This window comes from Miniopterus schreibersii, assembly GCF_964146895.1.
Source record: "Miniopterus schreibersii genome assembly, chromosome: 1".
Taxonomy (NCBI): domain Eukaryota; kingdom Metazoa; phylum Chordata; class Mammalia; order Chiroptera; family Miniopteridae; genus Miniopterus; species Miniopterus schreibersii.
This window is the reverse complement of record NC_138101.1, coordinates 184,139,650-184,257,775: the sequence shown is the minus strand read 5'-3', so window position 1 is coordinate 184,257,775 and position 118,126 is coordinate 184,139,650. Positions and strand designations below refer to the sequence as shown.

The 118,126-nt window shown below is 40.0% G+C and overlaps 1 protein-coding gene and 2 pseudogenes across 3 annotated transcripts; 1 reads left to right on the top strand and 2 right to left on the bottom strand.

The window, feature by feature from the left end:
* The first annotated feature begins 22,339 nt into the window (after positions 1-22,339).
* Positions 22,340-117,346, top strand: SPTLC2 (serine palmitoyltransferase long chain base subunit 2). Its single transcript, XM_081147682.1, has 12 exons — positions 22,340-22,551; positions 44,330-44,524; positions 58,619-58,773; positions 60,174-60,322; positions 64,639-64,763; positions 70,172-70,265; positions 73,684-73,789; positions 74,541-74,760; positions 76,781-76,907; positions 104,506-104,641; positions 106,908-107,037; positions 112,684-117,346. Exons 1-12 carry the CDS (start codon positions 22,432-22,434, stop codon positions 112,801-112,803), a joined length of 1,677 nt encoding a protein of 558 aa, XP_081003808.1. The 5' UTR covers positions 22,340-22,431; the 3' UTR covers positions 112,804-117,346.
* On the bottom strand, positions 24,711-24,951 carry LOC308564657 (U6 snRNA-associated Sm-like protein LSm6 pseudogene; annotated as a pseudogene). The gene has a single exon. The product of its transcript is annotated as a U6 snRNA-associated Sm-like protein LSm6 pseudogene (transcript).
* On the bottom strand, positions 109,484-109,962 carry LOC308562593 (succinate dehydrogenase assembly factor 3, mitochondrial pseudogene; annotated as a pseudogene). The gene has a single exon. The product of its transcript is annotated as a succinate dehydrogenase assembly factor 3, mitochondrial pseudogene (transcript).
* Positions 117,347-118,126: the final 780 nt, after the last annotated feature.

Here is a 118,126-nt window from a genome sequence, read left to right as displayed (position 1 = left end):
CACCTGGTATGGGCCCGCGGCAGGGACAGGAAGAGCAAGATGAGCTGGGAGCTTGACCAAGAGGTCAATCTTCGGGTGCATGGAGGTCAAGGTTCCCCCGCACACAGGGCATTTCTGGTGCCCTTGTCTATGATTCAGCAAGTCTGTCTCAGGCTTGTGAGGGGCTGATGGGAGTAGGGATTTGGCTGCCCTGGGGGGCTCCTTCTCCACCGGCAGGGACCACCAGCCCCTCAAGAACACGCAATGTGGCGCCACTTCTGAGCCCAGGCCTCCCTCTAGTGACCAGTCTGGGGACAACAGCCAGAGGCTCCTAGCTGCGCTCCCAAATGGACACCTCTTCCAGAACCTACTCTCCAGGACACATACCTGACCCTGTTGTTTGCTTAGAAACCTCAAAAACAAAGCCAGCCGACCTTTCCAGGGCCACTCAAAGCCAGCTTCTCACGGCCACCACCTCCTTCCGCCAGCTCTGCTTCCCTACAGAACACACACCTGCGCTTAAATCCTGCAGAACAACTTGCTCTTTGCCAGCACCATGCATATATTTTCTGCCTCTCTTCTTTTTTTAAAATGTTTTTATTGGTTTATTTTTTGTTGTTTTAAAGAGAGAGGAAAGGAAAGGGAGAGAGAGACAGAAACATCAATGATGAGAGTTATTGATCAGCTGCCTCCTGCGTGCTCCCTACTGGGAATCGAACCCGAAACCCGGGCGTGTGCCCTGACGGGGAATTGAACCATGACTTCTTGATTGCTGGGTCGATGCTCAACCACTGAGCCACACTGGCTGGGTGTCTTCTTTTGCTGGCAATAAACTGCCCACTTTTCTCCAACAAACTCTTACTCATCCATAATGACCCACTTCGTGTCCCTTTGTGGCTTTCTCTGGCCCCCTGTGGGAGACTCCATGGCCCCTCCCAGGGTTCCCCTGACCGCTTCTGTGCAGAATCATAGCAACACTGATTGTGCACTTAATGCAAGTCCCTCAGCTGAGGATTCTAGAGGCATCTCATTGAATCCTCACGATGACCCCAAAAGCCAGGCGTTTATCATCCCCATTTTACAGATGAGAAAACAGAGGAGATGTTAGTCATGTGCCCACAGTCATAGGAACAGCAAGTGAAAGAGCATGTGGTCCCAGTGCTCTCTCTTCACCTCCAAGCCACTTCCTCAGCGGCGGCTCTCGCTTCCTGCCTAAGAGCCCCCCCCCTCCGGGGGGAGAATCCTGTTCTCTCGTCTCTGAACCCCCGCGTGGGGTACAGGCCCCGTGGCTGCTTCCTGGACGGCTCTCAATCTATCTCCCGGACTGAACGGCTGGCAGGAAGGGTTGGCTTGCGTGCCACCCTTTCTCAGATCCTTTGGGTCTGGACCCTGATTCTAAATCTCCCCTCTTAGGCTAAAAGTCTTGCTCCTGACTATAGCCAGTCACACAGAGAACGGAAGCTGTGGGCCTACTTGGCAGTGGAAAGATGAACTAAGAGCAAGAACAGGGCACAACTGTGCTGGGGGCCAGAACAACTGAGGCCCAATTCCCTCATCTCTACACTGACTCACCCCAAACTGGCCAGGACTGCCAGGGTTAGTGCTGACACACCCAGCTGCGCCCCCAGAGCCGTCTGTCCCCCAGAGGGCTGCCCTTCCCGACCCAGGCTCACAGTCCCTTGTCCTTCCTCCTCTGGTAGGACCAGTCACCTGCCCTTCTCCCTCCCTCCTTTCTCCCCGCCTTCCTGCCCTCCTCCTCTACTCGATTTTCTCTAATTTAGGCAGCAAACTTTAAATAACCCCTTTTTTGTCCGCTTGGAGTGTTCAAGCTACTAGGCTTCATTCGTTTCTCCCTTTTTTTTACTTCAAAATGGAAATACAGAATGTTATTTTTCCTTCCTAATTATGAAAGCAATGTCTTATTGTAAAAAAAAAAAAAAGCAAACACATAAATGTTTAAACTAGAAAGTGAAAGTTGCCGATCATGCCACAAGATGGCCACTGTTTTAATTTGGTTTATAGCATTCCAGATGTGTGTGTATGATTTCAATGCAAAAAAATGTAGGACAAAGCACAAATCTGACTCCAAAAGCACTAGTACTGAAAGTCTATTTTCCTGAAGGTTTTCTGAAAAGAAGAGTGACAAGGTTACAGATCACAAAACTTTCTAAATATCCCATCTCAGCATCTGTGTCTTTGCCCCAGGTCCCTCGCCCCCTGGAAGCTGTCCACATCCCTTCCTCCCCCATCTCTGCCCCATCCCACGTTCCTTCTTTTAAGACTCCTCCTCTACTCCTATCCAGATTTCCCCTCCCTCCTCCAAGATCTTTCCCTTGGTCACCGATCTCAGAGGTTACAGACTGATAACCCCAAGCACAGCCTACACTGTCTCGTTTGGCCTACACTGTATTTCAGAATTTTGAATTAGTGCCAGTATTTAAACCCAGCAGATTCACATACAAATTCAATTTGCAACTTTATAAATTAAATATTTTTGAGTGACATTGGTTAATGAGATCATAGAGCCTTCAAGTGTACATTTCTAGGATACGTGATCTGTATATTGCACTGTGTGCCCACCACCCAAAGTCAAATCATCTTCCGCCACCATATATTGGCCCCCTTTACTCTTTACTACCCCCCAACTCCTTCCCTCTGGTAAGAACCATACTATTGTCTAGGTCTATGAGTTTAAATCCCACACATGAGTGAAATCATATGGTTCTTAGCTTTTTCTGACTCACTTATTTCACCTAGCATGGTATTCTCAGGGTCCCTCCACGTTGTCACAAATGGCAATATTTCATCTTTTCTTTTGGCTGAATAGTGTTCCATAGTATATATGCACCACTCTTCTTTATCCAATCGTCTATCAAAGGACACTTTGGTTGTCTCCATGTCTTGGCCACCATGAATAATGCTGCAGTGAACATAGGGGTGCATATATCTTTGCAAGTAAATGTTTTTGAGTTTTCCGGGTAGAGGCCCAGAAGAGGGATTGCTGGGTGATATGGTAACTCTATTCTTAATTTTTTGAGGAGCCTCCGTACTGTTTTCCATAGTGGCTGTACCAGTTGACATTCCCACCAGCAATGAATGAGGGTTCCTTTCTCTCCACAACCTCTCCAACACTTGTTATTACTTGTCTTGTTGACAGTAGCCATTCTAACAGGTATGAGGTGGTACTTCATAAGAAGGTTTTTTTCTACATAGAAACAGCTGGACAGCATCTGTTCCTTCTACAAGTGCTGTAGGTTCCTCACATTTATCTGTCTCCTCCCTTCCCTACAGCCTGCTGACCAGGAATTTGAGGGTCAATTGCCCTTTGTCATCCCTTTTACCACTGACCTTATCAGCTCGACCCCTCCAGGTATTGGAATTTCCAAGCCCTCTCGATTTTTGTACTGTATTTGGATACCAGGACATGATAACTAGCCACCCAGACTTTGGAACAGTCCTTGGGATGGCTTTTCCTGCCATGATTTCCTGACTAATTGGGAAGACTGTAGTTCTACACTGGTTCTTTTTTTTAAATATATCTTTATTGATTTCAGAGAGAGGAAGGAAGAGGGAGAGAGAGATAAAAACACCAATGATCAGAGAGTCATTGATCGGCTGCCTCCTGCACGCCCTCGACTGGGGATCGAGCCGCAACCCAGCCTGTGCCCTGACTGGGAATCGAACCATGATCTCCTGGATCCTAGGCCGACGCTCAGCCACTGAGCCACGTCTGGCTGGGCTCCACACTGGTTCTTATTGAAAATTCCAGGCCTGGTGCCTTATCCAAGTGGATGCTCCCCTGGAGCACATGCCCTCTACACTCAATTGAATGCAGGAGCCAAGGTCAGGTGTATCTTCTAGAAGCATGTTCTTATCACAAGGTTATAATCACTTGGGCAATAAAAAGTGAATGCTTTACACATCACATGGCGATAATGACATAGAAAATTTAATGCTTATTCTAAGGTGGATGCTGCTAGTCTGACTTTCATATTTATGATAAATAATAAGCTCAGTGCTTAGTGGTTCAACTTTGAAACAAGCTTCCTCATTGTTATTGCAAGCTTGGGGCTTCATTTAATGAGAGTCCTCGAGATTGCCAGGCGAGCTCTTATCATTGCTCATGATTTTCCTGTTAATCCAGATTTCTGCAGTGTTGTGCTAAGATAGACTGTATTATTGTTCGTGAGGATACACTGCCTCTCCCTTGGATAGGATCATATTTCCTTGCCTCGTTGACAGCAGACTTGACCAGCGATTTGACAATAAAATGTGAGTGGAAGTGATGTTGGTGAGAAATTAACATTTGTTACATGCCACTGAAGTGTTGGGATCATTTGTTATGGCAGCATAACCTAACCTATTCTGAGCAAGACCAGTGCAAACAAACCAAAAATACTCTGATAGCACAACAGGTCGCAATAATCTCATTTTTTCCTGTTTATCAAAATGATATATACTTTCTCCTTGATTGAAATGTAATTGCCATAAATTTAAACTCATAAAATAAGTTACACTGATAAAATGCTCTCTATATAATATGATACATAAAATTATAGACATATATAATAATAATTGTTATTGTTTATATATATCAGTTCACCCTCTCAGGGCAAAACTTAGGTGGAAACTGTCAGTGTGTGCTTTTTTTTGGTATCTCCTTTTCTAAGCACCCATTGAATGACCAACCCCTTTCCAACAAACATATACTTTCTTAATAGATCAATGGCTTCAATCAGGCTACTGGGTCAATAGAAACATCAATGATGAGAGAATTATTGATCAGCTGCCTTCTGCATGCACCCTACTGGGGATCGAGCCCAAAACTCAGGTATGTGCCCTGACCGGAAATTGAACCGGGATCTCCTGGATCATAGGTCAGTTCTTAACCACTGAGCCATGCGGATCAGGCAGGAGTTTCTTATCACAGGGCCAGCTTCATGGGTGCACTACCTCTGTGGTCACCCAGGCCCCTGCTTAGAAGGACTTGGCACTTGGTTTAATGCTCTGCCATTGCCATCCGGAAATTCTTAATAATTTTCGAACAAAGGACCTAGCATTTTCATTTTGCACTGGGCTCCCAAATTCTGCAGTTGGTCCTGCTTCTTACTTATCCTTTTGGAAACATTTGTATGTGTATACAAGCATATGTTTGCTTATTTTTTAGCACAATGCTCTATGCTCACCAACCCCATTTCTTCTTCCTGGGCCTGCAGAGAGAGTACATTTCCCAGCCTCCCTTGTGACGAAGTTGGAAATCTGTGACATGGGCTCAAATGGGCAAAGTGATATACACCACTTCCAGAAGAATGCCCTAATGGAACTGCCCAATCTTCTGCGCAGGCCTTGTACTATTTGTATGGCTTTCTATGTTCTCATGGAAATGAAGGGCTCTGAACCCGCACAGCCACATGATGGGAGAATCCTGGATCCCTGAGTCACCCTTTGTAGGGGAACCACTTGGGAGAACCCCTAACCCATGTTAAACTGTGATGTTAGTAAAAAATAATCTGCTAATCTGTCAGGCTATGGAGACTTTGGAGTTGTTTACTACAACAGCTAGTGTTAATTACTGTAAGACACAAAAATGGGGTAATACTATATATGCCTTTTGGCACCTTTTAAAAAACAACATATTTTAGAAATGTTTTCATCATACATATGTTGCATTCATAGTTTGACTCATTGTGTGTTCTTGGTAAGCCACTCAGCACAACTCTTGAGTAATGATTACCTAAGCTACTTGTGTCAAGCATAGAGCAGAACTGTGAAACTTTTGGGGCCAGTCCAAGCCCCCAGATCTCTTTTTCTCCTTTCCCTGCTCTGTGTCAAGGTGGGATTTACTCCTATAGACTGCATTTCCCAGGACTTCCTGGGTCAGCTGGCTTCTGTTGCCTGAGCCAGTGGAAGATAAGAGATCAGAAGGTGGGAGAAAGAGAAAGCAAAGCCCTGAGTATTTTTCCCCTTCTCTCTCTGCCTTGGGCAGCATCTTCAATGGCTGCTGCATCTTCTCTGTGCCTCTAGCTCCTGCTGGGTAGGCCATCACAGTTCTATTTAAACCAACAGAACCTCATTTCTGGGCTCTGTAACACGATCTTCCTTCTTTACCATTCATTATGAACTCAATGTTTGTGTCTTCATCAAATTCATATGCTGAAGCCCTAACCCTCAATGTGACTGTATTTGGAGATAGGGTCTTTATGGAGGTAACTAAGATTACATGAGGTCATCAGGATGGGGTCCTCGACCAATAGGACTAGTGCCCTTATCAGAAGAGACACCAGAGAGCTCACTTGCTCTCTCACTTACGCACAGAGAAGAGGTCATGTGAGATGGCAGCCACCTCAGCCAAGAAAAGAGACCTCAGAATGAAACCTACCTTGCTGGCACCTTGATCTTGGACTTCCCGGCCTCAGAGCTGTGAAAAATAAATTTCTGTTGGGTAAGCCACCCAATCTGCGGTATTTTGTTACAGCAACCTGAACAGACTAAGACACTGTTCTATCACCAGTTCTCTGTGTTAAGCTCCCTCTGTTTCAAACAGTCAGGATGATTTCCCTTTTCCTGACGGGACCCTGAATGATTGAGTGATTCACGTGTCATTCTTAGGGACATTACATGCACCAGGATGTATCCATCTCCAGTTTCTGACAATCAGTGTGCTGCTTAAGAAATACACTATCAAATGTGGCTCACAGGAGTTTGAATCCTGACCCCACCCACCTCCTTGTTCGGTCATCATAGTGTGACTTTAGTCTCACTAAGCCTCAGTTTCTGCAAAATGGGTGTAAAACTCCTAAATTCTCTCCTATAGAGGAAATAGTGCTTGAAAGGTATTTAGCATAGGGCCTGGTTCAGAGAAAGTATTTAGTGTTAGCTAATATAACAGGTAGAAGGACATGGCATGGTGAGAAGCTGGCATTGTCAGCTATAATTACCGAAGGGCTCTTATAATTTACTTGCAGCAGTAAATGAATAGGTGTGGCTGTGCAGCAATAAAACTTTATAGGGGACACCAACACTTGAATTTCATATAATTTTCACCTGTCACAAAATATTATTCCTGTTTTGATTTTTTAAACCATCAGCTCTCAGCCTGTGCAGAAACAGGCAGCAGGCAGAATTTGGACTGCAGGCCATACTTTTCTGTTGGCTTTTACTCAAGTTCCTGCGCTCTTTTAGTTGTTGTTGCCTTCTTTCTTTCCTTCTATGCTGTGTGACACTGAATAAGTCACTTAGCCTCTCTGGGCCTCAGGGGTTTTTTAATTAAATAATTATTTTATTTTTCAGTTTATGGAAATGTAATTGACGTGCAGTACTGTATAAGTTGAAGGTGCACAGTACAATGACTTGACTTACATATGTTGTAAAATGATTATCACAATAATTTTAGTTAATGTCCACCTGAGCCTCAGCTCCTTACCAGTAACCCTGGAGTAGCAGTAGATGAGTGTTTTTGAAAACCAGCCCTTCAGTGAGGATGGGGCAGGAGAGCACTGTTGGTTTGGTGTTGTTACTGTTTTTAATCTCTTTTATTGTTAAGGCTTCCAGGTCAAGTTTCATCTAAACAATTCCCTACTTACAGTTTAGTTTGGGAAATTACTCGTTGGTTCAGTGGTCCCAAACCTTTTCCTGCCTCCTTAACTTTTATTGGCATAAAATAAATCCATCAGTAACAAGTCAAAGGTAGGGCTAAAATGTCATGAAAGTTTCTTTCCTCCCTGAGTACTCCCTAATTAGACAATCGATGCATTTGTTTATGTCTTGGGTCCTTTCTTCTAATTACAAATTTCCGTTCACTTATTAAAGAGTTATTTGTTGAGTGCCTCCTATGTGCAGAGCACTGGGTGTTCTATAGTGAGCAAAACGGACGTGATCCCTCCAGGAGGAGCAGTGGAAAGTGCTTGTGCAGGACCCAAGAGCTGTGGAGATGAACTATGTGGGATTTGGAGAAAGGAGGGAGGGAAGGAGAGTTGGAGTCAAATCAACCCAGCTTCTGTGTTCCCAGAATTGTCCAGCGGTCACTCCAAAGTCTGCTATCTTGCCTCCCTTCCTTCCTTCCTGTGCTTTCTCTAAACACATCCTTTAGTTTCTGGGCCTAGTGCCTGTGCCAGCTCATCCTTTCCACCCCTGACCTTCCCAGCCCACAGGAGAGAGGGAACAGAGCTTGGAAATCACCCCTGCTCCCTTGCACGTCCCAGCCAGCCCCCTTCTCTGCTCTCCCTTCTCCTAACTCTCCCTGCCCAGCCCCTACCCTCCCCCTGGTCACTGGCCCTACCTGGGTGAGCTGGGTGGGAACCTGGCAGCCTTCAGGGCAATGTGCTGGCCTCCACTCAGTGTCCTTGCCTCTGTGGGGAAGCTGTGTTCAGGCTGACCCCAATCTGTTTCAGTGAACTTCACTAAAGAGGAAAGTGGCTGCCAGCAATCGTCAGGAAATACAGATTATAAGAACACTCCCTCTACGGGAATCCAGCCTAAAATAACCAGAACTCCTGGCTTTCACTTTCTTTTCTTTCTTCCTTTCTTCCTTTTTTTTTTTTTTGGTCATGGTGGCAGGAAGGTTAGAATGTTGCCTAATTCTACCCTCTATTTTCTCAGGGACAACTTTTCTTCTCTAGGGCCTCTCCTCTCCTTTGTTATCATTTCTCTAGCACTCCTTCTTCACACTCATTCGAGAAAAGTCCTTAAGAGATTGAATTTTTACTTCTTTTCTGAGGCATTTCTCAGCTACTCCCTGGGATGGCTTTTACCTCTCTCAGCTGTCCCCCCTGTTGCTGGAACCTGTTCCTCTCTCCCAGGCTGGGTGGCCCCTTCCCACGACTCACTCCCTAACATACTTAACCCGCCTTTTCATCACTTCCCTTCTTCCTTACCAGTAGGGTAGACCCTTAGGGGTGAGGGGAATCTTTTTTAGTTCATGCCTCCCCTTTGAGAAACTCTCTCACACACACACACACACACACACACACACACCCTGGATGGGCCCTCAGCAACCTAGTTTGAGCACGAGGCCTTTTCCCCGCGGTGTTAATTGGGCCAGGGACGTGCACAGTAACAACTGGGTCAAGCCTATTTTCTCTCCTAGACTGTGGAGATGTTGGCTGCAGCTGGGGCCGGCCTCTCAGATGCGGGAAATGCAGACGGGAGGGCTTCATGCGTGAATGTGGAACCAGTGAAGCTGGCCTGCGGAGGCTGGGAGAGAGAATGATGGCCTGGGGTGGCACAGCTTTCCAGTTCCTGCTTCCTGGCCTTCGAGGGTAGCTGCCCTCGGTTAGGTTCCTTGGCATTCACTATGAATGTGGTATAAGTCTGTATGAGTTAGGATGTATTTGTCCGCAAGTAAGAGGTAACCTAAATGATAGGGACTTGAACCATTAGAATGTGTTGTTTCCTTAAGAAGTCTGGGGGCAGGCAGAGCCAGGGTGTGTTTAGTTCAGCGATGTCATCAAAGACCCCAGCTCTTTCCATCTTCTGGCTGAACCTCTCAGCATGGTGACTTTGCATTCTGTGCTTGTTGCTTCATGGTCTCAGTGTGGCTACCTTGGCTCCAGACGTGTCCTCACATCATTGCAGCAAGTGAGAAGGAAGGGAGTAGATGGGAAAGAGGTTTAATTTTTGTTAATAAAGAAAAATCCCTCTTTCTCAGTCTCCACAGTAGACTTCCTCTTATATCTTATTGACCAGAACTGTGTCACGTATTTACCTGCAAGAGAGTTTGGAAAAGTGAGTGCTTAGCAAAAGGGAATTGGATTGCCATGATCAGCTTAGACCAATTATGATTCAGGGGGCTGTCTAAAAGACACCACACACCCCCCCACTTGAATTGTAGGGGGACACTTGTTGAAAATCAATTGATCATAAATATTAGGGTTATTTCTGGATTCTAAATTCTATTCTATTGACGTATATGCCTATCCTTACGCTAGCACACTGTCTTGATTACTGCAACTGTATAGTAAGTTTTGAAATCAGGAAATGTGAGTCTTCTAATTTTGTCCTGGCTCATTAACATTGTTTTAACTATTCTGGGCCATTTGCATTTCCATATATATGTTAGGATTAGCTTGTTAATGTCTTTTAAAAGGCAGCAGAGATTTGGGTAGGTATTACTTGAGTCTATGGTTCAATTTGGGAAGCACAGTCATCGTGACAAATATGTGTAGTTTTCAGTGTACAAACCTTACACCTCTGTTGTTAGTTTTTCCCAAGCATTTTAGTTTTTTGACACTAATGTTAATGGAACTGTTCTCGTAATTTCATTTTCAGAATGTTTGTTGCTAGAACGCAGAAATGCAATGTATATTTTATATATTAATCTTGTATTCTGCAACTTACTTAACTTGTTTACTGGTTCTAATAATTTGTTAGCGGACTCCCTGGGATTCTGTATGTATAAGATCATGTCATCTGCAAATAGAGATTATTTTACTTCTTCCTTTTTTAATCTGGATGCCTTTTATTTCATTTTCTTGTTTAATTGCACTGACTAGAAGTTCCAGTACAATGCTGAATAGAACTGATAAAAGTGGACATCCTTGTCTTGTTCCTGGTCTTAGAAAGAAAGCAATTTCACGACTTGGTTAACTGTAGGTTTTTTGTAAATGCCCTTTATCAGGTTGAGGAAGTTCTGTTCTATTCCTAGTTTGTTATTCCTGTTCTATTCCTGATGCTTTTATCATGAAATGTTAGATTTTGTCAAAAGCTTTCTTCTCATCTATTAAAATAACCATGTGTTTTTTTATCCTTTATTTTATTAAAATGGTGTATTAAGTCAGTTTTTTGGATGCTAAAACAACCTTGTATTTCCACTTTGTCATTAAATTTAATTATTATAATTATAACTAGATTCATTAATTTTAAAACTGAAAAGTAGGAAGACATTGAATTATCTAGAATTCCTGGGTCTGATTCTTTGGGATGTAAATGCGTGAACAAAAAAGATGCATAAATAACCCCACAAACTAACCAAGCATGCTTCACTAGCTCCTATTTAGTGGGAGAGAAAACAAATACACGCGGGTACACAAATGCCTTGACTATAAAATGGCACGTACTGGGTTATCTGTTTCGTTATGGGGCTACTGCTCTAGGACTTGGCTCCCGAAATAGCAAGTGTGTTGTCTACCCTCGCTCTTGGCTGCTCTGTCACTTGGTGACAGCTCATGCTCTTCATTTTGCCCCAATTTTTCTTCCCTTCTTTCTTTCACTACTTTTTTCCCGGTTTATCATTCCTGGAGGGACATATATAAAAATATATTTTCAGTGGTTTTTATTTGAGGCAACATGGGTGGACCTAGAGGGTGTTATGCTAAGTAAAATAAGTCAGGCAGAAAGGCAAATACCAGGTGACTTTCACTGATATGGAATCTAAAAACCAAAATAAATGAACAAACAAAGCAGAAACAGACTGACAGATACAGAGAACAAACTGATGGATGCCATCTGGGAGGGAGATTGGAGGGCTGGGTGGAAAAGGTGAACAGATTAAGAAACACAAAATAATCACAGGGATGTAAAGAACAGCATAGGGAATATAGCCAATTATACTGTAATAACTACGTATGGTGTCAGGTGAGTATTAGATCAGGGTGATAACTCTATAAATTATATGAGTGTCTAACCACTATACTATACACCTGAAACTAATATAATATTGAATGTCAACTGTAATTGAAAAATAAAAAATATATTTTAAAAATATATACATTAGTAGTAGTTTTTAATTTCTTCCCTTTTGGGGCCTATATCATATTCTAACTTAACTATGCTTAAATATTTGTGGCTTTTGTAATAGAAAACAAAACATTACTTAAAAAATAGACTTCTTAAAAAAAAAAAAAAGACTCCTCTTGGATCCTCTTGGGGGATTTTTGGTGGCCCACTGGAGCTGCACCTGGAGTGGCCAACAAGCTAGGTGCCAGAATGCAAGAAGCAGAGCCTGTGACCTGAGATAAACCAGTGTGCTGATGTCCCTCAGGCACTGGTGGCCCCTCCTTGCAGTCTTCCATTGTGCTGAACAACAGCTCAGGGTTTCTGTTGAAATGGCTGACTACCTACCAAATGGTTCCTTGGCCACACTCCTTGTGTTCTCTCTCTAAGGTATTTTTTCATTCTTTACAATATGGATAGGCAGATAATTTTTCAAATCTTTAAAATCTGTTTCCTTTTTGATTAACAATTCCATTTTCAAATCATTTCTTTCTTTCTTCATTTTACTATAAGCAGTCAAGAGGAACCAGGCCACTCCTTCAACACTTGGCTTACATAGTTCCTCAGCCAAATCCCTAATTTCATCATTCACCAAGTTTTACCTTCCACAAAACAGTAGGACATGAACAAAATTCAGTCAAATTCTTTGCCACTTTATAACAAGAATGGCCTTTCCTCCACTATCTAATGGCATTGGCATGTTACTCATTTCCGTCTCAGACCTCATCAGAATGGTCCATATTTCTCTTCAGATGCCTTGAGTACTCCCTCAGAAGACTGAGACTTTCTCTGCAGCTCTCCTTACTCCCTGGGATTCCACCAGAATCACACTTAACAGTCCTTTAATGACAATGTAGGCTTTTTCTAGCTTGCACCTTGAAACTTTACAGCCTCTACCCATTACCCAGTTCCAAAGCTGCCTCCACATTTTAGATATTTGTTATATAGTATATTCCCACTTTTTGATATCAATTTTCTGTCTCAGTCTGTTCAGGCTGCTATAACAAAATACCACAAACCGAGTGTCTTATAAATAACAGAAATTTATTTCTCACAGTTCTGGAGACTGGGAAGTCCAAGATCAAGGCACTGGCAGATTTAGTGTGCGGTGAGAACATGTCTTTTATTGTAATTTCCATTGACCAAAGGGACAAGGGATTTCTCTGGGTCTCTTTTATAAGGGCACTAATCCCATTCATGATGGCTCCATCCTCATAACCCAATCACCTCTCAAAGGCCCCACCTCCTAATAACATCACCTGGCTGGTTAGGATTTTAACATAAGAATTTTGGGAGGACACAAAAGTTTAGTCTATGGCACTCTATTCTTCCATTTATATAAAATTCTAAGTAACGCAAACTAGTCTATTGACAGAAAGTCAGGGGGTGGGGGAGAGTTGCAAAGGAGGGACAGACTCTAAAAGGGCACTGGGAATCTTTTGAGGCTGATAAATATGTTCATTATTTTGATTGTGGAGATGATTTCACAGGTATGTACATATGTCAACACTCATCAAATCTTACACCTAAATAGATGCAGTTTACTTGATGTCAGTTGCACCTCAATAATGTAAAGAAGGATTCTGCTGAAGGGCTGTAAGAGTTAGGATGCTTTAAGTTCCAATTTAAAAAATTTCAACTGGCATAAACAGTTAAAGAACATTTCTTGACTCAATATAACTGAAATGTCTAGAGGTAGGCCTCAGGCATAGTGTGGTCAGAGCACTACCTCCTTAGGTCTGTGAGCCACTCTGCTCACTTCTTGCTGTTAGCTTCATCCTTGCTTGGGTTTTCCTTGTGGTAGCAGAATGACTGCGGTGGTTGTAGGCTTCACAGTCATCTAGCACACCTTCCAGAACAGATAGGTTTCCTTCCTTCAACCATTGAACCAAACTCTCTAGTCTTGCCATGTTTGAATCACCTAAGCTCTTGAGCCTGACCATGAACCAATTACTGTGGCAAGGGCTGGGCAGTAGTTAACCCAACTCTAAATATATGACTACAGGCCAGTGGAGGAAGAGTGGAATGGGGGACGGAGAAGCCACCAGTTGAAATGAGATTCTGATTGGTGGATTAGCTGGGATGGTCAGCATGGGGAAAGGCAGGTTTGGATTGAAATAGAAGGTGACTCTAAAGTTGTCATTTGTATTTTAAAAGGTGTTATTGAATAAAAGAGAAGTGCACTATATTTTGAAATACTAGAGTGTCAGGATCTTAAAGTAGGTACAAGAAAGTTCCTTTTCCCTGTCAACTATTTGGGCATCCATGTGGCATCCCCACTGCCTGTTCTAATTCCTGTGCTTTCCAGGACTTGTATTGAGAGAATTTGTTGTGTGGCTTTTAAGATACCCTGGGAGCATAAACAATAGAACAGCACTCACAGATATTGGTTTAAATGGCTCTCCTGGATATTGGTGTTGGGCGTGGTACAAGATAGGGAAAAATGTGAGAAAAAGTTTGGAAATATTGAGGGTGGGAGAATAGCCCCAAAAGGCCATTTTAAAGGAAGTTAAGTTATTTTGTCCAAGAATATGTAGCATTACCAAATAAAGAGAGTGATGGGGAAGACAGCAAAAGGGTTTTATAATGAAGTGGGAAAGAAATGGCAGCCCGGTCGGCGTGGTTCAGCGGTTGAGCATCGACCTAGGATCCAGGAGATGGCGGTTCGATTCCCAGTCAGGGCACATGCCCAGGTTGCGGGCTCGATCCCCAGTTGGGGGCGTGCAGGAGGCAGCCGATCAATGACTCTCATCATTGATGTTTCTCTCTCCCTCCCTCTCTCTCCTTTCCTCTCTCTAAAATCAATAAAAGATATATTTAAAAAAAGAAAAAAAAGAAATGACAGCCTCACCTTAAACCTATTCCATTTATGCAAATCCCATCACTCCATAGACTGCATGTACCACATTGAGTAGAAACCAATGAACCTTCTTATTTGTCATTTTTAAAACTTTTTTATTGAGGTATACTTTACATATAGTACAATTCAATTTATGTAACTTAAACCTGACAATACATGGCCTATTCAGAGCTGGTATGGTTGTCTATGAGATCTTTGTCCTCAGTAATGCTCTCTTAAAGAGTAAATTCTCAGTCTGTAGAGATGACATTTCTATTTTCTTGTACAACTGCATACACAGAGGATGTTTATTAATTGCTTTGGGAGGATGATTGGATGAAGATGAAGATGATATCAATCTAATTAGTTTAAGAAAACACATCTTTGGGGTAAATTTTGGAGGTTGGATTTGAGAAAGAGGAAGAGTCTTAAACTAGTATTTCTTATAACATCTTCTAAAAATGTTGAGACTCTTCTAGGCATTCCTACCTCATGCTTCCTGTTATCATTATAATATCCAACCTGAGCAGTATAGTGGAGATTTGTTGTTTATTTCTGGTAACAGCACCCATCACTTCCATTCGGGAAATCATTGGTCTCCCATTCTCAGAGCCTGTGGCCCAGAACCAGGGGAGTGGGTGGGCACAGGAGTCAGGCCTGGACAATCAATTCAACATCTGCCTGAGGCCTGCCACCCAAGCTGGGCCCATGGAAGCCTAGCTAGGACTCTCACTGGGACTCTAGAAAAGAGACCCTCTCCCTCCGCCGAGGTTTTAAAGTTGGTTGGCTGCCAGCTTGCCAGGCATGAACCTCCTTTACCATCAATGGTGACCTCCTATCTGGGAATGAACCCACCTTATTGGGACACCAAGCCAAGGATGGTGACAAATTTGTGATGACATGGTTTGAGCACCTAGATTCAGTCAGATCTACCCTAGTCTTTTTGGTTATGTAAGACAACAAATCTCTATGCTTAATCCAACTTGAATTCAGTTTCAAAACTTGCAATTCAAAGAGTCTTGACTAACACCATCGCCATCATAATTGCTATCTGCAGCACCGCGCCTTCTCCTCCTGACTGGCGCCAGAAGTAAAAGTCCACTTCCTGAAGCAGAGCCCCAGATGATTGCAACAGTCAGTGGCGTGTGTACCCACAGGAAATCCAGGGTGGCAGTGTGGGGCGTGGCAACTGAGTAGGAGGCTTAGGGGTGCTTCCAGGGCAGAGGAAACACAAGAACAGAGACCTACCCTTGAGAGACACGCTCTTGCTGCCCATTCCTGGAGCATTCATCTACTTTATCTCCAAGCTCCAATTACAAATGCCTTGTTAGACACAGATTAAAATCACTCTAATGGATGCCCAACAGGCACCCTGAACCAATCAGAAACCACCATTCCTCTTAAAGCTTCGTATTTGCATGCATCATTCCTTTAAATAGCTCAGGCCTACCAATGGTATTGCAATTTTAAACTCTGGTCCAGAGGCTGACTCAGTTTTGTAGATGCAAATATCACCACTGAAAACGGTCCAAAAACGTGATCCAAGATTTTCCAGGAAAAGTAGGTCCAGAAAACCAGGGAGAGAAGTAGCCTGACTCTTCACTCATTGTATTAGATTAAGAGTAATGAAAAGTGAAATAGCAGATCCATTTCTTGTGAATCAAGGCTGCAGCTCCATGAGAGCAGAGACCTCCCCCCCTCCCTTATCATGTGTTTGTAGTACCTAACATGGTGCCCAGAATGAATGAAGCGTGAAAGGTTTGGAAAGGGAAGACCAAACCAAATGATGCTCTCAGAGTCAGGATCAGATAATAGCTCTGAGTTGTCCAGCCCTGGGTTTTGTAAGGAAGCAGATTGCCTCTAAATCTGCTATCTTAACAGATATTGTGCACCTTGGTCATTTTTGCCTGTCCAACATCTATTACCTTTTTCTGTGAGGTTCCAAAATTCCTTTTGGAAAATCCTCGACTCATTTTATATCCTCTTTTGGGGAGGGTGAATCCTGGTAAGCACCTCCCATGTGAAACATGAAGAAACCATATCCTACTGTTTGCCCCTCCTTCCCAGTTTGGACCATTGTGACCTAAACTCAGTCAATCTGATGATCTCTCCCAGGACTTTGACTCTTGGACAAATGGCTCAAGGATGGAAAGGCTGGTTGGAGCTCATTTACTTTGGTGGTGAGCTCACCAGACAGTTTCTGCCACAAATCCTTGCTGAGGCCCTTGCTGCCTTGCCCTCTGGAGCTCCTCTGACTCCTGACTTTTTCTAAGCCCAGTCCTCACTCCAGCCAGGTCTCTGAGCTGCTAATAACCTTCTAATGAATCCTCTTTGTGTATAAGTCTGCCAGCATTGACTTGCACTGGAAGCAACCAAGACCCCTACCTGATAGTGCAGGCAGGCTGCTTCTCCAGCTAAATGGTCTGGTTTCTCTCTCTTCATTTCTCTTCCTAGCCTACAATTCTGCTCATCTCTTTTATTTTTTAATTTAATTTTATTTTTTAACCACGTAATAAGTGTTTTATTGAGAACTTGTTTAGTAATAAGTAAGTTGTGGAATTAAATCTTAGATGGATTCACCAGTGGTAGAAATAGTCCTGAAAACATCATAACAGATTTGGCTTCTATCTCTCTCTCTTTTTTTTTTTTTTAAATTTTATTTTTATTTGAAATATTACAGATGTCCCTTTTTCTCCCCAATGACCCGTTCCACCCCGTCCCATCCCCCTTCCCAGTCCCTCTCCCCACCATTGTCTATGTCCTTGGGTTGTGCATATATGCACATAAATTCTTTGGTTACTCTCTCCCCCTCCACCCACCCGCCTCCTCCATCCCTCTGACATTCATCAGTTTCATCTATGCTTCCATGTCATTGAATCTATTCTGTTCATCAGTTTATTTCTTTAGATTCCACATATAAGCGAGATCATGTGATGTTTGTCTTTCTCTGCCTGGCTTATTTCACTCAGCATAATTTTCTCTAGGTCCATCCATACTGTCCCAAAGGGTACGAGATCCTTCTTCTTTACAGCTGCGTAATATTCCATGGTGTGAATGTCCCACAGCTTCTTTATTCACTCATCTCCTGATGGGCACTTGGGCTGTTTCCAGATCTTAGCTATTGTAAACTGTGCTGCTGTGAACACAGGGGTACATATATTCGTTCTGATTAGTGTTTCAGGATTCTTAGGATACATTCCTAGGAGTGGAATCACTGGGTCAAAAGGCAGCTCCATTTCTAATTTTCTGAGGAACCTCCATACTGTTTCCATAGTGGCTGCCCCAGTCTGCATTCCCACCAGCAGTGCACCAGGTTCCCCTTTCCCCACACCCTCGCCGGCATGTCGTTTGTTGATTTGTTGATGGAGCCATTCTGACAGGTGTGAAGTGATACCTCACTGTGGTTTTAATTTGCATCTCTCTGATGATTAGAGACGGTGAGCATTTTCTTGTGTCTCTTGGACATCCCTATGTCCTCTTTGGAGAAGTGTCATTCAGGTCCTTTACCCATTTCTTAATTGGGTTGTTTGTCTTCCTCTTGCTGAGTAATATGAGTTCTTTGTACACTTTGGAGATTAGCCCCTTATCAGATTCATCCTTGGCAAATATGTTTTCCCAGACCGTGGGGTTCCTTTGTATTTTGAGGCTGGTTTCTTTTGCTGTGCAGAAGCTTTTTAGTTTGATGTAGTCCCATATGTTTATTTTTTCTTTTGTTTCTCTTGCCCTAGGAGATGTATCAGTGAAAAGTCCACTATGTGGGATGTCTGTGACTTTACTGCCTATGTTTTCTTCCAGGATTTTTATGATTTCATGTGCTCATCCCTTTTAAAAGTGCTATCCTTGCCCAGCCGGGCATGGCTCAGCGGTTGAGCTTCGGCCTAGGATCCAGGAGATCACGGTTTGATTCCCAGTCAGGGCACATGCCCAGGTTGCAGGCTCGATGCCCAGTTGGGGGCGTGCAGGAGGCAGCCGATCAATGACTCTCATCATTGATATTTCTCTCTGTCTCTCTCCCTCTTTCTTCCTCTCTCTGAAATCAATAAAGATATATTTTTAAAAAATAAATTAAATAAAAATAATAATAATAAAAAATCAAAAGAAATTCAGTTTGACCTAGAGAATGTGAAAATTGTAGGCTGCTGAGAGCTAAACCTCAGAAGTAACTTGATGCTAGGAGGAAGGTCTATAATTTTCATTGCTGAATTTTGGGATTTTTTTCTGGGTCCCAACACTCTCCTATCTTGAGGACAGTTCCAATAAATCTGCCTTTCTTGATTAAGTTTTCTATTATTGGCTTATGTTATCTGCAACTAAAACAGTCTTAATTAGCACTGTCTCCATGTGATAGAAGGCTCCTTGGAGACAGGGCCAGATTTTCATTCATTCACCCATTTATTCATTCATCATTTATTGGGCACTTACTTTGTGCCAGGCACAGTGCTAGGTGTCATTAACCTAAAAATGAATTGACAGTTCCCTGAAATCAAGGAGCCTGCTCTCTGTCTAGTTGGGGTGTAAACGTATTCAATCAATCAACCATTCATTTAACAAATAATTCATTTATTCAACTAATAATCATCAGCACTTATTGAATATTGTGTGACAGGCCCTGGTACTAAATGCTTTTCTATTAGGTATGTCCCATTTTTACAGATGAAGGAACTGAGTCACAGAGAGGTTAGGCAGCTTTGCCAAAGTCACAAGACTTTAAGTGCTGGAGCTGGGGCTCCAGTCCTAACTACAGAGCTCTGGCTTCTCACCACTGTGTAACCTCCCTTTCAAAAAAGAATCCCAAAGCAATGGCACATATGCCTACACAGGTGTGTGGAGGTTGGAGTTCAACAAAGGTGTCACAGTCAAAGTGGTTTGAGCAATCTTGGAGGAAGAGTTGTAACTCTGGGGCCTAGCACACAACTTTGCAAATGAACTCAGTAAAATGGTGATCAGGCTGCTTATGCATCTGGAAGGAGTTGTTTTTCTGCTTACATGGAACCCGGGGTGTTTCCTACCTCCTTCTGAGGCATCCCTTTCGTGATTTAGCAATGGCGTGTAAGGTCATCAGATCATTTGTGTGGTGTATCATTGATGCTCACAAAAGCCTTGTGAGTTACTAGTATTAACTTCATGAGATGGGTGAAGAAACCAAAGCTGATGCTGCATGACTCGTCCAAGACCACACATGGTGAATAAGTGGCAGAACCAGACAACGACCTGATATCCTGCCCTCTGGAGGGAGGGATTGGCTAACAGGATTGCTCTAATCTAGTCAGGCTTCTTTACTCTTAGTCTCCAATTTAAGGCTTTGCTCTTTGCAGCCTCTACACCGAGCTTCTGCAGGTTCCCTCTGCCAGGAACATCCTGCCCTTCTTTCTCATTCCTAACTTTCTAAATCCTGATCATCCTTCAGGCTTAAGCTCATCCCACATCTTCCTCTCAAGCCTTCTCCAAATTCATTCAGCCCAATACCTAAATGTCAATTAAAATCCCTTAACCTTGTTTCCAAGCAGAGTCTTGCCCTGAAAGCTTTTTTAGAACTTTTTTTTAAACATGTTTTTATTAATTTCAGAGAAAGAAAGGGAGAGGGAGAGACAGAAACATCAATGATGAGAGAGAGTCATTGATTGCTGTCTCCTGCACGCCCCCCACTGGGGATCAGGCCTGCAACCCCGCCGGGCATGCGCCCTGACCTGTATTTGAACCGAGATCTCCTGGTTCATGGTTCATGGGTCGACGCTCAACCACTGATCCACACTGGCCAGGCACAAAAGCTTCTTATATAGTAAGTCTAGATCCATCACTGTCATCCTGCCTTCCTCTTCGGAACTCCTGTTGCCTAATCTCTCCAGCCTCCAGTCGACCTTTTATTGTTGTTTACTGTGTGTACATCTTGTCTCTCACTGGAATGTGAGGCATGAACAATATGCTTCTTTTTTAGCTTCATACAGCTATAGAAAACTTAGATTCTTTGGGATCGTGTTGTTTGTTGGTTCAAAGAGGGTATGTGTCTGCCCACCTGCTGTTAGATTGTTTAGCTCCTAAATCATGCAAAACTGCTAACTTGTCAGACCCGCTTTCTAAAGCTTCTGGGGGGGGGGGGGGCGAGAATGTAGGGATCCACACAGGCGCATCCAGCAATTAATAATAACCAACACTTAATAATGTTTACTAATTGCCAGGTCCTGTACAAAATACACTACATATATTAACTCATTAAATCCTCAGGACAACTCTTATCCCCTCTGAACAGACGAAGACATATAAAGGTCACTCTGCTAGTAAGTGGTGCAGCCAGGATTCAAACCCAGCCTGACTTGACTCCACACTTCGACACTAAATTCTTTATGGGTATCCAAAAGTCTCTTGCTATAATATACACCCGTTTCCTTTCTTTCCAACCCCTGTAGGAAGGGGTGAGAAAATAATACGGGATTTATTATGCTCCTAGTATGGGCCAGGTATTATGACAGGTGCACCGTGCTTTATTAAAATAATTCTTGCAACGAGCCTATGAAGCAGGAAGCATTAACTCCGTTTTAAAGAACGTGGCTCCTGAAGTTGTTAAATAGTCAAGGTTTAGCTTCCCGTTATTGGCAGAGTTGGAAGGAGACCAGGTTTCCTGACTTTCAAGGGAGTGCTCTTTAAAGGCAATTGAACAGAAAACACTGATGCGTGAAGGGCAAAGTGACTTTCCAATGATTACTAAGAAATGTGTTGGTGTAGCGTAATGTGGCTGCCTAGCCACTAATTAGTACACCTGAAACGAATACAACATAATATTGAATGTCAACTGTAACCGAAAAATAAAATGCTCAGTTTTAGCCACGTGCGCTCAGTGGTTAGCGCGCGGCGCCTTCAGTGCGGGTGGACGGCGGCGCGTTCACTCCCCGCAGGGGCCCCCTGGGGCTGCGGGTTCGCTCCCACCCGGGTGGGGCACCTGCTGGAGGCGGCCAGCGGATGTCTCCCCCATCATGTTTCTCTCTCTCTCCCTCCCTTCTACTCTCTCTGAAAAAAAAAAAAAAAAAAAAAAGGGGGGGGAAATATCCTCAGGTGAGAATTAAAAAAAGAAAATTTAAAAGTATGAGAAAAATGTTGGCAGATGGGGAAAAAAAAGAAATGTGTTAATATAGTGTAACCTATGTAATTGTCTAACCACTATACTGTACACCTGAAGCTAATACAAAATAACATTGAATGTAAACTGGGATTGAAAAATAAAATCCAAAAAATATGGAAAAAAAAAAGTTGGCAGACGGGAAAAAACAGAAAGAAATGTGTTAATGTATACTGAATACTGGTGAGAGAATGTCAAACAGGCTATTCTAAGAACACCCATGGCGGAAGCAGTTACAGGAAGCTGCTCCGGGACTAAACCCGAGAATTTCCCCGCAGGCGAGGAAACGGGGCGCGGGCCGCCCGGGAGAAGCAGGGAACCCGCTCCGAGACGGGCTCCGCCCCTTCTTACCCTCTTACTCCAATTGGCTACTTTTCCTGGGCCCCTCCTCCTCCCCCTCGGTGTGGACCATTAACAGCCAAGCCTTTCCCACGACCCGTCCTGCGTCTCCAATCGGGTGCCAGGGCCGCAAGTCCCTCCAGAAAGGCCCAAGACACCGGCGGGCCTCTTGACTCCCGCTCGTGATTGGTCAGGCGGCAACATGGGGTCCGCCTCCTCCTCCTCCAGATTGGTCGGCGGTCCCTACGACCCTCCCGCCCGCCCTCGCCCAGTCTTCCAGCGGGCGGCCTACCTCCGGGAGTGGGCCCCGCCCCCTTGTGACAGCCGGGAATTGGCGGCAGCGTGCTGCCATTTCCGGTTTCGGGGAGGTGGGTGGGGTGCGGAGCGGGACTTGGAGCCGCCGCCGCCTTGGCCACCGCCTACAGAGTGTCCTGCGCCTGGTGCTGCCTGGACCATGCGGCCCGAGCCAGGAGGGTGCTGCTGCCGTCGCCCGCCGCGGGCGAACGGCTGCGTGGCGAACGGGGAAGTGCGGAACGGGTACGTGAGGAGCAGCGCCGCTGCCGCCGCTGGCCAGGTACGGTGGGACTGGGCGGCCGGGCCGGGGCTTCGGGCCGGGACCCCTGGAGCTGGCGCCGGTGCGGAGCCGGCCGGGCGGGGTGAGGTCGCGCTGCCTGTCCGCAAGGCGGGCGTCCGGCGCGGCTCAGGTGTGCTGGCGGCGGTGTCCTGGCGCTGACCGGGCCTGTCCGGAGCCGGAGCCTCAAGGGCGGTACAGGGAGGGGCTCCCCCATCTCTCCTCGCTCGAGAGGTCGTCTTTTCCGTCTCCTGGAGGTGTGGGGTGTGCTCAGAGCCCGGGTACTTTCCTCTCCCCGATTTGGCCCGAAATGCGGGCCGCCGTCCAGCGGAGGCAGGGGGCGACTCCTCAGACCCAGGAGGAGCCACTTTGGGGCTCTTGATTCCGCCAAGGCTCCTTCCTTATGCCCTCGAGGTGGTTGCTTCCTCTTCGAGCCTTGAGGTCCTCCAAGGGAAACCATCCTGGGTCCTCAGGAGGCAAAGCTTAAGAGGTGGTACGAGGCGGAAACGAATTCAGCCACTTCCTACCGCAGCCCCTGCCCGCTCTGCAAGCGCGACGTTGGACCACAGACCCGGAGGTGAGCCTGGCGCGGCGCCTCGGGAGCCTGGTGCTCGTGGCCTGCGGGGACACCCCACCCCAGACTCCAGGCTGAGCTGGGTGGCCCCTTTGGCCCTGTGAGCGACAGTTCTATCTCACTAGGGGCTTGTTTAACCTGGCGGTGACTTATGATGACTCTACTAAGTAACCAAGGCTGAATCACCAAGCAAATCCAGGCATTTCGGAAATATTTTGAAAAGTTCTCAGTTCAAGACAGTAACTGTTAACTTTCCAATTCCAATTCTCTGGACTGACATGTTCTGCTGAAATGTGTTTTTAAAGACAACCCGGTTAAAAGGATGCAAGATCCGTGTTGCTGGAAGAGAGTGTTGCGATATTTGCAATTGACTTTAATGCTTCTAAGTCTTGTTCACATATTAAGGAAAACTGTTTTTTGTTGTTGTTTTTTTCCAGAACTAGTCTTTTCCCTGTATTAGGCTTGTGACTGTTGTGATTTAATCTGGCTTTAACATTAATATCTGGCAGGCTCTTCCCCCCATTAGTACATGTTATAGATAGGCCTGTTGCTGTTCGGTGTGAAGCAGAAAATAAAGCATTTCTCCAGGTCATGTTGAGAGAGTAAGACTCTAAGAGTTGGAGGGAAAATACATACAGGAGACTTGAGCTCCCCTAAAGGTGTAAGGCGTAAGGCAATATAATACTCAAATTCAAAAGATTTGTTTTCATTTTTTTTTTTAAACATATCTTTATTGATTTCAGAGAGAGGAAAGGAGGGGGAGAGAGAGAGATAGAAACATCAATGATGAGAGAGTCATTTATCGAGCCCACAACCCGGGCATGTGCCTTGACCAGGAATCAAACCCCGATCTCCTGGATCCTAGGTCGATGCTCAACCGCTGAGCCACACCCGGCTGGGCTTGTTTTCATTTTTAAAGAAATAATTGTGTGTGAGAGGAAATGATAAGAATGGGCTTATTATGAACGATGGAAGGAATTGTTTTTCGAGTGATGTAAGTGGCTAATAAGACAAAATTGTGGTATCGAATGTAACGGAAACCTAACAGGGAGGAGTCGGAAAATACATTGCAGGTGAAGGAATGGGTTATTTATTTAATTTTTTATTGATTGGTTTGAGAGAGAGAAGCATCGGTTTGTTGTTCCATCTATTTATGCATTCGTTGGTTGATTCTCCCATGTGTCCTGACCAGGGATAGAACCCGCAACCTTGGTGTATCCAAACTATGCTCTAACCAGCTGAGCTACCTGACCAGAGCTGAGTGGGGTTATTTAAAAGGAAAAAGGAAATCAAGAGAAAGGTATTCACACTTTCGAGGTGTTTTGTGTTTAAGTGCTCTTTTTTCTCTTTTAAAATTTCTTTTTGCATTCTGCACCCTGACACAGAGGTAAAATAAAATGACTGAAACTTAAATATGAAAGAATTCTTTACAATTAAATCCACAGCTCTATACATTTATCTTACATAGCAGTGAAAAATCACCAGCTAGTATGAAATATGACAAGTTTATATTTAAAAAAAACAAACATCAAAAAGATCTCATAAAAAATTACATCCAAGCCTGAAAACTACTGTACACTTGATGCCTTCACAGCCTTCTCTTCCGTGTGCTTATGTACAACACATTGTTTCCTGGGATAAATGCATCCCCATATTTTTCTTCAATTGTCCATTTACATATTCTTCCGTTCTCTCCAAGGCTATATTCATGTACCATCCAAGCAAGCCAGGACCCCTCAATAATCTAGCCCAGAATTTAATTTTAGTACCACTGGTCATCCAGTGATTTGCTTTAAGAATTCACTGGGGGTTTGCTTCAGCAGACTCATTGTAACAATCCTGACCAGAAATCTGGGAGGCAGGACACCAGAGTTCTAATCTCAGTTCTGCCACTTAATTTGCTGTGAACCTTGGCTAACTCATCATTTTACTTTTTACATTATTTCTGTAAATACTGACTCTGACTAATATGTAGCTTCAGGATCCTTATCTCGTGGCTGGCACCCTAAATCCCCACTCTGGGCTCCCACAAGCCCCGTTTCTGCCAACAACAGGGTGAAATCCTTAAGTGCTCTTTTCACTTAACATAGGAATTATGTTCTGATTTAGTAGTAAATCAAGTTCCTTCCTCCCACAATCCCTAATAGTTAAGCATTAATAAGTGTAATATTTCTTCAGAGATTGTCAACTAAATAGGATGAAGAAATAAGTTGTTAAAATGAAACTTAAAAATCTGTATGACTCAAACATCTGACTGACTTTTCCTAATATGTTTTAGGGAAAAATTCCTTTCAAGTTACTATGGTGGCATTTGGAAGAGTTGTCTAAAGAATGTTTAGGGCTGCTTCTAGAAAGTCTTTCAGAAGTCTTTTAAAAACAAAAGATTTAAGTGGTAGATTTGTACACTAATATGAGGAATATTGTCTGTGAGGTTTTTTTCTTTTAAGCAAAAAAGAGATTTTTGGTAACTTCATGAGACCAAAGTTATAAAAATATTTTTTAGCCTGGCTGGGTGTGGCTCAGCAGTTGAGCGTCAACATAGGATCCAGGAGATCGTGATTGGATTCCTGGTCAGGGCACATGCTAGGGTTTTGGGCCCAATCCCCAGTTAGGGGCAGTGACGACTTTCTCATCATTGATGTTTCTCTCTCTCTCTCTCCCTCTCCCTTCCTCTCTCTCTGGTCGCTCTCTCTCCCTCTCTCTTCCTCTCTGAAATCAATAAAGATATATTTTTAAAAAAAATTTTTTAAAGTTGTTTTTGTTTTAACTAAAATGATATGTAGTGCTCCAACCCTTATCTATTTTTCTGAAGTTTCTGGGGGATACGTGTGCCATAAAAATATGCAGAAGATGTTAAGTGCACAAGTGTGCATCATGCTTTTACTAAAATATAAATTTAGAGTATAACATGGTGGTTAAATCCAAGATATATATGTAAATTCATTTCCTCACATATTCCAACATTTGTCTTTTATAACCAGGAGAGAAGTTAGAAACTTCTAAGATCTCTTTACACTCTCCTGAGTGTGTGTTTTTGTGTTTAAAAGGATAATGTGTAACCAGAACCCAAGTTTGGCTGCCTGCCACCACAAAAACCAAACTCATTAGACAGGTGCTGGTGAAAAAGGAAAGAGGTTTTCAAGGGCCGGTCACCTGAGGAGATGGGGGACTCTTGTCCAAAAGTCTATCTTAACATCTCAGTGCAGGCAGAAGTTTTTATAAGGAGGGAGAAGCAAAGCAGAACAAAGAAATCAAGAGAAGGGGATTGAAAAGTTTTCTATGTCCAGCCCCGTATAGTCCATTCCATTCCAATAAGGACCTTGAAACTGGTCAAGTGATGGTCTGGTGTGCACCATTCTGGCTCTTATTCATCTTGCTTCTGCATTTGAAGGTCAACAAATCTTTTGGAACTGGGATGACTGAAGGTTGGAGTCTGTATCTTCTGAAATTAGTTCCTAGGATTCTTACACAAATAAGCAGTTTATCTACAAGTTACATATTAGTCAGAGTCAGTATTTACAGGAACAGTGTCAAAAGAATGGTGGGGTGGGTTATAGTTTTCCACTGTTATAAATGTACAGATGCCCCTCAATTTATGAGGGGATCACTTGTTATTTTCTGTTATTTTGGTTTTTTTTTTGGTGGTAGCTGTGAGGTAATAGGAAAAAAATATATCCACGGTCCCTGGCATGGAACTCATGAAACCCGTGTGATTTCCAAAGTGATAAGTGTATAAAGAGCATGTTTTGTTCTAATATTTGATCTTTGACCCTGATTCCTGACCGGAGTACCTAAATCTCTTGGAGTGTTCTGGGTGACCGTAGTGTCTTTTGTTCTGCGAGGTGACTCTGGGTGGATTCCTAGATGGCGGCTGGTCACCAGAAAGACCAAGCCATGATTAGAAGCTTGGAATTCTCAGCCCTACCCCCCGTTTTCCAGAGAGGGGCTGGAAATGGAGTTAATGATTGGTCAAGCCTATATGATGAAGCCTCCTTCATAAAATTCCCAAAAGTTTGGGGTTTGGAGAGCCTCCGGGTTGCTGAACACGTGGAGGTGCTGGAAGAGTGGTGTAGCCCTTCCCACACACCTTGCCCTAAACATCTCTTCAAACTAGATGTTCACCTGTATCTTTTATCATATCTTTTTGTAATAAATTGGTAAATAGTAAGTAAACAGTTTTCCTGAGTTCTGTGAACTGCTCTAGCCAATTAGTCAAACTAGAGGAGGGAGTTGTGGGAACCTCCAATTTATAGCACAGGTGATAACCTAGATTTGCCATTGGCATTTGAAGTTGGGGGGTGGGGGGATAGTCTTGTGGGACTGAGCCCTTTAACCTATGTGGTGTGACGATATCTCTGGGTGAATAGCATTAGAATTAATTGTAGGACACTGAGCTATCGCCGAAGTGTTGCTTGCTGGTGTGGAAACACACACCCTCCTGCCCCCCCTCTTGGTGTCAGAAGTGTTGTGAATGTGGTAATACATTAGTGTGAATAAAGGCGAAACATCACAGGAGTGTTGGGTGTTGGTTTTTTTTTTATAGTAGCCATCCTCGGGTGTAGACATTACTGTGTTTTTTAAATGTTTTTATTGATTGTAGAAAGGAAGGAAGAGGGAGGGAGAGAGAGAGAAACACAGATGTAAGAGAGAAATATCAACCAGCTGCCTCCTGCATGGCCCCCACCGGGGACCAAGCCAGAAACCCACAACCCAAGCATGTGTCCTGACCACCGGGAATCAAACCAGCAACCTTTTGGTGCTCAGGGTGGCACTCAACCAACTGAGCCACACCACCCAGGGCGACATTACTGTTTTTTGATGGTGACAGTAGACACAGAGTTTTCACAAGGAAGAGTAGCAATAAAGCAGTAATTTTTCCTCCTGCCATTCAGAGGAATGAGAGGAGGGTCAGCCTTTATTGGAGGTAAAGGGTGACAGTTAGTATTAGGGAAACTTTGAAAGAGAATTGGAAGCTTTGGCAGAATTAGACCTGGAAGGAACCTTCAGGGGGTTATGTAAGTCAATCTCTTTATCTCTTTGTAGGACTTTATTAAAACTACTCTTGATAGATGATTCCATCCTATTTTTAAAGACCTCTGGAGGATTTGCAGGAAATTTTCTCATCAGCATGTTACAGTATTCAGTGATCTTAATTTCTAAGAGTTTGGGGTTTTTTAAAGCTCCTTGTTAACAGCATCTTTTTTTTTTTTTTTTAGATATTTAATTTTTTTATAGAACTTGTGAGATGTGGACACACATTTTACCTTCCTTGACTAGTTAAATAAGTATAGAAGGGAAAAAATTATTGCCTTTGAGACAGTTTTGAACCTAACTTTCTTTTCTTTAGTAGTAATTTTAAGGAGGACAGTCTTCTAGCCACCAAAATAAATAAAATTCTATCTTAAGGAGAAATTGGGGTACAAATTACGTTCTTGTTTAAATAATAAGCCAGGAGAAATAGGAAGAACAAAGTGCTGGTCCTGCTACTTATACAGTACTTAGAAGGTTGCAAATGAATAACTAATGAAGGGTGGTTTACTAAGTAGCTACTAGCTTTCCTTTCCACTGAGCAGAAACAGTAACTGTGAAAAGAAGTTATGAGACAGGAACAGGAGGAGTAGCTAGAATGTCCAGGGAGCCTGTTCAGGTTTCTCAGGGCCTGATGAGATACCAGAAAACCTCAAGGCTTTGCAAAAATGTTGTGGACTGTTGACAACTTGTGGGACTGGATTTTTGTTTCATATGCTTTTGTTCCAACAGGAGGAACATTTTGATTCTTATTAGCTGGATCTGAAAGATTTCAGAGTCATTTGAGGTACTCAGGAATTCTCTAATAAAAATTCTTGGGAGGTGAGACCAGTATTTAATATATAAGCCACTGTATTCTTCAGATAGTACTTTAGAACTTGGATATTCAGGGAAAGCAGACTTGCCCACTTTTTAAGGTTGGTCTAGGTGCCCTAGGAACTTTGTAGTGCTCTGAGCAAGATTGTTAATTGGTTGAGATTCAATTAGATTCCATTTTTGAAAGAAAGAAGCAGTGTTTATTGGCAGAATAGGCAATTGAGAGGGATGGGTAGAGGCTGTGTTTGCATTCTGAGTGGGTGTGCCTTCCTTGATTAAATACATGGTTTGTGGCCTCAAAAGTCAGTTGCCTTCTGAATAGCTTCTAAGAAGCCTTCTCTATAACGTAATTTGTATTTTGTGACCGATTAAACAAGTAAGCCTTTTGCTCTTGACCTACATTATCTTAGAAAATTTAGCTTACTTTTGTTGTCTAAGACTACCTTCAAGACCCATTATGAATGTTAAGGTGGGTATTTTTTCCTTTTTTTAAAAAAATAATTTTTACTTCTGACTGTAGAAATAATGCATGTGTACCATAGGACCCTAAAAGATTGGGATACCCTTGTGTCTGGGATTCATTTTTAAATGTGGTTTGTTGTAGGTCAGTCTGCTTTCTGATCATTTCTAAGTACAGTGAAAGCACACAATCCAGTAGAAAATGGGTAAAAGATAGGAACTGGCAATTTACAGAAAAAAATTTGATTGGAGAATAAATATATGAATATGCTCATTCTCGCTAGTTCTTGAGTTGTTACTGCAAGTTAAAACAGTGAGGTGCTGTTTTCATCTTTTCCAGTTGGAAAGCTATTAAAATACGACAGTATTAAATGTTGACAATGTTTTAGCCATGGGAACTTGTATGTGGGCGCTCTCACTATAAAATGGTATAATTGCTTTGGAGAACAATTTGTCAGTTTCTAGAAAAATTGAAATATGCATATTTATGATTGTGCTACTAAGTCTCTATCTAGATATATATCATAGCAGAGGTTTTCAAACCTTTTTATTTCAACTCACACCAAGAAATAACATGTTTATATCACAACCCAGTACACACATAATGTGTGTTTATTTTATGTATTTTATATATTTTATATCTATATACATATATAACTGAAACAAAAGTTTCATAAATCAGTGCTTACCTGTGCAACACAGTCTCATAGTCTCTATTCTGTACTACTCATTGAAAGTTTTGAACCGAATGTTTAAAATATGCTGATCACAAACCAGTGAATTGACATCATGAACCACTGATTGGCTGTAACTCACAGTTTGAACACTCCTAGGGCTGCCATAACAAAGTACCGCAGACTGGGTGGCTTAAACAACAGAAATGTGTTTTCTCCTAGTTGTGGAGACAGTCTGAGATAAGGTTTGGGCGAAGTTGGTTTCTTCCCATGCCTCTCTCCTTGACCTGTAGATGAACCTCTTCTCCCTGAATCTTTACATGCTCTTCCCTCTGTGTCCAAATTTCTTCTTATAAGTACACCAGTCATTGGATTAGCGCCTACCCTAAAGACCTCATTTAACTTAATTATCTCTTTAAAGACCCTATCTCCAAATACAGTCACATTTTGAGGTATTGGGGTTAAGACTTCAACATGAGTTTTCAGGGGTCAATTCAGCCCATAACAATGTTTTCCCAAGAAATTCTTCGGGGGTCAATTCAGCCCATAACAATATTTTCCCAAGAAATCCTGTGCATGGGCACAGGAGACATGTTTAAGAATGTTTACTGTAAAAATATAACTTAAAAAATTGGAAATAACCATTAGTAGGAGAATAGAAAAGAAAATCAACAACCAAAAAAACCATACGGCATAGTCATACAATGAAATACTATACAGCAGTGAAAAGATTAATCTATCTGTATTACGAATCTATCTATATTACGAATCTCAGATACATACTGTTAAAAGCTGCAGAGAGTTACATACAGAATGCTGTGTCTTTAAGGATTAAAAACATGCAGGACAATACTATATTGTTCGTGGCTGTGTATTTATATAGTAAAGGTATTTTTAAAATTCATGGGAATGACAAACACCAAATAAAGGGTAGCTAATAATTCCCCAGGGCAAACTTCTTAAAAGGATTGGGGATTTCTTAAGCATAAGTCAGATCATGACACTCTCCTGAAGGCTTCCTGTCATTAACAACAAAATACAGTGTCGACTTCTGAGCCTTTGCCTATATCATGTGGCTCTCCCCTACTTCTGAGACTCTAAAATGTGGCTCTCCCCTGCGTCCCTGATTTCATACCCTGCCCGGTCACCCACTCCAGGCAAGCCAGGCTTCCTGTTCTTCCCTGGATACGTCAAGCTTGCCTGCTTCACGGCTTTTGCCCTGGAAAATGGTTTTCCTTCTCATTCCGTGTAGGTCTCCGCTTACCCATGATCTCCTTCAGACAGCTTGTCCCTGTCTAAAATGCTCTCTTCTTGTGATTTCTTTTTGCTAATTATAGCACTTACAATTGCCTGACATTAAATTGTGTATCTTTTTGCTTATTTATTGTCTGCCTCACTCATTGGAGTGTATGTATTTTAGTGCTCAGATAATGCCTAGCTCATAATAGAGGCTCAGTGAGTATTAATGGAGTAAATGAATGAATGAAAGAATGAGTGGTAACTTCAGTGTTTTATTTAATGGAAAAAATAAGATCTAAAGCTTATAAGCTAATTGTTAAATTTGATAAATCTAGGTGTTGAGTATGTTTTTAATCTCTATTTTTTTGTATTAATTATAGTATGGTAATTGATATGCACTTGCTGGCTGATGAAAACCCAGTTTCCCAAAATAGCATTATAAACATATAGGAGAAATAGGTTGTGATACATGTGCTGGTAAGGAAACTTATAGCATAATTTTTAGTGTTTCATGTTTACAGGTGGTTAAAAACAATAGGGGCTTACTGAATGTTCTGACTAGGAAGGGTGACAGCTTGTGAGGAAGAGCAGGAAGTGGCCAGTGATCACATTCCTAGTGGTCTGGAAATGGTACAGACATGCTCCAGTATATTTAATCACCTTTCTGTTAGCCCTTCTAAGGAGCAGCAAGGCCAGTAATGACTTCTGCAGCACCTCTTCCAGAGTCTTACAAGGGGTTAAGCTGTGAGATGCTTGTTGGTGCTTCGTAGGAAAGGAAACCTCAGCATTGACTTCCTGCCATGCCTCCCTTTCTCACCTTAATTTGAAATGCCAAGACGCTGGGCGGAGAAACCTGGCACGTGATCACTGATTAGACTGTAATAGAATTACCTGTTGGAGACTTCTGCTGTATGTGCTAAAGGGCAATTAATATCTTTTTTAACAGAGGAAACTCATATAATACCATTTATTTCCATCCAAGTATAGCTAATAATCTGAATAGCAAAAGTAGCTAATTATATGAATAGAAAAATAAGTATGAAGGGTGAGTTTAAAGTAAAATTCTAGCATTAAGTCACTGATGATTTTAAAACAGTCAGGTGTAATATCTTTGAAATAATTAAGTTGTAATATCTCTGAAATAATTAAAGTAAATTTGATTCATAGAAAATCTCAGGATTATGACTAAGAAATGGCAATAAATGGAAAATGTAAAGACGGATTCTAGTCCCAACTTTGAATTTAACTTACTTGTGACTAGACAAATTGCTTAGTCTCTTTTCCTTGATTTTGCCTTTGTCATGTGAAGAGGAAGAGTGAGACAGCTTGAGAATCACTTGTAAAGGAAAAGCTCCTCACTTGGTGTACATTTTTCGTTTAAATATAAATCCCTTTAGTCATTATTCTTTAAGATAGTTTTATTATTCTCTTATCTCGAAAATCATGTTTGCCTACTTGAAAGTAGCTAGAAGAATGGATCTTGAAAGTTCTTATCACAAGAAAAAAAATATGCAACTGTGTATGTGTGATGTTACCTGGACTTTTGTGGTAATCATTTTGCATTATAAACAAATATCAAATCATGTGTTGTACACCTGAGACTAGTATAGTGTTACATGTCAATTATACTTTAATGAAAAACAACAAAAATGTTGATCTTTGCACCCTTTTTCTCTTAAAAAAAACCTGCAGACTTCTTGAAGACAAGGATTATCTTTTATTTGTATCATCAAATACAGTGCACAGTTCTTGACATACAGAAATGAAATATTTTTTGAATGAATGCAAAAGAATGAGATGATTATGATGATTTTTAAAAAAATATATCTTTATTGATTTCAGAGAGAGGAAAGGAGAGGGAGAGAGAGATAGAAACATCAATGATGAGAGAGTCATTGATCGCCTGCATCCAGCACGCCCTCGACTGCAGATTGAGGCCACAACCCGGACAGGTGCCATGACTGGGAATCGAACGCGATCTCCTGGATCCTACCTAGGTCGACGCTCAACCGCTGAGCCACGACCGGCCAGGCTGATTATGATGATTTTAAGTTCCTTGATTGAATGGAGCTCTGGCTTCCTAGGAGAGACTTTGATGTATGAAAATTATTTTTACAGTCTTGGAAATGTTAAAAATTAAATAGGAATCTCCACTTCTTGGCATGTGAAATTAAAGGGAGGGGGTGAAGGTCAAATTGTGAGAGATTTCCCAAGGCTAGTAGCGCTGAAATAATGAGGGGAATACGTAGCCTCCTGTGTACTGCAGCTTCTTTCTTTTTCAGTCATATTCATAGTCCCTCCCTGCCTACGAGGAAAGCAGAAGCTTTTGATTGCTGGACATTATGTATAAAAGACCTACAGAGACTAAAGTTGGTGGTGTTTTTTGCCTTTTGCTCTCTTGGGCAGATATAGTGAGGGGGGAAGCATTGCCATCTAACCAGAGATTGGCTGAGTGGGGCTGGGCTGAAGCTTCAGGTATATTCATCTACTCTAGTGAGCCCAGTGTCTCAAGGGTGGGATCCACTGAGTGCTTGCTGGGGCCTTCCCTGTAGTATGTGTGACTTTATCTCCTAAGCTTTGTTAGATTGTGGTTGATTGCAAGTCATCTTTTTAGTCCAGCCCTCCAGCTTCTCCAGCACTTGGTGAGTGTCTTGTGAAGAACAGTGGCCATGTGTGGCGCCCATCTAGAATTCATACCAACCTCTGCAGCTGCCGTGAGCTCCGCTGGTTTTCATTGCTCACGGTGCAATGAGTGCTTCTGCCTGTGGCAAGCCCAGTTATGATCAGGCTGTGCGCAAACCCTGCTAATAGCACCAGGAAGGAAATGGCTCACAATTTCAGCTTACCAGGGAAAGGTCTTCCTCCTCTGGAATTTTAGTTCATTTTGGGCTTTTTGCTTTTAATTGAAGACAACTAACTCTTCAGTGTCATAAAACCGTTTCTTGGTTTGAGTAGTTTTATGTAGTTGTTCTGTGAAAGTGATGGCTTGCCTCTTTTTTTTTTAATCCTCACCCGAGGGTTGGTTTTTATTGGGGGGGGGGGGAAGAGAGAGAGAGAGAGAGAGAAATATCAAAGTATGAGAGAAGCATCTGTTGGTTGCATCCTGTCTGCACCCCCATCGGGGATCAATCCTGAGACCTGAGCATGTGCCCTGACTGGGAACCAAACCAACAGCCTTTTGGTGCCCAGGATACCCTCCACCCAGCTGAGCCACATGGGCCAGGACTTGTCTCTGACTCTTAACTCTCACCTGGAAGTACACATTTCAATATTGGTGTTTTATTTTTTTGTTTTTGTTGCTATAAGTGACATAAAAATAAAGTTGTTAAAACAAAATAGAAACAAACTCATAGATACAGAGAACAAACTGATGGCCATCAGATGGGAGGGGTGCTGGGTGGACAGACGAAGAAGGTGAAAGGGGTTAAGAAATTCAAGTTGTTAGCTGTGAAAATAGTCTCAGGGATGTGAGGCCTGGCATAGGGGCCTGTATAGGCGATGACATTGTGATAACTGATTTCAGATGGCTTACTAGGTTTATCAGGTGCTCACTTCATAAGGTATATGCATGTCTAATCACTATGCTGTGTATCTGAATCTAATCTAATATTGTGTATCAATTGTAATTGAAAAATCAATTTTAAAAAAAGAAAAGAAAAATATCTTCCTGTTAGAAAAAAATTAAGTTGTTCAAACAAGATAGAAATTATTTCTCTTTGTAAAATCTGGAGGTAGGCAGGTAGTCCTAGGTAGGTAGGTTCTGAGTTATGGTCTTTGTTATTTTGCAGTCTTGTAGCATTTTCTCTTCATTAGCCTCTGAATCTTTGACCATATCTACATTCCAGGCCATAGGCAGAGGGAGAGAAAAGTGGAAGGGAAGCAATTTCTGTCTTAAAGGATGTAATCCAGCACTGGTCCCCATCACTGTGTTCACTTCCTGTTGGCTGTAATCATGCCATGGCTACTTCTAGCTGCATGAGAGACTGGGAGTTGTAGCTTGTAGCTGATTGGCCATGTACCCAGCTAAAAGAAATTCTGTTACCAAAGGGAAGATAGGGAGCATCTGTACAGGGGGCCAGTTAACCATCTTTGCTGCAGTTCAGTATGAGATGTTCTAGCAAGTTATTTTTCCAAATAGTCAATTTTCCTAACGTCTTGTATTAAATAATCGAATACTTCCCTTTTTGTGATTGCTCTTGCCACGAAGAGTTAGTCTTGCTTAATGGTTGTCTGTAGTCAGACACTATCTAAATTTGATTTGTGGTCTTCTGTAGCCCTTTTTTAAATACTAGTTCTGAATTTATTTTTTTTGGTCTGTCTTCATGTGTATTAATGAGAACCTGAGAAGAGGTTAGTTATGGCAGGCAATTAGAATCTGATGTCCCTCAATATAGGGAAGTACCTACTAGTAATTTTGAACCAGGTAGCCCTTATCCTAGATAAGATAGTAAACAGTGTTCCAAATGTACAACATTGACCGACTTGGGAACCATTTTTAAAAAGTGGCTGAAGCCCTAAAAGTTTGCAGGCTGTGCTAACATATAAATACCTGGTAAGCATAGAAAAGAAGTTCTAAGAGATTTTAACATAGAATCTGTACCTATTAGATTTCTTTCAGTTGATAACAGCAGAAATTGACTCTAGCTAAACAAAAAGGTGATTTATTTCAAGGATGATATGTATGCAAAAACAAACAAACAAAACACCCAAAAAAACAGGACCAGGGAGGAATTGATGAACAGCTAAGTCTCAGACAGTCAGAAATGCAAGGAATGGCACGGTGATTGGGACTTAGTGGCAGCACTTTTTATGGACCTTTTCTCCAGGGCATTGGTCCAGTACCCTTTAGACTCTTTCCCCATTGATATTTTAAATCCCAATGAGAGGGGTTGTTGGGCTCATTTTGGCATAGGTACTTACCCTTGTGTCAGTTATGACTCAGGAAATACAGTCATATTGTACAGATGTGACCACCAGGGCCCCACCCCTGTATATCAGGGCATATTCCCAGAGAAGGAAAATTGATGTCAACTGGGTTGCCTCTCCAGTTGGTGTTCTTTACGAAACCTGAGTGGCGGGCATGGTGTTATAGGCCCAGAACACGTTAGAGGAGGGGTAGAGCTCTCATGGAGATGCAGAATTAGTGGCAGAGCTGCACTGGCACTCATGTCCTGACTATTACATCGTCTGTTATACCGTGATGCTTATCTAGGGATAGGAAGGTGCTGCAGAGGAGATATGGTTGGTAAGAGTGGTCACACCCATACACAGTGCACAGGATGCCACTGAACTGAAGTGTTCCAGTGCACCTACACTTTGAGGTCTCCATTCTTGGGCTTTCAATAGGAAAATAGTAATGTCAAAATATGAATTTGTTTACAGATAGCCTTGGAAGCACTTTTTAGTGTATTCCATATGAAATATTCACAAAATTAGGAAATTGATCCTGTTTTTAAGAAAAAAATGTGTGCTCTCCACTTTTCAAAATTTGCCTGCTCATAAAAGAAGGTTCTTCTGAAAATACACATTTGGAACATGGAATAGCTTGGGTGACAGGCACAAAGCTCCAAACTATTTTCTCTAGTGTGTATGGTATGCAGTAGGAAGAAGCTAAGACATTGTAGTAAAATTCCAAGAAGAGACCGTTTCAGCAGACCTTCTTTTAAGGAGCAACAGGCTCTACCACTGGGAATGAAGAGGGTTTATTTACTGGAAAATACATAGTAACAGTCCCTTGTTGAAGAATAATGAGTAGTTCGTATTGGACGTTAACTGTTTTTTGTTTTTTTAAAATATATCTTTATTGATTTCAGAGAGAGGAAAGGAGAGAGAGAGAGATAGAAACATCAATGATGAGAGAGTCATTGATCAGCTGCCTCCTGCATGCCCCCGACTGGGGATTGAGCCCACAACCTGGGCATGTGCCCTGACTGGGAATCAAACCCTGATAGCCTGGATCCTAGGTCAACACTCAACCGCTGAGCCATGCCCGGCCGGACTGGACATTGACTGTTTTTATATAATGTTCCAAACTGTCCACCAGGTGGGCAGTTTCTGTGGTTACAGGGCAGGTTCTCTCATCCTACTGTCACATTCAGCAGGAATGTGATTATTTGCTTTAAACAAAGATGCTTATGTGGTTTTGTGTTCTTATCACAAATGTATGCTCCCTTTCCCAGTAATTACTTCCTCATTGTTGCATCATTACATAGTTACTTTGTGTCCTTTCATGGGATTCTTGAAACCTTTGCTCAGGATCATTCCGTCCAAGTTATGTGTAATCAAAACTTAGTCTCTCTTTCTTTTCTGAAACTGAAAAGACAGAATGCAACACATGATCCTGGACTTTATTTTTCCTATTAGATTTTTATTTAAAATTTTTTATTTATTGATTTTTGAGAGAGAGAGAGAGAGTCAGACATCGACTTGTTCTACCCATCCATGCATTCATTGGTTGACTCCTGTATGTGCCCCGACTAGGGATCGAACCCACAACCTTAGCATATGGGGATGATGCTCCAACCAACTGAGCCACCCAGCCAGGGCAATCCAGGACTTTCTTTTGCTGTAAAGGGCATCATTAGAACAATTGGCAAAACTGAAATTAAGTCTGCAGGCTAGTTATTAGTATTCTATTAATTTTCTGATTTTTATAATTGTTCTGTAGTTACGTAAGAGAATGTCTGTTTTGAAGACATACACACTGAAGTATTAAAAGGTAAAGGTACATTATAACTGCAACTGACTCACAAATGCTTCATGAAGAAACTCCTCCATCATTCTCCTTACACGTGTGCACGTGCAGAAACACACAGTTATTTTTTCCTAACTGTGTGTTGTATGCATTATGTCTCTTTACCTGTCTTACTTCAGGCTGCCAGAACAAAATACCATAGACTGGGTGGCTTAAACAACAGACATTTATTCCTTATGGTTCTGGAGGCCAGGAAGCCCAAGAATTAAGATTTGGCTCTTGGTGAGGGTCCTCTTCCTGGCTCGTAGATGGCTTCTCTTTCATAGTGTGCTCACATGGCCTTTCCTCAGTGGAGATCTGTTTATTCTTCTTATAAGGGCCCTAATCATATCATGAGGGTCCTACCCTCATGACCTAATCTGAACCTAATCTAAACCTAATTACCTCTCAAGGGCCCCATTTTCACATATCACATCTGGTATGTGTGGGGGGATGGGACACAAGCATTCATCCTATAAACATTCTGCCTATGGCTTCCCTCAAATCATGTCCTTACTTGCAAAGTAGATTAATTCCAACCCAACAGCCCTGAAAGTCTTAACTCATTCCAGCATCATCTCTGAGGTCTACAGTCCAAAGCCTCTTCTAAATATCATCTAAATCTGATGTGAATGAGATTCCAGATAATTCATCTGTCTCAGGATTCCTCTCCAGCTCTGAACCTGTGAAACTGTATAAGTCATGTGCTTCCAAAATACTATGGTGGGACCAGCAGAAGATAGACATTTTCATTCCAAAAGGGAGAAATCAGAGGGAAGAAAGAGGTCATGGGTCCCAACCAAGTCCAAAATTTAGCAAGGCACATTTCATGAGATCTTAAGGCTCAAGAATAATCCTTTTTGGTTCAATGCTCGACGCTCTGCCCTCTGGACCTATTGGAGTATGAAGGTTGTGTGTTGTTCCCCAGCCCCACCCCAGCCCCCATGCTCCAGGTTGCCACTCTCAGTCTCTGAACTGTTGAATCTGAGGCAATTTCCCCCTGGAACCCTGATGATCTCTGAATCGTCTTTGGAGTCATTCTTTCCTTGTCTTGAAAATAGTGCATGTTCACAGCCAAAATAACTCTATGGACCAGTGCTGCAGGACCTAAGAATCCCTAGCAACCCCTCACCTGTAGCATTTGGTTTGAAGCATCAGTTTCACAAGGCTATTTTGAGATACTCAACAGTCTTCTCTCTTCTACCCCTTTCTCCATCTTAGAGGTAACTGCTTTCTGTTTTAGCAGGTTCTTTTGGAGTTCACCTCCATATTCTAACTAACATGCTTGTATGACTGCTTCTTGACTTTTCAGTATTGGACACTAGTCATTGACTTATCACTGTTAGAAGATTTTCACTCCTTTTAGGAAAGGATTCTTTTTGGAAAGACCGTGGCAAGAGTTTGGTGTGACTGGAAGGATAATTGGAGTGTGGGGAGAGTCTTGGTGGCAGGGAGACTCGATGGGAAGGAGGCTGTTGCAGTAGTCCACTGAAGGAAGAAGCATTGAGGTTTTGTTTTTAAACTGAGGAGTAACATACATTCTGTTAAGTGCATAAAATATGCTAGGTGTACAACTCTATGATTTTTTACCTGTATGTATACTGTGTCTCCAATACCTCTCTCAAGATGTAGAACATTTCCAGCCTCCTTAAAATTGCCCCACGATAAAGTCTCAAACTAAGGCATGAAAATTCATTACTAGTTCTAGATGGAAGTCAGAAAATAAGGCGGAGCTGAAGGTGACTCCAAACTTGGGAGACTGGGTAGACTGGAAAGAGATTCTGTCAACCAGGTATGTAACAGGAGGAGAGGAGGATTAGGTTTTAATTGATGGAGGAGTTAAGATGGTGAGATAAGTTCACGTTCAGACTTGTTGAGTTTGGCATGTCTGAATGGAGCTGGATAGGAGGCAGGTGGAAATGTAAATTTGGAGTTTTGGGGGAAACGCTGGGGATTGAAATGTAGATTTGTACATACTCATGACCATGTCAAGTCCGTCAGATCTAACAAGTAGATGAGAATTCTCTGGAGAGTCTGTAGACTGTGAGATGACCTGAGGTTAGAATGAGAGGTGTACGTTGCTTTTATTGACTCTGTTTTAGTCCAAATAGTGAATAAAATCAGTGAGAAAATTTAGTTTATACATTTTAAAAATAAAACAATAAACAAAAATTTAGTAGTATATACTCTTTGTTAAAAAATAAAAGTAAATCAGCTCAGAGGGTTATAAGTAGGAAGTATGTTTCCTTCCCCCATTCCAGTCCCGCTCCACTTTCTTGTGTCTCCTTCCAGACGATTTCAGTGCATATATATCAAGTTTATGGTTTTATCTGTTGATTATACCACATCCCACTATTGCTGTGGTTGGGAGTGCCTATTTGGCAACTTACAAGTATGGTTGGCAGCCTCCAGGCATGTGAACAAAATGGCTTTTTAGTTTTATTTTTTTTCACCTTCCCCTTGCCCTTTAATGTGTTTTACGGTGATGTACTTATACTCTTGACTGAAAATATTTCTTCCTTTGCCTTTTTCTTTTTGCATTTTCTTGAAAAATAATGTTTAAGCAAGTGCATCTTGGTATTCATTGTAGTTCTTAAATCTCCCCTTGGTTAGTAACGCTACTGACGCAGGGTCATACTTTTGTCTGCTTAATGTGAACAGACTGTTTTTCTAACCTGGAGGGAGTGATATGCTTGTATTTTTTTTATTGCTTTGTTGACAGTGTAATTCAGATCCAAGTTCTAGAAATGTCCTAATATTAATTATATAATTACTGCAACTTATTTAACCCTTTTATGATGGTACTTATTGTTGAAAGAGCAAAGAGCATAATGTGTATTTTCTTTTTTTTTTCCTGCACTGTTCCCAGAGGTACTGCAATACTGGGGCGATGCGCAGCGTGGACGGAGCAAGCTCCTAGTCCACCTCTCTGCTCCAAAATTCCGCTTAGTATGTTGTCCTCGGATAGAGGACGTATCAGATGTTAAACCGATAAGAATAGATCTCTACACTGGATCTTAGTAAAAAGGCCAACAAGCTATAATAATGTAGATTTTCATTCATTCATCAAATACTTTCTATAATACTAATAGCAATAAAAGGAAACATTATCGAGTACTTACCTATTTGTTGGCACTTAATAAATACCATCCTGAGTGCTAGATGTGCAGTAATAAGCAAAGTAAGCCTGGTGCTTTCCATTATGGAACAGTGTATATGTATGTATAAGATGGTAATGTCAGAGATAACATTTAGCATCAGTGCTCAAAGATCAAGTAATTTTGTTCTGAGTTTTATGACAGTTTTTTTTTACCTGTCAGAGGTTTGCATATCAGTTGGTCTGTCCATTCTGACCTTGCATGATCAGAGTGACCTGTGTTTCACCAGAGCACCACCCACCATGCTCCACAAACAACTAAAAGGTAGACTCCAGCAAGCACCAGAGCCCCACTCAAGCCAAATGCCATTGTGTGGGGTCAGCCCCCCACAACAGCTTGTTCTGGCTAGTCCTCATAGCCAGTCAGCATGAAGGCCAATCCCACTCACTCATGTGCCAACAACAATCAACTCTCAAGTACAACAGGAGAGTTCACACTACCCACACAAGGGGTACCCCTGGAGCACCCATCTCAGGTGACCAGGGGGAATGCGCCACTAGGCCCCACAGGACACCTACTACATAAGGCCACTCTGCCAAGACTAGGAGACATAGCAGACTACATAATATGTAGAAACAAATACAGGGAGGCAGCCAAAATGAGGAGACAAAAAAACATGCTCCAAATTAAAGAACAGGACAGAACTCCAGTAAAAGAACTGATGAAATGGAAACAACAAACTATCTACAAGATAAAGTTCAAAACACTGGTTATAAGGATGCGAAATGAATTTAGGAGAAGAGTAGATGAACTCAGAACTTACACAAGGAGAGAAACCATAAAAAAAAAAAACAGTCAGAAATGAGGAATATAAGAACTGAAATGAATATTACATTAGATGGAATCAGCTGCAGATTCAATGAGGCAGAAGAGTGATCCGTGTTTTTGACTGAGGCCACATTCCAAAAGTTCCTTCATAGTTGAATCTCAGTTCCTTCAAATGCTTTTAATTTTAAAGGTGGCTGCGATAGGATCACATAGTATTTAAAAGCAAACTAATGGTTTAACTTCCTCCTTCCTAGACAGTCCAACCAACTGTTTGCATTTACTTGGTCCTGCTGGTTGGGGTGTGTCTCAGTTCCAGGCGGATAGCTTTTAAAGCGATCCACCCACAGCATTCCTAACATATAAATCTGCCACACATTTGTTAGATTTAGGAGCTCTGAAAATTGCTTCACTTTTTACTTTTATGTTCAATTGAGAGAAAATATTTTAACAATTTCAAAGTTAAGGAGAGTTGGGTACTGGTATGGCTAAATATTTTTAGATATAGTTTTTTTAAGGGACGATCAGAATGTTATTTTTCGTGTGTTTTGAGTGCTTTCGATTTTGTTTTGTTCAGCTTAACAGCTTATGGCTTATAGTGTTGATTTTTAAATAATTTTCTATCTTCAGATATTGGCTCATTGCTAGCTAGTTTCCTCTAAACATATTACAACCTTCTGCATAAAAGTTTAAGTATTAAATATGAACACAAACTTACATCCCTTTGAGAAGAGATTAATGAAGACTTAAGCCAGTTTTACGAATAGTTTTCATAAGTTCTTTAGGCCATCAGATTGAATCAGTACCAACAGATTCCATGTATCATGTCTATCTGAATGTCTTTCCTTTGTCAGATACAGCTATTTTTTTTCAAACTGTTCTAACTTACAGCATCAAGTAGCTTTCCCAAACTAACATTACCAGGATACAGTATTCTAAAACATATTTACTCCTGGGGTATGTATATATTAGTTTCTATAGTTTTGTAAATTTTTATTAATTTGTTCTTATTAGTTTACATTATATCTCTGGTCAGGTTGCAGGAGAGGGCAAGAATCTCTTATTCCTTTGGGACTTCTCATAACTCTAGTACAGGGCTCAATTGAACAATATGCTCCTGGTAAATTCTGATTGACCATCCTCACTGCTCTCAGTTGTTTCAAATAAGGTTAAAGTTAACACGCAGAATGCTCTAGTGGCCCCTGACTGGGTAGGTCAGTTGATTAGAGCATCACCCCGATATACCAAGGCTGCGGTTCCATCTCTGGTCAGGGCACATACAAGAAGCAACCAATGAGTGCATAAGTAATCGGAACAAATCAGTGTTTCTTTCCCTCTCCCTTTTCCACCACCCCCCCGTCAAATTAATAAATTAAAAAACAGTGCTCTAGTGGATTTTTTCTGTAAAATAAGATTTCCATTAAAATTGACCAAAAAGTAAAAAGCTTTGAGTTATGACATCAAAAGTACAGTGACTTGATATCTGTATATTAAAATTCAAGTACCCCAAAGAATGAATGAAACCAGGGATAATCCTGAGGGGTTTAAATGAACACTTAGATGAAGGGAGCAAACGACTTCATGACAGTTACTGATCACTGTAACAGTTTTCCCCCTTGTGTTGGGTTTCACTTTCTACTTGTATACAGTGCTGGACCACTCACAAAATTAAGCATTGTGTGTGTTTTCATAGGGGCCAGATGCTGATGTTTGGAATACTATGGCTGAGTGGCTTTAAGAGCATAAAGCAGTAAAACATTTACAAATATTTTATTTTATTCTAAAACTGAATTTACTTTTGATCGTTTCATTTATAAGCTAATATACTATTTTTCAGGATAGGCTTTCTCTTTGTTGATTTATATTTTTGTTTTCTTTATTTTTTCCTTATTTTTTCAATTGTGGTTTATGTTCAGTATTATTTTGTATTAGTTTCAGGTGTACAGTATAGTGATTAGACAATCACATACTTTATAAAGTGTTCCCCCAGTATTTCTGTTCTTTAATAGAACAAAGGGAATTATGTATTCTCCAACCATAGTATTTTAGGATCTGTTTCAGGAAATCAGATAATGATAGAAAGCAGTTAGGCATTGTTCTCTCAGGTAGTCCCTCTCCCTCTGTTTTTCGTTGTTTGCTGTTCATCTGAATTATATATAACTTACTTCTGTTGAAAAAATTATGCCCTGCTTAGATCTTAGCAGGTTTCTTTTTAAATATTACTTAGAGAATTCTGAAGGTATAGTTATACAAATCTGTAAAGACTACTTAGGTTTTTAAGGAGAAATCTCTTTCTCAGTGTGATTGAAATAAACATTTTAAATCTCCCTTTCAGATCCATCATGTTACACAAAATGGAGGACTGTATAAAAGACCATTTAACGAAGCTTTTGAAGAAACACCAATGTTGGTCGCTGTGCTTACTTATGTGGGGTATGGTGTACTCACCCTCTTTGGGTACCTTCGAGACTTCTTGAGGCATTGGAGAATTGAAAAATGTCACTATGCAACAGAAAGAGAAGAACAAAAGGTAATTGTTAGTCTTTAATTCTGTGAATGGAAGCCTTTTATAGAAATCTTGGTATTTTCACTTAGTTTTCTCTTTAGGTATTTTGGTACACATTAAAATAAAAATATTCCAGCCCAGCCGGGCGTAGCTCAGCGGTTGAGCATCGACCTAGGATCCAGGAGATCGAGGTTCGATTCCCAGTCAGAGCACATGCCCGAGCTACGGGCTCGATCCCCACTGACTCATCATTGATGTTTCTGTCTGTCTCTCTCTCCCTCTCCTTTCCTCTCTCTGAAATCAATAAAGCTATATTAAAAAAAAATAAAAATAAAAATATTCCAGATTCAGTTAAATGAAAATACTCTACAAAGAAAGTTGAAAACAAGGTTAAAGGCATGGAGAAACTAAAGCATTTAACTTTTCTTTTTAAATACTCACCCAAGGATGTGCTTTTTTTTCATTGATTCTAGAGAGAGAAGAAGGAAGAAGGAGAGGTAGGGGAAGAGAGAGAGACAGACAGACAGAGAGACAGACAGAGAAGCATCGATCGGTTGCCTCTTGGATGTGCTCTGACTGGCATCGAACCCACAACCTGGGTATATGTGTGCCCTGACTGGTAATCGAACCTGAAGAAACCCTTTGGTACATGGGATGGTGCTCTCAGCACTGAGCAACACCGGCCAGGGTAGCATTTAACATTTTTTATTTAATCATCACATGAACCTATTCCTATTTTATGGGTAAGAAAGTTAAAATTCACAAGTTAAGTAATGTTTCTTAAAATGCCTAGTTTTGAAGCTGGTATGCAGACACGGGTGGGCGAAGAGCCAAAAGCCATGTTCTTTCTGTTCACAATACCGTTCTGTATCCCAGGTTGTGTCCACAGTCATCTGAAAAGATTTTGTTCTTTAGCACTCATGATGTGTTTTCTCATAGACACATTACATATAAATGTCTGGTTCACAGATCAGTTTCTCTCCCCAAACAAGCCCTAAAGCAGAATGTGGCTGAACTACTCTGTTTATAGAAAACAGTCTTGTGTTAGTAATGGTAAATAGAAGTGATAATGTTCTCTCTGGGGAGGAGGACCTACAAGTGGAACCTCAGTTCTCAAACTTAATTCGTTCTGGAAGGCTGTTCAGAAACCAAATCCTTTTTTCCCCATTTGAAATAATGTAAATTGAATTAATCCATTCCAGACACCAAAATGATTCCCTGTTTTAACCTTTCTTATATACAGTACATGTTTTGTGTACTCTTTAATCTATAAATAAACATTTTAAAAACAAAAAGGACATGGAATGTAAATGAAAATTTAACAAAAAGAAAATGAGATGAATATTTAATAATAATAAGCAGCAACAAAAGCAAAAAAAACCCCACAAAATATTCACAGCACAATTTCCTGAGATGTTAACGTTAGGTTTAGCAGTAAACTGCTCTGTCGCCTGAGAGATGCATGACTGATCATACAGGTATCAGCATGAAAGGGTTTTTGGGTTGAGAATCGAATTGTTCAAACTGGGAGACGTTCAAGAACCGAGGTTTGACTAATTCACTTCATTTTTCTCTGTATACTCCTTTGCGTGTCTAGAGTTTTATACAATATACATATATTACCTTTTCTCAAAAATAAATAAAGTTAGGGTGAAAATGCCCAGTTTTATGAAAAAGAAACTTGTTCTTGGCGTGTGAAGTATGGAGAGGTTGTCCTGCAGCCCAGGGAGTGTACCAGAATAGAGAAGGGAATCAGAAATTAGATTCTTTTTGTCCTTCATACATCTCACTTTTGTGGGGTATTGGAGAAGGGCAGATGAAATGGCAGCAAGGTCACCACTGAGAGAGGATCCAGTAAACACTGGAAATGGACTATGGTCACATAGGGCATCCAGAAACATGGGAGAGGAAAAGGATCTCTCTGTAACTAGGAAGCCAAAGCCAATCAGTGTGTAGATTGAAGATCCTGGCCCTGGGAGAACTCAAGGTCCAGGCATTCTTTGTCTTCTCAACCATTCTGCACCCTTCCCTGCCCCACAAGTTAGCCATCTTATTCATTGCTCTGAAATGCCTACAAGTTAATTTCTTTAGAAAGGTATTTTTTTTGAATTCCTAATTCAAGCAAAGCCCTGCATTCAGAACTTGACCCTGTTGGCCAAACTAATTTTCAGCATTGAAAACCAGAACAAATTTAAAATATCTTTGATTAATCTTTTTATCAAAAAAAATTCATTTAAGAGAGAGGGAGAGAGAGAAACATTAATGATGAGAGAGAGTCATCGATCGGCTGCCTCCTGCATCCCCTCCTGGGGATCAAGCCCTCAACCCTGGCATGTGCTCTGACCAGGAATCAAACTGTGATCTCCTTCCTGGATCATAGGTTGGTGCTCAGCCGCTGGGCCACACTGGTTGGGCTCCTTGATTACTTTTAAAGGGAAAGAGGAATTATGGTAGACCTAGCCTTATGGTAGATCTTGTTTTCTGATTCTGGATTAAATGTAGTCCAGGGATAGGCAAATTTTAGTATTAACACTGGAAAGAGGTGAGGGAAAGCGCTTGCTTGGCTTCATGAGATGCAAATATCACGTTGCCACTTCCTTATTTCACTGAGCGAGAGGTTTCCATAGCCACAGCCTTATTTTCTTCCTCATCCTGTTGCAAAGGAGGGCCCAGTTTAACTACTTATGCTAGCTCTTAGTATGTTGCTTTGGGTAGAACTGAATCACACTGTCTTACTAATAAAGATGAGTTCTGCCCAGCTGAGCGTGGCTCAGTGGTTGAGCATTGATCTAGGATCTAGATCTCCATTCGATTTCCAGTCAGGACACATGCCTGGGCTGCAGGAACGATCCCCAGTTAGGGGTGTGCAGGAGGCAGCAGATCAGTGACTCTCTCATCATTGATGTTTCTATCTCTCTCTCTCCCTCTCCCTTCCTCTCTCTGAAATCAATAAAGATACATTTTTTATATTAAAAAAAAAAGATGAGTTCTCATGATTTTGTTGTATTTCATATACATTGCATAACATTTTTGAGATTCTTTGCTGCTTTATTCTCTATTAATAGTCCTGTTTTGGATGAGAATGTTGTTTTTACCAGTCTGTGGTTTATTTCTTTTTTATGTGAGATGAAGCTAGTATTCCAGAAATGTGTATGTGATAAAGTAAAAGCTTGAATTAATGAAAATGTTCTAATAGATAAGAAATACCTAGAAGCCTAAGGAGTAAATTGTGGTAAGAAGTTACCACACACTTACTAAACTTCAAACTAACATTTTGCCTCTCCAGTTTGTTCATGATCAGATATTAAAGAATTGGAAGGGATAGGATAGTGAGAAGGGACATTATATGTCCACATCCTGATATGTTTGATTTTCAAGGTTCAAAAGGAAGAAATTGATTGATATTATATTCATAGGATTCCTGGAAGGATTTTATTTTTGATCTCCTTCAAAAAGTAGCTTACTAAGAATATTTTGATAGTTGTCATTTTAGCAGTATCTTTGGAAACTAGTAATATAGTACAGTTGCCTGATGTAGTAAGCTGGGGATTATCATTTGGTTTGTCTTTTTAGTTTTGTGGATTTAAAAAGAGTATTACTTCCTGGCCAGTATGGCTCGGCAATTTAGCATCAACCTATGATCCAGGAGATCACGGTTCGATTCCTGGTCAAGGCACATGCCCGGGTTTCGGGCTTGATCCCCAGGCGGGGGTGTGCAGGAGGCAGCCGATCAATGACTCTCTCATCATTGATGTTTCTATCTCTCTCTCCCCTTCTCCCTCCCTCTCTCCCTCCCTCTCTCTGAAATCAATAAAGACATATTAAATAAATAAAAAGAGTATCAATTTTCCATTGTTTTGTGATATGTGAGCCCAGACCAGCGGTCATCTTTTTTCTTTAACAGCTTTATTGAGATGTAATATACATACCGTAAAGATCACCTGTTTAAAATGTACAATTCAGTGGTTTTTACAGACGTGTGCAGCTGGCACCATAATCTAATTTTTATAAAATTTTTATCATCTGAAAAAGAAACCCCATACCCATTAGTAGTCACTCCTTCTTTTTCCTCCCACCACTAATTTACTTTCTGTCTTTAGACTTTTCATATAAATGGGACATACAATGTGTGATCTTTCTTATCTGGCTTCTTTGACTTGGCATAGTGTTTTTGAGGTTAATCCATGTCATAGTGTATTTCAGTAATTCATTGCTTTTTATTGGTGAATCATATTCCATTGTATAGAGCAATCTATTTTTATTTAATCTAGGGATTTCTCACTGGCGAGAAGCTATATCCAAAATAAACATTTTAAGAGAATTTTGTAGTACCTTACAACTTTACTTTTTTGCACTGGTGAAATCACTAGCTTTACAAGTTTCCCTGTCACCTACTGGGCTTTTTTGTTTGGAGCAACAGTGTAGCTTTTTTCAGCAAGGCATTTTTTGTCTTTTGCATCTTTAGGCTTTTCTTTCTATATTCAGCTTTGCTTTTTATTCAGCACTTTGGAACTGTTTTTTACTATTAACTGAGAATGTATAAGTTTAAAGAACTGTCTGCTATTCTAAGTCATTCTCAGTTTAAATTGAGTACTGTTGGGGTGTTAAACTGGTAAACTGATTTTAAAATGCTTATCAAAATGAAAAAAATAAAGTTAAAAATGATCTATGAATTCATGGGTCCCTGAGACTATCCATAAGTTCTTAGATCCCAGTTTAAGAAACCATGTTGAAGATATTAAGCTATATTTTGTTTATATTTATGGTTCTCACTAAAGCATTTTGAAAATACCATGACAGCCCTGGCTGGTTTTCTCAGTGGTTAGAGTGTTGGCCTCAGACTAAAGGGTCTCGGGTTCGATTCCGGTCAAGGGCACTTACCTCGGTTGCAGATTTAATCCCCAACCAATCAATGTGTCTCTCTCACATCAGTGTTTCTCTCTCTCCCCCCCCACGCCCTCCTACTCTCTCTAAAAAAAAAAAAACCCAAATGAAAAATTATAAAAGGAAAAAAAGAAAATGCCATGACAGCTTTGGTAGTAAGTAACTGAAAAGGTAAAAAAGTGATTTATACTTAAATCTGGCGTGCAGTTGTACAGCTTGTTAGAAATGACTGCCAGCAGCCTGCTCCTGTTTACTCCACATCCCGTTCGACGTTAGGGTTCTGGGGTGTCAGCTTTGTGCCGGTGTCCTTCTCTCCTAGATCATTCCCCATAGCATGGGAGTTAGAAGCCCTTTCTCCGTCTTTACCTTGTTTGGGCCTACCTGCTGCATTTGACACAGTATCAGCCTCTCTCCCCTGGAAGCATTTTGTTCCCTTGGTTTCTAGGATGTTACACTTGCCTGGTTTTCCTTCTGTCTTTCTAGATGTTGGCTCTCATTCTCTCTTGCTGGATCCTCCTCATCTGCCCTACTTCTAAATGCTGAAGTGGGTGCAGCATCTGTACTCATTCCCTTGGTGATTTCATCCATTGCCACGGCTTTCAGTACCTTCCGTCTGCTGATAACTTCCAGATTTATATCTCTGGTACTGACCAACTCATCGCACTCTAGACCTTCTATCTAGCTGCCCACTTGACATCTCCACATAAGCATCTCAAACTTTACACGTCTGAAACTGACCTGACATGCTCCCTAACCATGAATGACAGTTCTCATCTGCCAGTTACTTAAGCTAACAACCTTGGACTTATCCTTGAGTCTTCTTTCTGTCACATACCATGTGCAACACATCAGCAAATCTAAATCAGCTACTTCTTATCAACCTCTATGATCACCCAGACATCATCTCCTACGGCTTAACCCCTCCCTTGTCTGCTCCAGCCACACTAGCCTCTGCTGTTCCTTGAACACAGCAGGTACACTCCTGCCATTGATTGTACTTGCTCTTCGCCTGCCAGGAAAGCTCTTCCTCCAGATAGTGTCAAGGATAGTCGTCTTGCTTCCTTTTACTCCTTTATCCTACCCTGGCCACCCTAGCTAAATTTTAGCATGACTTCAGCATTTTACATTCTCCTTCCTTGTTTGAGTTGTTTCCATTAGCATTTTTCACTGACATACTTTATATTTTATACATTTTTCTTGTTTAGCATCTATTGTTATCTTTTTATTTACTACTGTATACCTAGAAGAGTGCTTGGCACATATTAGATATTCAGTAAATGTTTAAGATATGAATGGTCTGGTGATTGGTGGTAATAATAACAAAAAGTTTTGAGTCCTTTGATGTATCCACAGTCAGGGGTATGTGTGTATGTGTGAAATACATATGCCCGTACAAACACATAGGTGACTCAGTTTTAGATCTAGGGAAAACAAGTATCTTTAATCTTGAAATCTCATTTTATGCTTTCGTGGATAGCATAGAAACAGCAAGGAAGTGGCTTCCTATCTATAGCATTAAAAACAGGAAAGAACAAACAATAGTGTGACTTATATGAGTAGTAGGGAAAGCTCTTAATTGTGGTTCAGAGATTTTAGTCACCAGTCTAATAACCTTTTACAGGTTATTTCACCTAGTTTTCTTCATTAAATAGAGGTAAAGACAACATTGTTGGTTTATAAAATAAATACTCCTAGCTATATAATGCTTTTTAACCATAGGATGACTCCAATTTAAACACGTTTTCAGGTGGAAATTATTTGGGATTTTAAAATTCTCTTTCAGTTTTAAAACAATTTTGTCATGTTTCACCCATTTCTCTGTATATCTTATGGAGTTATTTCCTTCTCTAGCAAAGATGTTGCCAAAATAGAAATTCAAACGTTATGGACTTTTCTCTAGCCAATCTTTGGTTTACAGTATTATGTTTATTATCATCAAATGTCTTGAAATATTTCAGCAGTACTCAGCTTTTCAGAGAAAGCTCCCTTGTCATAGGAACATTAGTCCTTTTGTACAAAAGACTCTGGAATTTATCTGGAGAGACACTTGGGAAACTCTAGATTTGCTCATGATAGCCTTATCCTTACACCACAAGTTAGGTAAGAGCACATTCAGCTTGCCCTGGCTGGTGTGGCTCAGTTGGTTGAGCATCATTCCATGCACCAAAAGGTTGCTGCTTCAATTTCCGGTCTGGGCCCATGCCTGGGTTGCTGGCTTGATCCCCCGGTAAGGGGTGTGGAAGAGGCAGCCAGTCAATGTTTCTCTCTCTCCCTTTCCTTTCCTCTCTCTAAAAATCAATTTTTAAAAAAAAGTATGTTCAGATTTTACTCCTACTGTGGCACTTATTTAGTTTCCAGTAAACTGTGATGGGCAGAGCCTTTTGTTGTTTGTGTGTGTGTTTGTGTTTTTAAACTGGCCAAAACATTAAATATAAGATTTTTACTAATTGAATTTTCTTGTGGAGAAAGATAATTTATTGATTGGAGAATTTTTACATCTCATTGCTCCAAACCATTGTTAAATTTGATAATTCACATTTTATTTCCAAAATTGTGTTTTCTAAGAACCTTTACTACTTTTTTACATCTCATTTTCCCTTTACTGATGTTAGCGGCATTAGAGGGTACACTTTTTGTTGGAGAGTGAGGGTGCATTTATTTCTTAAATAAATCAAGTTTTGGTTACATACCTGGTGATTTAGTGGCAGGGAATAGACAGTACAGAAGCTAGTTGAATCGTTGATGCCAGCCCACTTATGCTCCTGCTCATTTCCTTTATGCTCATTCTGAGAGATTCACCACAATGCTACACATTATGGACTGCCAGCTTAATTCCCAGTAGTTGAAGTTATTTTAATGTATGCTTGGAGCCTCTAATATGGAAGGAGGAGCATTGAAAATAAACTTTTCTAGTAGCTTTTGAAAGATATGGATAGATTGAACTTGAGGTTGAATTATTTCTAATTCAATTATATCTATTATTATCTAATAGATAATTTTTTTGGTTTCCTTTTTGCTTTTGTTTTTTGTTGAGTAAAATTCACCTATGTTAAAATTAACCATTTTAAAGTATACAGTTCATTGGCATTTACTACATTTACAGTGTTGTGCAACCATTTCCTTGTCTAGCCCCAGAACATGTCATCACCCGCAAAGGAGACCCATGCCCATTAAGCAGTCACTCCCCATTAGCCTCTCCCCAGGTTCCTGGCAACCACTAATCAGCTGTGTGTCTCTATGGTTTTAACTATTCTTGATATTGCATACAAATAGAATCATACACTAAGTTACCTTCTGTGTCTGGCTTCTTTCACTTACATTTTTGAGATTCATCCACCTTGTGGCATGTATCAGTGCTTTTTTTATGAGCAAATACTATTCCGTTGTATGGATATATCATGTTTTGTTCGTCCATCCATTGATGAACATGTGGATTGTTACCACCTTTTGGCTGTTGTGAATAGTGCTGCTATAAACATTCGTGTACTTGTTTAAATATCTGTTTTCAATTCTTTTGGAATATACATATGGAAATATATATTTACCTTTTTGAGAAACCACCAAATATTTTCCACTGCGGTTGCACCGCTTTACATTTTGACAGCAATTTATGAAGGTTTTTCTAAAGATCTTATAGTTGTATATTTTACATTTAAGACTTCGATTTATCTTGAGTTATTTTCTTCATAAGATGTAAGGTTTAGATCAAATTTATTTTTATTATTATTATTTTGCCTTATGGATATCCAGTTTCCTGGGTGAAAATGTTGGTTTTTAAAATAAGTATGCCGCCTGGCCGGGCGTGGCTCAGCGGTTAAGTGTCGACCTAGGATCCAGGCGATCAGGGTTCGATTCCCGGTCAGGGCACATGCCCCGGTTGCGGGCTGCAGCCGATCAATGACTCTCTCATCATTGATGTTTCTATCTCTCTCTCTCTCCCTCTCCTTTCCTCTCTCTGAAATCAATAAAGATATATTTAAAAATAAATAAATAAAATAAAATAAGTATGCCATTTAAAAGAAGTCTTTGAAGGTCTAAATACCATAGACTCTCATTTGTAGATGTTTATTCCACCCGTTTTTTCTTTACTGAACCAAGTTTAAATAGAAGAAGCAAAGCTATTTCATGATTCTGATTTGTTCTTTAAAGACTTCGTACTGACTGCTTGAGTTAGTTTACCTTGGCATTTTTTCCCCCTTCACTAGGCACAGTAGGTCGGGGGTGGGGCTTTAAATCATTTTGATGTTGAGAAGGCACTGAAACATTTCTGAGCATGTTTTCCAAGCTCTTCATCCAAACATGAAAGCAGTGATTATGTGCCTGAAATGTTCATTTTTGAGAAAGATTTTGCCCTTTGATATATTGAGATTTGTGCCCTAGACTCTAAAATAAGTAAAAGTAAGTTGGAACTGGCATTGAGAATTCTTATTGGAATTAGAAGTAGGGTCTAGTTTGGAATAGTGCTAGAGTCTTAGTTTCAGCTATATCACTGAATTGTGACTTTTGCAAGTTTTCTTCTTTTAATCTATAAAATATAGATAATAACAGATTAAATATTTGTTCCCCGAAAATAATCACTGGGAATGTGCTTTTGAATATATCTTTATTGATTTCAGAGAGAGGAGAGGAGAGAGAGAGAGAGAGAGAGAGATAGAAACATCAATGATGAGAGAGTCATTGATCAAGCCCGCAACCTGGGCATGTGCACTGACTGGGAATCGAACCCCGATCGCCTGGATCCTAGGTCGACGCTCAACCACTGAGCCACGCCCGGCCGGTCGGGAATGTGCTTTTGAAACAGTCAAGTTTCAGTGCAGTAAACCAAAATCGCCACAGATTATTCAAGCAAACAGAGAATTAGGCACTTACAACATTGTGGAGGGTCTGGAGCAGTGAAGCTTGGGCCTGCCTCGCCTAACTAAGCAGCCACCCTAAATTAGGAAACTGGTCCTGCCATGAGTACTACTATTGCTGCCATCACAGCCACTCCTCAACCACAAAGCTGGTATATAGACAGGAATGTTGAATCCTGCTGGTGCTGCCCTCTTGAAACTTAGTCAGAGCTTGTCCCCTACACTGGTGTAAAACTGCAGCCTCTGCCTACCACTGGTAGAATCCACACCATATCCACAACCCTATCACTAGGGTATCTGGGAAATACTGTTTCTAGCCTTCTAGTTTGTGTGTGTGTACACATGCATACGTTCTCACGCACGCTGTTCTGAACAAACAGAACATCGGAAGTATGTGAGGCCAATAGCACAGTGGTCATAAAGTGCTTTGACTGCTGTGCGGCGGGGGGGTGGGGGTGGGGTGGGGATGTCTGGCCCGCGGGTGGTATCATTGTTCTGGCCCTTCTAAGGCAAAAATAGGCAGGACTCAAACTTCAATAAATCTAGGAGCTTTTCTCATAGCTAATTTTAAGTTGATAATTTTGTGTGGCCCTTGAAATGTTATAAATATCCAAATGGCCCTTGGCAGAAAAAAGGTTCCCCACCTCTGCTGTAGAGAGTATTTCAGATTGATTTAGCAGCAGCACAGAATGGGGGGCAGTGTGGCATTGGGTTAGGAGCACAGACTTTGGAATAAAAAGACCTGGATCAGTTCCTGCCTCTGCTTTTGACTAGTTCCCTAACTGGGAAAGCCATTTTGCCTTTCTGACAGTGGGAATAATAGTTTCTATAAGAGGGTGCAGGGATATTTAAGAGAAAATATATTTAAAGCACTTGGCAGAACATATAAGTACTCAGTGAATGGGAACGAGCCAAGAATCCAACATATATTATGTTCTGTAAAAGGTATTTGAATGAATGAAAAGAAAGTCCTCTAGCTTAACCCTGTCCTAGAATATTTCAAGTGTATGAGATTTTTTGGGAAACAGACATTCCTCTTGCCTAGAACTGGAACCCCAAATAGCTGTTCCCTTCTGTCTCCTTTCTTACTTCATTGCCAGGCTGCAGGGAGTTTGGTCAGCCACCCTTCAGCTCTCTCTACCTAACTTTAACTGCAGTCAAAGCTGCTATCCTGGAACCTAGCTAGGGGGTAAAGGGAATCCTCTCTTCTACCTTTCTGTCACCTGCTTTTGGTCTCTAACATCCCTCCCGGTGACAACTTCTTCACTGTGCAAGTCTGTTTTCTATCATTAAACGAAAAGGAGAGGTGAAGCTCCCTGACCTTGGCAGTCTCTGTTTAGGAGATTGGAACCCATCCCTTCCCTCCTAACCTCATACAGCTTTGTCACTGGTTATCTAAAGCTCTGCCGCATTCTAGTCTGTGTCCCTTTTTCTGTCTTGGGGTTTGATAACCCTGATGGTATATAGGGCCAGACTCTCTTAAGTTTTTTTCTGATGATTATATTGTAAAAAACAAAAAAATGTTGCTCTCCCTTGCTAATAAAAATTTGTGGTGGAGTATTTCTCTCAAGTATTTGAGTTAATACCTTTAACATTAATGTGCATTGTTTAGAAAGGTTGTAAAGAAATGAGAAAGAGTTAGGACTATTTACCCTATTGAAGCAGTGCTAAGGATTGGAGATATTCTTGTGTTTTCCTTTGAAAAATAAATGCTTGGTGAATAATAAAGGAAAGCCCTTAATTAGAATTTCAGTGTGTCTGTTCCAATTTTTATTCATCATAATCTTTTTTTTTTTTTTTTTAATATATCTTTATTGATTTCAGAGAGAGGAAAGGAGAGGGAGAGAGAGTAGAAACATCAATGATGAGAGAGTCATTGTTCGAGCCCGCAACCCAGGCATGTGTCCTGACTGGGAATCGAACCCCGACCACCTGGATCCTAGGTTGACTCTCAACCGTTGAGCCACGCCCGTCCAGGCTTTTTTTTTTTTTTTTTTTACAACAGAAATTTATTTTCTCATAGTTCTGGAGGCTGGAAGTCCAAGATCAAGGTGCCAGTAGGGTTGGTTTCTGGTGAGGCCTCTCTTTTTCTAGATGGTGCCTTCTCGCTGTGCAAATGCGCTGAGAGTGAGCGAGCTCTGGTGTCTCCCTCTTCTTATGAGGTTGCCACTTTGTTGGATTAGGACCTCACCCTTATGGTCTCATTTAACGTTAACTACCTCTGTAAAGGCCCTATCTCCAAATAGTCACATTGGGGGTTAGACCTTTATCATACGAATTTGGGGAGGGGGCACTCACAATTCAGTCCATACCAGATGTGAAACATGGCAGTCTGGACATTTTGATGTTGTCTGTGACTTAATAAAAGTTGAGAAACAAAGGAAGATTTCTAAAAGAAGTTTTTACGTGGTGTTGAGATTTTAAAATACTGAGGATATGCAGTTACTTACTTGCCCTGAGGTTGATGCTCTTCTGTGCAGACAGCTCATCAGTGATTGCTCCCCATTGCCAGTGTAGCCTAGCATGCTGATTTGAGAACAACAGTTTTTCCTCTCATGGGGCATGTGAAACCTGCTTTCTGGTTTTAGACTGGAGCTCCCATGGTGGAGCTGATTTTCTGAATTACTGTCCGTAGGCAGCCTCTTTCCTCTCCTCCATGTGTATTGCACACGTCCTCCACTGCCCCGGTGCGCTCTGCCCCAGCCCTACCCCTGACCAGAATTCCCTTTTCACCAGCAAATCTGTGCAGCTGACAGTCTCTGCTCTCACCCTCAGTCTCTCCTCCACCTGAAGATCCAAGCCAGTTGCCCTCTAGATTTCATTTCTTTCCTTCTCAGCCATCTGGGCTTATCACTTCTCCTTTGCATATTCCACTCTTCCTTTCTTCTGGTTGTTCAATCAGCATTGCTCTAGTCCAGCACATTTATTTATTTATGAATTTTTTATTTTTCAACAGTGACATCATGGCTTCTTCTGTATATCCTTAGTTATAGGATTTCTGTTCAGCTAGATTTCAGGTGGTTCTCGGTGATGGTTGTTTTGTAGTTTAGTTGTAATTTTGATGTGGTCATGGGAGGGTGCCGGTACCGCATTTACCCACTTCCTCATCTTGACCAGAAGCCCCGTTCATCATATTCTTTTTGGAAGAGGAGACTATTAAAAGGCACATACTATTTAAGTAATAAATTTGTAATTGTGATAGACATATCATTTATAGTTATTTTCTCCTAAAGAAATGTAAATGTTAGAACCATTTGCAAGAGAGATGGTATCAGGTACTGCAAATTCCTAAGACTTCTTTCTAACTCTGCTGGGCTTTTGTAAAGAAATTTTATCTACTGTGAGGCTTACTTAGTAAGCACTTTAGAGTCCAATATCATAGAAGTTATTAATTTTAAAGTTTCATGTAGAGCCGCCTTAACAATGAAAATCTTTTATAAAATAAGACTTAAACTTTGAATATCTTTGATTAGCTTATTTAATAGATTAATTTAGATTGGCACCAATCCCAGACCCGAGGGCTATAACCTGAGTGGTTTTCTGACTAGTAAAACTGTAGTACAGTTTTGTTTGTTTGTTTTACTCTTTACCTTCAGGACTTGAGTAGATTCTATATAGTCTGGTCATGTGTGTTCTAAGCAGTGGTCAAACCACATGGGACATAGCATAATTCATTCATTTTTGCTCCACTGTGACTTTATTTTTTACAGTCTTAATTTTAGTAAAAATTTCAGGGAGGAAAGAAGGGCTTTTAAGTCCTTGGTCATGGAAATTCATTTTGAGAATCTTTTATATATATATTTTTTTATTTTTCTAAAAATTACTATATAAGGAAAGGAACGAGAGATAGGGCTCTTTCTATAAGCTACTTCTTAGAGTTTCTTGCTTTCATCATTTTTTTTAAATTAGCTTCATTTTTGTCCTTAAAAATGTGCCAAGAATGAATTCTTAATTTTGAAATTATTTTTCTTGTTTGAAACTGAAATTATAGAGGTATTTGTGGCATTTTCCCCAATCAGTATTTTACTTGGGGTAGGGAGACAGAAGAGCAGACTTTTTGAATTTATTAGGAAGGAAAACCTTTAATGACAGAATTGTACAACTAAGTTTATTTTTAGAGGCCTGCTTTATTATAGTTCAGTTCTTTATCTCTGCATTTGACCATTTCTCATAGGTCAATCATCAAAGCTACGTGACTTTTACCTGATTAAGAGTTGTTTAAAGTAAACAGAATTTATGCCTTTCAAAATGTTTTTTGTATCAGTTAATTTAGCCTAACTGACCTCTCATTCTCAAGTGCTCTTGCAATATGAAAAGGAAAGTTGTAAATTTTTAAAAAGTAACTCAGTTAAATTTATGGCATTTCACCATTTGTTGGCAGGATTTTGTGTCATTGTATCAGGATTTTGAAAACTTCTATACAAGGAACCTCTATATGAGGATTAGAGACAACTGGAATCGACCGATCTGTAGTGTGCCTGGAGCCAGGGTGGACATCATGGAGAGACAGTCTGATGATTACAACTGGTCATTCAGGTGAGTCTCGTTTGGGAAATTTATTTCCTAACAACAATTAGAAAAGGAATTTTTTTGAGTTTAGAAAATATTCTATTGCAAATTTGACAGTATTTTGTCAAAACAGCAGTAGAAGCTGAAAATACAGTATGACATGATTAGTTTCCTTGCATATTACTCGTTATTGAGATGTTTAAAATACATTTTTTATTAGTTTGATACTATGATGGGTTATAGTTGAAAACAAAATTTTGACCTGTTAAAACAGAACAAAACAAAGAAAAACTGTCTTTTCTATTATACCACTTACCAGAGTCAAGTATCTGAATTTACTTTTAGAAATTTTGATTTCTCAAATGATTCAACGATATGTGGAGTGTTTTTACTTAAATTGATTGAATAGTTTAGAAAACTTTTTATACTTATAAAATTTTATTTTGTTGTTTAGTATTACATGATTGCAGTGTCATTTAAAAACAAACAAACAAACAATACAGATAAATGGAAAGTCCCCCATGACAACTAACCGCAATCCCTCTGCACATCCTCTCCCCCACTAATCCTCGCTCCCCAAGGTAACCATTGTTACCAGATGTTTTGTTACCAGATGTTTTCCATGAGGTATGTATATAATGTATCTACTAGGGTTACACACAGATAATTTTTGATTTACAAGAATAGCATCATATTATAGAAATCATATTACACCTTGTTTTTTACTTGCTAACATATCAATAATATCCTTATGTATATTCAGAGAGCTCTTTATTTGTAGTATTCTACAGTATTGGTGTATATAGTGTATACATGCAGTTTGGGCTATATCATCCTGTGTTAAAACCCCCAAAATCTCAAGTAAAAAGCTGAGCAGTTTATTTCTTGTCCACACTTCAGGTCCATTTTAGGTTGGCTGGGCCTCTGAACCATGTCGTCTTCACTTGAGGGGCTTGTCTGTCTGAGCTTCCATAATTTGGAATGTTACTGGTTTGTGTGCCCGGGGAAGGGACATGGTCAATTGAATAGTGAGTCTTAAAGGATTTTATGTATATATCCTTTCATATGCGTGTGGGCATTGCATTGCTGAGTCAAAGAGTATATCTTTTAATGAACAAGTACTGCCAAATTGCCTTCCAAAAAAAAAAGTCCTAACTGATATTCTTATCTACAGTATATGAAACTGTCCTGGCCAATACAGGGTATGGTCCATTTTTAATTCTTTATCATTAGTGATAAGTGAAAATTGGTATTTTAACTTTCATTTCACTTATTGGTAGTGAGTTGGAGCTACTTTTCATTTAGACCACATTCTCTCTATTTCCTATGTATGGTGCTTCCTTTGGTATTACCAGTATGTTTATTATCACATGTAAATATTTGACTCGCTCATGGGTTTCATGAACTGTCATGCTGTTGAAATACAGGTACACAGGGAATACAATTAAAGGTGTTATAAACATGGGTTCCTACAACTATCTTGGATTTGCACGGAATACTGGATCATGTCAGAAGGCAGCTGCCAAAGTCCTAGAGGAGTATGGAGTTGGCGTGTGCAGCACTCGGCAGGAAATTGGTGAGTGTAGGCTATGTTTGACTAGCTGATGTTCTTTTTTACTCAGGAGGGAATAATATGGGTAGAGAACCAGAATATTAAGTGTCCACATACATACTTTGCCATGTAGTTTAGATCAGGTAAAGAATGCCTACGTTTTCTGAATTGATGGATAATTTTAGTGCCTTCAGCACATTTTAAGATATATTTATCTTCTCCATTACATTATACATGCAGAGTATCTCTCGAAAAGTTCTGTACTATTGTTTTGCTTATAACTTTAATGTTGACATTATTGACTTTTGCACATGATACTGGTTGAAGAGCACCACTTAATATCAGCCTGTGAACATGTGAAGGTTAATCTAACTCTACATTGGTAATTTGGGGCCAATAATAATTCCTACCTTATAGGGCTGCTTTAAGAATTAAATAAGCCAACTCATGTAAAGTGCTTATAACATGGTAAATACTCAGTAAATGCTAATTCTTTTTATTAGTAGTACTAGTCTGTAAAATGCAAAGGATGACGGTTTATGTAAAGAGGTTTAATTTATTTAGTTAAAAGGAATATTCCAAATTCTTCCATTTCCTTCCAGTGACTGATAACCATAAAGTCATAAGGCATCCTTCTGGATATTTGTTACTGTGAATCACATCAGAACTTAGTGGATTAAAACAACAGTTCATTGTTATTTCTCATGGGTCTAGAGATTGGCAAGTATAACGGGGTTGTTCTCACTCAGGGTCCCCAATGGTTAAGGGAGCCTTGACAACACATAGTAATCACACAGGCCCAGAGAGTGAAATGACTTGATTAGGTTTTAAGGACACATAGTTCAGCGGGCTTCTTTCTTAGCACCTTTTCTCCTTGCAGTTAGCCAGTCCCATTGATCAGTGTTGTTCGGTCCTTAAGGAATTGAGTGCTGGTGTAAAATCACAATACAAATTTACCAGCCAGATCATAGTGAGAGATGATGCTATTAATCTGTCTTTTGCTACATAACAAGCCATTCCAAAACTTAGTGACTTCAAACAGCAACATACGTTTATTTGCTTGTGATTCTGCAGTTTTGGGAAGGCTTACTGTTGACCTCAGCTCCATGTGGTGTTGGGTGGGGCATTATGGCTGAGGATGGAGTGTCCGAGGTGGCTTCAGTCGCAGGGTTGCACCTCGGCTGGGCAGTGGGCTAAGCTGAGGGCAGGCTGCGCCCTCCTTTAATCTTTCATCCTCTGGAGTCCCTGTCTCCACATCCTCTCTCTTTACCACAGGCTAGATTGTTATGTGTGGCAGCTGACTTCAGAAGTATAACAGCAGATGTTTCCAGGCCCTAGGCCTGGAACTGCCATGTATGAACAGGAATGGAAGAAATTGGTGGCAGCCCTTTTGCTGAAATTTTACCACAGCTGCTAAATCTGAAGTTATTTAACTATTGTGCTGTTTATGAGCCATCACTCTTCATAATACCAACTCCTTTATACCTTTGTTTGAAAAGGTTGTAACAGGTAGACTATGATTTTTTTTTTTTTAATTACAGTTGGCATACAATACTGTATTAATTTCAGGTGTACATCCCAGTGATTAGACATTATGTAGCCTACTAAGTGATCACCCGATAAATCTTGTACCCATCTGACACTATACATAGTGATTAGAATGTTAACTATATTCCTTATGCTGTACTTATTCCCCATGACTATTCTGTTACTACCACTTTGTACTTCTTAATCCCTTCACCTTTTTCACCTATCCCCCCAACCTCCCTCCCATGTGTCAACCATCAAAAACTTCTCTGTATCTGTGAGTCTGTTTCTCTTCTGCTTGTTCATTTATTTTGTTTTCTAGATTCAGTTGTTGATATGTATTTATTGCCATTTTATTGTTCATATCTTTGCTCTTTTTTTCCTCTTCTTAAAGAAGACCCTTTAATTTTTCATTTAATACTGGTTTGGTGGCAATGAACTCCTTTAGCTTTTTCTTGTCTGGGAAGCTCTTTATCTGTCCTTCAAATCTAAATGATAGCTTTGCTGGGCAGAGTAATCTTGTTTGTAGGTCCTTGCTTTTCATCACTTTGAATATTTCTTGCCAATCCCATCTGGCCTGTGAAGTTTCTGTTGAGAAATCAGTTGTTAGTCTTATGGGATCTCCCTTGTAGGTAACTAACTGCTTTTCTCTTGCTGCTTTTAAGATTCTCTTTCTTTTTAACCTTTGGCATTTTAATTATGATGTGTCTTGGTGTGAGCCTCTTTGGGTTCATCTTGTTTGGGACTCTCTGCGCTTCCTGGAATTGTATGTCTATTTCCTTTACCAGGTAAGGGACATTTTCTGTCATATTTTTCCAAATAGTTTCTATTTCTTGTTCTCTCTCTTCTCCTTCCAGCAACCCCATGATGTGAATGTTGGTATACTTGAAGTTGTCCCAGAGGCCCCCTACACTGTCCTCATTTTTTTAGTTGTTTTTGCTGTTCTTATTGTTTTTTGCTTCCTTATATTCTAAATTGCTGATTTGATTCTCAGCTTTTTTCTACTCTATTGTTGATTCCCTGTAAATTAATCTTTTCAGTTAGTGTATCCTTTATTTCTCACTGGTTCTTTTTTATGGTTTCCATGTCCTTTTTATGCCGTCGAAGTTCTCTCTAAGTTCATCTACTCTTCCCATAAGTTCATCGAGTATCCTTATAACCAGTGTTTTGAACGCTTGCAACTAGTAAATTGCTTGTTTCCATTTTGTTTAGTTCTTTTTCTGGAGGTTTTTTCTGTTCTTTCATTTGGGACTTTTTTTTTTTTTCTCCTGTCTCCTCATTTTGGCAGCCTCCCTGTGTTTGTTACTATGTATTAGGTAGAGCTGCTTTTTCTCCCGGGCATGGTAGAGCAGCCTATCTTAGTAGGTACCCTGTAGGTTTCAGTGGCACAGCCTCCCTGTTCACCTGATTGGGCACTTCAGATGTGCCCCACCATCCCCATCATGTGGGTTGTGTACACCCTCTTGTTGTAATTGAACCTTGATTGCTGTTGGCACATCAATGAGAGGGATTTACCTTCAGACTTATCGGCTGCAAGGACTGTCTGCAACAACCATGGAGGATTAGCTGTGCAGGGGCTCACTCTGTAGAGCAGGCCTTACTTCAGTGGGGCTCTGGTGCCTGCTGAGTCTGCCCCTTAAATGTGTCACTTGTGGAGGTTGTTGGGTGGTGCTTCAATGTGGTCTGATGCTATCCACCAGGTACACTGGCCCTGGGGCCTCCCAGGAGGTGCAGGCCAAGGTCAACCACTGTCTGTATTCTGCATGGGGCCACTCGGCATGAGCTATAAAACTGTCTGCAGGTGGTTGCTACTTGTGCTGGGCTTGGAGGTGCCCAGGAGAGGCCAAGCTGCGAACCAAGGCCAGCTGCTGCTAGTCCAGGCCTGGGGCCACTTAGTAAGAGGTACAGGGCATGACAAGGCTAGGTGCTGCTTGTTTGAGAGATTTTAGAGAAGTCTGAGCCAAGATGGGCCATTTGTATGGAAAAGCCACTGGAAACAACTTGGGTGCCCCCGCAAGTTGGGTGGGGCAGGGTCTCAGGATATCACCAGGGCCAGGGGAACAGTGTTAGCCAGGTTGATGGACACTCAGATATGGTGCCTGCCTGCTGGTTGTGGGGGTCAGGAGCATGTCTCAGAAAAGGAACAATGGCCTCTGCCAGCACTTTTGTCTGGTAGAAAAGCAGCCCTGCCAGCTCTCGCCCTGATGGCAGACAGTTCAGTTCCTCCCCATGTGTCCCTGGTGCCTTTTGAGCTGTTACCCCAGTGCTGGAACCCAGAGCGAGTGAGTCAGATTAAGTTCATGCTCGGACCTTTTAAAAGGAATGCCTGGAACTCCAGCAGTCTTTCAGTCAGCCACAATCCCCGCTGGTTTTTACAGTCAGAAGTTATGGGGACTTCTCTTCCTGGCACTAGAACCCTGGGCCAGGAGGCCTGATTGGGAGCTGAGACCCCTCACTTCTCAGGGGGGACCTCCACAGCCAAGATATCACTCCCGATTTTAATCTGCCGCAGGTGTGTGTGGGACCAGCCCATTGCATGTCTCCACCCCTCCTACCAGTCTCGATGTAGCTTTTTTTTTTTTATATCCTTAGTTGTAGGACTTTCCTTCAGCTAGATTTCAGTCGGTTCTGAATAATGGTTTGTTCTGTAATTTAGTTGTATTTTTTATGTGGTTTTGGGAGGGGGTGAGTACCAGATTTACCTACTCCACCATCTTGACCAGGTCTCCGACTATGATTTCTTTTAATAACGTAATGAATGATTCTTAAATTTGGGATATGGTGATATTGACTTCATTAACTTCTTCACACAGGAAACCTGGACAAGCACGAAGAACTAGAAAAGCTTGTGGCAAGTTTCTTGGGAGTAGAAGCTGCTATGGCATATGGCATGGGATTTGCAACAAATTCAATGAACATTCCTGCTCTTGTTAGCAAAGTAAGACTTAGTCTGTCATTAATGAAAATTCCCTTATATATATCTTATTTTGTTTTATAAAACATTCAGAGAAAGCCAAAAACTATTGTAAACTTTAGGCTAATCATAGTCTACCCAAAGATGTTTGTATTACAAATTTTTGGATGAGTGTATACCATGGAGACTTACATCAGTTGAGGCTTTCTTACTAGAATCCATGATCATTTCCTCTTCTTTAGATGACTCTTGCCTTCTTCATTTCATACTTCTTTTTTTTTTTTTTTTTTTTTTAATTTATTAGTGTGACAGTGGTCAATATGAACATATAGGTTTCAGGTATAGGTTTCTGTGTTACAAGATCTGTATATTTCTCTGTATGCCCACCACCCAAAGTTGTATTTTTTCTCGTCACCATATATTAGGATCCCTTCACCCCCCGAACCTCCCCATTTCATACAGCTTTAAAGGGATTCTAATAAATAAAACCTCATTAAAGGCTAAAATTGTGGAGGAAAGAATGTTTAGTTTGGAAAGTTAAAATTTAACAGATGGTTTTGCCCAAATAGAAAAATTTGAAAATACATACTTGTTCTCACTGTAGTGTATATTGCTCAGAGACATATGGCCAAATTGTGTGTGTGTGTGTGTTAATAATAATAAAGGTTAATAACATTGGTTAAAAGTAATAATATGGGTTAAAAGTAGTATATATATATATACACATTTAGATTGTGTGTGTGTGTTTATTATCTACAGGTAGAGTTTGTGAGGGGACAGTAGAGAAAAGAGACTTTATAAATCACATTTTAGCAAATTGGTATTTTCCGTCTGAACAATTCCTCAAGGTTATTTATTCTCATTTTAACAATATCTGTGAATGGTATATTAAAAAAAATCAGTGGATTAAAGAGTCAGAGACTTGAGTTTTTGTTTGGTTGGTTATATCGTCAAAGTTAGCTGTGTAACTGAACAATGTCACAACCTTTCTGAGCCTCAAATTTTCCTTTGTAAAATTAAGTACTTGAATTAGGTTAACTCTAAAGTCCTTTCAAAATATATAAATGTATGGTTTCCCAGGGAACAGATGGGAGACTAGAAAACAGATAGCAAGAGAGGAAATTTAAACACAACTATATTGGTATCACATTAAATGTAAACAGTCCAAATATATAGTCCAGATAAAAGACAGAGATTGTCAAATTAGACAAAATTAGATAAAAAGGTTTCCATCAAAAATGTGCTTTAAATTTAAAGACACAGATAGGTAAAAAGTAAAAGGATAGAAAAAATATAGCATGCAAACAATAATCAAAAGGAAGTTGGCATGCCCTGGCTGGGTGGCTTGTTTGGAGCATCATCCTGTACACCAAATGATTGCAGGTTTGATTCCCAGTCAGAGCACATACTTAGGTTGTGGGTTTGACCCCTGATTGGGGTGCATAAGGGAGGCAACTAATTGATATTTCTCTCTCATATCAGTGTTCCTCTCTCCCTCTCTGTGTCTCTCTTTCTCTCCATCTTCCTCTTCCTCTCTCTAAAAATCAATCAAAATATATCCTCAGGTGAGGATTTAAAATAAAAGGGAAGTTGTCATGACTATATTAACATAAAGATTTGAGAGCAAGGAGTATTTCTAGGGATAAAGAGGAACATTGTGTAATGATAAAGGAGTTACTCCATTAAGAGGACACAAGAATTTTAAATGTATAGGGCTTTAAAGTGCATGAAGCAAAAATTAATGAAACTAAAAGGAGACACAGACAAATACGGAATTGTAATTAGTCATCTCAATTGCTGTCTTTCAACAACCCTGGCCAGTGTGACTCATTTTGTTGGAGTGTTGTCCTGGTCAGGGCACATGCAAGAGGCAGCCAATTGATATTGATGTCTCTCTCTCACATCAGAGTCTCTCCCCCCCCCTTCCTTCCTTTCTTCCCCTCTCTCTCCCCTCCCCCTCCCTCTCTAAAAATCAATAAAAATTGAAAAAAATAATAACTGGTAGAACTAGAATGAAAATCTAAGGATATAGAACATTTGAAAAACACAATTAACCAACTTAACATTTATGAAATACTTCACCTAACAACAGCAAAACATTTACCAAGGTAGACCATTTTCTGGGCCATTAAACCAACCTTAACAAATTTAAAAGAACTGAAATTATTCAAAATATGTTCTCTGACCATAATAGAATTAAATTAGAAATCAGTAACACAAAGATATCTGGAAAATCCTCAAATAATTGAAAAGTAAACAGTACATATAAAAACCCATGGCTCAAAGAAAAGCAAAATAGAAAATACTTGAACTAACTGGAAATGTAATATAATTTGTGGAAGGAAGCTAAAGCAGTGCTCAGATGGAAATATATAGCTTTAAATGCTTATACTAGGAAAAAAAGAGTTTCAAATCAGCCATCTAAAGTTCTACCATATGAAACTAGGGAAAAAAGGGGCAAATTAAACCCAAAGATTCCAGAGGAAGGATTCAATAAAGGTACATGTAGAATCAATGAATTAGGAAATAGACAGTAGAAGAAATCAGTGGTACCAAATCTGGTTCTTTGAGAAAACAAATAAAATGGATATATCTCTAGGCAAACCGGTCAGGATAAAAAGAGAGAAGACAAATTACCAGTAGCAGGAATGAAAGAGGCTACATCACTATATGTCCTATGGGCATTAAAAGGATATAAGGAAATATTAAGAATAACTTCGTGCTGGTAAACTCAACAAATTAGCTACAATGAACAAATTTCTTGAGACACAAATGTATGGTTCTTTGACTTCACATTGATTATAGTACATTTTGGCATCATAAACTTGAGATTCTTATTTGGAATTTCTTAGAATTTTTCACATTAAAGGGTTAAATCTCATCCTGCTTCTCCTGTGTGCTCACAAACTTAACAATCACTATCTAGAATTAGACATGGAATATTTTATAGTCCATGAATATCTTATATTCAGACATGGAAGATACTACCTTAAACATTTACCATGCAAATGAAACATTGTAGTTGAAATGTTATTAAGTATAATTTAATCCATTCAAGGCAGCAACTAATCATTTTAATATTTCTTTAAATCTTATACTAAATTTCTGCGGGAGGTGATTGGTGATTCAGCTTCAAGTCAGAGACAGACAGCATATTAACTATGAGCATGTGCTCTAGAAGCAGAAGATTTGTATGAGTCACTTACATGCTGTGACCTTTGGCAAGATTTCTAACTCCTTAGTTTCCACATATGTAAAGTGGGGATAATAATAGTTCCTACTTCACAGATTTGTTGCAAGGATTAAAAGTAATAATGTGTTTACAACCTTTAACATAATGCCTGAAACATATTAAGCATTTAGATGTTAATTGTTGACATTTAATTTTTACTCTTGAACAGATGGTATAATAGAACCTCATAGTATATTACAAGAAAAAAACAGATTGATGCACAGAAATGGTGAATAAGGCAGCCTAAAATGGAGGTGATAAACAGAAAGAACACAATTATATTGTAAATTTTGCCAGAAATAAAATAAGATGGAAAGAGAAGAAATAAAATTGTATAGAGGGAAAGGAGGGGGATCCTTTTTAAGGTACAGTAGAATGCCAAGAATGGGTAAGTGAGTAAGGAAAGGATTTGAAGACTAGCAGAAGAGGAATTCAGCCTCTCCATTTTTTCCCCAGCTTTCTTTTTTTTTTTTAATTTTAACACTTTTTTCCCAGAGATAAATTTAGACTTACAGAAGTGTTGCAAGAGAATACAGAGAGTTCCTGTATACCCTTCCCTTTATGTTAATATCTTACATAATGATGGAACATTTTTCAAACCCAAGAAACTAACCTTGATACAATACTACTAACTAAAGAACAGAAATTATTTCAGTTTCACCAGTTTTCCCACTAATACCATTTTCCTGTTCCAGTGTCCAGTCGAGTATTTTCATTGCATTTAGTTGTTGTCTTTCCTAGTCTTTCCTGCCCTTGACTCTTCTGAGGGAAGAGTTGTTGCTTCTCCCCTATTATATCACTGGATTCATGAATTATTTTATTATTTGGGTTCAACAAGATTACTTTTAATTTTGCTGCTCAGGTTCCAGTTTTGGCCATTAGGAGACCTTTCAGATGGGCTTCTATACTGTGAATATGCCCCCTCTTTTTTCTAAAGCACTTTCTTTGTAGCATAACAAGATGTGCCAGGCTCTTTTTACCTGTCCTAACCTTGGGGTCAACCACGTAGTTCTCCATTGAGCCCTGGTTCCTTTTATTGGAACATAGTATTTAGAAACCAAGGTTTGGTGTGTTTATTGCTACTGGGGTATCATTGCTTCTCACCCCTCAGTGGATAGAGCTAGAAAGATACCAGCATGTATTCTAACTGATGGATACACTTATCGATTGGTGTGCATGTGTATAGATACATAAACTTTTAAAACTATCAATCCATATGGGTGCCTCCAACTACTTTTCTTCATTTTTAATCTACATATTTCTAACTAGGGAGTTTTTTTTAATCTTAATAAAAACTTCACATACAGTAAAAATTTCAGACACACAACTGCTATTGCAAGTTTCTTAAGTATCCATCCAGAATAACCCTGTAATAAATAGGAATATGTATATGTCTGTATGTCTTCTCTCCCTTTTCTCCTGGAAGCATGCTAATAACTTTCTGTACCTTTTTTCATCGGATGGGATATTTTGAGGCCATTACTGACAGAGAAAAACCTGTTTCTGTGTTCCGATTTTATAGGTCGGAATCTCCATGAGATGTGGGAGAGTCAGAACTGGGGAAGAAATAAAAATCCTGAATGCTGCAGACTTTTCTTGTTACCTTAGCAGAAACCCATGTTTACATGGGTTTAAAGTAAAACTTGTTCAGAGATTTTTAAGAGTAAAACTAAGCCTACACTCCATGTCATTTTGGGAATAGATTAATAAGTGGAATCAGATCCTCATTGAACTCTGGGTATAGTTTAGGAGTGGTAGGAAGAATGCATTATTTCCATAGGCATTACTCCCTCAGCTGCCTTCTTCCCCAAACACTTTTTCCATGAATAAAATAGTACATCATACCAAAACTTATGAAATGATATCAAACCAACAAAACTGAAACCCTATGAATATCTGATATATAGATTTTAGATATAAATAAAAACCTATTGCGATATATCTGAATATTTATGTCCATCTCAGGAATGAAGAAATTAAAAGTCTAGAATATTGCATCTACTTTAATTTTGCAAAAAAAAGTATACTTTTTTTGTCTTGAAATTGATAGCTTTGCTGTTATACAAGCTTTCCTTAATAAGACATAGTTATTATTAACGATTTTAGCATTTGGTAATTTGTGTGATGAAATTTCCCCTGCCCCCACTCTCACTCCCACCCCCACCCCAGCTTCTTACTTTCTGTGCTTGTGGTTCTGCAGGGTTGCTTGATTCTGAGTGATGAACTGAACCACGCGTCACTGGTTCTGGGAGCCCGACTCTCAGGAGCAACCATTCGAGTCTTCAAACACAACAGTGAGTTTGTGGTGGAATTCGCTGCTGGCCTTAGTGTTTAGTATTCTTTGGGTTAGTGTCAGTGATAATGTGAGTTACATAAAATAATAAGAAATATAAATGAAAATGAAGTAGCAACATTTAAAATGTCTTTTCTGTAGGGTATGCTCAGAGCAGGGGGCCTGAAGAAATGGCTCCTCTGTGTATAACATACCCAACAGGAATTCAGGGTCATTGTGACAGGGGGCACAAAACTCGTGGCCTTCCTATGAACAAACACCCTACATGCGTAAAAAGTAAAATAAAATGTCTTTCTGGCCCTGGCTGGGTAGCTCAGTTGGTTAGAACTTCATCTTGATACACCAAGGTTGCGGGTTCAATCCCCGGTCAGGGCACATACAAGAATCAACCAATGATGCTTAAATAAGTGGAACAACAAATTGATGTTTCTCTCTCTCCCTCTCTCCCTCTCTCCCTCTCTCCCCCCTTCCGCCCTTCCTCTCTCTCAAAAAATTAATAAATAAATTAAAAGTTATTCCTCATTGTAATAAAAATAAAGGCTGAAGGAAGCCTTTTGGTACAAATACAACATTCTCCTTTTATTTGACTTGTTTACAAGTCACTTGTTCAATATGCATTTAGTAGATGTCTGTGGTGTATCTTGCCATAACCTGGGGGATATTGAGATGAATAAAGCAGGATCCCTGATGTCAAGGATCTCTGATTGATTAATGAAGAGCTTATAGACAAACCAATAGTTAGAATACAACGTACAGATACTGAGATACGGATGTGAACAAATGCTGTAAAAGCACAGAGAAAGGTGATACTACGCCAAAACTTCCTAAATGGAAATATCTTTGTGTATTATTAAAAAAATTACTTGCAATATGCATAACTTTTGCAGTTAAAACACATCCAGGTGGAAAGATTAATAAACTGTATGTTTAAAATCATCTTTTATCAAAATGTGCACATATACAAAAAGAAGTCTAGAAGAATATACACCCAAATGGTAGGTCTGTGCTCCTGGTTGGAAGGTTACAGATGGTGATAACTTTCTTCCTTTTGTCTTACGTCTTGTCTAAAATGTTTTACAATGAGTATGATGCAAAGAGCATTTTGTTTTATGTAAATGGGATTTATTAAACACCATTGTGGAACCTGTTCTTTTCTTACAACACATCGTGAACTTTGTTTGGCAATATATGTGACTCTCCTCCTCCCTTAATGCCAGGATGGCAGGCAGGAAGTGCCCTTATTCAGCCCATCTCTCAGTTTGGACATCAAAGTGGTTTCTAAATTTCTCTACTAGAAACGGTTCTACCTGTGCCCACATTTTTGCTCAATGGTGTGATTAGTGCCTTAGGATGAATTCCTAGCAGTCTTAGAATGCCTGGTTAAAGGGCACGCATTTTTTTTGTACTTTTCCAAATTGCCTCCAACCATTGTACAGACTTTTACTCAATAACATGACAGTGAGTCACAAGCCAACATAAGCCATTACGAATCATTGTAAATCTTCCCTTCTCTAATAAGTCAATAACACGTTAATTTTTATTTCTTTGATTATTAGGTGTGTCAAGCAACTTTTTATATAGTATTGTGTTTTATTTCTTTTTAAATTGGCCATTTTCAAACGATTTCTCTTTTTAATGATTGTAAGAGCCCTTCATATTATCTTTTATGTTGCAGTATTTTTTATTTTACTTTTAATTTTGTTTTTAGTGTTTTGCGGTGCAGACTTAATACAATGCTTATGTTGTTACATTTATTGTCTTATGGCTTGGGTTTTGTGTTAAAGCCTTCCATATTCTAAGATAATAGGGTTATTATTTTCTTCTGGTAGTTTTGTGGTATGTTTTTTATTTAAATCTTTATTTTCATATGGGATTTGTGGAACATGATATGAGAGAGATACTGGATTTTCCCCCTAAGTTGACAATATGGTTAATTTCATCTAAAATTTTGAATCAATATTTATTTTTCTCTTCTGTATGTAAACAGAGGAAACTAAAACAATGAGTACATTTTTACTGGCTCTTGCTGATTTCCACACACTGCCCTCTGCAGCAGGATGAGCAGCTTCAGATCACACACATCCGTGGCAGCATCTCCTGTCTCTGGGTTAGGTAGCAACAGATTGTGTTCTTATGAAAAGCTGAATGTATAAGCACAGTCTTAGTCTATGGCTATCTTATTTGTGTTTGTGGTATGTGTTTGTATTACCTTATTTCTCATTTCTACCAAAATCCTTTTTATGAAAAGAACAAAATCATGTAACTTTGTAACCCCCTTCTTTAGTGAAAAGCAATAAAAACTATAAAATCAGATTTTATGATGGGGTGCCTCTCACCCTTGTTAAATACACCCCAGACTTAATGTTGCATAGATTTTGGTGGGGAGGGGATTCTTAAGGGCAGTGTTTCAGGGCAAAAAATTTAAGTATGAAATCAATAGTGGTGACAACAGTGGTCTTCAAAGCATTTATCTTTAACAGGAAATCATGACCCTCATTAATGCTAGTACCAGCCACGTTGTTTCCTAGACCTGTTAACCACCTTAAGAACCAACAGAGCCACAAGAACTTGGTTGGGTACAGATAGCCAATCAAATCAAGCAGGAACCACCTCAACTGATTGCCAAGCTTGCTTAACACAGATTCATGCATTTAGGAATTCATCCTAAAGCCCTAACCAGACTACCAAGACAAAGCTATTTGACAAGTATTTATCAAGACTGTCTTAGATGGGCCCTGGTCGATGTGGCTCAGTTGGTTGAGCACTGTCCCATGCTCACCAAAAGGTCACCAGTTCAGTTCCCAGTAGGGGGAGTGCAGGAGGCAGCCAATGGATGTTTCTCACACCTAAGTTTCTCTCTCTCTCCCCCTCTCCCTTCCTCTCTCTCTCAAAGCAGTAAAGTCATTTAAAAAATAAAAGTTTAAAAAAAAGAATAAGGCAAAAGGAAATGGGCATGTACTTTGAAGTTTTCTCCTCATATTTATTTTTAGAAGGTGTATGTATTTATAGTAGCTTTTCATACTCTTAGTCGTCTTAGTGCATTATTTCTGAATGACTCACTAGGATTAAAGATACAGTCTATTTTATAAATACAAAAAAAGCTAGCTGAATTGCAAGGTATTTAACATGAAACACTGGTCATTTCATAAGCCTGCTAACCAACTGACTCACCTGTGCGGCAGTCATTTGTTGAGTTTCTGTGGTTTTGAACATTTGTTACACTTTAGATGAGATTTTAGTTCAAGCTAGCAATAGCTCACTCATTTTACCCTCTTTTCCTGCCCTGTTCTGACTTTGTTAATGCCCTTTGCTATCTGAGACATACTTCCTGAATAAGAAATGTATATTTGCATTTCTGGAATAAAGTTAGGAAAGAGGAAGGTACTTTATGCTGACATCCTTTTGTGTGTGTGCTGTAGACATGCAAAGCCTGGAGAAGCTATTGAAAGATGCCATTGTCTATGGTCAGCCTCGGACACGAAGGCCCTGGAAGAAGATTCTAATCCTTGTGGAGGGAATATATAGGTAATCCTGCTTTATTAGTATTACCTTTCAGGTTTGGCTCCATGAAGTCTTGGAATTTGTCAGCGTCACTTCATTTTCACTTCATTTTGAAGGGAACACTAATTAGACCCCTCTGGAAACTAAGGAAGCAGTGTCTGTGACTTGTTCAAGTGCCTGGAAGCAGAGTTAGCCCTGGGGCAGGAATCCTTTTGTCTGGCTCTTACTCTCCATCATGCCACATGTTCCCCAAACCCCCCTTCTATTTGGATCCTTTACTTTTCTGTTTGTAGAGGGAATTTATACATAGGGTCAAGAATTGGACTGTTTTCTAATATGTCAAAACAAGTTATTCACCATTTAATTTTAAGAAATATTTTATTTTGGTTACCTGTTTGCAGCCCTTGCACTTATTGTCTTACCTCCTAATGTGTTTTAATTCTTTCTGTACAATTTCATTTGCATACACAATGTGATGAGAGTCTAAGGTTGCCTGTAATGACAAGCTTTAGAAGAAACTGCTGTGACTTTTATTCCTCTGGGTGAATTAAGACTGTGTCCTGGTACTTGTTTTAAAAGCTCCCGTCGTCTTTCCCCTAGACCTCTGGCTGCCTAGCCATGACAGCCTCTGACTTTGCCAGTTTAAAACCATAGAAGTTGTTAGACTATTTCAGAAAGCAATAAACTTAAGAAATTAATAATAGTAAAGTGTCCAGCTCCTAGTTTTGAGAGTTAAGAAGTCTCAGTGTACATATCTTTTACTCTGTCTTGCCAGCATGGAGGGATCTATTGTCCGCCTCCCTGAAGTGATTGCCCTTAAGAAGAAATACAAGGCGTACCTGTATCTAGATGAAGCTCACAGCATCGGGGCTCTGGGGCCTGCTGGCCGAGGTGTAGTAGATTACTTTGGCCTAGATCCTGAGGATGTGGACGTTATGATGGGAACATTCACCAAGAGCTTTGGTGCTTCTGGAGGATACATTGGAGGCAAGAAGGTAAATGGGCCGTGATTATTGAGCAGTAAAGGAGAAAGGGACTGGCTGCTAGGCTTGGTAAGTCACGTCAGGCAGACAGCATCCAAACTGGGGTGTGGAGGTCCTGAAGTTCTTTGTGGCTTAGGCTCATGGTGCCAGCGGGTTCACACTTCGGCTGCTGGTGAGTGACTCTGAGGCACTAAAGGCTGGTTCTGTTCATTGTTTGTTGTTTCCTTATTTGAGCTTCTTTCTAAACTACTTGCTGGCTTGATATATAGATGCCCTCTTGTGTGAAAGAGCACACAGTGGTGCTCCCTGCTGGCCACAGTTTCAAAGTAGTAGGGTTGTCATGGGAGCCAGTGGAAATAAAAGACCAAGTTCCTTGCCCTTGGACTCAAATGCATCTTGAGTGAGCATAGAGACAGGAAGAAAAAAAGATTATTTTGCTAGCTCTGGTGTATTATAAGGCTTTATTTTTTTCAATTTAAAAATTATATAATGACCTCTGAGGCATTTGAGGGGTGTGGCGTGGTAGAAATGTTTGAACCATAGAGACAGCAGCCTGGGTTTGACTTGTTCCCTAACTTTGTGAGACCTTGGGCAAAGCATTTAACCTTTCAATTTCCTTATCAGTGAAACAGAGATAAACATGCTGGCTTACAAGATTGAGAAGGGAGCCACAAAAGTTCACATGTTATATTATTTCTTCTATATGATGCATCCAGAATAGGCAAGAGATAGAAAATAAGCTAGCGGTTGCCGGGGCTGAGGAGCTGGGGGAAGTGGAAAGTGACTGCTGATGGGTGTGAGGTTTCTTTTTGAGGCAATGAAAATGTTCTAAAATTAGGTAGTGATGAACTTTGTATAGCTCTTGAATATACTAAAAAACACTGAATTGTATGTACACTTTTAAAAAGTGAATACTATCATATGTGAATTACATCTCATTAAAACTGTCATTTTCAAAAACTGCAGTTTTAGGGAAAAGAACAATGTAAAGTATTTGTATGTGGCACATAGTAGGTACTCATAAACTTATTTAATTTCTCTTAAAACTTTGGAAATCTTAAAGCATGAACTTTCTCTTAATAATTGATTACCTTTTGGGGAAAATCCATTATCAATGGTTTTAGTCAAATTTGATAGATTTTTTTACCTCCAGTTTTGTTAATGGGACCATGTTTTGAGAGTTGGTTGCTTTGGGGTAAGATTTGTCGCTAAACTAAAGGATAGAAAAATTGTACTCTGGGAGATCATTTAGGTATAGTATATTTATGCTATTGTGGGTTTTATACAATTTTGAGTCTGTTTAAAGTGATATACTGTAAAAAAGCCACATTATGTGTCTTCTTGGTTCTGATACATAAGCTTTTTTGTGTGAATATTGAAAGATTTGGTGATGTTAGAAGGTATCAGAGATTAGGGATAGACAACTAATGGCTTTGAAAACCTTGTATCTGACAGACAAGGTTTTTCTTTATTCCTTATTGTAGGCTTTCGTGTTCTCATGAAAGACCCAGTGAATTTCTGTCACATATCATTTTTAAATCTCTGTGTGGAGGCCATTTAATGCCTTTAAAGTTGATTTAGAGAACTGTCTCTCTCTGATTTGGGAGTTAAGGATGGTTTTTGCAGGTGTGGGGTAAGATGCAGATGATATTTTCTGTAATACTTATGAGTAAATCATTTGTCCAGAAGTAATTCAGACACTTTCTTGTTTAATTCAGCATTGTAGATCTAGTTATAACACTAAATGATAGCTATCCCAATTTAGAGGGCTTCTTTAAAACTAGTTTCCATTCTTCCATGTTGTGGCATGTTTAAAAAACAAAACAAAGCCTAAGGAAGTTGCCAGGTGTCTGACCCAGCTGTTGCTGCCAGTATGTTTTGACCTTGTCGATCGACCTTGCCTCTCAGATCAGTGTCCTATTCCAGTGCTACTGAAGAGAGGCGGAGCCTGCTTTCTCCTGGAAGGTAGGCAGTGACATTGCCGGTGAACTCAAGTATTGCCTCTGATGCCTTGCTTCTGTGAACTCCCCAGGAGCTGATAGACTATCTACGAACACATTCTCATAGTGCAGTGTATGCCACGTCACTGTCGCCACCTGTTGTGCAGCAGATCATCACCTCGATGGAGTGCATCATGGGCAAGGATGGCACCACCCTTGGTAAGTCATTCTTTCCTTAGAAAATTTCCTGGGCTCAGTAAATACTTAGCAACCAAACATACTCTTGTTCTAGAGCTTTTTCTTAAAATGAGGAGCCAGGTATCCTAATCATCAAGCTGGCAGGTGTGTGAGGCCTTGGTTTATATGGACACTTTTCAGTGTGTTTGATACACATGCCATGAGGACAAGCCTGGCTTGCTTCCTGTAGAATTTTCTTCTCTACAGGTGGTGAGACTTTAATCTAACTATCCTACCTACCTTGTAAGTCACAGGTAATAAGCCTTCAGGGTCTTTCTTGAATTGCACAATTTTATGTGAAAATAGAATTCACTGTGTAGTGATAATTTCATTCCCATAATATTTTAAAGCTACTGTTTCATGAACTAGTGTCATTGATTTAGTGCATTGAAAAGAGTTTGTAATTTAACATAGAGTAGCTAATATAGGTCATCCTGAATTTGTTTATTCTTCTTTGGTGGAATTTGTAGACTAGATGCCCTGACTTAAAATACTAAAATGAACAATAACGTTTGACATCTGCTTTCTGATAGTTGACTTTTTAAAATTAAATTTATTGGGGTGACAGTGGTTAATATGAACATACAGGTTTCATGTGTGGTTTTCTATGTTACAAGATCTGTATATTGCTCTGTGTGCCAGCCACCCACTGATAGTAGACTTTTATTCTGTATCACTAGGGGGCAGTGTTAACTGCAGAAAAGTTATATTGAAAGGGAAGCAGTTGGATTTTTTATTTTTTGTTTTTTCACTTTAAAAAATATTTTCATTGTAAGAGACATACATTAATTGTACTTGTTTTTATTTTAATGCTTCTAAAATCAGTTTTACTCTCATAAAAGATCTCATACTCTTGGCCTTGAGCTCTCCTCTTGGCCTTGAGCTCTCCAGTTAAATAGCACTGTGTGATAAGATTGATTTGGTTTGCATTAAAAAATAAGAAAGAAGTGGTATGTCTGATTTTTATTGATTTAAGCCTGTTTTCTTACATCAGAATTTTACCTAATATTATTTCTGATCTATGATACATCCTTGTTGTCCTACGGAGAGATTTTTGGAAACAGATTTTGGAAATGTTGTGCATTTTCAGTTTCATGAATTGATTCCTGGAGAAAAAACATTTTATTAATGTTGTGGGCACAGAATGGAGCTTTGTGAGTAGCTGCCTCATAACAACAGTCATAATGTTACCGTTTCTCCTTTCCACATAGTGTTATTGAAATAGTGTGCTTTGATCTGAGATGTAGTGATCTATCTATATTGATAGCACTTATCTAGTTACTTCACTTCAACCTTATTGATTCAGCGGATGGCAGTAGATGCCTAAAAAACGAATGGCTAATAGCTGTCAGTTAACTTGGGATAATTTATTTGCCCTACCCCAGAGCATGGATCTGTGTGACACATGACCTCTGGATAAATGACTTATCTGTACTAAATAATGCAATCTAGGTGGTGAGAAAGGAAATATGGTAATTAGAGCTAGGCTTTGGGGTGGCACTCATTTTTCAGTTTATCTTTTGCCTCTCTAACCACCCCCTAAGCTTAGTGGTGCGAAACAACAGCCATCCTATTACGCTCACAGAGTCTGTGGGTTAGGAATTCAGTCAGGGCACAGCAGGGATGGCTTGTCTTTGCTCCGCAGTATCTGGGGCTTGAGCTCGGAAGACCCAAGTGCCGGCTCAGATTCAGATGACTCGGGGCTGGGGTCATCTGGAGCTTCTTCACTCACATGTCAACTGGGCTGGAGTGACATGAAGGCTGGGCTTAGCTGAGGCTGTTGACCAGAACACCTTCACATGTCCTCCCCTCCCCATGTGGCGTGGGCTCTTCAGAGCATGATGATGGCTATGCAGACAGGATGCTTCAGAGAGCAAGTGTTCCAAAGAACCTGCTGAAACCCCATGACCTTTTCTGACCTGTTTTGAACAAGCAGGTCACTAAGGCCAGCCCAGGTGGCAGGATCTGGGAAATCAGACTCCACCTCAAATGGGAGGTGGCTCAAAGAATTTATAACCATTTGTAAAACTTGCCTCTACCAGCCTTTAAAGAATATATTTTTTCAGTTACTCCCTAAAACTTTTTTTTATTGTTGACACTGTTACAGATGTCCCCCATTTCCCCCCTTTGCTCCCCTCCACTCAGCCCCCTCCCCCTCACTAAAACTTTGACTTAGCATTACAGACTTCTGTTGGCTACATTTTTTCTCTGCCAAAATACAGGATAATAAAAATCTAACCAAAAGTAGACATAAATACCATTTCTCATAGAGCCTTTTACCTGATCTTAATTAATTTGGCCTGATTTATTTTAGATTTGAGTGCATTAAGGTAATGCTTATTTTTATGGCACTGTTGAATGCATCTTTTTGAAGATATGAACCACGCAACAGCCTCTTTACTATGCCTCAGGTGTCCTTTAAAAAGAGGCATCTCCAATTAATTACCTGAGTGTGATTTTATAATAGAAATGTCCTGCTTTAAGAGAAATTTAATCTCTGATGTGCAGTATATGGCATTTCATCAATTTCACAAACATTGAGTATCTCACTACGTGTTAGACTCTGTGAATCAGAATCCACAGGAAATGGGCACATAAACAGATCATTTAAGTGAGGTACGTACTTGGGAAGTGTTGGGGATGCAAGGGATAATGAGTTGTTGTATTAGTCCCAGAGATTAGTGTTATGTAGAAAAATTGACGTTTTATTGATCATCATGTTCTGTGTGTTAGAAAGTGGTGAGTACTTTGGGGAAGAGGTAAGCCAGGAAGGTGGGCGATCAGGATTTCTGGGGACCCAGTTTGCAATTTTAAATAGGGCAGTCGTTGAAAAGATAAGGTTTTAGCAAGGACTTAAAGGAGGTGAAGCTTTAGCCCTGAAAATCCAGGGATAGAAGCCCTCAGATGGAGGCAACTCTGTCTCCGGTCCTTTGGTGCTTTTACCGTGTTCAGGAATAGCAAAGAGACCACTGTGACCGGAGCGTGGCAGTGCAGGTAGAGTGACTGAAGGTGAGCGAGTGAGGTGAGGATGGAGGTTGTGCAGAGGGTAGAAGTTCCGACAGGGGCAGTCTTATCTTGTAAAAGTATTAGGTTGACACAAAAACAGACACGTTGATGAAATGTAATCAAGTCTTAGAATAATGCTGTTATAGAAAGATAAGACTTTACCAAAAATGAGCTTTCAGTTCATAGGCAATATTATATGGCAGAAACTCCAAAAGCCTGTTGATTAATTGGTGTAGACAGGCTTAGGGATTTCATTGTATAGTGTGTTATACCAAAGTATGGATTATACTAAAGCTAAATGTATGAAAGTTGACTGTTTACTGAAGTTTTTCCAAGTATATTTCATCTCCTCTCTTAGATTATAAGTTCTTTGAGAGCAGAGACCCATGTCTTGTTCCTTCTTTGCATCTTAAACAGTGCCTATTTCAAGACCTGAGAGTCAATAATCGTTTGTCTTAATTACTCAAAATTATTATCTCTCTTCCCCAAGTAGAGTGTAAATATGAAAACAGGGAGTTTGGGTCATCTTGTTTACTTTATTCCTTCTGTTTAGAACTGTGTTTGGCACATAGTAGGCATGCAGTAAATACTTGGTGAGTGATTAAATGAATAATCTTTTGGTGCCTTGCAGAGGGGCAGTATGACTTAGTGACCTATGATTTAGTCCTTTATTATATTCTTAAACTCTGAGAAGTTAAGAACTCTATACACCTAAAGAGGGTAATGCTACTCACTCTTTCAGGATTATTCTTGAATTGAAGCCTCATGCATACTGACCAGTGTGTCTTAGGAAAAAAAGATACAATATATTTATGATTAAGAATTTGTTTTTTTAATATAAATGAAATATTTGATTTGATGCTGTTACTGATTTTCTCTTAGTGGGAAAATCTTCATACTTTTATGATATAGTTGGTTTGACCTTTACTATCTTAGCCAGGTCCTCTTATAACCAGAAGCAGCCATTTGTAAGCTAGGTTTCAGAGCCAGGGACACATTTGCTCCATTCTAACTTGCAGATTCTGTGTCTTATTAATGATATAGATATGGAAACTAATCCTTGGAGGAACATTAAGAATCAAATTAGGATAGAGAAGCTAAACTTAGTTTCTTATAAGTAGGTCTTACAAGTAACTATAAAGCAGGTTAAACTTGAATTACAATATAAATACTTGTTTGTCATTAAATACTTCAGTTGATTTTAGGGTTGTGTATTAACATCTATTCTATTCCAAGCACAGATATGACCCGTGTCAAATTGTAGGACTTATGGCACTACATGTCCTTCACACACAATGGGTACTGTTCTTTCTCTTTTGGCTTGGTATGATTTTTCTCTTTTTTCCTCCCAACCAGAATTAGTGGATCTGAAATAGTTGTTTCATAGTGATAATACTTAATGAGCTATGAAATGTTGAACTCTTTCATTTAAGAAATCAAAACTATAAAATGTGACTTGAGTTCTTGGGGGTTAAAAAAAGAGAAAACACTTAGCTTTGACATTTGGAAAACTTTCTTTTAACACAAATGTAGTGAAATAATATTATTGTTTTTAATTAGTTTCTAGTGTTTAGGATCAGTTATAGCTAAAGCATTGAAGTTTTAGCTATGATTATAAATCAGACTTAAATATCAAAAGCTTTGACAATGTAAAAGTAGAAGACCAGAGATGTAGAAAAACAGGAGAGGAAGGTGAGGGCAGGCAAGTGTGTCAGTTTCTATCATCATCTTTGGTGGAGAGTCAGTAGATACTATCAAGTTCAGAAAGAATGCATTTTGAAGTTAAGAAATAGTCTTTAGCCTGGCCGGGCGTGGCTCAGTGGTTGAGCATCGACCTAGGATCCAGGTGATCAGAGTTCGATTCCTGGTCAGGGCACATGCCCGGGTTGCGGGCTGCAGCCAATCAATGACTCTCATCATTGATGTTTCCATCTCTCTCTCTCTCTATCTCCTTTCCTCTCTCTGAAATCAATAAAGATATATTAAAAAAATTAATAAAATATTTTAAAAAATAGTCTTTAAATTTATGAAGTTATGTAATCAGCCACTAGAAGACTTAAAAGTAGTTATACTACAAAATTTGTTGTGATTAGTGGAGGCAACATGGAAAGTAATGGAAGTACAAATGCGTCTAGGTACCATGTAGTGTTGGTGGAAGAAGCAGAGGTGTGAGTGTATTAGTCAACACTGTGGTGCTAGCTACCAGAAAAGCCAGAAACAGAACCTGGAGCCACCTCCTGGGACTGGGAAGGAAGTAGCTGGTCGGAGGGGGGAAACTTCTATTTTTTAGCTAATACTCTGTACTACTAGAATTTTATTTTACCATGTGATTAAAACTTTTCTATAATTAGATTCCAGAGTACATTAATAACTTATATGGAAATAAGTCCTGTTCACAACAAGATTGAAAATAAGGCTTAAACATATACACTAATAAGTAGTTGATTATTAATAAATGTTTTTATCTTTTTTATGGGAAGACGTGTTACTCTTTGGGAACTAGAGTGTAGAGCTGCAGCATGCAAGGGAAGTTCGGATATGTTCCCTACCTGCTTTGTAAATTCTTCTTTCTCCTTCCTCCCCACCTTTTCCATATTTCTTCTCCTGTTCATGTCCTTTACCCGAAGAAGAGTGGGACATGTGACTGAGAACCAAAATAAGTAGTGCTGCTCATGTGGTTGTATCTTGAGTGGACATACTGAGTTAGAACAGGCTGGTGGGTAGAAAAAATGAAGCCTAGGACATTCTAACAAATTCCTTGAAGTTCTGGCTTTTACTTCACATCACTAATCCACATTTAGTAATGGAAATGTAGCTGTAAGATCTATTTATGAATCAAGGCAAATTGTCTGACAAAAGCAACTAAAATTGTGCTTGTCCATTTTTCAGAGTTGTGCTTTTGGTGTGTTTTATTTTTGGCTAAAGATATAGTTAATAAAATGTGTAGACGCAGCCTAGTGTCTGACACTTAGTAGCCTTTCAGTTAAATTTGCTGAATGAATAAGTGCACACATGATCCAGAGACACTAGCAAATGAGTGGGTTAAGCCAAAATGGTGAACTCATGGAATAAAATAGATAGGAACCTTTTACTAGATAAATTTTAAAATGATGACAAATAACTTTCTATGTAGAAAACTGTGCTTTTAGTACTTCTTAGTTTTGAAAGGAACTGGCCCCATTCAGGCAGTATAGGTATAGGAGAAAAAAAAGAGTACCTTGGACAGATTGAGGTGTAATTAAAATTAGGTTGGCTCATATGAATTAATTCCTATAATAGACCTGTTAACGAGCAGTTAAATGATCACCTTGAGAAGCCCAGGAACTGTCAAAAATAAATTTAGGAGAACTGAAATTTTTTTAAAAAGCCTTTTAGGATTCCCATGCTAAAGGGGCAGCACTATTAAAAGAGTGTTGGGGGGCTCGTAAAGAGAATTTCCTGCTTCTCCACAGGGGGTTGACAGCTTCTAACATCCACTTGTTATGTTTGGTAGGCAGAATTTTCCTTTGGCTCAGCCTGGGTACCCCTCTCTCTAAGCCCTGTGCTTTCCAAGCCTAGGAGCATTTGGGCTTCACTTTTTTCTTTATTATTATTTATCTGTTTTATGTAATTTGTTCATCTTACTATTAGAAATTCATCTAAATAAAAATCAAGTTTTCTAGTGAACACAGTCTTATTCTTAGCCACAGTACAGTTTAGCAGTGTATCTGACACTGAGGGTCAAACTTGATCCCTCTTATTTTGTAACTTACTACCTGGAACACTGTTTAAAAATATTCAATTCCACATTAATCAAATGTGGATCAAGCATCTTCTCCATCCCATGGTGGGAACACTGTTAAGGAGTGTGGAGTTGAACAATACACGATTCTTGCCTAGTCTACTGGTAGGGGTATGATTCCAGGGAAGGACTGATCTCAGAGCCACAGATAAATTCGTCCTTCGTTCAGCTTCTCCCCCTTTTCTCAGTTTCCTCCTTCCTTGTCCTTGAAAACCTCCTTGCTCACTCCCCAAAACCTTAAACTTCCTTAAAATCAGCTAATTTGAAGCAAACTCAGATCTTAAAGCTCTTATGGTTCTTACCAATCTTTCTATCTATGTGGATTTTTTCTGTAGACATCACTGTACTAAATTACTAGCAATCAAAGAAAAAAAAAAAAAGGGATTTTTATTTTATTTTATAAAGTAGCCTCTTCATTATCTAGCTTGTAGGGCTTTTTAACCAATAGGTTAAACTTCCTGATGTCAACAAGCAATATGACCACTGAACAGGTGGAGAAATTTGAGCTTACAAATGGGACAAGTTTTCTTAATATCTTGTCTCTGAATAGAATTTACTTTTCTGAACTCCAGCCACTTTTACTTTTGAAGTTGCATTAATGATATTTAACGTTTTATTAAAATAGACTATTTTACAACCTTTTTTTTTTTTTTTTAATATGTCTTTATTGATTTCAGAAAGAGGAAAGGAGAGGGAGAGAGAGAGAAACATCAATGATGAGAGAGTCATTGATCGGCTGCCTCCTGCACGCCCCTAACTGGGTATCGAGCTCCCAACCCAGGCATGTGCCCTGACCGGGAATCGAACCCCGATCGCCTGGATCCTAGGTCGACGCTCAACGGCTGAGCCACACCCAGCTGGGCAACCTATTTCTAATTTTGTGATTTCTGGTCTGCTTATTTTTAAAAGGCAGCAAAGTTGAGTTATGAGTAATCAACCCCACAAATGAAAGCCCTTTGGGGCATTTGCCTACCTGTTTCCTCTCTGGGGATCAGTAACCCCTCTTACCCCCTCCACCCCCCTTTGCTCCAGAAATCTATTCTGAATACTCAAGAGCTTTTATATCATGGTCTGTCTATTTCTTCTTCCATTCCCATCTCTTTCTTCCAAATCCAAATGCTAATAAAAGTTTCCTGCCACAAGAGTGGTCTCTCCTTTTTTGTCTTGTTTCAGAGTTTGTTTGAAGCTAGCTATTAAGATGCCCACAGGCAGCAGGCTGAAAGCTAACCTTTGAACAAATGTAGACTTGTTCATTTAGTAAAATATCATTCTTAATTCAAAACATAAATAAGGAGCTTGAGTACATTCCTCTGGGACAGGAAAGGAGCCCTGAACTAGATGTTCCTCCTGGAGGAGATGGCGTAAGATGATATAAAGGAACTAAATTCTTAATGGAAGTACTGTGAGTCAGGCTATTTTTTGTAAGATTGAAGTGGGTGAATTACCGAAACTTTTTCATAATAAAATTTCCCCCCCACAATTTTATATGTTCAGTTGCTGTTTAGCTGAGACATGTGATCATTACTTCAGCCTGCTCTTCTCATCACTTCTGGTTTGTGAACTTTATAGCCTAGACTCTGTTTTGTTTATTGAAGACTAACTTTCTAAACCTTAACATGATTGGAATTGCATTTTCCCCCCAGAATTGTTTCTGAGGATTTTGTCTGGGAGATTGGATCCTAGCTTTTCATCAGCTTTATTGCTGTTCATTGCTATAAGAACACTTAATATGTATAAACAAGTGACAAGCTAGATGGCTTATGGTCTCCATTAAGAACCAGATAGCCTGATGGCTTGCTAGACTTGAGAGCTGTCTGAAGAGGAATTGATTTTTTTTTTTTTAATGGTCACTTACAGTTTTTCTAATTATTTAAATATTTGTATCTTCCCACCATGTACTTTGGCAGTGAAGTGAGGTACAGACGGACCTTGTTAAGGTGTTCTCTTTCTATCACCTGCTCTCAAACTTTGTCCATGGACCATTTTAGTATGGTGGTTCCTAATAATGCCTATGTGAGGGCCCCTTGCAAACCTAGTGAACATCTGGGGGTGAGACCCTGGCAGGGTGTTATTCAAAAGCACCGCAGTAAAGAAACAAAAGCACTTCACATGATTTTACTGCTGTAGAGCTACTCAGCTACTCTACCAGTCCACTGAGTGTGTCTTGGGGGACAAGGCCTTATTATATGCATTTTAAAGAAAACCTCAGTTAATAATCAGACTAACTTTTAAGGGATTTAAGAGTTGTCCTGTTTTTTGAGCTTGCTTACATCAAAGAGAATGAAAAGAAACTCTACTGATTGGCGGTAATTGGGAAAAGGAAAGGAAATCTGAAGGCAAGACATATGATCTCTTTAAAAAAAGAAATAAGGGAAATGTTGGCTTCTGGAACAGGACTTTGGTGGTAAAGCTAAGTTGCCAGTTTTCATTGGTTTTGGAAACCTAAGTGCCTTGATGCTTCTAAAGAGCTGGTGATCCTTGCTGAATGAATCTGGCATACATGAAGTTCAAAACCAATTAGGGGAGGGAGGAAGCTAAAGATTCAGAGACCTATGGTCAAGCTTCTTAAGGCTGGTTGGAATTAACTTTTGTCTTACCTTTTTTATAAACTATTAATTATCCAGATTCTCATATTTTCTAGTACATAACCTACAAATGGCCTTGCCCACTCTAAACTTTTAAAAACTTTTTCCATACTAATCATTTTGTGTGACTCTATTGTCTGGCCTTCTACTTCTAGAGCTATTAGTTGAATTCCAAGCCTTGGCTTTATTGCCTTATTTGCTAATAAGCCTCTTCATCTGAAGGTGGGTGCTCGACCACAGTACACATATTGCCTCATCCCTTTAGTTCTGTCTAAAAGTGCCCTGTGACATTTTCCAGCCCTAAAGGAGGATAGTAGGATAATCTTTGGACAAATTAAGACTTTCTGTCCTGGCTGTGAGTTTGCACCCTTTAAAACTCAGTTCCTTAATTTTTCAAGGTACTTGGTCTCCTTTCTTCCTTTTGTTTAAGAACCTCAATTTCTGGCTGTGCATTAGCAACCATTCTTTTAAACTCTTGATTATATTGAATCAACAACTTTAAGCCTTGGCCCCTGCTGTTTGTCACACATCCTGTGGCTGTCCTCAGGAAATCCTAATTTTTGGCATTGAAACTAATTAAAGGATTAAGCTGCTACTAGGGAGGGGGTGATAAACAGTGCTTGTGAGAGGAATTTACTGTGCAGTTCTTGTTGTTAACAAAGGCTGCTCTAGTTGCAGATGAGAGAAATAGCAACAGTAATATAGGAGAGTAGATTAAAATACTTGGATGCATTCTTGTACAGAGGTAAAAAACCAAGGGTTGCTTTAAAACAGTATCCCTAGGGTAGGAGAGGAGTCTGCTTTGATGGTCATTATCTTGACAATTGCCCAAGCTGAACACTTTCATATTTGTCCCCAGTGTAGCAAAATAGGGGCTGTCTCTAAGAGATGGTAAACCTAGTTCCCATTCATTGTGCTTCAGTGTTATAAAGGTACTGAACTCTTGCTGCCTAGAAGTCCCTTATAAATAACACTTTTACAAGACTGTTCACTGAAGCATGAAAATTTCCAGTGCCGTGTAGCTGGTCCTTAAGGGGACCATGTTATTAAAATCAGTCTGCTCTGGCCCTGGCCAGTTTGGCTCAGTGGTTAGAGTGTCAGCCTGTGGACTGAAGGGTTGCAGGTTCGATTCTGGCCAAGGGTACATACCTCGGTTGCAGGCTCGATCCCCTGCCTGGTCAGGGCGCATGCTGGAGGCAACCAATCAGTGTGTCTCTCTCATATCGATGTGTCTCTCTCCCTTCCACTCTCTCTGAAAAGCAATGGAATAAATATCCTCGGATGAGGATTTAAAAAATTAATAAATAAATAAAATCAGTCTGCTCTGCTTCTTGATTAACATTTCTTCTATTTTTGTTTTAGGTAACATTTTTAGGTAAGATACTTAATCCTTTCTCTGAGATCATATGAAAAACCTGAACAGATAAATTCAAATTCTAACATAGTGTGATTTTAAAAATAGCTTCACTGATGTTTTCTGTTAACACCCATTCTCCTCTCTCTCCTGCCCCTATATTTCCTTCTCCATTCCCATCTGGGACTTGAAGATATTTTTAGACATAGTGATTATAATCTCAATCTACATTTCTGTAGGTGTCTAGGTAGAAGTTAAAGAACAAAGGTGACCTTATTGATTTGTATGTTTACTGGCATTTTTTTGTCCCTCTTTCTTTCCCCTTTCCAGTAGGCCATGAGATTGTACTCTTTATGATACATCCTGTCTGGATACCTGTGACATATGTATAATTTATTGATCTAGAAAGTGCTGTGATGAGAGTTGAGGGTATTGTCTGCTGTCTTCTCCTCCCACTTTAGAACTGTTCAAAGAAAGTGACCGTTGATGATTAAGAAAGATGAATGAGAGACTACTTCTCTATCAAAGAAAATTTGATGACTTAGTTAAGAATTCGTCTCTGTTATGCCTAACCCAAACACTAAGGTATCGTCTAAATGTGAAAAAAATTATTGTGGAGTAGAAGTTCATTCATGATTTAACCTTGTTAATTATCAATAAATTTCTGTTGGCATGGAAATCAACTTCAGTACTTACAAAACAAGCAAAAATTGCCTTGGCTAGTGTGGCTCAGTTGGCTGAGCATTGCCCCATGAACCAAGAGGGCACTTGTTTGATTCCCGATCAGGGCACATGCCTGAGTTGCAGGAGGCAGCTGATTGATATTTCTCTCTCCCTCTCCTTTCCCCTGTGTCTCTAAAATCAATAAAAACATATTTTTAAATAAAGATAAGGAAAAATTATCAACATTTTAACAAGTACAAAATGTTTGCCACTACTTATAAAAAGGTATTTTCTATTTCCCATTAGTAGATTTTTTTACCTTATTATTCAGTTTTTAATTTAGCACACTCTATTCTTAGAGACATGTACAGAGGTCATAGCTACAAGATTTTTTGTTAAAAAAATATTGGACTTGTGTTGTGAAGTTTTTCCTGCACAAAGTCAAGAACCCACACACTACTGGCTGGCCTTAGACAGACCTTCTCAGGGCCAGGTCCCCTTTCCGGTAACGTTTTCTGGCGACCCAGATGGGACGTAGAAGAAATGGCGTCAGGAAACAATTGCAGAGGCAAAAGAAGGGGCCCTTGGAGCTTAGGAGAAAGAGAGAGGTAAAGGTGACTCGCCTGAAGGGGAAAAGAGGGTCCTTCATCCTAAGGGCTTTTAAGGGTGGGGATTTTAGGGGAGGTCCCAGAGGAGGATCTCAATAAGATATTCATAAGCTTTCCAGGGGTGTCCTGTCAGGGTCGTGGTCTCCACTGATTGGTTGGCGCCAGGGCAGGGGGTCATTAGTCATTGTTTCTGATGTTAACCATGGCATTGCTTGTCTGGTTTTGCTGCTTTCTGGGCCTGGAGCTTAAACACAACTGAGGCCTAGATGTTACCCCTGGGGGTTAATGCTTAAGGGAGTGGTTGTGCAAGGGCTACTCTCCAGGCCCTTATTCCTCCTCCAAGGGAATCTGCCGCATGACTAGCAACATTCTAGGGGAGGAAAGGTCAGGGGGGAGTCAGAATCACATGACCAGCGATATGAAAAGTCTGGTGTCGAACCGTCTAAACCGGATGACCAGTGTGATATGCTAGGCGAGGAAAGGCTACCCTTGGAGCGAGCTCCTTATTGTAGCAGTTTTGCCCATTGCGCCTGGGGCTTTCCACCCTGGTGACCTTCTGTACCTGGCCCATCGTCCTTGCTCTGCTCATGTCTAAGTGCCTTTCACACAAATATGGGATTTTTAATACCACATTTATTTTTTATTTATTTTTTTTTCCTTTTTAAAAAAATTTATCTTTATTGTTGAAAGTATTACAGATGTCTCCTTTTTAACCACCAATGAGCCCTCCACCTTGTATCCGCTCCACCCCCAGGCCTTCCCCATATCATTGTCTGTGCCCATAGGTTATGCATATATGCATTTAAGTTCTTTAATCTCTCCCCACCCACTCTCCCACCCTCGCCTTCACTCTGAGATCCCTCAGTCTGTTCCACGAAGTCTGTCTCTGAATCTATTAAATGTACTTATCTATTCATTCATACTTATTTTGTTTATAAAAGCAATATATACTCATTTTCCAAAACCCAAATATTACAGACACATGTCACAGAAGGTAAACAGTTGCCTGTGAACTCACTAACCAGTGTCAGTTGTTTGGCATATAGTTTGGCATATAGTTTACAGATTTCTTCTTGTGCATACACTTATATACAAATGATTTTTATTAGTGCTATTACTTTTTAGCAATAGCTTATAAATACCACTTGATTAGGAGAGTTTGATAGTTGATTATTATGGGAGGGAAAGAAATGAGAATATTTATTGCCTTTTCAGCAGTTACTGGGGACATATTCATAATAGGGTTATTATAATTTACCTCCATAATTTTGGCAAGAACAAAAATGGAAGAGTTCTATTAGAACACCTCCCCCCTCTGCAGTGTCAAATAGTGCTTAAGAATAACAAAAAAGAAGGAAATCACATTGTGAGAGGGCCCCCAGCTTGTAAATTCTCCATAAATGGGATGCTAATAATGCTTAAATAAGTGATAAATATCTAAGTTGACTCTTGTCATTATGGTAAGTAAAGTGTTCCATATTGTTCCTGAATTTTATGTGCATACCTCCATCTTCTAGCACCCCATATAAAGCTGATATGTTTCCATGTTAATTCTCTCTGAAGTGTTTTTCTTTAAAAAACAAAATAAGGCTTTCTGTTACTATTTCTTTTTATCCACCCCACCCCACCCCTCTGTTTTAAGAGCCAATGAGTGTTGAATCTAACCAGTTGCCCTAAGCTTTTGACCAGTGAGAATTGCCCTCACAGAACACAGATATTCTTGGGCAGGAGGCTCTTTCTCTTGAGCATTGATGGTATGCTCCATGCTGTCTTCTCTTTCTGCTGTGTATGTTATGTTCTTACAGACAGTTTTGACATCGTGCAAATAATAGAGCTATCACACAAATAAGGAATGGATTATGCCAGGTATCCAGGCGCACATTTTATGACTTCCAGAGGTTTCTTCAAGGAAGGACATAGCTGGAAATGATCAAGAAACAGGATTACTTAGTAAAGGCCTTTGATGTATAAAGCACCATAGATGTCACTGAAGCCTGGGCATATTAACCAGTAATTCTAAAAATAGTAGTGAGAAAAAATACTGGCATTGCCAGAAGTGTTTCCTAGACCTGACTCCTTGATAGCGTGTAGGTTACAGACTATCATATAAGGCAAATCGTAGGATACCGTGGCTTATGGGGTTTGGGATCATGCTCTTTGCTGATTGGCCAGAGGTGAGAGAAGGGTAATGAATCATTTCTTCAGGTCTTGAGGACAGCTCTGAGGTCTTTTCCCAAGTGTCTCTATCAGATCTCATGTAGCCAGGGGGTTATTCCACCTTAGGGCTCAGGAGCTGGAACATCATTTAGGTCAAGATGTTATCTTTAGCCTGCCATTGGTCCAGACCCTGTGACCATTAGTCAGGTCCAGGTTACTGTCTTCTGCTGCCTTCAGGGTTTCTAATTATCAGGGGAAAGGCTAGGTCTCTAAGGGGCATAGATATAGAAAGAAGGATATGGTTTCTAGAGCTAGGATTTAAAAACTAAATTTCATTGAAGTCATAAGGACCTTTGGTTTCAGAAGCATGCCATGGCTACCTGGGATTCGGGAGGAGAAGCAGCCTCCTCTGCCTCTTTCTGAAAGTACATCTCCATAGGGATTATGCTGGGACACATTTCCATGTAGCCTCAGCACCCCTCCTAGAAGGGGTTATGTGTATGCCTACATCATGCAGTCTGTATACATAGACTTTCTGCATTTCTAAGCTCAAAAGCGTAATTCAAATGAAGATGGGCCAGGATAAGGCATTGCTTGGGAAAGCTTGCTTTTGACAGATGAGTTCCACTTTTGGTTTGTTCTCTTTATGTTTAAAATGATTGCAAACACACATTCTTAGTAGTTACATTTTTGCTTATTTGGTTTTGCATGCTACTAACACATATTTTTGGTGCTATGAATAGATTGTGACGTATCAGTTGTTTCCCCCTCAGTGGAACTGGCATATATGGACTTAGGCCAAAATTAAATGTTAGCACTAAAAAAAATCTGCATTTAAAATAACAAAATATATTTAAAATACAAATGAACACTTTTCTTAATTATCTGGGCATTGTCGATGCTGTACTTTACCCTCCCCCATCTGCACAGTTAATTGAGAATGTGTTGTTTAATTAATTTTATTAGCAAATAAGAGCTGTGTCCCTTACATTTTTATATTTTTTGGCTTTTTAAGGCATATTTCTTTATATCTGATCTTTAAAACATCCAGCACCTCCTGTATTTGGTTTGACCTATTTACGAGTTTCAGTTATATTGAGGCAGAAAAAAATTTTTCTTCTATCCTTCTAAGTTATTCTGGCTGGTCTAAGAATTAAATCGAGAAATTAACAGGAGAAAATAAAATTTAATTATGTACATGCATATGGGGAATCCACATAAACATGACATATTCCAAGGGTAGTCAGGTAAAATGAGGCTGATATGCCATTTTGAGCTAAGGAGAAAGGGGTAGGGGTTTGAGATTTCAAAGGGAAGGAAGACCACTCACAGGAAGGTATAAAGAACAAATGCTTGGTAACCAGTGTTCGCTGGGCCATACAGAAAATAATGGGACACAGGGATTTTATTTTATTTATTTTTATTTTTTATTTTATATATATATATCTTTATTGATTTCAGAGAGAGGAAAGGAGAGGGAGAGAGAGAGAGAGAAACATCAATGATGAGAGAGTCATTGATCGGCTGCAGCCCGCAACCCGGGCATGTGCCCTGACCAGGAATCAAACCCTGATCGCCTGGGTCCTAGGTCGACGCTCAACCGCTGAGCCACGCCCAGCCGGGCGGGACACAGGGATTTTAACCTATAGACTTTGCTAGGTTCCTCCCTACCTACCACACCTAGTTTATATTATACTATACACTTGACCCTTGAACAACTCGGGGGTATTATATACCATATTCTTACAATAAAGTAAGCTAGAGAAAAGAAAATGTTAAGAAATCATTAGAAAGAGAAAATACAGTATTTTACGTATTTATTGAAAAGATCCCTGTATAAGTGGACCCACACAGTTCAAACCCGCGTTGTTCCGGAGTTAACCATAGTACTCTATGATGGTAGCTCCCTTTCTGGAGCAGGTCCTCTGTCTGAATTCTTTTAGACACTAGGGGGAAGGTCAGAGGTTCTTCATGAATCATTTTTCCCTAAAAATAATCAGCCTAAAGTAATCCTCATGCCAAAGAGACACATCCTGGAGTAGCAAATGTTGCCCCATCACAGCCACAGTAAGAATTTCACACATTCAGCAGTCATTTTTTGACTATTTACCATGCACCGGCCATGAAAAATGACGTAGTATCTTCAGAAGTTTCTTAAGACAAAGCATTCTGTTTTTTGAATTCTCAAAATAACATTTCCTTAGTATTTCATTTTGTGTGTTTTTTTAAATATAGCTTTATTGATTTCAGAAAGAGGAAGGGAGAGGGGGAGAGAGAGTGGAAACATCAATGATAGGAAGGAGAGTCATTGATTGGCCTCCTCCTGCACACCCCTCACTGGGAATCGAATCACAATCCCCTGGATCCTAGGTCATTGCTCAACCGCTGATCCATGCCCTGCCGGGCTCCTTAGTATTTCTTGATACCTCTTAACCCTTTCTGTGTTTTATTAATTTTATTCTTTCCTTTCTTGGTGTCTGATTAGGCCATGGAGTTAGAAAAGTCAGTTGACATGTTTCTCTTTGTGCTCAAGATCTTCAATATCTTCTTAGAAAACAAAAGTGCATATATATTCATCTATTCCTGGTTTTTTTCCAATTTGAAGACAAAAGGATAATGCCTTAAAATATAAGTAAAATAATAAAAATAATAATATGTTATCTTACATATGTAAATTAAAATAATGATTTTTAAACACCATGATTAAACACTTTTCATGCATTATCTCATTTAATCCTGGAAACAACCTTATGAAGTAGGTATAATCATAATCATCATTACCATTTTGCAGATGAGGAAACTGGAGCTCAGGTTAAGTGTCCCAGCCAAAGCCACACTGCTGGTAGATGATGGAACCAGAATACAAACCCAGATAGTCTAACTTCAGAAGCATGTATACCACCAAAGAACCAGGCTAAACAAGTTATCAGTGAAATTTAGGAAGATAATAGAATTACTCATTCCTCTTTTTCTCAGACCTTCTTTTACTGCTTTGATGTATTACATTCAAATGGCTGTTTGATAGTTTCAGGTTTTATGCCTCTTCCAGCTCATTAGGTGAGAGAATCTGTTTAGCACAGGTAGAGACAAAGTTCTATCACTGTTACAGTAAGAAAAAGAAGACATCTGCTTGCCATCTTGAATACTCAAATTTGCAAAGGTAATTTGCCTCACCTGAATGATAATCAGTGGATAATGTGATGGTAGAAATAGTTAAAATTGGTAAATTAGGTAAAACTGGTTAAAAGTAGCTTTGGAAATTGGAGGTATGGTGGAAGGTAAAATATATGAGGCATTTTTATAAATTGTAAGTCAGAGAGTTAGAGAGTGATTACAGGTTAGCTATGTCCTGAGTTGTCAATGAAGAGTGTGCTAAAGAATGAAAAAAGGAACTAGGAACAGTGAAGGAAAGTAAGATCATTTTTATTTCATCTTTGAAAGCCAAGGCCAAGCCAAAGCGTCAGAACATGTAGTGTTGTGTGGAAGATGATATGAGTGGCCTAATTATGAGGGAAAGATACAGGCATGGAGAGAAATAAAACAGTGAACGTTCAGTGTGTTTACTGTCTACTGAGCATGGTTCTAAGTGCTCTTCACTAAATTCTCAGAAAAAGTATTAGACATAATTCTCCCTCTTTTACAAAGTGAAGCAACTGAGAGGTTAATTTGCTTACCCAAGACCATGATTGAACCTGGGTGCCCAGTGCCAGAATGCTTTCTGTGTATAAGATTTAATTATGCATTGCCTTAATGTGATGAATATAGGTAATTTTGCTGTGGAATTTTAATTAGTTTGAACACATAAAAGGGTTTTCATTTTCTCAGAATATTTCAGCTTGAATGTCTGCTGTGTATTCTTGGGGAAGGTAAGAGGGGGTGGGGGGCAGTGTTTGCCCTCAACCTTTGGAGTTTGTTTTGAGGGCACAAGACCACACAGGAAAGGCGCAAGAACAGAAACAGGAACTTATAAATAAGAGCAAATTAATAAAGTACAAAGTAAAGGCATGTCTTAAAATGTGCCAGGAATTTTTCCATAACCTATTTTTTTTACTTCTATCCACCATCTTTCATTGTGCTCTTGGTTCTTTTGGAGTGTCTAAAGATTAGAAATATATAAACATTAGTAGAAAATAGCAAAAACAAAATGAAAATGAAAAAATAAATTGCTTGTATTTCCTGATTTGTGTGATTTTCATCTAAACTGCGGAAAAATTGTCCATAGGAATTTGCATTATAGAGTTGTATCTTGACCACCCACGTAATAGTAGAAAAAGACTTAGAGTTTTAAGAGCAGTGTGGATTTTTTTCCTCATAAGTTAGCCTATTATAAGGCTTAAGTTTAAGTAGGAAAAAGTGACTGTGGGATAAATTATATTACATGAAACCTGGGCGTATAGGCTGGAAAGATTGGGGCGAGATGGGGGTTGTTTGCTAATGGGAGCTCATTTGTTGGAAGGGGCACTGAAAATGTTCTAAAATTAATAATTGTGATGGTGGCACAACTCTATAAATATACTAAGAAACTTTAAATTGTATACTCTAAGTGGGTAAATTGTATAGTGCGTGAATTATATCTCAATTTAAAAAAATGACCTCTAATGAATGAACATTGTGGTAAAATATACATGACATAAAATTCATCATTTTAGCCAATTTTAGGTCTACAGTTCATTGGCATTAAGTACATTTTACCTTGTGCAACCATCACCACCACCCATTTCCAGGACTTTCTCCTCATCCCTCAGAGCAGTGAACTTTTAATAAGCCATCCAAATTTGGAAGCAGTAGGCTTCACCTGCTTCATTTCAAGCCTTTAGACTCTCTAAATACTTGCCTCCCAAAACTGAGTTTTGTTTCTCTAAAGTTTTTCGCCTTTTCCGTTTGTTTCCCCTCAAACCTTTTTCTTTTGTGCTCTCTATCTCAAATAGTGACATCACTACTCACGAAGTTGTCTAACCAAGAGATCTGTAATATTTTCTCTCCTTTATCCCATGTATTTAATCACTAGAGCGTATGGATTGTTCCTCCTTAAACTTAACTTGATTCCTGTCTACTTTCACCTGGGTTTAATAGTCATCCGTAGTAGAGGAGTCAGCCAAGCAAAAAATGATTTGGAAGAATGAAGATAAACAGTGCTGAAAATTAGGAATAGAAGGCATCCATGCAGAGTTCCAGTAAAATTGTATGACTCCATGATGCCTTTCCTGACTCTAGTAGGTCTCTCCCGCCTATTTAAGTTTCACTTCATTCTACTTTTGAAATATAGTTGTTCCTTGGATTCTGCAAGGTATTGGTTCCAGGACTCCTGTGGATACCAGAATCTTTGGATGCTTGAGTCCCTCATATAAAATGACATAGAACAGTTCTGGCCAGGTGGCTCAGTTGGTTGGAGCACTGTGCCATACTTGGGTTGGGGGTTCGATCGCCAGTCAGGGTGCGAGGCAGCTGATCAGTGTTTCTCTCATATCCATGTTTTTTTCTCCCTCTCTCTCTAAAATCAATAAAAACATATCCTCTAGTTAGGATTTAAAAAATAAATAATAAAATGGCATAGAACAATGCATACATTCATCCCTCCACACCCATGGAAATCCAAGGATGCAATACCCAGGGTTACGAAGGGCCAACTCTATATTTATTGAAAATAATCTGCATATAAGTGGACCCGTGCAATTCAAACCCAGGTTGTTCAAGGTTCAGCTGTATACTCTCCGTACGCTTTTCATATCCATTGCTATCACCATAGTCCAAGCCACCATCGTCTCTCCTGTGTTCTCTCTGCTTCTGTCTTTGAATCTTTTCTAAATATAGCACTCAGGGTGATCTGGTTGAAAATATAGGATATCATATGAATCTTCTGTTGAAGAACCCTGCCAGGGGGCTCATTATGCTTCTTAAAGTCAGAGTCAGTCTTTTTCTTTGTTTGTTTTGTTAAATATATCTTTATTGAGTTCAGAGAGAGGAAGGGAGAAGGAGACAGAGAGAAACATCAATGATGAGAGAGTCATTGATCGGCTGCCTCCTGCACGCCCCCGGCTGAGGATCGAGCCCACAACCCAAGCATGTGCCCTGACCGGGAACCGAACTGCCATCACCTGGATCCTAGGTTGATGCTCAACCACTCAGCCACGCCCGGCCGGGCTCAACGTCAGTCTTAACAGTGAAGACTCGTGAGGGCCTTGTGATCTGGCCCTTTTTCGATCTTGTCTGTTCTACTCTCCCCTCCCTGCCTCCCTCAGCTTCATCTACACCAGCTTACCTAGCCCTTGGAAATGCCATTCGTGCTTTTGCTTCCAGCCTTGGCCTTTGGAGATAGCACTTGGCTCATTCACGTCCTTTCTCAAATGCCGCTTGAGTGAGGCATTTATCTTTTTGTTGTCCACCTCCCACGCTGGAAAGTAAGCTCCATACAGGCAGGGGTTTTGTCTCTTTCATTCAATAAAAAATAACCAAGGTCTAGAGCAGTGTCTGGCACACAGCAGGTGGGTGCTCAGGATATATTTGACATCTGCTTGCCTGGAACACAGTGCATTCTCCCCTTCCTGTGTAGTCTTCCTGGTGAGGTTTTTGCCTTTGGCATAACCTTTATACCACTTTCATATCTCCTGTATCCTAGCAAATATAGATGAAATAAATGAAATCTTTATTATTTAATTATTTTTATATATTAGATTTCTGGGGTTTTAAAAAATAGTTTTATATCTTAAAGATAGGCTTCCCTGAAGTTTCAAAAATGTTAGTAGCCCCAAATTTGACTTCTTTAGTATTTGTTTTTAAGTTTCTCTAAGAAATTCTAAATTTTGTAGAAACTATGTGCAGTTTCTTTTAACTCTTACTTGAGGAACTTATTAACACAAATTTGTCATCTTCAAATATGAGCACTTTTTCTTTGACAGTATTGAATTTGATGAAATAATTCATTAATATGGAGTAAATAATATGGAACAACCTCTAGGCTCCCGAAAATCCCAGAGACCTCAGAATATTCTTTTCATTACTGTTAGTATCAAATCTAAATGTTCCCTTGTCGACCCACTTCCCCTTTCTTGGAAGAAGTAAAAGTTTTTTTGTAACTGACTTCCTGATTAAGTGGAATCAGGAATCCCAGCAATTCTCACTATTAAAGGATAGTAAAGAATGTTCTGTTTACGTAAGCCCTGTCCACACGTAAGGAATGTTCTGTTTACTTACGTAAGGTCTGTTTAGTTTAAGAACAGCTTACGCCCTGGTACAGTCCAGCCTTCCTTAAACTCTGTATACTCGTTCTGCCCAGTTTCACCTCTTTTATTTATTTATTTTTTAATCCTCACCCAAGGATATTTTTTCCATTGCTTTTAGAAAGGGGGATGGGGGTAGGGAGAGACAGAGAGAGAAAGAGAGAAAGATTGATTGAGAGAGACACACCCCTTGCGCACCCTGACCAGGGCCGGGGATTGAGCCTGCAACTGAGGAACGTGCCCTTGGTCAGAATCGAACCCAGGACCCTTCAGTCCTTGGGCCGATGCTCTAACCACTGAGCAAAACTGGCTAGGGCCAGCTTCGCCTCTTTTAAAATGGAGCTCAAACCCTCTACTTCCCAAATGAACCCATCCTTCTGTTCTAATTCAGCAAAAGTGTTAGTCCTAAGAAAATTATTACTTACTACGAATATTACCATATTCAAACTTTAGAATTTCAAGTTCCAGTCTTCCTAGAAAATACTTTTTTTCCCACAGTTTCAGGAGAACTTTTGTTATACGTTGATATTACACTAACCCAGAGATGTTTAAGCTTTTTAAATTCCAAATTGATATTTTCCATGAACATGACACATTGGCTCATGCTTTAGTACTACAGTGATGTCATTTCAACTTTTTCTTTGCTGAATAGTTCTGTGCTCCATTGCACCCTAAGAGTTTCCTTTATAATGCCCCATAGCTCTCCTAAAAGGTAGTCTTCCAGTAGGCAGTCTAAACAAGGTTTGCCACTAATATTCTGCCAGGCTTCCATCAACCTCTGGCAGAATATGTTCAAGAAACACCTAGTACTAAAACATCTAGGGGGAAAAGTGACTGTATGGGAATGAAAGTAGATGCACAGACAGAAAATAAATGTTCTAATGGCCAGCATTGTCAGAGTTGTGCTGTTGTTCATATGATTATTTTAAGAGGGAAAGGAGAAAAGAGTAAGGCCCAGCCCCTTTATGCTTTCATTTCCTGCCTCTGATTCTGAAGTGCTGCTTTTGTAACACTGCCCAGTCTTAAAAATTTCTGGAATAGCCCAGCCGGCGTGTCTCAGCAGTTGAGCATCGACCCAGGATCCAGGAGATCGCAGTTCGATTCCCGGTCAGGGCACATGCCTGGGTTGCGGGCTCGATCCCCAGTTGGGGGCCTGAAGGAGGCAGCCAATCAATGACTCTCTCATCATTGATGTTTCTCTCTCTCTCTCTCTCCCTCTCCTTTCCTCTCTCTGAAATCAATAAAGATATATTAAAAAAAAAAAAAAAATCTGAAACACCCAGCACCAAAATTTTTGAATGCCTGAGCCCACCCCTTTAAAATCTATATGGTTCTGTTTTGGTTTTTTTGTTTGTTTTAGTAAAAGGGTCATTATTAAATTGTAGTTGGATATATTTAAGACTATGAATCGAGAGAGCAGAAATTTAACCTCATTCCAGTTTTTTAACTTCAGTTAATTTTCCAAGTATTTAAATTTTCTTTTTATTTAAGTGTTTACATTCATACAGTAAAGTGCACAAATCTTAGGCATACAATTCAGTGAATACACACCCGTCTAACCACCACCTGATCATGATAAAGAATATTTCTAGTATCCCAGAAGACTGTCTTGTGCTCTTCTAGTCCATTCCTCCTTGCCAAAGATAAACCAGTATTTTGACTTCTGTCACGTATATTAGTCTTGCCCATTCTTGAACTTCATGTAAATGGAATCTTACATACAATACTTTACATATAATCCCTCTTTTGAATCTGGCATATTGTATTCATCATTATGTTTTTGCGTTTCACCCACATGTTTAGATGGAACAGTCATTTGTTTATTGCTGTCTAGTGTCCCATTGTTTGACTGTATTACTGTTTATGCATTCTGCTGGTAGGCATTTGGGTTGTTTACTGATTTTGGGTGTTACTGAGAATGACATTCTTATACCTATCTTTTGGTACACAATTCTGTTGGGTATATGTACCTAGGAATGGAATTGTTGGGTCATAGAGTAGGCATACGTTTAAGTTCAGTATATCTTTCTTTTAAAAAAATTTTTTTATTGATTGATTTTAGAGAGAGAGGAAGGGGAGAGAGACAGAGACATCAATTGGTGGTTCCACTTATTAATGCACTCATTGTTTGATCCCTGTATGTGCCCTGACTGGGGATCGAACCTGAAACCTTGGTGTATTGGGACAGTGTTCTAACTCACTGAGAGCTACCCAGCCAGGACTAAGGCTTATCTGTTTTTAAAAAAATGCTTTTGAAGGGAAGAACCACAGGAGTAAAACACGTTCCTTTTTACTCTGCAGTATAATTCAGCCAAAGCGAAATATATTAGAAAAAGTAACTTTCCACATAGCAAAAAGACGACCTTGGACAGATGATTAAAGTAAATGATTAACAGTTAATACTTTATTAAACATAAAGTATTAAATTAAATAGATATGTGAAATATCCACAATGTAACATTTTTTGGTAGTATAAATTAGAACAAGGCGATGGGTAGAATTTTTCCATATTTTACCCCACCTCAAGTCCCTTAACTTGTATTAATGCTGAAAACGAACTGAAACCATTTGGGGGGGCTATCTGTTCTACTTGGGGGAACTTCATTGAGAAAACCCTTACCTGCTTTGTGATTAATGACCTTTAAGAAGAAAGGGAGAAGAGGAAAGAAATGCTTTGATTTCAGATTTTCCCAGCTCATTATAATTCACTGGAAAGTATAAGTCTGAAGAGTAGCGGTAATTTTATTTTATTTTTCCCAGGAAGGCAGATTATATCAGCATATCCAGGAAATCTAAGAAGATTAGGAGCTGTGTAATGGAGTATAATGTGAATTAGGGGAGCAACTCCGGCTGAAAATTATTTATATTTCTGTCCTTTATTTTGAAAGATTTCGGTTAACACCATAAATGTTATTTTTGAAGTTTCAGACTCAAACATATTTTGTTGAGTATGTCATGTTATATAAAAGCTCATCAACTAAATTGAAAATTATATTGCTATTAGGCAGGTGAGTACATGCTATATTCTTTGAAGCGTAAGTTCTGAGTAGATAGCACTAATGCCATTTAGGACAAAATGCTGCCTTTTGTATCCCTTACTTTGTACCAGTCCTGCGAGCTCATAGAACACTACCTGTTCTGATTGATACCTGTCTGAGTGGGCTTATGGAGTTTTATTTCAGTAATAATACAGTAGTTCCTTCAGACCTTAAGATTACATGGCTGAGAATCCTGAGCATTCTGGATTAAGACTTGATTAAAATATTCCTTTTGAAAATGGCTGAAATGCAGTTGGTACAACTTCAAAATCTATTTGGCAGTGGATAATAAAAATAGTTTTCTAAATCTAATTTTGTTTTGTAAAAGTGATTTGAATTTATCACTGTACCATGCTTATCAATAGGTAGATAATTGCAATGCTTCTTCTACCTCTGTCCTCTACTCTTTTTAGGCTTTCTGTTTCCTTAAAGGAATTAAATCTAATGATTCCATTACAAACTATTGATAATTTCATACTCATTACTTCCTTCCAGAGCATTAAGTTTATTAAAGATATATGCTGCATTCTCTGAGAAGTTAACTACATGCGTTTACTTTTCTCTCTTTCATGCCAAGCTGTGGGTTTTTATGGAAGGGATTCTAAAAATGCTTTTATTCTAACAAACCATATTGATGAAATCTAAAAGGAACCGCCACAGAGTGAAGTTCAGTTGCAAAGTTCAAGAGAAATTAGTAGAGGTTTTCTCCAAGTTGCTTTTATGCTTTTTATCACACTTAAAAGTAGACTTATGTTTGGAAAGTAAAGAATGCTGACTTATGTTACCATCTGTGATCCTAGGCAACAATAAAGACCTTTTAAGAGTTAATAGTTTTTTAACAAGGCTAAACTTTCTAAATTATTTTTTCATTGAGGTAACATTGCTTAATAACAAATTTTAGGTGTGCAGCATTATAATTTGGTATCTGTATACTCTGTTTCCTGCTCATCACAAAAGTCTAGTTCCATCCATCACCATATATTTGACCTCCTTTACCCATTTCATCTTCACACACACACCCTTCCCCTCTGGTAATCACCTTTCTGTTATCTGTATCTATGAATTTGTTTTCGTTTTGTTTCTGTTTTTCTGAATGTGTGGATTGTTTTTTTATATGTCAGATACTATGAATTTTTACATTATTGGGTGCTGCATTTTGTTGTGTTACTTTTGGTAGTTCTGGAATTTGTTCTTAGAATCAATTGGATCCTTTTGAGACTTGCTTTTAAGGTTTCTTAAAGTGAGTTCAGCGCAGCTTTTAATCTCTGGCTAATTTAGCTCCATTATTAGCGTGATGCCCTTCTGAGCTCTTTCCACTTGAGTGGGTGAAAATATAAACTATTGCCAGCGTTGTGAGCACCGGGAGTTATTCAGTCTACTGCCTTCTAGTGGGTCTTTCCCAGGCCCCTGATGGCTTCTTCTCATATTTATGCAGATCAGCACTCCAGGGACCTTCTGCAGATCCCCTCCGCCCTCTCCTGTGCACTTCCCAACAAACTCTAGCCCCCTTAGCCTCTCCAGCTCCCATCTCCGGTGTCCTCAACGGACAAGCCTAGGCTCCTCGCCCTGTGCAGCAGCTTGGGACCTGCTCTAGGCAGTACAGGGACGACAATCCAAAGGCTCACTTCTCATTAGCCTTCTCAGTCTTGTACTGCCTGTGTCTGAAACCATTGTTTTATATACTTCCTCCAGTTTTCTGTTGTTTATAACAGGAAGAAAATCTGGTCACTGGTACGCTAGCATGGCCAGAAGTGGAATTCTCGCCTATTAAATATAGAGTAAGCATATATTGCTATTTCTAGGGGGAAATTAGGGCACATGGCTCATCATATCTTAACATACTTAAATATAACACATTTTAAGGTTCTGCTGTATTATTTGTAAGACGTATGTCATAATTTTAGTGATGTTCATTAGAGTTCACACTAAGCTAATCTAGGCTTGAGTGTTATTCTCTGGCCAACTGAAAATTATTTACATAAAGAGTATTAATTTGGGGTTATTTGTAGCAGACTTATCTAGAGTAGCTTCCCTCAGCTATAGATATGTTAGTATTCTAATTCTAAGGCAGTGTATTAGCCATCTGTATTTCTGGTTGATTGATTTATCTTTTGAATTGTATGATGTTTGTGTTTTTTTAATATTAATTTTCTGACTTTCTAATATATGTCAGAAAATGACTGCAAACCTTTTCTTTTTTATTGGATTTGTAGGGGTGACATTGGTTAATAAAATTGTATAGGTTTCAAGTGTGCAACTCTCTAATACATCCTCTGTATATTGTATTATATGTTCTCCACCCCAAGTCAAGTCTCCTTCTATCACCATTTGTCCCCTTTACCCTCTTCTACCTCTCCCTCTGCAGACCTTTCCTTACTTGTTAAGACCATGAAACGGTTCCTTTGTGAGCTGATTTTTTGAATTTATGGCTTGCTGTCTATTACAGAACAGTTGTTTGGACATCTATTCATAGATTGACCCATCATAATGTCAAAAACAGGCCAAACATTTTGTCAGTTAGCAGTTAGAGAAATGTATGTTTTAATCCATTTGTGTTATAGGGAAGGTGAACAAAATGGGATTAAAAATATGATTTTAACATTATTATGGATGTGTTATTGCTGTCAGGAGTTTTAGGGAAATGGTAATAAAATCAAACTCTTGAGAGGAAAATTTGCGGTTCTAAATGGCTCTGTCTCTGGTCTTAGGTGTAAAATTATTCACAGCACAGTTACTTAGAATGACTATTGAAGTTGAGAGACCTAGATTCTAGTCTCAGCTGTGCCACGTATTGCCATGTGACTGTAAGCCAATCACCACCTTTGTGAGAGTCTCCTGATCTACAAAATGAAGATGAAAATAAATATCCTACTTACTGCAAAGGGATAGTAGTGTTATATGAGATGGTATTGATGAAAATGTTTGAGGACGCTAATGTGCAGTGGAAATATTAGTTGTGCATTGTTATAAAATCTGCTGTCAGCAACCTAGTATGACAGAACACAAAGCAAATATATTTCATAAAGCTTGCTGTGAAAAAATATTTTACGTTGGAAAGGCAGAAACAGACCACAGGAATTGACTGACAGAGTGGAGGTCGAGTGATGGCGGTGTCCTCTTCTCAGTCCTTTTTCTTAGCAGTGTTTGGTTTCTCTTCCCACGGTTTTCCAGGCAAAGAGTGTATACAGCAGTTAGCTGAAAATACCAGGTATTTCAGGAGACGTCTGAAAGAGATGGGCTTCATCATCTATGGAAATGAAGATTCTCCGGTGGTGCCTTTGATGCTCTACATGCCAGCCAAAATCGGGTACGTTTTGTTGCAAATTACAAGCTGGTCTCTCCAGACTTAAGTTTCCGTGATGTGAGACTCAGGCTTAGGTATTTTGTCAGGGAAAATTGTCTTGGCCTCAGTTATTTTAACTTTTATTTGCTAGATACACCATAGGTTAGTGGATTCCAATTTGTAAAATATGTTAACTTGTTAGTCTTTCATTAAACAAACATTTGAGTTTAATGCACTCTTCTAGGGTGGTTAGATAGATCAACAAACAAAGCAGAAAAATAAAAATCCCTCTCCCATGGAACTTACATTCTAGTGGAGCAAGAGTCAGACAAACATAACAGATAAGTAAATTATGTCCTATGTTAGAAGGTGTTTAGTGCTATGGGAAATATAGAGTAGATATGGGGGACTGAGCATACTCTGGGGGGGGGCAGTTTACGGTTTTAAATGGGGTGGTCAGGATGAGCCTCAGTGGGAACAGAAGATGACATCTGAGCTTCACGTGGCGGAGAGAGCCACTTGGAGAAAGAAGCTTTTGTGCAAAGGCCGGAAGGCAGGAACATTCTTAGCCAACAAAAGAATAGCCAGGAGGAGAGTGGAGCTGAAGTGCAGTGCCCGGCGGGGAGTGGCGAGCCATGAGGCCATGGTGTGTCGCGGCATAGTTACGGAAGTGCACATTGCACAACTTCTTGGCCTTGTACAAGGTATATATATAATGGAAAGCCTCGTCCTGGAATAGCGTCCAGTGTATAACAAAACCAGAAGATGTTAGAAAAGCAAATATGAAGTGAACCAGTATAATTATTTGCAAAATAATCACATGCAAAGTTGCACCAGAGATGTAAAATAGTTCAGATTTGGGAGTTTTGATGGGCTCTTAAATATAAAATTGGATGAGGTTTCATTGAAACATTAAAGGAGCAAATGTTTTTGTTCATCTTTGAATCCCCAGTGCCCACCACAGTCCCTGGCACTCAGGGGCCACTCAGTGATATGAAAGTGAACAGGAAGGAGAGTTCAGTCAGGGAACCTGGAAATGTGGTGATTCCAGAGATGATAATGTGGGGAAACTGGGCAAAGGTGCTCACTGAGGGAGAAAGAGAAGTTCAGTTTTCAACGGAAGTCACATGAGCAATTGGCCGTATGACCTTCAGAGGCAATGGTGGAAGTGAACCAGGCAGAGGTGTAGGATTTTCCTCATTCTTGAACTGGAATTGTCATAGAAAAACGTGAAGAGTTATTTGGTCTGGAGGACTGACTTAGTCTGGAACCCTTTCTTTAGAGAGGACTGTGTCTGTTCTGCCTTGGTGAAACTGTGTACATCATCATTGAAACTTAGGAAGGGTGAGGTGGAATTCCAATAAAACACTAGACAGTTTGGGAGCAAGAGCCGAAGATGCAGGGTGCTCAGGCTCTTTCTGCCACAAAGGAAGTACGTCGAAGACCATGTCCTGGTACTAGAGGGAGTGGGGAAAGCTAATGTGATTAGTTACTAACATTACTAAAATGTGTGGGATTTTTAAATTTTCAAACAAATACTTTAAACAGCTAAGGGGAAAGTAAAAAAGGATTCAGCTAAGTCAAAAAGAGGAAAAGACAACATAATTTAGTAAATATAACAGAATTTACATGAAAATTAGAACTGTGTTATTTACACAAGGTACAGAAGTGGATTAAGATCTCATGCCACCAATTTGCCCCTGGGGTGGGGGGTTAAAGAGAGCTGGGCAACTGAAGCCTGGGTCTATGCTAGCTTCACAAACACCAAAGGAAACCTGAATTTCAAAGGCAGCTTGATGCCTACATCAGTCAAGAAAGGCATGGTAAGGGGGGCTTAATGCTAGTCAGCCGTTCTCCCAGCAGAAGATGTCCATGGTACAACAGATCCTCTGTGTCCTTATAATCCTAAGAATTTTTTAAACTGCCAAGCCTAACATCTCAAGGACCAGGTTTTAAAGTGTAGTTCATTTTGAAGCCTCTAAACCACTGTTACAAGTCTGGGACACTTTAAGGCCAAAATTGCAAATTACTTTAGGCAAGCCCTATTAAAGATTGGTCTCTGCCAACTATATTCTTATACTTTTGTGAAGGAAACCATTTGGGAGACAACCACTAGGATTGAGTAAGAGAAGTCTTTGTGAACTGTCCATGTTACCTTGAAAAGGAAATTCCTAATGGAAGTCTCCAGTGCCTGTCTCTCAGTACTTTTGATCATTCAGCCCTGCAATACCTTAGTACTGTATGCATTATGACTCTTCCTAGTTTCTGTTCCTTGCTTTTCCCTTTGCAGCGCCTTTGGACGGGAGATGCTGAAGCGGAACATTGGAGTAGTCGTGGTGGGATTTCCCGCTACCCCAATTATTGAGTCCAGAGCCAGGTTTTGCCTGTCAGCAGCTCATACCAAAGAAATTCTTGATACTGTAAGTAGACTCTTTAACCTTGATGTAAAATACTTTATACTAAGAAGGCCTGATTATCCAATGAAATTAATTATCTGTTGATCCTCTTGTTCTTTGAGTACCTAAGATATTTACCAGTAAAATAGAGGAGGGAATAACAATGCTGCTTAAAACATCGCTGTTTACCAAAAAAAAAAAAGGCAAAACCATTTGCATTGCCCACCAGACCCTGTGTGATCACTGGGACTCAGGAGTTTTCTGGCTTCCTCTTGTTCCACACCCTCCCTTGCTGTGGCCGCTACAGCTATACAGCTCTCTTCCTGCTCTAGCTGTTCACTCTCAGCTTTCTTGTATGGTTTTTTTTTGTCTGTAGGATTTTCTCTCCTGAGCCTTCTCTTATCTTTTCCCTACTAACTCCCACTCATTCTTCACATCTCCACTTAAAGGAAACTTGCTCAAGGCTGTTCCCAAACTCTTGCTTGATGTTTCCTTGGCATCTTAAGGTTTTGCCTTAGTGCATTATTCACACCTTTCATTATTTATGGCAATATTCTCCATTAGATAAACCTTGAGGATACTAAGTCTAAATCTGTTTTGCTCATTCTCTATCCCCAAGACCCAGCACAGTGCCAGGCATATTGTAGAGGCTCCTAATTACTGTATTACTGAATTTAATTATTTATGGTCTCTTAATATATTCTCATTACCTCTTAATATTCTCTTAATATGCTATTATTTCACATCTAAGACTTCAGACTTTAAGTATCACTTTCACCCTGGCCAGTGTGGCTCATTGGTTGGGCATCGTCCAGTGTACCGAAAGGTTGCCAGTTGGATTCCCGGTCAGGGCACATGCCCAGGTGTCAAGCTCAATACTCTGTGGGGCATACAGGAGGCAGCCGATTGATGTTATGTCCTCACATTGATGTTTTTCTCTTTCTCTCTCCCTTCCTCTCTCTAAAAATCAATACACTTTTCTTAATAAAATAAGTAATTATTGCTTTCTGAGAGTTTATAGAGCTCTAAAACATATTTGCATAAAATTGTTGGAGAGCTACTAGTCTTTGTTTTTTAACTAAGTTTTTAAAAATATGTTTTTATTGATATTTTAGAGAGAGAGAAAAGGAGAGGAAGAGAGAGAGAAAGAGGAAGGAAGAGGGAGGGAGATGGAAACATCCATCGACTGCCTCCTGCATGTCCTCGACTGGGGACGAAGCCTGCAGCCCAGCATATGTCCTGACCGGGAATGGAACCAGCTATCCCTTGGACAACACTCAGTACACTGAGCCACACCAGCCAGTGCTACTAATCTTAAAGATCATAAACGTGTGTTTTTAAAAGTTCATTATGACAATTTTATATTTCTACGCAGCTGAGGACTGATTTTTTCTTCCTATTTCCACATAGCAAAATTTCTACAAGTATAAGTATATTCTTAGTTACATTCTGACACTGTGAAATTGGATTCAGTTTATTCATACCGTATCTTTGTTTTTCTTTTAATTTTTATTATGCCTCTCAGATTTTTCCCAATAGATTTCTCAAATATCTTACTGGTGAATTTCTGCATTGATTTTTTTTTTTTAATGTCTCTATTGATTTGAAAGAGAGACAAAGAGAGGGAGAGGGAGGGAGGAAGAGAGAGAGAGAAACATCAGTGCAAGAAAGAAACATTGATCGGCTGCCTCCTTGTACTCACCCCAATCAGGGATCTAACAGGCGACCTTTTGGTGTTCACAGTGTGACGCTCAACCAGCTGAGCCACACTGGCCAGGGAGAATTATTTTTTTAAACCCAGTTATTTGGATGTTTAGGAGTTTTTACATGCCTTTGAAAAGTATCTGTCTCATAAGCAGTGGCTATAGGAATACATTATGTTTTCTAACAACAATTAGTTTTCTTTGTTTTGTTTTTGCCCTTGTGGAACTTATATTTTAGTGGGAGGAGTCTGTCAATAAATAAATATAATCATAAACTAAATTATCTAATATTTGAGGGGTATAAGTGCTTTAGGAAAATGGAAACAGAGTAAGGGATATTTAGAGTGAGAGGGGTTGGAATTTTTTTTTTTTTTTAACTTTTAAGATGACAGTGTATTTAAATAAATAATCTGGCTGAAATTCTACATCTGTATTATCATGATGTACTTATCTGATGAAACTAAAACCATGAGGCAAATGCTCGAATAAGAATAGCATTAAAAACAAATTTATACATAAATTTTTTTTGCAAAATTCCACAAGTTTGTCCTGTTTAGAGCTGTTCTTCCTTATTTAGTCCAATAATTGAATCCCATCTGGCAAGTACTGTTACTCCTCTATCATGTAAAGTTCCGTCCACTGGTGACCTGATCCATACACTGCAGTGAGCATTCTTAACATCCCCCAACAAAAAATATGTATTTCATTACACCAGGCACTCTTCAAAGCCTAAAAGCTCAAAATTTTAAAACCAATGACAGTTAAAATAAGGGGTTTTGAACTGTAAATGCTTGTTAAGCTTTACTGTATAGACTAACATTTTGGTTTCCTAGACTCAGTGATACTAAATTGCCTATTGGGTTTAGTGGCTGCTTGCATCAGCTCCTGCAGCTGTCCTATTTGTTCATCACGAAAGTCATTAAGTTTTTCTTCTGGTAGGGCTGTTCCAAAGCATGCTTTTTCAGTCGAATTTTGGCTGTTTTCATTAGCTTGTTGCCATAGCACTGCTGCATACGCCTCCCATTCCCCCAAGAAACGTCGGGCCTCGTCCGAACCAACCGTTTTACGTCTCCTGAATTCGTCCTTCACGTACTGGTCGCCGAGGGCTTTGAGGTCTGGGGGCAGAAAGCGGTGCAGCAGCAGGATGCGCCGATACAAGGCCCGGACGCGGGCGACGTGCGCGGCCGGCATAGCGCCGCGCGTGGGCCACACACCGCGCCTGCGCACGGGACGGCGCGCGCCGGCTCCGCGCTGGGTATCGGTGGAGAGGGGTTGGAATTTAAAACAGGAGGATGCTAGACTGCGCGGAGGAGGTGATATTTAAACAGACTTGAGAGCAATTAAGGAGTTAGCCAAGTAGATATCTTGAGAAAGAACATTCTAGAGAGAGGAAATAGCCAGTGAAAAAGCCCTGAGGCAGGATTATGCTTGACAAGTATGAGAATGCAAGGATGAGGGCAGAGAAGTAACAATGGACGGTAGGGATCGATTATTGAGGGCCTTATCGGCCCTTTCAAAGACTTTGGCTTTTATTTATTTTTAATTTTTTATATGTATTTATTGCCATTTTAGTGTTCAAATTTTTTATCTTTTTTAAAGATGGTCCTTTAACATTTCATGTAATACTAGTTTGGTGGTGATGGACTCCTTTAGCCTTTTTTTGTCTAGGAAACTCTTTATCTGTCCTTTGATTCTAAATAACAACTTTACTGGGTAGAGTAATCTTGGTTGTAGGTCCTTGCTTTTCATCACTTTGAATATTTCTTGCCACTCCCTTCTGGCCTGCAAAGTTTCTGTTCAAAATCAACTGACGGAGTTATGGGAGCTCCCTTGTAGGCAACAGATTCCTTTTCTCTTGCTGCTTTTAAGATTCTCTCTTTGTCTTTAACCTTGGCATTTTAATTATGATGTGTCTTGGTGTGGGCTTCTTTGGATTCATCTTGTTTGGGACTCTCTGCACTTACTGAACTTGTATGTCTTTCTTTCACCAGGTAAGGGAAGTTTTCTGTCATTATTTTTCCAAATAGGTTTTCGATTTTCTTGTTCCCTCTCTTCTCCTTCCAGCATCTCCATGATGTAAATGTTGGTATGCTTGAAGTTGTCCTAAGGCTCTTTACTCTATCCTCGTATTTTAAAATTCTTTTTTCTTCTTGCTGTTCTGATTGGGTGTTTTTGCTTCCTCATATTCCAGATCACTGATTCAATTCTCAGTTTTATCTGCTGTGCTGTTGATTCACTGTATATTACTCTTCATTTCAGTTACTGTAGTCTTCATTTCTGACATCTCCCTTCTGTTTGTTTGCTTTGTTTTTGTTAATCCTCTCCCAAGGATATTTTTTCCATTGATTTTCTAGAGAGGGTGGAAGGGAGGGAGACAGAGAGAGAAACATCAATGTGAGAGACATCAATTTGTTGCCTCCCACATGCTCCCTGACCGGGGCCAAGGATTGAGCCTGCAATGGAGGTAGGTGCCCTTGACCAGGAATCGAACCCGGAACCCTTCAGTCCTCGGGCCAATGCTCTGAGCAAAACCAGCCAGGGCCTCCGTTGCCATCTTGACTGGAAGTTCTAACTACTTTGCTGAGAACTGTACACATTCATGTAAAAATTTAGATGTTACCAGGTATCTAAGCAAATTTCTGTTGCCAACAAATATGATTGCCAATTGAGAATTCTAATCGTTTTCATAAGATCTACTTGATTGTTTGACTTTGCCTTCCATTTAGTTTTTTGAAGCATGAAGTAATCTTTTGAAATCATAGGTTTGTTGAAGTCATTTTGTCTTATGATGTTTTATGGAACTTAAGATAAACATTATGAGATACAAACGAATTTTCATTTAGTAATGTGCCTTGTGATGTGATTCTATATAGAGAAAATGCCATAAAATCCACCAAAAAAAACCCCAGTCTGATAGAGCTAATAAGTATACACAGCAAACTTGTAGAATGAAAGATCAACACACAAAAATTAGTGTTTCTGTATACTGGCCCTGAATAAATGAAATTAAGAAAACTTCATTTATGATGGCATTCAAACATTGCTGAAAGAAGACTTAAATAAATGGAAAGACATCCTGTGTTTGTGGATTGGAAGATTTAATATTGTCCCTATCAAATTCCCAATGGCTTCCTTTTTTTTTTTTTTTTTTTTTTGCAGAAATGGAAAAGCTTAGCCTCAAATACATGTGGAACTGTAGCGAAAACAGTATTAAAAAAGATAGCGAAGGTGGAGGACTCAAAACTTCCTCATTGCAAAACTTACTACAAAGCTATAGTAACCCAAAACAGTGGGTTCTAGCATAAGAGTATATATGTAGACCAGTGGAGTAGCATTGAGAGTCCAGAAATAAACCCAAGCATCTGGCCAATTGGTTTTCAGCAAGAGAACCAAAGGTAGTCAATGGGGAATGACAGATGGTGCTGGGCAACTGGATAACCGCATTCAAAAGGATGAAGTGGGACCCTTACATTACAACATGGGTGAACTTAGAAAACATTATGCTCCTCCTTCACCTACAGCCTGTCCATCATCCACACAGGGTCTCCTCCTCACGCTCCCACTTGTTCTTACTGAGTTAGTGGAGCAGTTCACTTTGGGGACTCTCCATCTTGCATCTGGGAAATATCTTAATGCAGACATCTCATTAGTTTTCTATAGTGCGATACTGGAAAGAGCAAACACTGAAGTATAAAAGGAGAGTGGACAACATTGTGGCCGGCCTGGCAAGTCGGGGGCACATATTCCTTTTCCTACCAAGCATAACATACTTTGATGAGTTATACCCTTTATCGTGCATACCTGCTCTTCACAACCCAGTTATTATTCATGGTCAGCCCCACGTCCTTGCTCAAAAAGCAACTCTTTCCACAGCTGCAGTGCGACGCAAGTAAATGCACTGGACACAAACAGTCCCACCAGCATCCGACTGGCTCTGACTCACCTCTGCTCTGTCTTTATGTTTCAGGCTTTAAAGGGGATCGATGAAGTTGGGGACCTGTTACAGCTGAAGTATTCCCGTCATCGGTTGGTACCTCTGCTGGACCGGCCCTTTGATGAGACTACATATGAAGAAACAGAGGACTGAGCCTTTTTGGTGCTCCCTTAAAGAAACTCTCCCTCACCCAGGACAGTATGTGGCCTTTCTGAGCCAGGTCCAGGAACCACGCTTCTGTGGCCATCTCACGCGAAAGACATTTTCTCAACTGCTGACAGTGGCCACCTCCACCCTAAATGGCATTTTGTAAATAGTAAAAAACTGCTTCACATCTTCCTTTGCAAGGTTTCACCTTTTAAAAAAAAAGGTGACTCACCGCTTTTTTTGTCCATTAAAAAAATGTTTTATTTTATAACTATTCTACTTGTGAAATCACGCTGGCCCTAGCCTGTCTCTGCTAACCACACAGGCCATTACCCTCTCCCAGTGGCCTCTCCACCTTGGGCCCATCCAGAGCTGCTGGCCCTGCACTGCAGCCCCGAGGCTCACCTGGCCCACCTCCTTAGGGAGCAGGACCTTCCTCTTACTTCCGCCCCAGATCTGAGGTGGCCAACCTTGGAGTCCTTATTTAACCGTCAAGTAATCAACGTGTTCTGCTTTTAGTCTTAAGGTTAGCCTTTTAAGGAAAACAGTAAACGCTAACCCTGCTGAAATTCCCCCTCATCTAACTCCCCCTGGTTTAGAGCCTCCCAAGGCTTGGTCTTGTTCCACTAACTGGAATGGAACAAGGATATCTTCATTCACCATTGGGTATTTCTTCATGATAGCCACTGTTTGGGGGGGGGGGGGTGTTCAATTTTTGGATTCTTCCCAAGCTCTAACCTAATACTCCCATCCCCTATTTAAAACACAGTGTTCTAAAAGCACCCACACCCCACCCTGATCAGCCCCCCCCCCCCCCCCCCCCCCGGTGATGCTGACTCTGTACAAAGCTGCTCCTTGGAGTGGTGAGTCGCCTGCTGGGGTGAGGGGTGAGGGCCAGGGTGGCTGGTAGATTTGATTCCTACTTGCAGAACCAGAACATCTGTGGTTTGCTTCTTACTGCTTTCTGCTTTTCAAAATTATGACCTCTGCCCAGGTCTGGGTCCAGATTAGATTTAAACTGATAAAGGGAAATGTTGGTAAATCCTCTGCTCAGAAATAAATCACTTGTCATGTTCCTATTTAAGGATTAAAGTTCTTACCCTTTTTAGAAGCTGACCCATTTAAATATCACTCTTCTGAGGGCTGGCTCTCTTTATTTTGATGTCCTGAGACAATTCTAACCATCATCGAGGGTTAGGGTCTCCCTTGCCTTTTCTTCTTTTTTTTTTAAAGAAATTCTGGACACATACCTGTTTGCCAAACTGGGACCCTCTGTTTTGACTCTGTTTTCATACCAGGTAATGGGGACTTTTTTCAGAGACCTTTATACTGCTTGACCAAAGAACAAATCTGAAAATCTCCATGTTAAAGTTCTTTTTTTTCTCTCTCTCTTAACCAAAGCTTAAGTGAAAAGAACTTTTGACTCTATTATACCCAAGATCAGCTTGTCTTTTAGTAGCCATCAGGTGTTAGAGGGAAGGATTGGAAACCGGATGGAAAAGAATTCTGTGAAAGTATTTTTGCACGTGTCTGTTTTTGAAGCCACTCCTTTTATTGGTAAGAGTTCTCAGGCCAGATTCTCTTGGGCATCTTATTGGTATGATTGTACGGCTACAGGTAGTGGAAGACATAAGCAATATTATTGTTTGTGAAGTTCTGTTTTCGTGTCTCAAGTTGTGTTTGGTCACTCTCAGCATCTGAGAACATTAAGCCCTTGAATAGTCCAAGGTTTCATTTTACTTTTTTAAAGAATAGCAAAGGGTGAATAAAAGAACCTTGAAGATATGCTGGGACTGTACTTAGTGTGTACAGGTTGCAGTAAAAAAGAAATTGTGGTAACCAAGTGACTCATCCTGTAAATGAAGCACTTTGCTCACCTTTTTTGCACCTCTCGTTCCTCACCCTAGAACCCCACTAGGATACCAGGTGGCTTTTGCACTGCACTTACTATGTAATGGTGTGGGGTTTGCAGAAGTCACAAACTTTAAGCAATGAACTTACCTGCTAGTCTTTATTTTGGCATGCATGAAGTCACTGCAATATAAAGTATCAGTTAGTATGGGCATTTAAAAAATTATATGTCACTTTGCTGGTGCAGAGTTATTTCAGGATAAATGTAGTTAAATTACAAGTTTATTTCGAAGAGACAAAATCCTGTGATCTATCCAGGACCTCTACTTTCTAGAGGGCAAAACGTACATACACACTGGTTGTCTCTTCTTGAAACTGTAATATAAATCTAGGCTTCAGTCATATAACAAGTACCATTCTTTAATTAAGCCCTTGGGGAAATACAAGTGTGTATAAATACAGTCGTTGGGAATGAATAGAAATCTGGGATTGGTTAGTACATGGTTTAACACACAGCCCGACTCGAGAATCTGATGGGGTTCAAACAGGCATCAGCTAACCACAACCACCAAAGCTGGTAGTCAGTCAGTCAGTCAGTACAGGTGTGACTGATCTTGATCACGCTCACTTTAGCATTGCCTTGATCCATTTCCGCTTTATCAGACCTTTTTCTGAGAATCACATGAAAAGCCAGGAATCTATAATGAGGGGACATCAAATTCACAAAGAATGGAGCAGATAGCAGACTGTCTTCCCACCTTTGCCCTAGAATATGATATACCTCCTAACGCAAGGAAATACTAAAAATGTTCAGGGGCTTTGGAGCACTTTTTTAACTTTTTGTTTTGCTTTGGAAAATTCTTTACAAAACATTCTGGTCTCCAGAACCCCAAAGTACTGCTTGCTTGTTTGAAGAACTTGATATCTTTAGTCCTTTAGTCACTGTCTTAAACTTTGATGCAGGGTGAGGAGTTCAGATGTCAAAACATGCTTCTTCCACATGTAGTCACGAAAAAGTGAACAGAAACGTCCTACACAACTACCAAGGGCTGTGTGTTTGCCTGACGCCCTGTCGCAGGCCAAGGAATTGAATGTTCTTCCCTTGATTTGTCTCTATAATCCCTCCCTTCTGTATCTGGCCTTTCTTTCTTTCTGTGCCTCCCAGTTCTTGATTTTTAGAATTCCACGGGCAGTGAAGAAAAGGAATTTAGGTGATTCTTGTTTTATGGGACTCTGTAGGGATGTGGCAAAACCTGTAACCTGGTTCTCTTGCACAAAGAATTGCTGCGTCCTAACCCCCAGGGTGTCTTTCCTGGTGTTCTAGGTAAGCCAAAACGGGTTTTAATCTCTACTTGCTATATAACCTGTGTGGTTAGGCAGTGCGGAGAGTAGTGGTTTTCCTTCTGTCTTCCTTCATGAAGATAAGAACTGGAGCATTTCACACGGGTAAAGTCAGGATAGGCCAAAGGGATCATGAAGGGTTTTAAAAGTCAAAAGGTTCTTCTTAGCTGTTGAGTAGCTGTTTGCTTAAATGCAGCCCCAGATCCTATAGATGTGCTGCTACCTGTTTATCATGGAATCTCAGTGCCCAGCAGGCATCTTAATCCATTAAGCCAGTTAATCAAAATACCTTCCATGGAGGAAAGCATGTCCATTCTCTCTCAGCTTTATCATGAAATGTGGTGTCCAGGCTCCTAGCCAATTGCCAGGTGCCCAGATAGCCGAATTAGAAGGCTGGCTTCCTGCCTTATACTGGAGAAATGCTAGGACTAGCCAATGATCCATTTGCTTTTAATTGTATAGAAAATGCTGTTGCCCCTTTTGTCGTTTCCAGTGACCTGCATTCCAAGCATTTTCTGCTATGGAGTGAGTCTTTTCTAGCGAGGAAACCAAAGGGATTAGCTGAAGCCCCTATTGAAAATGCTTATTCAGATCTGTGGTGAGTCTGCAGGTATAACATTCCCAGTCACCCGTGGGAGTGGCTTGGTTGGGGAGCTGTAGGCAAGGTCTTGCTTACTGCATCGTGCACTTGAAAAGTGGCCTTAAACTGTGATTCTTTGTGGTATGATGAGATATAATAAACTGACCCTGAAGAATGCAGTGACTCTTAAACTGCCATTACTGTGTTTTTAATGAAGCAATACCCAGAGCTCGTCTTTCGGAGCAGTGGTGGGAGGTTGAAGGAAGGGTAAGAGCAAGAGCAGTGCCTCGATGTGCTCAGTGTCCTGCCTTGTTGCCATCCGCGTGGATAAGCGACCCTTCCGTGTATGTGGAGCCTTGAGGCAAGTCACAGTCTGCTTTTTCCAACACAATTCCCAAGTTTCTTATACAAAGCTTTGGTCCCCTTGACCCAGCCTCCCAAGGGAGTGCGGGACTTGTCAATGTTAAGCCAATGGTTGGAATGACAAAAGTCATCCTTAACGGTTCTTCACAGGATACTGATGAAATCACCACAGTCTTGATGATCCCTCTCTGTGTAAAAGTAGCTAACATTAAAAGAAGGGGGAAAGAGTAGAGAAATAGCTGATGAGGAGCTGAGATCTTATTTTGTTGGCCCATACTTTTCCATTGACCAATTTACCTGTAGCCTGGAATTTGCAAGAGGTGCTGTGATAACCCCTCTCCGTTGCTGCAATGCTCATATAATCTGAGAAAGTGAGAGAAGGGGAAATGTCAATAAAAATGTAAGTGATGTGTTAAAATGTCACTCTTTATTTCTCCCTTACCCCCATTACCCTTTTTTGCCAAGTGATTTTTTTTGTTGTTGGATGACTGTGAAGCCATAAATAGTGGGTTGGGATAGGTGTGTGAGTTTTAAGAGTGCACGTCAAGAACTGAAGAGTGTCTGAGGGAGTGACAGCTGCGGGGCTGGGTGAAAAAGGTGAAGAGATTAAGCAAAAAAACACACAACCAAAAATCTCATAGACACAAGTGTGGTGATTCCCAGAGGGAAAGGGGGGTGGGGGAGGTAGAAGAGGGTAAAGGGGGGTAAATGGTGAGGGAAGGAGACTTGACTTTGGGTGGTGAACACAGTACAATATACAGATGATGTATTCTAGAATTGTACACTTGAAACCTAAAAATTTTATTAACCAGTGTCACCCAACAATTCAATAAAAATTTTAGAAACTGAAGGCAACTACTTGAGATGACTTAAGAATCATCTCAGCCTGGTCGGCATGGCTCAGCAGTTGAGCATTGACCTACGATCCATGAGATCGGGGTTCGATTCCCAGTCAGGGTACATGCCCGGGTTGCGGGCTCAATCCCCAGTAGGGGGTGTGCAGGAGGCAGCCGATCAATGACTCATCATTGATGTTTCTCTCACTTCCTCTCTCTGAAATCAATAAAAAGATTAAAAAAATAATAATAATCTCATACAAATATATTGGATTGCCCCAATAAAAATATTCAGGAAGTTACATCTGCCTTTATTTATCAGCCAATAAGTACTGGGTGCTATTTCTATGCCATGCAC

Excerpts from the sequence above, each read along its gene's own strand:
- SPTLC2 (XM_081147682.1), top strand. The coding sequence starts at position 22,432 with ATGCGGCCCGAGCCAGGAGGGTGCTGCTGCCGTCGCCCGCCGCGGGCG. Across the intron at positions 64,764-70,171 it reads TTCCTGCTCTTGTTAGCAAA|GGTTGCTTGATTCTGAGTGA; the intron begins GTAAGACTTAGT and ends GTGGTTCTGCAG. Across the intron at positions 74,761-76,780 it reads GATACATTGGAGGCAAGAAG|GAGCTGATAGACTATCTACG; the intron begins GTAAATGGGCCG and ends TGAACTCCCCAG.